The sequence below is a fragment of the Cyrtonyx montezumae genome, unplaced genomic scaffold (genome assembly GCF_038088225.1).
Source record: "Cyrtonyx montezumae isolate F1298 unplaced genomic scaffold, pur_monq_1.0 scaffold_25, whole genome shotgun sequence".
Classification (NCBI taxonomy): domain Eukaryota; kingdom Metazoa; phylum Chordata; class Aves; order Galliformes; family Odontophoridae; genus Cyrtonyx; species Cyrtonyx montezumae.
In genome coordinates this window covers 6,538,865-6,668,635 of record NW_027071992.1, presented here as the reverse complement: position 1 = coordinate 6,668,635, position 129,771 = coordinate 6,538,865, and the positions used below count along the sequence as shown (strand labels likewise).

Below are 129,771 nucleotides of genomic sequence, written 5' to 3'. Positions count from 1 at the left end.
CATATAAGTAGACTAAACTGAGTCTCTCCACTCTCACAAATGAGGAAAAACGTGGCAGAAAGAGTACCCATAATGCTGAAATAAAGGTATGCAAAGTAATGTTATGATGACAATATCACTCCAATGTTTCATGCATTAGCCTGTGCTTGTCCTTGCAGACAGATCTCACATGTGCAAGTAAAGGATACAGAAAGTCCTCTTATAAAAATGTCTGTCATAAAAGACTAAAGAATATGAAAAATTAGGGGGTGATGAAAAGCTTATCTGCAGCAGACCTAACAGAAGACAGAACTGTGGAAGACCTGCAGCGTGACCAACATTAAAGCTAGCAGGGAAAACAGACCCTGTAGGACAATTACATTCTCTATAAACAGCCACTGTTGTGCCCCGACCTCTGGGACCAAGAAGATATTCTTGTTTAAGGTCACAGAATAAACGGAATAAATGAACACAGTCTGGCAGATTCTGAGGAGAAATGCCTTAAATACATGGAGATAGACAGATTGTCTATCTGCCAGTGGAAAGCTAACTCTGCCAGCAAGGCTTGATGTAAAATGGTCAGCTTCTAAAGAGTTTTGCCATTTAGTGTTCAGGTACAAGACAGTTAACCAAACTGAAGTCACATGCATTTCATTAATAGAAGTTGTTACTAAAATGAAACTAATTTCCTGCATTCTTTTAAATAAAGCTTCCAAAAATAGTCTCAGACCACTGCTTGAAAAGTGAATGCAGTCCAAATTCCCATGGAAAGTATCAGTGTGTGGTATTTTCTTCAGCTGGTATATAATTAGTGCCCAAATGAAATGTCATGTGTCTCACCTGGAGTCCAGGAGCCACTGCCATGATCCATAAATAGAAGGCTGTATAGCATGCATCCCTTTGTCATATGGGCATTGAAAGGAAAATTCTTATAATTATGGGGCATTTGAGGCTTCATTATTCTAATAGGGTGATTATCAGATAGTAAATACACACTTGTAAAATATCTAGAAATGGCTCTACTTCAAAACTAGGAAGGGTAGCATGAGTATGTGTAGAAAGCTGATGTTTGAGGGCCAAGCCTTATGAAATACTGAGTGGTCTCACAATGGCTGGAAAACTAATCATTGTTTAGTCTCTACAATTTCCCCAGTGGAAAAAACACACATTACCAGATCAGAAAGACTAATATTGATTCTCCTTTGACCTTCATTAGGAAAAAGATATATAATCAAGTTTTTCACGTGTTTTTAATTGATCCAGGCCCTCACATTACAGTTATGTCATCCTAGTTTAATTCTGAAAATCCCTTTCCATTTTCAATGTATGTCATCCCAGGATGATTTGAATGAACCTTTGAGAGCTACTCCAAAAACTAGTGCTTTAGGTTAAGCTTGTACACTTGGAAATCTCTGGGAAGTGGAACGGAGTGTTGGGCAGTGCTGTTAGATTTTAATTTTAGTATCATTCATGAGCTTTTTGTGAGACTCTGCATTTTCTTTGAAAAAGGACAAGATCAATAGTGTTCTGATCATGATGTGATTCTCTTTTTGAGCAACTTCTATAAGAAGCTCTCATCCTTAAAACTATTTCACTTCAGTACAACATTGTTCATTGTGGCAGGAAGCAGGAAACACTATGGAAATTGAGGATGGTTAACGTCACAAGAATGTTAATTATGTAGTGGGAAATTAACTGGAGCAAATGCTTTTGAATTTCTTTCTGTTTGGAAACCCCTTAAAATCTGCTAGTGGTTGCAAACTGCACTTCAGAAAAATAAATAAATAAGTAAATAAATAAGTAAATAAATAAATAAGAAGTTTTCTTTTCCTGCTCTTTCCTGTACTTGTGTTTGGGTTGCTTTCTGTGAACCCTTCAGAGGAGTAACTGTTAAGCTAGGACATTGATATAAGGCTCCCTTACATAAGAAATGCCACAGGGTCTTCATGATGTGTTATCATGAGAACATCATTTACCAGGATATTAACCATTCAGAAATATTTCTTTCAGCAAGAACATGCTCAAGCATCATCATTGTTTGAGCTGTTACAAAGAAAATGAATATCTTCTAACTTTATTTGGATTTTTCTTGGTCAATTTTGTATAGCTTTAATAATACTTAATTTGATATTTCCTGTGATTATGGACAGAGAAGAAGTATTTCAGAAGGGTCTTTCTTAATTCTCTGTAACTTCTTACATTAGTTCTGATGCTTTATAATGTGATTTCTCGAACACTTTATTTCTTAGAGCATTTATTTGTTCTTTTTTTAAATTTAAGTAATAAATATTGTGAACTTTTGCCTCCCTTTATCTCCTCAAAATGTACCTGGTAAAGATCTTTTCTACATTTCATCCCTCTGAGTATCTGAAAGCAAAAGTGTAAGGACTCTCTGTGATAGGTGACAGATAACAATCAATGTATCACCTACCTGTATCACCTTTCATCCATAATCACAGGAAATCTGTCCCTAATCAAGAAATAATCTTAATCAGTCCATTTCTCTTCTCATTTGTTCTTAGAGGATTATCAATATGGGATCACTACCTCATGTTTTAGAGATTTTAGGCCTCAGTACTATTTCCTATATATAAATACAAGATACATCTGCACTGCAGGTGTTATTTATTCTGCAAATATTCAGCAAAGCCTCATTTCATACAGATGTTCTTTTTCTGAGATCTTTGAGAAATTGTAATTCCTTCCCAGGGTGAATCAAAGTAAGTTTCTTGCTAGACTGAATTTCCACAGAAGAGCCTCTGGCCTTCAGTATTAGTAATCAAGAGTGGTCACTGAAATGTTTGGTTATTTTTGGTTAATGAGAACTTCTGAAGTTACATGTGAAAGTAATTTTTTCCATCTCCCTGTATCTTGATGTTCTTCACATTTTGCATTAGTAATGCATCAACACTGCAGATAGAAACTGCAAGAAAAACTTGAAATGTTTTTAGCACGTAGCCATTTTATTGTATAAAATACTTCTATGTGTCATTGAGAAATTAAAACAAGTGGTGTGGATAAGTGATGTGTGATTTCTGATGGTCTGAAATCTGTATCCATTAAGCAGACTTTGGACTTTGGAAATACAATTCAGTTATTCACTCTTATTTCCAATTAAAAAAAAAAAAAAGCTGTAACAAATTGGCAATTTATATATTACACACACACACACACACATAAATTTATACATTTTACAACATATAAACACTTCAGTGCCTGCATGCACAATCCAGTTTCAGACCGGAATAAGTATGTCCCAGGATTTCTTCTTACTCTTTGAGCTCATCAAAGCTGCAGGAAAGGATCACCAAGCATTTTTTGTTTTGGTCATACACATAAGCTTGAATCTTGAAATGTTTCAATTTCTGTCAGAAAGAAATATACATTTTCACTTGTAATCACTGTGAAGTTTGGGTACCCAAAATGGTTTCTGTAGGATGAGAATGTGCAATACAGAGATCCAAGGTAAAAAGGCAATGGACTAGATTATTTATTGTAAAGTCAGGTCTACTCTTTCGAGCCCAGATTGTGAGATGATGGATTTTGTTCAGAAATAGCTAAAAGGCTTCTCTTGATTTATGATGTAGAAATGTCAGTGCTGTCATGTTAATGATCTAGGATATGAACTAAGTCGACACAAGGAGCTAGTTATGAGACTTTCCTTCATGAGGAAAAGGTGGTATCTTAAGAAATGGCTCCAGAAAAAAATAAAAAAAAGGCTGAATACGAACATGTCTGGAGAAATAACTAATCAACAATACTGCTGATAAAATTAATGAGTTATCTGAAGACTTGAGATAAGATAGGTAATTTCTTAGAGGAAGAAAGGATTAGAGATCACACATTTTAGCAGATAAATTGTGTTCAGAAAGTCAGAGAGAAAGAAATAACCAGTTGAGATCTTGATCACAGAGTGCTGAAACCAAATTTATAGAAAATATAAAAGTTGTTGTTTATGTAATCTTAAGCTTTTCAGCGTATAACGTTATGTGAGTTAGTTATCGTTTGTTTGAAGGGGTAAAGCAATGAAATGAAGCATTCATTCAATCAGATTCCTACAAAACCTGGACTGCAGAGATGAGACATCGTCCCTGAGTCATGGAGCACCCAGACCACAGAGCCGTGTTAACTAGCCAGACATTGAAGGATATCCAGGAAAATGCAGCTCAACAACCCTATGATGCAAGGAGCCAAGGATCTAGCAGGGGGAACATAGATTGTCACAACTCTTGAAGCCTTGACATTTGAGACTGTGGGTAAGCAAATGAATTGGGGCAGGTAGTGCCTCATTAGTTTTGGATAGCACTTCTCAGCTGGAGCCCTCAAGCACAACAAAAAAAGTAAATAATGACACACACTTCCTGTACAGTTGCAGAACCCCTGATTCTCTTTCATTAGTTCAGCTGGGTAACAAGTACAAACTTACATCATTTATTGCACTCTTTTTTTCTTTTTTTTTTTTTTTAACTTAAAGCTGGTCTGTTTTCAGTTAATTAAAATAAACTTCATTTTAATGGAGAACTTTTATGCAAGTACTGAGTGGAGCTTTTTTTAAAGAATGAATTAACTAAATCTATCTTTACCTCAGTTTTAAATGAATTTAGTCAAGGACAAGAACTCAAAACAATGAAACCTTGCATGGTTTCTCCCAAGGACAGAGAAATGCAAATGACAGTCTAGCTGTATATGCCCAAATGAGAACTAGAACTGAGCAATCTACTCTCTAAATTTTAAGATATTTGAATCAAAGTGATATTATAGGCTTAAATATAATCAAAAGGTTATCATGGATTCTGATGTTATGCATAATTCCTTTTAGTTCTTTAATAGTGAGCAAAACATTTGGAAGATAATCTGTAGAGATTTTTCTAACAGTTAATTTAAAAAGTAGTCTCTTCTAAAGATATACTATACTGTGAAGATAGGGGCTACTGGCTATGAGAACTATAAAAAGACCAAATGAACTAATTTCTGAAAAACACACAACTAATTTAATTGCTAAATATAGACTTTGTTGTATGAATGTAAACACACATTTCAAAATGCTAAGTCACATGGCCTTTTCAGATACAGATAAAAATGTGGTCATGTCACATGCTTCAATTAAATTCAGCACTATATTTGACGCTAAAAGGCTCAAATAGTCTAATGTGTTCATGGGGAGAGAGGAGATTACACAGGCCTTCGGACCTTGTTCTGTAATCTTGTTTCCTACATTGGACTGAGTTGTAAAATTGCCACTAATTCAGTGACTGGTCACCTTGGAGACCATCTGTAGCCCCACCAGTGTGACAGTAAAATGTCCCTGATAATAGAAGCATAGAATCATAGACCCATATAATTATTTGAGTTGGAAGGAATCTTTAAAGGTCATCTCACCCAATCCCTCTGCAAAGAACAAGGCAGCTACAGCTAGATCAGGCTTCTCAGAGCCCAGTTCAGCCTGACCTTGAGTGTCTCCAAGGACAGGACACTCACCATCTCTGTGGACAACCTTCTCCAGTGCTTTACCACATTCATTGTAAAAAACTTCTTGCTTATATACAGTCTAAATCTTTCCTCTTTTAGTTTGAAACCATTTATTCTTGTCCTATTACAACAGACCCTGCTAAAGAATCTGTCCCCTTCTTTCTTATAGTTTCCCTCTAGATACCAAAGGGCCACTCAGGTCACCTCAGTGCATTCTCCTGGCTGAACAGCCCCAGCTCTCCAAGCCTGTCCCTGTAGGGAGGTCTTCAATCACTTGGATTATTTTTGTGGCCCTCCTCTGGACATGCTCCAACAGGTCCATGTCTCTCCTGTAGTTAGGACTCCACATTTGAAAGCAGTACATCAGGTGAGGTCTCACCAGCACAGAACAGAGGGGCAGGATCACCTCCCTCACCCTGCTGGCCACACTTCTTTTGATGCAACCCAGGATACAGCTGGTTTTCTGGGCTGCAAGGGCATGTTACTGGCTCATGTTATCCACCATCACCCTTAAGCCATTTTTGGCTCTATTCTTTTCTCCCCAGCTTGTACTAATTGTGGGGATTGCCACAACTCATTACAAGACCTTGCATTTGGCTTTTATGAACCTCAGACAGTTCATTTGGATCAGCTGCCTGAGACTATTTCTCTCTATGTAGCATCCAGTTGTTTGCTTACATCGACTGCACCACATAGCTTGTTGCCATATGCAAACTTGCTGAGGGTACACTTGAGCTCACTGTCAATGTCACTGATGAAGATATTGGAGAGTATTGGTCCCGGTACTGATGGGACTACTCACCACTGGCCTCCATCTGGACACAGAGCCACAGACCACTACTCTCTGGGTAAAATCTTACATTCATTTCCTCCTCCACTGAATGGTCCACCATCAAATCCATGTCTTCCTTATTCAGAAAGAAGGATGTTATGGGGGACTGTGTCAAAAATCTAACGAAAGTCCAGAGAAGTCATATCAGTGGCTCTTCCCATGTACACTGATACAGGTTTGACAGGCAGGACTTGCCCTTGGTGAAATCATATTCATATGACTTGTCTCATATAATCTCCCTCTCTTCCAAGTGCCTTAGCATGGCTTCCAGAAGCCATGCATGATCTTCCTGGCACAGAGGTGAGACTGACAGATTGGTAGTTCCCTTTCCACTCTTAAATATGAGTGCCCTTTCCACTCTTCTTAAATATTAGTGTGACATCGCTGTTTTTCCAGTCATCAGGAACTTCACCAGACTGCCATGACTTTTCAAATTTCATTGGGGATGGCTTGGCAACTATGACAGCCAATTCCCTCAGGACTCTGGAATGCACCTCGTTGGGACCCATTGACTTAGGATGTCCAGGTTCCTCAGGTGATTGGTTGTAAACCTGGTCTTTTCTTGCAGTAGAAAAGACACGGCTGTCCAAGTCCCTGCCTTTTAACACATCCACTTGAGTAGTATGTGAAGAGCATTTGTCAGTAAGACCGAGCAAAAAGTTTTTTACAACTTTAGCCTTCTCTGTGTCTATTGTTACCAGCCTGCCTGTATTGCTCACTAGGGCACTAGATGTTCTTGGACTGTCCTTTCCTGGCTGACACACTTGTAGAAGGCTTTCTTGTTCTTCTTCGCATATCTTGCCAAGTCCCATTCCAGTTGGACCTTGGCCTTCCTGACCACATCCCTACACAACCTAGCAGCATCCTTACTATCCTTCCAGAGTACTTGTTCCTGCTTCCACTGCCTCTGTGTTTTCTTATTGCTCTCCAGTCCAACCAGCAGTTCCCAGTTCTGCATGTCTTCTTCTTGCCTTTCTTTCCTGACTTCCTGCACCTGGAAACAGAGAGCTTTTGTATCCTAAGGAAAACTTCCTTGAAGGTCTACCAGCTCTGCTCTGCTTCCTTGTCCTTGAGGTTGGTGTTGGTGAGCAACAGGTCCAGTATTTCATTCCCCCTGGTGGGGCTACTCACTGGCCCAAAAAGTTATCCTTAATGTATTTCATCTGCCTCTTGGATTGCCTACAGCTCACTGTGCTACTTTTCCAGCATATGTCAGGGTGGTTGAAGTTCCCTAGCAGGATGAGAGCCTGCAATTGTGACACCTCCTGTACCTGGAGGAAGAAGGCATCATTTACAGGCTCTGCTCAATCAGGCAGCCTGAGGTAGACACTAACCACAAGGCTTCCGTTGTTGCCTTTGTCTTTACACCTCACTTTCAGCTTGCCTGTGGCCATTCTTCAGGGACTGCTCTTCACACACTATTCCTTTCTTGATGTAGAGGGCAACACCTCCTCCCCTCCTTCCTCACCTGTCCCTTTCTGACCAACTTGTAGCCACTGATAGCTGCACTCCAGTTGTGGGAATCATCCCACCAGGTTTCAATGATGGCAACTACATAATTGTTTTCTAGTAAATGACTTCCAGTTCCTCCTGTTTGTTTCCAAAGCTGCATGTGTTGGTGTAGAAACACTTCAGCTGGGCAGCCAGCCTTATTGTCTTCTTGGAGGACAACTCCCTGATTCCTTTGAAATTATTCCCTTGAGTTTCCTTTTTCTTTGTCCTCTTGCTGCAGTGGTCCCCAGCTCACTGTTGTAAGAATTCAAATGTACTGCAATGTTCCAGCACATCCCTGAGTGGCAGGTTGAGAACCCCTGCTTCATCCCTTTTGTCATAAGGTCATGGGTGCGATTTTGGTGTGATTTATTCTCATGCCTTTCCTCATGCCTCAGGATGCATCAGGGAATGAGCACTTCAGCATTCAGTACTACTGAATTCAGAGAGTTCAGTTACAAAGACAGGTTTTTTTCAAATCATAAATCCAAGACATGTAAGTAGGTGTTTGCTGTTGGGTTCATCTCATTGACAGTTTCCAGTTTCGGTTTCTGTTGTCTGAAAAAGTGCTGTTAACTAGAAGTCAAATGATGTCTTTCCAAACTAATAAAATTTTTTCAATGTTTTTCTGTGGGTGGGGAATTTAAGATGACATTTTGAAAGCCAAAAAAATGTCTTTACTTTTCATCCTGTAAAAGCTGTGATGTTGCTTTTTGAAGTGTACAAAATAGTAACTCATGGTGACTTTTCAGCATTGTGTCATTTCTTTAACTGGTCAAACAACATTATTTTATCCTATTTGCTTTTCAAGTACTTGATTGAAGTACTGACAACCCAGGATGAGTATGAACCCTGTTTCATGTTTCATATCACACAAATACTCTTAAATAAGAGGAACACAAGGCTGTCTCCATTTTGTGGGGTAGGTTAGCTTAAGGACCTAAAAAAAAAGGTTTTTAAGTTATAATTTCTGTTATTATAGAATTATTACTGCCATTCTTATAGCATCTGTGGTTTCTGAATTAATGCAAAGATGCAGAACGACTGGCTTGAGGAAACCCAGATGTATACCTAAAATTTCCACTGCCAGTCACTGCAACAAGATACGATTCCCTTCTAAAATACTTAGACTGTAAAATTTCTTGCTGTAAGTAGATCATTCCTGCCCTGGACTTAAGTGAAAAGAAAAACATAAAAGTCTTTCACGTTCTGACATCCTTGGTAGATTATGTTGTTTTCTTATATAATAAAGCATTTATAATTAATCATAAGAATTGCTCATGGTATGTTTTGTAGCTCTTAAGGCTTTTACTGCAGGAGCTCTTATATGAAAAATTTCTGACAGCACTTACATTTTTAAAAAGGCCTTCTGTGAGTTCTGACCACAGTTTGAGATAAAGCTCAGAGCTCAAACTTGCTACTAAATTCAGAGAGAGAAAATGTTCAACAGTTTCAACTGATCAATCAAAAGATGTAAACCTTCAGTGGGTGTGAATAAAATACATTCTTATATCACCATCACTTTTCTATTATGTTAGTGCTCAAATTTGCTCTCAAAAATGGGCAAGAAGATCGTGAATTCTGTAAACTTGTGTTTGTGATCAGAGCAAACAGGTTCAACATATGCGGAAGTAATATGTGTACTCTTATGAAAGGTAAGAATCAGACCCTTCAATCTGACTGTCTTCTGTCTCCAACTGTCTATTTTCATTTAAAATCTTGGTATTTTGGTCATCTCAATGTCTGTGCTATTATGCTGCGTTCTCTCCTTTTCCTTCTCCCCTACGTTTTGATTTCACTGAATGGCTTAGGGCATTGAAGGCCTGGAGGTAACTTCTTGTCTAAAGGCAGCATAAGATGAATAGCAGAGCACAGCACAGTCACGCAATCCTGCAGCTCAGCATAAACCTCTGGTTTGGAGCTCTATCCTATTTTATCTGTGATTAGTGCACAACATCCTACCAACTGATCATGATGCTCTTGCTGCAGCCTTGCATCTACAGCAGCACTTTATAATTTTGCACATCTTGCATTAGATTTTCTTGTGTTCATGTTCGCAATTCCATAAGAATTTAATCTTACATGTAATTTTGTAGCAGTCCTAATCGAACATGCTTCTAGATCATTTTTCATTGCAGACAGATAGTATTTCAACATCCACGCAGATTGAGGTAGGTTGGAGACCCTGACAACAACTCTGCTCCTCTTGGCTTACAGCTGCTAAGAAGCCTGTTACACATGGGGACATATGAAGTCCCAAGCTATTTTCAGTGGAGCAGCTTCAATCTGATGGGAGTGATGAGTTTCCTGAAAGATAAAATAGCTTTGAAATTCCAGCTAATCAAAAAGCCTTTAAATCAAGTTACAGAAAACTAGATATAATGCTCTCCGTAACCCTTCAAGATATGAAGATCCAAGTCCTGTCACAGATAGCTAGAAAATTGTAAAGATTTTTCAGGGTAGAGTTAAACTCTGCATATACTAATGTGTTAATTACTTCCTGAGTAACTTTCCTGAGTGACAGGAACTTTCACAGGCAGACAAGTAATCCATCCAATGCTCCCCACACAACTGGATGGCATTCCAGTACAAATACCATGATCAGCACCAGCTGCTTTAGCTCTTCCGCACATAACAAGTCAGTAATCAAACATATTGTAAACTACCTTCAGTATTTTATAACATACATCTTGGTCATACGTCAGATTCTGAACTTCATGTTCTCTTTTTCAGTCAAGCAGGGTATGTTACACCTTGAAGAATCACAATACTATGAAAATAACTTCTATTTTGATTAAACACCTCTGCTTTCCCCTATGTCTATCCCCACAAAATTCTTTTATGTTTTTCAAGGAACATTACCCTCCCTCTCCCTTTAATATAAGTGCCATAAGAATAGTTTTCACACTTGTTCCAATGCATATTTTATTCCAAACTTTGTAATGAAGAATATTCCCTTACTGTACCCACATCCCAACAGTATCTGCTATACTGTGGAATAGTAGGGCTGAAGCCAATATAATCTAACAATAGTGTTCACACAAGGCACCCCATGCTGAGCAGCAGCAATACACTGTAAGAACAGTCTGATCTTATATAAATTGTGGATTCCTTTCCCAGAACATAATGCTTTTTTGTTCATTAAACTGTCACAAAAAGAAAGTGTTTTTGACTGTCATTCTGAGGAAAAAAAATGTCTTTCTTTGATTATTTTATTTTTCTAGATGTGAAGATAATCATTCCCACAGTTTTCTGTTGGGTTAATTATTACAATGGGAAACAAGTTGAGAAGAGACATGCATTAAGCCTGAACCATTCCCTGCTATGCCAGAAAGCCATACATGGTTCTGCAGAAAATAAGCCACTTAAATTAGGCTCCAAGTCTCTTTGTGATAAAGTCATTTCAGCCTTTAATAAAAGTGCTCTGTTGATATGACTGGAACAACTACAGCACTCAGTTATCTAAGTGGTACGTGGCAGATTAAATGACAGTAGTACCAGTTTGTGATGCTTTGTGATACCACCAGTGCTGCTGATGAAACCCTTTCCTGCCCAAACGTCCCATATAGAAAGAATATCTCTGCTCATGACCATTCCTTGGCTTCAGTCTGTCAGCTATGCAGCAGCAGAGATGTAGATACTTATCTGACAATAAATGGAAGACATTGGGCAGTTAGAAATCCCATAAATTATTTACTACCATAGTCTAATCACAGCTGAAGAAGACATTCTTCTTCTAATCTGATCTAGTTGCCTGCAAAAGGTTCAATACCTTTTACTTCATATTTTCGGAAACAATCAGTCATCACTGACTTTTCTCTAAAGGTTTATTTCATTGATCATCCGTCTATTAAGCTATACAAGAAGAACATCAATAGTAATTCAAATGAATCTACAGAGTGCTTTTAAATAATTTTCCCTGCTTTTCTTACAAGTGTTAGAAGGCACATCTCTTTAATAGTTTCTGACCACATCATAAAAATTTACAGAGTCTTGAGTGCTGAAAGTAAGTGAAATCAAAAGACAACTCACTTATTTGTGTCAATAAGCTTTCCTTCAGTTTTAGAGAAATATGATGCTACAGATATGTTTGGATCACAGGCACAGGTTTCCTGGAGAGATGGATGAGTCCCACTCCTGTCAGCACTCAAGATGCATTAATATGCTCAGCCTTATGTGGGCAGGCAGCTGGATTTGGTGATCTCTGAAGGTCCCTTGCAAATGAACTACTCTACTCTACTCTACTCTACTCTACTCTACTCTACTCTACTCTACTCTACTCTACTCTACTCTACTCTACTCTACTCTACTCTACTCTACCCTACTCTACTCTACTCTAAACTTTTTTCATTCTATTCCACTGAGCTTGCATACACAAAGGAAGTTTTCTTCACACATCACTTGCAAGATACCAGCTGTTCTAAGGAAATGTAATACATATATACACCGTGTCAGAACTTTAAATTCTAATCAAATCAGAAGTGGTTTTGATAGAACTGTTCTTATGTTACAAGTTCTCAAAATACATTAACGCATCATAACTGAAAGAATAATTGAACTCTGAATGTCTAGCTTGCATTTACAAAACACACACCTCTCAGTGCTAGGTATGTGCAGCAATGAATGTGCATGATCATGATCCACCTTCTCTGTCTTGCTCAGCTGCTAAGCCCCTGCCAAGTTTCTCTGCTAGCAGTTATACACAGTAAAAAGATTTGAAACCAGTATGTGGTTGGCAATAATCACAGAAATAAGTTAAAAGATCCCAGTGTGTTATTTATTTTTAAAGTGTCTGGGTGGTTTTCTTTCTCAAGTCAGTAGCACGAATCGCCCTTTTTTTGCTTTGGGCTGAGCTTTATCCAACTGCTGTTTCATAACTATAGTTTCACAACATGGAGGCAGCAGACAAAGTAGTCTGCCGTGGTGACAGCTGTTGCTATCAGTTTACATTTCCTTTTAAATATTGCTGGAAAATTAGGGTGGAGGGAGTTTGCTACAAAAAAAAAAGAGTTAGAGAGGAGGCTAACACTGTGATAATATTGCAAGAAATTGAGACAAGTCATGATGAATAAAACTTGATGGTGTTTTAAATGTCTCAACATTTTCTCAGCAAGTGCAGGAGATCACCTTGTGGGTGGCAGGTGGGACAGCTGTGGTGATAAGTGCAACCTTAGCTGATGGGACATATCATTAAGATGGCATTCTAAAGTAAGACATGTGCTGCTGGAAAACACATATCCTCTGTCTGCTTTATCTGCCCTGCAAGTAGCTACATTCGTTTCATGGCTCTCAGGAACAGAGGCCTGAATGGAGAGGTCACCTGTGATGTCTATAGGTACACTTATCAGTGTGCTATCAGTACATTAAGTGAAAGGACTTGTCCATTGTCCACCTGTGCCTTGCTGTGACCTAAGGAAGCACTTGTGGACTTGCTTCAAAGAGCAGATGATTCCCTGTCTCCCCAGAGCAAGCAGGTGTGTTGATTTGCCTACAGACATTAAGCTCGCTGTTATGCCACTATTTTTATTTACAGATAGCAGCATTTTAAGTCACAGATACTAACAAAGCTGTGGTGACAATCATCTGTATTACTTTCTTCAAGACTTTTTGATGTTTCAGTCTCAGATAAATTAGTTTCCTCCAAGCAACATCTTCACGTCAGTAAGACTTTGAACTATATTTAAATGCATGTAGTTGCAGCATTTATTTACGTGGTTCAGACGACAAGGAATAAGCAGCACTTCTGGTTTTATAAGTTCTGGCACTGTACCACTGAATCTCTGTATACACAGTGTGTACGTGACCGGTTCATAAAATGCAAGCAGATTCTGATTCTTGGTTTCTTAATCCTGTTTACTGGTTATTGTGGCTGGCAGAAGTAGGTTTAGAAGAGGCCTGGGGAGAAATGAGGTAATGCCTCAGTGTCCCACTGCTCTCTTGCAGGGTGAACTGGGCTGGGCCCAGAACTTCTTCCAGCCTGCGCTGGCCTATGTGTCTACAGAAGCAATAGACTTGGCTATTTAACATGCTCCATGCCCACCCAGATTTCCAGAGCTGGGAATCAACATTCAGGGATACGGTCTCCCCTGGGAGCATGAAGGCTCACCCTAATGATTTCCTACTGGTCTCCACCGTGGGCCCATCTGACTAAAGGTGACATTGTTAGGTTTAGGACAACAGGGCATATCTCCCTGTACGTAGCAATGATTGAGTATTAAGTGGACCAAATGCAGTTGTATTAGATTTGTGCTGTGGCTATAAATCAGGGCCTTGTCCAGAGAGAACGTGACCTTAGAGATTATCAGTCTATGTCCCCCTGTTGCTTCCTTCTGAGCTAGAATCTGCTATATCCTCTGTCATGCCAGTAGCTGGTGCTGCACTTGCTTTTTAAAATCAACATATTTATGATCTTACCCCAAAAATAGCAAACAAGTAAAAAGAATGACCTTTAGAAAAGGTTCTGATTCAGCAAGGGAAAAAGCATGCCTAAGTACAGCTGACAAGATGATTATTGACAATTTTATCTGTTCAATCCCCAGATGCAGGCATGGATGAGATGTACGAATGAGGTGCTAAACAAGCTCAGTTTATAGCAAAAATGCAAAGGTAAATGTCACAGTGAGATCTGGAGTTCAGCAATTGACCTGTGAGCAGCTCAGCTTCTGTGCATGGACAGCAGTGCTCTGAGTCACAAGCCTCCACAATGCCATGTCTACTTGGATGTTGGCATTTTGGCAGAAGCTGTATTATAAGCAGGTTATATTATATACTGCACAGCTTTGATTTAGACTAACCATAGAAGAGATGGAATACAAACAACTGTGGGGACATAAACTTATTGGATATTAAGACCAATAAACTCAGCTCAAAAGTTTGGTACTGTCACCTTGAATGGGGCTGCTCCCAACAGCATAGTCTCCTGTAATGTGAATCCAGTTTGGACACAGGGAGTACAAAATCCAAATGTGACACAGTTTGCAACTCAGAAAGATAAGAAAGGAAAATATATGTATTCTGCAGTGCCAGAGTTTGGATGTTTATTCTCTCCAAATGTTCAGCTGTGGGTTTTTTTGTTTGTTTGTTTTGTTTTGTTTTTTAATGTAATTAAAAAAAATCATTGCTCATAAAAAAGGAAAAAAAGGACAACATAAAAATGAGTAACAAGAAATCCCAGTTTGCTTAATCTAAAATGAAACAACAGAAGATCTTTGTTCATACATGAGCAATTAAGGAAATGCTAGATGTGAACAGTTATAAATCTCCAGCTTATTTCTGTACATATTCCTTTATGGTGTGTTCTTCTTAAGGTTTATTTTCATTTCTGTACTGCATTCTTCTTTAAATAGACACTGTCACATAACATGTACATCTTTATTCCTTCTGAAATTATTTTGAAGTGTCTTTCAGAATTTCTAACAAGAATAAGATTATTGAACTTGAAACAACACAATATCTTGTATATCAGTTTTCCTGGAAGCATCAAGCCCTGTCAGATGCAAGCACTAACAGTTTGCCAGCTGTTCTTTATTTGAGGGTACTTCCTGCAGTTACAAAAAACAGCAGGACCCTTAGGGAGTTACAGCTTTAAAAATGCCTAATATGTATCTGTTGCTAGATACATAATTTTACTTTTCAGCATAAAACTCACAGAATTCTGAATATGTTTTCTTGTTTGCATCTTGTTGCTTTTCTATATCTAAACTAGTAACTTCTAGAGCTGTAAAATAACCTCAATGACTCCATGCTTAAGAATAACAGCAAAGTAGGCAAGTTGAGGCTGTCTGCTTATGACTTTCTATTATGTATGCATATTTCTTCTAGTAAGATACTATTCTGTGAATGAGCTTATCAGGAGACACTGAATAAATACTACTGGCTTTCACTCTAAGCAAAATAACTTTGATAGCTTTGATAAATCCCTATCCTAATTTGGCTTTAATTTTGCTTCAGAAACTGTTCATCACGCTGAGTAACTGCTCTGGGAAAATTAAGCAACACACAAAAATTGTTTGCAGTTGTACAGCAACAGATAGAAATGTTTGAAACCCAGTGTATTTTGGGTATCTCCAAATAAGTATGTTATTTGCTTAAAAAATAATTTTGCCCAAATGTTACAGCTATGTTCAAAGTAATAAATCCCAATTACTTAAAGGGAACTGAAATTTCTCTTGTCTGTAGGCAATCTCCAGATGGTTGTTGATGTAACAGACCTGAACAAAGGAATTCTGTCAGTAGAAGGATTTATTACTTCACTTCAAAACCGGGCTCCCTTTTGACTTAGATTTGACTTAGATTTTTTTCCAAGTGAAAAATCTATGGAAAAATTCTGCTGAAGTCAACACAAGCATTTTGTTCAGATGAGATGTTTCATTTCAAGACTAATCGCCATGTGATCAATTTACATACTATATAATAACATAATTCAAAATGAACTGAGAAAAAATGAATCAGAAAACAGTAGAACATTTAGACATTTAGACCTTATCAGAACTCACGAAGGGCTGCTTTACACAAACAAAATTGAATCAAATATCTACATGCCAAACACTGTTGTGGATATGATTATACTTCTGGGTAGAAAATGGTTCCCTTATGTCTTTCTGCCTGGCCCTAATTAGCAGTAAAGCATGGTATATATGTAAAAATTTTAGCATCATATTAGCCATGCTCTACATAGTATGTAACATGGATGTTAGTACATTCTCTTGCTCTCGCTTTTCCCTGTGACAAAAGAAGTGTCTTCCCAGTTCAAATGAAGGTATCGATAAATGAGTAAGAGGTTTCTTTCTCATCTCAGGCTCCTTTTGTTAAGTTAGTACTCTTCAAATGTTTTGGACAAAAGATAAGATAAATAGTTACAGATCACAGTGCCTGTGCTGATCTGCAATTTCCCCACAGTTATTTTTTCTTTTCTTTCCTAAGGGAAAGAAGGATGCCAAAATCCAGAAAAGGACGAACTATCATTTGTAACAAGAACAGAAATTGTTCATCTGTAAAACTGGGTTAATGACTGTGACCTATTCATGAACTGCTTCGGCATCTCCTTCTACATAATATTGGAGTTAGCAAATACGAAAAACTGAACAATTCCTCTCCTAATATAACAAACAGCAAACTATAATAAATCAAGCATTTCTATTTTACCAAGATCAAAAATATACTGATTTGGCAATCACGGAGAAGATCATCCACTCTCAGTCTGTTTCAGACACCAGAAGCAAATCCAAATGTAACACTCATTGCGTACACACCAAATTTAACGATGTAGGACTCTAGGGCTGTTGTCTGGAAGGGCTCACTTGAGGTTTTCTCATCCGACCTCCTGCTCAGAGCAGGACACTTGCCAATGTTAAGCCAGATCAGATGTGGTGCTGTCTAGCTTATTGTCCTCAAGGATGGAAATTTCACTCAACCATGTTCTGTTCCAGTGACAGAAAAAGAAGGTTTAACAGGAAAAACAAAAAAAAAAAACAAAAAAAAACCAACCTGCTAGAAGCCCACCACCTGATTATTTGGAGTTAGGGCAGCCTGGCTGAAAATGCAAGCTAAAACTGTCTAGAAAGTAACATGATGTTACTATATAATCTTTAACAGTTCTTGTTAAATCTCATGAAATTTGTTGTATGCTCATTCTTTCGCTGGTTTATATTCTGTTAGAGTGCTGCATTTTAGCTGTTAGGTGGTTTGTTTATCATCTGAAAATATCTTCAGGGTGAATATTCTGTGGCCTGAACATGGTGTAGGTGGAGCAGCTCTAGACAGATGCATCCAATACACTGGCAAAAAGTGAGTTCTGAGAGATGGAGGCTTAATTAGGAGCCCTTGTATAAAATACTTAAAAGTCCACCAGATAAGACCTATTATTTTGTGTGTGGCTTTTTATTTTCCAAGTTGATTCTGACTAGTACAAAATTGCTGGTACATCATTACAAGGTTAGCAGAAATGTGATCCTCAAAGCACATCCACAGCAGGGAAGCTTGGAAACCCCACATGGCTTTGTGGCTGAAGCACTGAAGTGGGCAGACACAGGTCTTTTTTCCCAGCTTTTGCCCGCAGTAGGCAAACTATTTCATCTGTTCCTCATCTGCAAACCAGAGTAAATGACAGTGACCTACTTTATAAAGTGCTTTGAGATCCATTGATGAAAAAAATAAATAAATAAATAGAGTCTTTGCAAACGCTAAATAAAAGGGTTTATTTCTGGGAAATTCTTTCTGCTCTAAGTGTTCATACAAGAGATCACTCTGATTTAAATATGTCCCTTTAGAAACTGATTCGGTTAATAAGTCAGAGCAACTTTTGAGCACAGACAAGTCCAAAGAAAAAGCCTGAAGCAGTAAGTACAAGGGAAAGGGAATGTACTTGCAAGCAGGTCCTGCAAAACAGAGTAAAATCCTCTGAAGCAAGCATTTAGTTTGTGCTGGCTTTGACCTCCTCACAGTTTAGCATGGGATCATGCTATACAAATGCCTCCATCAGCAAATGAGGGTCAGTCTTTTTACGTGGAGCTCACCCAAATTATCTTGCGCTGTACTTGCTACTTTCTATTGACTGTGTGTCCATGGAGAACAAATAAGAAGAACTAAGGAACAACCTGTGCCAGACGTGGACTTCCTAACATATTTTAAAGTAGGGATGATTCATTTGGCAGCAACCCTGCAGGGAACTCGGCCTGAAGGATGGTGTTGTTGCTGTCATCCTTCCTCATAGTTCCGTCTGGAACAGCTTAAGTGCCTTTTCAGCAGAGCATGCTGAATCAACGCATTCTTGGCCAGTTCAGTTTGGTTTTTGCTGAGCCTAGTGCTAGCAGAGGAGGGTGTGACCACCGCAGCCTCTTTGTTTGGAGGGCTGTCTACCCCCTTTGTCGTGGTTTCTACCACCTGGATCCAGCAAAAAATTGAATTATATCTGTTGTCCAGTGTGAATTGTAGTGGAGTTGTAATTTCTGTGTGTGTTCTTGAAAGCTATGTGATTCATTATGACACGGTCACAGAAATCCTTCTGTAATCATGCTATCAAAAATTATTAGAGCTTAAAACAGGAAGTGAAGTAGAACACAATGGCCTACGTGAAATAATTCAGTCCTGGGCGATTTTCTATTAATTCTGGGGTAAAGTACACGTGTTTGCAGCAAAGAGAGTTGAGCATACTCTGCATTATATAAGTCCATAAAAATTTCAGATTTTCTCAGTGCTTGAATCCAAGAGAAAAAGTATTTAGCCAATCTATATTAATTGTAATCAATAGCATTTTGACTAAAAAGCACTGACTAAAACATTAGATCTCTCTCCACAAAACACTCATTGCTGAGGTAAAGCAGCAGCCCATGCCATTACATGGAAGCCCCATAGTTCATTTCTGTCTGCACAAGGGGATGTGCTTGTGTGATGACCAGGGCAGAAGGTCTTACACTATACCGAGCTTAGGCCAAGAGTTTTCTGTGTGATGGTAAGTTGTTTCATTTGGTTGAGACTTAGGAATCACAGTTGTCTATGTAAAGTCTGAATATTCAAAGAATAAGAGTGTCAAAGTGAGGACAACCTTAATGCTTTCCCTTAAAGTGAATAATTTGCTTCAGTAGGTCTTCACATCAGTATTAATATGTGGGCTGCTCTGAAAGTAATGTCTCCAATTTTTTTACGTTGGCCCACAGTGTCAAATGTGGATGTTGGTGATATGGCTGAACTGCCAATATTCCATTACATATTGTTGCCATGTGACAGATGGCAGCAGAGGGGCACTTTGACAGAATGGTATCTGATGTGGAAGTGTGTATGAAGCAAAGGTGCATCATGGAATTCCGGAAGAATAATACCTACTGACAACGATCAACGCTTGCTGAACATTAATGGAGTCCAAACAGTGGATGTGAGCACGGTGAGGTTCTGCGTGGTGCATTTCAGCAGTGGTTACAGTGACGTGAAAGACAAGCCACGTTCCAGACAGCCATGCAGATTTTTTGCAAGTGCAGCATGAAGGCTCATGTTCATCACTGGTGGAAATGCATAGCTAATAGTGGTGATTATGCTGAAAAACATTGTTTGGTAGCTGAGAATTGGCTCTATCAAACTGTGTTGTGCTCTTTGCATTTGTTGTAGTTTCCATGGAAGTAAGGCATTACATTCGGAGCAACCTAGATACAATATGCCACATGCTCTTTACTAGAAACATGGGATGAAACAGAATATTTTGAGTCATCCTGGCCTCATTAGGAAAAATAACTTCCATTTTTGAAGAGGCTTTTCTAAACTTCAACTAACCAAAGGGACGAGATCCAGAGCACTTAAATGTGGGGTCTGTGGAAGAGAGGACACTAGGCAGACGTTGATCTCAGTGGTTTCAGGAACTTCAGCAACAAAGAACATCATTCTTCCCCAGTCATCTGAACCACCAGCTTAGCTGATGGTCAAAAGCTTATAGGAGCGCTAAGGAGAAGTGGACAGACTTTCTCTTTTTGCAGTTTCAGAGCCTTGATCTGTCCTCCCCTAGATCAATGAAAGCCAAAATAAATTGTACAGCAAAATTAGGCTTACTACCAAAATTTTCATTCATGCTTTCCCATCTTCTGCAGCTAGACTAGAATGTGAGACATCAATGGAATTCAGACCTATGACCTTCTGAATATTCACAGTATAGCTGCTTTGAAAGCATCATACGCTTCAATCTCAGGACAGCTTTTGTTGTCTTTGGTGTGGTGCAATAACTAAAATAATGTGGTTGGAATGTCTTTCTATATACCAACACTGACCACAGACATTCTCACATCATTCTGTAGATTTGATAACAAATATACTTTTGGCTGTAGTTTTAATATAAAATAATTCAGTGGCTTGTAAAAGTAGTCTGATTCATACATAAATCTTTATTATCCCAAAAAGCAGCTACTTACCTCACACTTTATTAGGAGCCAGGGAAATACAAAGGCTTACTTTTCACAACTACAACTTCAGCTTTCATAACATCATCAGATGAAATTTAGCTTCTCTTCTTCCAGTACTTTAAAAAAAGAGGGAAGGAGGAAGAAGGTTGGAGTTGTTACATACCATTCTAATATGCCATCATTAGTAATAGTTTTAGGATGAAAAATAAGAATTAAAGACAACTTTAAGGTCAATAAATAAATAATACATACAGAGATAGTGCTCACATGAGTTAGAGAAATACACCTTTTATTTTAGTTGCTTTATACGCACTCATATTATAGGTTTAAAACACAGGATCTCTGTCTTCTGCAGGCACTTCCAATTGGTAACTCTTTTCCTCCTCAACTATTCTGAAGTGATACTTTTCTGCAGCTTTCTTCATACACTGAATAACTTAGGATGGAGAGAAGATCAGCTGTGATGTCCTTGGGAATATATATTATGCAAACCTGTAAAGCTCTGAAAGAGAAGCTGCACATGGACACATACAGTGTACTGCAGAAGCATGCATATGCCCATTGTGTTTGAGGCTAAAGATTTTCCTAACCATAGTTGAGGACTGAAAATCTCAGGAGGTTTTTGGAAATGGGGAGGAGAATTGAGACTCTACTTGTCAGGGAGCTAAGAGAAATGGCTGTTGATTAATGATGCAGTGAGTGGCAATCTATTAAAATCTAACTAGTATAATAAAAGACTAAAGGATTAAAGTGAATTATGAAGCTGTTTCAATATACAAAGATAAAAGCATCTTTTGTTAGAACACAGGGAGTTCAATGGCTGCCTGTAGCTTAACTGATCTGGAGAGCTGAGCTTTCCTGATACTGAAAATAAAATACTACTGCAATTATGGGTGAGTGCATTCACTGGACTAAAACCAAACATATCTGAGTTATCTGCAGTAAAAGGGTGAAGGAATATATACTGCTACAATTCATAGTAAATATAAGGAGTTAGTTATAATATACTAAGGAATTTGGGAATAAATCAGAAAGTCTTTGTTTTAGGAAGCTGAAAATAAGAGAAGATGATGCTGTCTTCTTTATGTAACTTCCTCACCTCATATTTTATTTTTACAACAGGTATTTTTCCATTTTTTAAATGCACATGGACATGATCCACAGGGTGTGAGAAGTTATTTGAAAAGGGCCTGTAGTGGTTCTCACTGTAGGCTAAAAGGTATGTTATTGTCATGAGAAGGATCATTTGTTTGGGTTAAAAAAAGTAATTTTAGAAATTAAAAGGCAGATAGTTAATGCAGCTTTATGATTAAGGTGTTAGAGACTACATCACAAAGTTAGTATCGCGAAATTGGTGTCAACATTTTTAAATGAAATCACCTCCAGATTTTATGCCTAGAGGATGAGAACTTTAAAGTAGCAGCTCAGCTGTGTTCATTTGCTAACAAAACCTGAGAAAGTAGTGACGTGTACTGTTGAAATGATCTGACTCACAGTACCAGTACCATGCATAATAAACTTGATTAGGGCACCATTCTTGAAAAGCTGTTACATATCTCACAGGAAGTGGTTTGTGTGCTCAATACATTCAATGGTAAATGGTTAGATATATTCCTGAGATTTGTAAGGTTTTATACAAAATTTGAAAAATTTTGGTTCAAATCACTAGGAATGAGGAAGAGAGGCAATAAGTAAAAGATGTATCCCACTGTGGCATGAGCTAAATTAATGCCCTCCCCCACATTCACACAAACAGCATCCATCAAGGCCATTCTCTGCTTTTTCAAGGCCTTTCACAGACAAAATATAGAGCAAGTGAAGACAGCTCAGTTTTATAGCCTGACAGTGTTCTTAGGTTTAATTAGCAGGATGAAATTAAATCAGCAAAATTAAAATGCAAAGTGTAAAATCACCTATCAGAAGAAGCTTATGTTATACAGATATTTATACAGACATACAAATATGTATATATACATATATTTACAATATGTATCTGCATTTCCCTTATATGCCAATTACCTTTGCAGATGACAAAGATGATCTACAGTTACAACATCTATTTTCTGTGATTTTAATATATATCAGGAGGAAGGTATGAATGTAGAAAGCAAAGTAGGTTTATTTACTGATGATTTATTGACAGGTGAAATTAATTAGTTCCTATAAACATTATAAAAAAAAAAAACAAAACAGAAATGATCTGAATGTAACAAAGGAAGCTATTGTATAGAACAGTAGGAGCCCAGTGAATGATAAATGAATTCTATCAACAGCAAAAAAAAATCAGAAAGTAGGTTTAAACTGTGGAATCATTGAATCATAAAATGGCTTATGTTGGAATACACAGTTTAGTTTTTGAAATATCTTTTTATCAATAAATCAGATCTCAATCTCAGGATGGGTAATTCATTTGGCCTGCAAAGATCATATATATTTTGGAGCTAGCTGCTCATTCAATAAAATGATAAGATATTCAGTTTTAATATCAATAAACAAATTTCTCAAAATTCTTCAGTGCATATTTCTTCCAGAAACCTCCTGGGAAATTTGTCATGACTTCTGGGCTGTTATGACATGCATGCACAGAAGAGGTAATCACCAAAGCAATACAGCATTTTGCCTTAGAACAGGCAAATGCCTACTACCCAAACCCAGATCATTTCTAGCTTTTGATGATGTTTAGTGTAGATAATAGCTTGGGACATGCAATAAAGTGGTGTTGGAAATTATTCTCACTGACCTGACACAAAAGCAAGAAGGTAGTCTTGAACTTACTATAATTGCTGGAGAGAACAACCTATTTGAGAGCTTACGACAAATATCAAGCTGCCTTTTCTAAAAAGGGGCAATAATAAAGATTTGGCTGCTCAGACATAAAAGATCCTGTAACTATTTTTAAGGTCTGTAGACTCCCTGACATCAGCAAAGCAAAAGGCTGTTTGATTTTGCCATAGTGCCAGAAAATGGACAGGCTTGGCAGGAAGGGATCACACGATGAACCAGGCACTAGTATCACTGCTGAGTTTTGTTATTCTCTCTGACAGCTTTGAGGGCCTTGGCAAAGCGTGCCTGCTGGATTTAAGAGGAACAGCACTGCCATCATGCTAGCTATCATGAATGAAAGCATACAGACAGTATTACTAGAGGGGCTGGGTGGAATGGACAGAAATAAATAGGAGGGAAATAATGTGTCAGGCAGAATGCCATTCCTTTACCTAGAAATGATTATTCCAGTTATGCCCTGGCTGTAGAGAAAGTAAGTAAGGTACTCTATGGAGGGTGTTCTTGCCAATTCCTTCCCTGTCTGAAGATTATTAAAGGAGGCAACTATCCAGACAGAAGGTAGCTGTCAAGCTGTGTCTCTCTAGTCTGCCCCTCTTCTACAGGATCCTGGTACAGCTTTTGTGGTATGTGCTGAATATATCCGTCACGATAGACAGTTGGTTTGCAGCCCACATTCTGTGACACACCAAGAAGATGCAGCCTAATTTCTGTTTTTGCTGCTGGTTGGATTTTCCTTGCTGTTATTATGTTACTGTCCTTTAGTAATTGGAGTTTATTGTTGGTGCTGTACAAATCATGCTGTTGGCAGAAGAAAGATGAAAGAGCATGGAGAGAGGAAGAATAACTGTGGGGTCCTTTTTGGTGGGAGTGAGGAAGTGGTCCTTCTTCCATCCTGACCTTTCACACTTCCATTCAGTAGGTGGCTACATTGTTCTTACATAAAAAAACAAGAGTGACGTTCTTGAATCTATTCCCTTATAATTTGGAAATCTATAGCTTCCAATAGAGAACAGCTTCTTTGGTTTATTAGCAGCTATGTTTATTCTCTGTGCCTTTGCATTATAGATTAGATCAAAAAGCAACCAGACTGGAAGAGATGTAACCACCAGTAGTAGCAGTAGGGTAAAGGAAAACTAAGCCATTGCCAATCTACTGAGTCTGAAATGGTACATTTGCCTTCCTCTAGAGAGGGAACTGATAGTGGTGTTTAGTAGAGATGCAAGCACTGATCAGGTTGAGAGCTATGTTGTCAATTAATTAGTAGAGAAGAATATAACAAAAGGAGTTGATGGCTGCAATAATTTTGGTAGCTCAACTCAAGTGATGTATGAGGTTTAATAGGTGTTGCCTATTTCATTGCTATACTTCCTTAGAGCAAGGAATCACCTGGAAATTCTATAATCTCAAATCCCTCAGCCTTTTGACAGGTAGATGAATGTTTCTGTTAGCCTGTTATCATTGAGGAAAAAAAATGGACACTAAAGGAGGATGATTTAAGGTCATAAAAATTCTCAGTAGCACAGCCAGGAAGAATATCCGAGTCAGATGTCAAATTGTTAATATTTCAAAAACCATCTGACATGACAAATGGAACTGACTTTGGTAGTTTATGCAAAAGGTACCAACTAGTGAAAAAAAAAAAGGCAACAGACAGACTACAGCTGCACAGAGACTGCAATCTAGTTTGCTGATTACTCCATTTCCAGTCTGCCTTTCATACTTAAATTGAACACTCCTTAAGAACAGTTCTACTTTTTTACTTAGGACTGCACAGTGCACCGACTAAAAAGTGCACTTGATCACGACTACAAAACACAGGAAGAAAATCAACAACTGTGATGAATATGACTAGATGCTACAGAGCAAAATGTCCTTATTAGTTCATCAAAAGAAACACAGAACCGTGAATACATACCTTGGCAGAAATGAGAGGCTGTATGTACAGCTGTTTTCTTATATAATGTGTCTGGCATCTAGGTCAAGATATAATCTTAAGTTTTGTGAATCCAAAGTACATTTTTAACAGGAGTTCAGTTGTGTGTGACACGAGAAATCTTTAAACACATTTTTGTACAGAAATCAGTGTGGAAATTAACAGGTAAACTATACAGAAAAGTAACAGTAAGGCTAGACATTCTCACTGTCCTAAATAAAGCTAGACTTGCTTGCAGCAGATTCTGTTTCTCCACAGCTTTCTCTCACTTGAAAAGTGATATAGCATCCTCATCTCCTGAATTGCTTCTAAAAAGCACACCTGTTACACTGTGAAGTAAAAGCTGAGCATCAGCAAGATGGCAGTGCATTTCTAAAGGCAAAAGAGATGCTAGCAGATTCTCAGCAGGTCCATGGAAACAATGGAAAAGACCTCAGGCTCTACATCCTCATTTAGTTGCTTGGCTTCTCCATTACACATAGCAGTAAACAGAGAATGATTGTAGCTTAGGAGCAGGTTTGCTTTCCCTTTCATGCAATTGGAGGAATGAATGGACGATCGAAGTAGGGATATGTTTTTCTAAACAGAAGAATAAGATGGGGAATCTGTATTATGTACACAGGTACTACAGCAGTTTTTGCGTGTTTAGACCAGAAGTTAAGGACTGCATTATCTCTCACATTTATTTTGTTTGTGGATGATGATGCCTACTTTATATATTCAGAGGTATGGCAGATTCCTATCTCTAGCATGTTGAAAATTGTTGGTTATTCATGATGCTGTTACAGGTTTTGTGCAACAAGGAAACTCCTTGGCTTGCAAAAACTTGGTGTGTTCTCAAACAGAACTTTCTTTGTGTACAACAGTTGATGTTCCAAATGTTGCATGATGCTAATTCAAGGCCAAAGGCTTCTGTTTCATAACAAACACTGAGTGCCGCTACTTAGAGCTGAGGGCAAACTGGCACACTGAAAACTGCTACAAGACTCATATTACCCTCCAGATCTGTATTTTGAACTGAAACACAGGAGCACAGCAGTTTGATAGACTGAGAAAGAATATGTGCAAGAGGTAACTCAACAGCTTTCTCAGTTCCTTACTAAGTTCTATGATTTTTACAGTCAGTCCAACTGGTGTTCATTAAATACATAGGGTATTTAGGAGCTGATCACAAGAAAACATGGACCTCTGAATATCCAAATAATGATTTCAAAATTTAAAGGCTTCTAAGAGGGCCCCTGCCATGCAGCATCTCTGTCTTGTGCACAAATGTGCACTCCATGTAGGCACACCATTATCTAGCACTCTGGAACAAGGCATGGCAGGTGACTTCACATTTACTTCCATGTTGCCCTGGTTAAGGCAGAATGGAGAGATGTCCATTTGCAACAGCTGGACAAATATCACTGGCAGTATTTCATTAATTGGGTTACAATTCTGTGATTCTGTGTCACTTAACCATAATAAGGGGATGAACCCCTATATGACAAAAAATGTACTGATGAATAAATAGTAAGACTTCCCTCTTAATCAAAAAGTAATTCAAAATCTTGCTGCTGCAAGCTTTCCTCAATGGCAAAGCAATGTCTGAAGATGGATAGTGACAGCACTTTCCCACTCACTGGTGGTTTCTGCTGTCCCTTATTTTGCCCTGTTTTTCTCAGCTGCTTTCCAGAAACTGTTTCACCTCAGTGCACATGCACATTCCTCAGTACCCCATGACCACTCTGACATTTTGCCTCAGGTTTCCTCCTCCTTTAAGCTGTGTCTTGGAGCTTTGGCACTCTGAGAGAACTGTCCCTTCAGATTCTATCAGACCAAAAGGATGTGCATTGCACTTTTACCTCCTAGATTTAGTTCTATCAGAGATTTGCTCTTTTTCTTAACTATGTCCCTCCTTAACCAAGTGATTGTTATTCAAGGCTGTTATCATTCTCCATGTGATGAATGTTTAGTAAATTTGTGAAGCTGTTTTGCTTTTTCCTTCTCAGAATACTTTAAAATCACAAGGTCTTTTCTGTCAATGTGATTTTATGGCATAAAGGAATACAGAGGTATAATAATACACTGTTCTTTCTTCTTCCAGTTGAAGAGTAGTGCACATGCAGGTTACAGTGCCAACAACTGGTAATAATTTGGGTTCATTTCAATAATCTGCTTCAGAATTTGCATGCTGCTAAATTCCTTCTGCTTCTGTAAAACAAATGGTCTTCTCTGTTCTCACTCACTGATGTCCTCAGTTTAATAACATGGCTTCATTTAGTAATCTTACAGAAAAGTCCCTTGTTTATTTATAGCTGAGATTTTAAATAAGAGTCAAATATTGTATCTATAAAATTCAGAATGATTTTCTCTTTACCAGTACAACCCTAAGTTGTACATTACAGAAGACACTTAGACGAACGTCCATCCTTTTAGGATGTACCCTGCTCCAAAGATGACAATGGGTGAAGCTGATTTTCTCACAGCATCCTTCACTGGAAAACTTTCACACAGACGGTGTGGCATCTTGATGGACCATCTAAGAGACTCACATAGTGTGATCTTGAGGCCATGATCATGTTGATACTATCCTGCAACTACATTAAACTGTTCCCAGGGGTTGTCCTTCTGCACGTTTAGGGGGAAATAATTTCCAATTTGTTCATCACGTCTTCCAGTGAGGTCTCACATAGGTCAACATACTTACAGCATACATGCTAAGGCAGAGCATGTTTCTGTTAGAGGATATTTCTCATCTTACTGGTATTTTAGTGCAAAGCAGCAATTCAAGGAAACTGACCGTACAAAATACCACTGTCAAGATTCTTAGTGTTACATTTAGGGGATGCACAGCAAATTCTGTGAAGCAAACGTAAGATCTTCAGCTATAGAAAACTGATTAAAAATTGGCCCAGTAGGCTCAGGAGAACCTCATGAGGCTCAACAAATCCAAGCACGAGGTCATGCACCTGAGTGGTGGCAACCCGCACTATCAACACAAGCTGGAGGATGTAAGGATAGAGCACAGTCCTGCTCAAAAGCACTTGGGGGTAGTTTGGGGTACCAATGGTTTGGAAGCTGGACATAAGCTGGGAACGTGCACTTGCAGCCCCAGGTGTATCCTGGCCTATAGCAAAAGCAGTGTTGCCAGCATGGTGAGGGAGGTGATCCTTCCCCTCTGCTCTGCACCAGGGAGACCGTGCATGAAGCAACATGTCCAGACGAGGAGTCCTCACTACAGGAGAGACATGGACCCATTGAATCACATCTAGAAGAGGGCCACAAAAATAATCCAAGGAGTGGAACACATCTCCTGCAACGACAGGCTGAGAGAGCTGTGGCTGTTCAGCCTGGAGAAAAGAACACTCTGTACAGACCTAGGAGTGGCTTTTCACTATCTAAAGGGAGGCTAAGAAAGAAGGGGACAGGGATTGCTGTAAATGTACAAGGGAAAACCATTTCAAATTAAAAGGAAGATTTATATTGGCTACAAGAAAGAAGTTCTTTATGATAAAAATGGTGAGGCACTGGAACAGGCTGCCCAGAGGTGATGAGCGTCCAGACCCTGGAGACGCACAAGGTCAGGTCAGGATGGATGGGGCACTGAGCAACCCGATGTAGCTGTAGGTGTCTCTGTTTACCGTACGGGAATTGAATTAGATGACTTTTAAAGGTCCCTTCCAACTCAAACCGTTTCTGTGATTCAAGGAGTTTCTATGATTCAAGTTCATTTTGGATACAACTTGCTGCATCCAAAATGACACCAAACCAAAACTAGCCAGGTATGCACGGTGACACTCAGGTTTCCTTTCCTCGTCTCAGATTATATCAGCACTCAGACAGGCAGACTTATTTAGTGACAGAAAACAGCAAGCTTCCGAGAGAGATGAACGCCATTCCGGTCCCGCAAAACTTTTAAGTCCCTTCTCCGCAGCTCCCAGGCTAGAAGAAAAACCGTCCAATGGTGGTGGAGAGGCATCCGAGAGCAGGCGGGATCTGCTTGGGCCTCCCTAGGCACGGCCATGTGATGCCTGCCGCCCGCCTGCCGCGTCCCACCCCTGGGAGCCGCGGCAGGAGGTGCGCGGGGCGGGCTGCGGCACGGCACATGGGCGTGCGGGCGAGCATACGGAGGCGGGCGCGCCGTGAGCCGCTCAGCAGCTGCGGACATGGAGTGGACGGCTGAGGCGGCGCTCGCCGCGTGAGGAAGCCCTCGGGACGCTAACATCCCGCTGCGAAGAACCGGCAGGTAAGCGGGGCGAGCGGGGGCAGCGGGCACCCACCGCGCGGCTGCAGATTTCCCCTCCCCGCCGCTTTCGGACAGCGGCGCGGCTTTGAGAGGCAGCCGCTCCTCCCGAGGCAGCTCGCAGGGCTCTCTCCCTCCTGAGGAGGGCCGCATGGGGGCGGGGACGCCCTCCCACCCTCGGCCCTCTGAAGCGCGGGCGGCTGCGCCCTGCCCTCGCCTCTGCCCGGCCCCGCCGGGCGGGAGCAGCACTCCAACGGCCGACACCTGCGCGGGGGCAGGCGGGCGGAGCGGGATGGCGCTGGTCCCCACCCCGCCGCACCTACGGGCGTTCGCCCCGCCCCGCTCCGCCCGCCCCGCCAATGGGCGCCCGCCGCCCTTCTCCCCCTCCCTACGCCATTTGCGCAGGGAGCGCCGTTTCCGCAGCGGGAGGGAGCGCCGGCTCCCTCCTCCTTCGCTCTCTTCCCTCCGCCCCCGCCCGATCCCCGGGAGCCCGATGTGACCCGCCAGAGAAAATGGCGGCGGCGGCGGGGAATCGCACCTCGTCGTCGGGATTATCCTCGGGCGGAGGCGCGGAAGGGGCCGCCGCCGCCGCCGCGTGCGGGAGCCCGAAAGGCGGCGCGGGCGAGGGGAGCGGCGCGGGGAGCGGCGGGCTGCTGCGGGAGGCGGGCGGAGGCCGGGAGCAGCGCTCCGACTGGCGGCGGAAGCAGCTGCGCAAAGTGCGGAGCGTGGAGCTGGACCGGCTGCCCGAGGCGCCCCTCTTCCTCGCAGCCGCCCCGGCGGCCGCCGCCTCCTCCTCGTCGTCCTCCTCCCCCTCGCCGGAGCCTCCCGAGGCTCTGCTGCTGCACTACCTGCCCGGGCCGCGCTCCGGCCCCGCCAGCCCCGCCGCCTCCCCCGGCCGCGGCGCCGAGTTACTGGAGCCGCCGGCGTGCAGCCCCGCCGCAGACCTCGCCGCGGAGAGGAGGATGGAGCCGTCCCCTGCCGCGAGGTGAGCGCGGCCCCGCGAGGCAGCTGTCAGCGTGGGGAGCTCCGCGGGGCTGGGAGCGGCTGGGCCGGGCGGCTGCAGGCTCCTTGGGCCGGGGCGGCCGAGCGTCCCTGTAGCAAACCGGCGCTGTCCCGGCTGCGCCCCGCGAAGTCCGTTCCGCTCTGCAGCGTCCACGGTACTGCAGAACGTATTTCTTCCGTTCTCAGTGAGAGGAGGGAACGGCTCCGGAGCGGAAATGTTCGCTGTCTTGTTTCGGAGAGAAATCTTAGAGTAGTTCTTTGGCGGTTACTGTAGGTAATACGTCTGAGTGCGATATTCAGCACGCTTGTGCTTGTAGCTTTGGCTTGCCGTCTCTGAGCGTGAATTGGTAAATGCAGAATGTTGAGGCGTTACGGCGCTGCTCGCGTGCGCGTTTCGCGGATTTGGGAGCAGTTTGAGTACCTCCGACTTGTGCTGGGGAGGCACACGGAGTGTTGTGGAGTGCGGGCAGGAGGGCACTGCAGTGCAGTGTCGGTGCGCAGCTGAGCTCCTGCGGGTGTCTGGTGAGGGCTGTGCAGAGAAGTGCATCTGCACTTTTCATTTAATGCTGCCTCACTGTTTATTTGGCTAACTGAGCCTCCTAGTAGATCTGTTCCCTGTTTAAGAGATGGCGTGTACTCTTTCTAGCTGTGCCCTGCACCGGTTAAACCTCACAGGTACTGTTCTAAACATTATCTTGGGAGTACTGTGCTGACGTTGCTTCTAAAGCAGTGTTCTGTTTGTGTGAATTGAGAAATCCTAATGGGTTTTGAGCTGTTTCTAAGACGGTACAGAAACACTTGGTGTGGTGTGGTCCCAGCAGATAAGAAATCCTCTGTAGTTACAGAAGGATTAACAGAAATCTGAAGTATTCAGGAAGGGAAAAAAATCATGTGAGTTGCAGATTCTCTCTTAGCATCATCTTCTCCTCTGTCAAACAGGAAAGTACAGTACACTATCTTTTAATACAACTGTAACTAGTTCTGTGAATTTCAGAGAAAATGAATCAGTAGTGTCAGAACAAGCTGGTGTCTCATTGGTAATGTTAAATTTGAGTTAGGGCTGGGTATCAGGCTCAGGAAGGTTGGTGTACTTCACATCAGTGCTGAAGCACTGTCTGTCCGTGCTGGTCTGTCTCACAGCAGCAGTGACAGAGCAGCTGTGGAATTTTTACTTTTACATGGACGGTATGGCTTACTTGTTAAGTACCTGCACTCCCAAGTTACTGATCTGAGTGTGGGTGTGAGCTAAACTCCTTCTCCCACAAATGCTTTCTCTCATATGACCATGAATGTTCACAAATAATGAAGAAAGTTAATGGCAACTGCTAGTCTCCTCACTGTATCACTGTGATAAACTCTAAGCAGCCTATCACGAGTACAGTTTAAATTATCTGTCAGCATTAATTGTTACTGTCCTTCAGAAGTACTGCAGTGTCTCTCAGCTGTTCTGCATGTCCTGTTACCAGCTAGCAGATATGGCCTAGCAGAGGAGTCGTTACCTAACATCAATAACTTAAAACATCTGTGCTCTCACTGTGATAACAACTTGCTCTAGCAGGAGGGAGTTCTTTGTATTTGATTAGCAGTGAGCATGTTAACGTCTTAAATTTTTAAGTCAGTGTGTGGAGTTCTTGCCCAAACGTTTATTGAGAGGCAAACTGAAGGACGTACTATTCAGAGGTTTTCTGTTCTGTTTTTAAACAAAGTAGTTAAGCTTTCCTGTGAGATCTGCTGCTCATTAAGTGATACTGTACTTGCTCCAAAGTCCCCCTGTCAGTCTCCTTGGTATTACAGTCTCTTTCTCAACAGACTTTCTATTTATGCTGGAAGACATGCACAAGCTTCAGAGTGAAGCTGAAAAGCGATTTTTTACTCTACTGTTAAGTCATAAATGTCATTATCACCCTTTTCATTTACTCTTTCAAGCATTCTACTTGTCACAGGAAAAGATAACATTTTTGCTAAAAGCTGTGACACTTTAAACTGTCTTTTTATAACACCGTAAGGGAGTTACTTTACTGGGAAATGCAGCTTTGGCATAAAACGCTTCAGACCTTTTATTCCTTCTCTGTACTGACAGTATATTGATTTGGCTTACATAAGATGACCATAGCAGTGAGGTCAGCAGTAGCTGTATTACTATTTCTTGCCATTCTAGCTATAACATCTGATTTGGGCAGAAATCCACAATGGTAATATCCAACTCTTTTTATCAACAAAGTCCTTTTAAAACACTGGAACAGTTTGAGTGATGTTTTTGTCTGAAATTGATGTGGATAACTTACTGCATTCCTGACCACAGAATTAGTTATAGTGCCATAACTGTATTTTTAAAGAAACAAGCAAGAAGTGCTCTGACTTGTCTCCTCTGTATACAATGATCATGCACTGTATGACTGGCATGAAAATTCAGCATTCCAACTTCAAATGTGTGTGCAAATACGGATGTGTCAGTTTAGCTGCAGGAAGACCAGTGAAGGTTATTTGTGCTGTATTTTCTGCAATTCCTCTTTGGTGCCTGCTAGAGACAGTAAAAACACACTACAGATACTGAGTTCTGACTACATACATTCATGTGGGCACAGGTTAAAGCTTGTTAGTTTGGAAGCTACTTGTAAATTATAGCACCTTTGGTGGCTTCTTTAGGGGTGCATGACTACATTAACAGCCTGGGTTTGGGCCATGGAGTGGGGAAGACAGTACAGTTACAACACAGACAAAATCTGACTTGTTATTTTTTTTCTTTCCTCTGAAATGACAACATTCTTGCTTTGTATTCTCAAAACGTACCTACAGTAAATAAGTGTGTGTGTGTTTTACTGCAGTTGGTAACTATCTGCTTAAGTAAGCCAGCATGTTCTCTGCTTACAATTTAAGCTGAATCACACAGTGGTAGGAATTTCACCTCCTCACTCTTCATCTCTGTACTTGAAAGTATTTCAGAAAGAGGGTCGCCCTTGCCCACATCTGATTTTTATCACTCCTAGTTATTGCAAGTGGTGGGGTTCTGCTTAAATGGCTTGATCTGCTATGGCAGTTTCTTTGTTCCTATGCAAAGTAAATAGATTGTAACTAACTAATCTGGAGCTTTCTGTCTGGTTGGATTTAGTGATGCTGGAGGTTCAGTCTTGGCTGTCACTGGGGGGGTCCAGATACTGTTACTGAGATAACAGTGTGTAGAGATGTGCCCCTCACCTGCAGTTTCAGTGTTTCAACTCCAAGATACTTCTGATGCTCCATTTCTTCTGCTGACGGAGATCTGAGTGTGCTGGAATATTTGTTTTGTTTGAGTTCAGAGTGAAGGCGGCAGTGCAGCTGTGCCGGAGCATATCCTGGAGCAAGCAGCGGAGGTGGAAGCGAGCAGCTGGAGTGGGGTGGTGCTAGGAAGGCTGCTGCTGGCTTTTGCTGGCTGCCAGTATCTATGAAATTTGGATCCAGTTGGTTTAACATAAAAATTACATGTTGCCTCGTAATCGCCCTTCAAATGAGCTTTCAGAGGTCATACTTAGCAGTGACGACAAGAGAACAGATCTGCTGTGAGCTCTGGAGTTCCTAATGCTAATATTGGTGTTCTTGGAGAGTTCTCTGTGAAAACCCAAGGGTCATCTTATTTTACTTTCTGTCGGCTCTGCTCTCACTTGAAACTTGAGTTACAGCTCATTTTTCTTCTTGAGGCATAGTGGTCAGAATCCCTTTAAGGAGGGCTTCGTTACTTGTCTCTAGGTGGCTAGGAAAAAGCTGTTAAATGGTACATTGTTTTCAGTTACTTCCATCTCTTTTTATCTTTAAGCTCAGCCTCTGGATGTTGCCTCAAATGTTTCCTTGTTCCTGACTGATCAGAACTTGAAAACCCTGCTCAGTGGTGAATATTCTTGTTGATTTTATTTCTCCCTGTAAGATGAGCTTGGGGTTCTGTGTAGCTTGGGGTATGTAGTTTATTTGTTTGGTTTTGGAAGATCAGTTTTGTTGAATCTTGGCTGAAAAGTGTCCTAAAACCAACCTTAGAGCTCTATTGCTTTGATGCTTGAGACTCATCTTGAAATTGGTACTTTTTACCTCTTGCCTGGGGTCTGAAAGAACTCTTGAATTGTTTTGATGGAAGCTATTACGACCATCATTCTTGCTTAATTTTGTTCAGAAACATTTTCTCATTTTTCAGTGCTGTTTAGCATCTAGTGGTGACTTCAAGCTGTTTGCAAAACAAATTTCTCTTCTTCTGTGAACATAGAATGTTGTTGAGTATTCCAATTTCTTTACTGTGAGATGGAGCAGGGATTCAAGTATTTACCACTATTTCATAGAATCTCAGCATGTCTTTTGTGAAGTGTAAACTACTTGTGTAATTTGTCGATATTTCTCGTCTGCCTTGTCCTGCTATTCTGGCTTGTAATGGAATGGGCATTATTATACCAGGGGACTTCTGTTCTTCCCTAGTATCTCACCCATGTTTTGTACAACTTTCTTTACTGATGTACTGCTGTTGATACCTGACCCACCTGCCTTGTAGCATATTGGGGTCACTGCAAAAGATGGGACTGCAGCACTGAAGAGGTGGATTGTCTCCTAGGCTGGACTGACATCAGACCAAATCTGATGTCTTGTTTTCTGACCTCTTTTTATCCTTTTTTGAACATCCTGTCATCTTCCTTTTGAGCAAACCAAACTGATCTTTTGCTCAGCTGTCAGCAGTGATGATCAGGTCCCTTTGTGAGCTGTTAGTTAAACCTCAAAGGAATTCAACTAATATTTCTCATTTTAACCACAAATATGCATTTCATCTCACTTGTCATTTCCATCAAATACACTCTTACACCCTGAGGACTTTTTTGAATATCCTATCTGACTGTCATGCATGTATCTGTAAAATTGTTCTTCTTGGATACTGAAAGGAATTGGTTTAACATTTGAAGTGCTGGAGGAAATAAAACAGTGAAAATGCCATTTTGACAAATGAATTTATTGGGTTTTAAAACAAATTATTAGTGTTATCTCCCATTCCTCTACCAAAAAGTACCTACAGGATTTTATTTTCAGAATTCTTTTAACAAGGAACTTCAAATGCTACTGAATAATACGGTCTCCACATTACCTCAGGTAACATTTTTTTCTCTGAATCTGAAGTGATACAAAATGCAAATATCTGAAGTGTGTGACGATTTGTGCTGTGACCTCCCATTTGCAGTTCATACGGAGTTTACTGACCTTGTCAATTTAATACACTGTAGCAGGCAAATGTTTGTTTGTTGCCATGGCCAAGACAATATTCTAACTGCTTTGAATCATGACAGTGTAATTTCTGTTCAATAAATGTGTACATGGAAAACTCATTTATAGTCAGGGACAGTTCTGTCAATGTATGACACTTTTCCTTTGTGATTTTTTTCCTCTTTTTAGACTGCTGAGTTGTAGGGTATGATGCTAATATTCCATTTTGTTTTTTTTTTTCTAGTTGCAAGTTTACTTTGCCACCAGATATATAATCAGAATTGTAAATGTTCTCATAAAATATATCTCAAATGTTTTTTTCATTAAAGTAAATATTGATGCAGATGCCTAGCCCATGGCTAAGGGCTTGTTTGCTTAATCTGTGAAAATATGACCGTTGTGATTAGTATGGGAATTCACTAAAATAGTGTTAATGTGTTCTTAATAGTTTGGAAACCGTCATATTAAGAATCTGCAGTGCTTGCTAATTCTGCTGGTTTGCTGATAGAAATAAAATGTGTGATGGTTCCTATGGTTGTGTGAGTTTTTTTCTGAGTAAGTTCAAGGATGAGAGGGCAATGCGAACAACTGGCTTTTATACAGAGGGGCTGGATGGAGCTTCTCTTATGCGTACTAATATTTATATTGGAGTTATAAGTTAATTTTAAAAAAATCTATATTGATAGTTATCTTGTAGTTCTGGAAAACAAGCCTTTCTATGCGGAGCAGACATTACTTTGTTGTGGTATATTTAGCTGTAAGCCCCATGCTCATTTGCTCACAGAACAGTTCAGTGTACGCTGTGCTTTGTGGGTAAACCAGCCTGTAGGTAGTGCAGGGCTTCCAACCGAAGTGTGGAAACACATCCTTCCATCCTGCAGAGCTGCCTGCCCTGCAGCTGTGCCTGCTGGAACATGCAGAACAAGCTTTCACCTCATCTTCAGGATCCCCCTTACCACTTCTCCCACTCCACATGGCCTTGTTCATGCCACCAGACCTCTTCCTAAAATTAAGTGGGGTCCCCTGTGATTCCCTGACAAGAACTCTTTCAGAGCTAGAGCTGTGTGTTTCCTGTCCCTCCCAGAGGCTCTTGGGAGGAAGAGCAAGGGTACGGTGGGAAGAAGTCTTGAAGCTGCACAGGTTGTTCTCTGTATTTGTTTTAAGTCAGTGTTACAGGAAGAGGGAGGGGAAGGGGCTCCCTTGCTGCCTTCTGTGTAAGAGCACAAAATGAGTCTCCTTAAGCCATACAGATCGATGGCAGAGAGCTGCAGATAATCTGCAAGGTTGTCATTTTAGGAATGTGTTGTGCCAAATTGATTCAGAAAAGATGAGATGACCAATGCTTTTCAGCTCTCACTGTGAAACTTGATATGCAGACTGACACTGGAACTGTCTTTTTTTGAGGAAAGCAGATATTCAATCCCCATCAGTGAACTGAGTAATAAAACATTTCAGATTAGACTATGCAGTCCCCCATCTGTGCAAAGTTGGAAAGTGCCTTCATGTAGGAATGTGTTAAGTATTGTCAACAGACATACACTGACATCCTCAGCTTGTTGAGGGATGAGAAATGTTAAGGACTGGCAAAGTGTTTAGTTCAGGTGACAAGGGAGATCCAGAATTGTTGCTGTCCCTGGTCATTTGGGTTCTGCCAGTGGTCAACATGCCTTTCCTTCTGTGAGGGAACAGCAGGTTAGATGGGAGAGGATCAGCAGGCATTAAGGAAGCTCTCCTCTTTGAACTCCGCTTGGAAATTCCATTATGTGGTTGCTGTTTCAGATGCCAGGGGACTTCTTGACTCCATTCAGAAGTGTTTTTGCTGAAGGGGTGATTATGTTTAAGTGACTGCTGACTGTTAAGGTTTGTTGACTGCAGTCCTAAACTATCCTTCAAATCGTGTTTCAATACCTCAGTGAGACAGACTTAACTGTCTGAAAGAAAAAAGAAAGCTGCAATGTTTGAAATGTCCGTGAGAAAGGTCTTGATGCTATCTCATTCAAGTACTTGCATTCTGTACTCTCGTATTGATGCTAGTAGTTTTCCCTGCCTATTGCTCTGTGTGTAATGCTGTGTTACAAAGAGCATCATGGACATCTAGGAAGACTAATGTTCCTCAGAAGGGCACTGTCTTTACCCAGATCTGTTGTATCTTCTCAAATTAAATGAAATGAAACTAATTTAATTGTTTGATATTCATCTTTGTAAACTCATTTGGAGTATAATTATGCTTGGCCTTGAAATTACCAGATATAATTGGTAATTTACATTGCAGAATTCTGAAATATAGATTAGCTGTTTAAGGTATGCCTGCATGCTGTAAGAAGAGCAGTACTGCTGTATATTCAGTCATGTCTTCTAAGCATGTGGTTAGTTCCTGCATGTTCAGGTACAGTGGTAAGCCATCTTGTCCCAGCAAATACGCTGAAGCATATGATTCCCCTTGGTACTTCAGCAGAAAATTAGTATGCTGTGCTGCTTGCTTGTTCTGACTTGTGTGTGTGTGGCAGCATTTTAGTTCTGCTACCAGTGAAGGTGCCTAGCGAAGCCAAGTGGAGAAAAACAATGGCTTTGGTATTTTGAAATGAGCTATGTATGAATTGCATTCATATATTTTAAAAATTACTGCAAATGGAATAGATATCCAGTGCCAAGGCAAGCCACTTGTAGACCCTGGGAATCAAGACTGCTGGGAAGAACACAGTCAGAGATTCTAGGCTTTTGGCTTTCTTTCAGCCCACAAAGTGGACTGCTGAGAGGCTAGAAAGGGTAACCAGCAGGAAATCTGCCAGCCTCTGCCATGTCAGCTAAGTTCCTATGGAACTTCATCAAATTGGGTATCTGACTTTTTTTATTACTTGATAAATATCTTTTTAAAATGGAAGTATTTCTTTCTAGGCTGCAACTTAGAAGTATTTCTACTGCTTTTAGCAGTACTCACAAATGTAGAAATACATTAAGAGCTAAATAACCATATGTGGCTGGGATCCAAAGGAAAACTCAGGTTTTATTCTTATGATTGACCCTCTAGTCAAATCCTTATGCAACCATGGTGCCTTAGAGGCCAAACTGTGATTCTTTATGAGCAAGTGTCCTCATCTTGTGCATCTGTCTGGTTTGTGGTACTGGTGCATTAGGCAGGGGTAAAGCAATCTTTGTCACAACAAATGTGATACTTCTTTAATCTGGGTTTCATTCAAAGTCTGAATTCCAAGTCAGAGAAAGCAGGACCCTGGTTATCACTGTGTCCACCTTGGTGTTGCATTTGACTCTTGCGGTGTTCTGAAAGAAACTTCTGTGCTTTCTCAGTGCCATCAAGCTACTGTCAACAGGGCTCTGCTAGCATGAAGCACATTGTGTTTGCAGTGAGCACAGTTCGTGTTGTAGCCCTCAGCTGCATAAAAGCTTTGTGTGGGGTTTATAAGATTTATCAGAAGTACCTTTTTAAGGCTTATCAGAGGTGATACCCCTTTGGTGCTTCAGGTGTCTTTCAGATGTTTCTTGGTGACTGCTGTCTGACTGCATATATGACTGGGGAGCTGGGAGGGATTTCAAAGGGTGCCTGAAATAAGAAAATCTGGGAGGAAAGCACCTATAGAGCTTGATGTAAGGAAGGAAGGATGTAAGATGCTAGTGCAGCATGTGTTATAAAAAGCAAACCCTCCTCATCTAGCAGGATCTCTGTAAATAACTGAGTATTTAAATTTGAGTGTATTTAGCGCTTTTAGATGGCTTCTGTCTAGATTGTGCTAGTAGTGTTTTGGTACATGCTGATTTGAGAACAATCTACACATTGACAGTTTCTGTCATGGTTAAAATCTGGATTCAAAAGATAAAACAGTTGTGAAAGTAAGAATGTGATTCTTGTTATTTATTTATTTTATTTGATATGCCTACAACTTCTTTAAATAATAGCAGCTATACTTTAGGAGTCATAGGATTTTTGAGAAAACATTGCTTGTTTTGGCTTATTGGGAAATTGTTCTATTCCTATTCATGAAAGACCACTGAACAAATTAATGTTTGTTTTTTACAAAATATATATTAAGTTTCTCTGATGTTAAAACTGAAATGTCTGCATGTCTCCTTGATTTGCACAACTGGTAAATGGGCTTGGAACAAAGCCAAAAATAGGTGGGGGCTCAATTTATGCAAGTGTTGCCTTTTCAGATCTGAGAAACCATCTAGGCAGGAGAGCTGAGCTTGTTTTACTAGTGGGACCAGCTGTGCTTTGTCTCCCCTCTGTGGGGAGAATATAGCTCATATTACAAGAGCTGGTACCTTCAGCAGGGCGTGCCTTTTTAATATCTTTTAAATCTTCGGGGGAGAAGATAACATTGTCTCTGGGTTTCAAACTTTTATATAGCCAGTGTGATGACAGATTTATGATTTTGTGGAGGCACAAAGCAGGTCTATGGATCTTGCCCTAAAGAAGTGCTTAAAACTAGTTTTTCTTGCTTGAAGCCTGAAGTATTTAGTGGGTAAGCAAAACTGCATTGCATTTCTCATTGCAGTTATGATTATTAGCGAATTTAGATGATTATTTTGTCATTGTCCAGGAACAGTTTGTCCAACTTTTTATTTCTTTACAGTTTTAGAAAATAGAACAAATATCCAAAACTTGTTCTTTCTTTCTTGTAAGCTCACGCTGGAGAGCCAACATCTCACTGTTGCTCCTGAAGGTCCACTGTCTGCTTTGTTGCATTTCTGAGCCTTATTGTGGTGAGGTTTGCATTTTGATACCTAAGAGGAAGTGGGAAATGATACAATCTAGGTCTAGCTCTGTTACTCCCTTTCCATGTTCAAATAAATGGCATGTTTTTATAACTGGGAGGGGAGAAAGCTGGCTCTTAAGAGGGAAGCGGCCAGTATAGCTAGTTCTTACCATGACAACTTTGGATAAGTATTTGTTGGGTTACTGTATGCTTCCTTGCAGTCACTAAAATAATCAGTAGTTAGATGATTTAAAATGCTTAACTCTTCTACTTTCAGAAGTTCTGAATGGACAGTCAGGGTATAAGTTTTGAGAACTGTGCATACATCATACAGCATCTTGCTTGTAATTTTTTGTAGATCAGTGGGTGGGTGGCTAATGCTTAACCCAGATAACGTAAGCAAGTAGATGGAAAGAGGGTGGTGACTGGTTATGGATGCCTCATCTCTGGAGGCACTCAAGACAATGCTGGATGTGGTTCTGGGCAGCCTGGTCTAGTGGTTCATGACCCTGCTCATGGCAGGAGAGTTGAAACTCGACGATCTTTGAGGTCCTTTTCAGCCCTGTGATTCTATGAAAGGCTCTCTTTCGAATGTGTTGGCCTGGTCAGTGATGCAGCTTGGGTCTTGTTAGAAATGCAACTTAAGCTGACAGTGCTATTGTTTTCCAGCATAATTATTTGACAGTACAACCTTCATTTTTCTTGTATAATCTGGACTGAAATCAGCCTCGATCTAATTCAGTTTCAAAGACTGTTTCTTCATTCTGATGTCTGATTAGGCTTGGGGCTCAGTCACCTTAGTCACAGATTCTGCATCCCATTGCCTGTAAGTTTAGTGTAGCAGTTAATCCAGTCAGTGACATCAGTCTTTAGCTTCAGTCAGGCCACTTCCAGTAACTAGTGTAAGATTAACCTGTCAAGGAAAAGTATTTCTGTAAACAATCCATTAGTGAGACACCAGAGCATTACTTTGCTTCATGCACAGACTGCCCCAACTTTGGTTCCAGTAGTATTTCCTGGAAATTAGCTTTTATTTCTGCTCTTATATATGTGATGTAGTTTCGTGGTGACTTGGAAAGCTCTTGTGCACCTGTTCAGAGAAATGAGCCTGCTGCTTTCTGTATTATTGTCCCACTTTTGAGAGGCTGCTGTTGGGATACAGATCCTCAAGATAAGAAGTAAAATGAATTTAAGCTGTTTTTAGTCATCAAAAGCAGCTGCTTTAGCTTTGGATGCTTTACTCAAACCTAATAAGGAACGTATTTGTGTATCAAAACAAATTTTTTTACACTTTTTTTGTACAGTTTTCTTATCTAAAGGTCTTTCAGAATAGTAAGCTTGAGTGATTTTAAAATCAGCATATTTCAAATGTGTTTCAGTGACAGTGAATATTTCCATGTTCTATTCGTGCACTGATTTAACAAAATTCCTTCCATAGTTGCTTAATACTAAAACAGCTTCCAAAGGTGTTGATTGTTCATATATCTTCTGTTCTTTTGAGGCAGAACTTATATTTTGTAGCAAAGTATAGAAAATGAGTAATGACTTTCTATTAAGAGCCTTAGACAAATGGTGGAGTAAATTTCTTGATATACCATGTTAACATGAGGTTTTTTTTAACTCAAAGGTTGAAAGTTCTTTCAGAAGAGTCATAATGCAGCAGGGTGGTCGCAAACAGGACTGTACAGTAGTACAGCTGCCAAGATCCCAGAGTGCTCCATGACGGCCTGTTTAATTTGTTGCTTCTTTATCCTTTCATGTGCTGAAGCATAGTGGAGTAGAAGCTGTCATAGTGGCACCTCTGGGAATTGCTTCAGGTTCAGCTGTTGGTATTAATTTCTTTCTTTCTCTCCCCCTGTAATCAGATAGTATGCATCATAACTATAATGGCAGAGAAGGAATATCTGCATAACATCCTGTAGGCTTTCATATTGTTTCAACAGGTATGGACTCTTCATGTTTAAAATTTTTGTTCTCTGTCCCCAAGTTAATATGTAATGTACCTGTGCCACAGGCAGTACTAAAAACCACTGGTGATCTCTCTCTGTTTGGAAAACTTGCCTCAAAGAGTGGTATTAATTACTAACAGACTGTTTGATTTCAGTGGACCCTGAAACAATATAGCATTAAAAAAAGAATTAAAATGTTATACTGCTCCACAACGTGCAATTTTGAAGTGAGAACAGCTGCAACAGTTTTTTCATCTTTGTTTTCTTTCAGTATGGTTGCATTGAGGTTAATTTAAGATTTTAGTTGATATTTATTAAGGAAATATGGTAGATAACTGCCTAAGTAGTTTTCTTCTGTGTTACTGAAATGTCTACGTGACACATATTAAAGAAACTTTCTGGCTAATTTTGTATCTTCTAATCTTTAGTCTACAACTGATTTTTACATGGGTTCTCAGATTGTCAAAGAGTGAGCAACATGCTATGTAGTGAGATACCAAGAAATGCTGATGAAACTTCTGGAGGAAAGCTTATAAGGCAAATCTGAAAACTTGATCTTTGTCACGGTGTTACCCGTGACAGTGACCCAAGGGAAACCGAGAAGGGAGAGAGGAGAGAAAAAGAAACGGCGTCAGTGGCCGCGCGGCCGCCCGAGCAGAGCCGCGCTCCGGGGGGAGGGGGGAAAACAGCGGGAAGAGATGGGTCTACAAAAACAACGGCACGATCTGAGAGGGAACGGTGACTTCACTAAATCTAATAAAATTGAACAATTGAGAGAGAGAGAAAATTTCCAAACCAAAAGCTGTGAGCTTACGTTAAGGAGGAAACTGCAGGGGAAACACACGTGCTGAACCTCCACGGCAGCCCAGAGCAACGCGCGCAGGCAGAGCGCCGCCTGCATCCGGTGCGGAGCTCCGCCCCTCTGCTGCTCCCACAGCATTAACTCCTTCACTGCTGCGTGATGCTCTGATGTGGAATACCGGCATCAAAACCACAAAATTCCACCCCTCATTCCATATCATCACATCATGCTTAACACACATCTATACATAACCAAAACAGTAATAACATAAGTTACATAGAAACATACATATACACATACATATACATGTAATTACAGACTGCATTCCCCCAGTATCAAATTCCCTTGTGGGACACACTGGACGTCCCCATTTTTATCCATTACCCACCAGGTGCACCCAGGTCCCTGCGCAAAAATGGTTCCACGGAGGGGTTTGCCCTTTCCAGAGGCTGGAAGGACCCACACCGCTTTTCCCAACATGCTCCTTACATGTACCACAGGGACCTTATCTCCCTCTATGGTCTGTAGGGAGCTGGACTGTGTAGGACCCTCTCGGTTGACTGATCCCCTAGTGTTGACCAACCAGGTGGCTTCTGCCAGATGCTTCTCCCAGTGCTTGAATGTCCCGCCACCCATTGGTCTCAACGTGGTTTTTAACAACCCGTTGTAGCGCTCGATCTTACCAGCAGCTGGTGCATGGTAGGGGATATGGTAGATCCATTCAATGCCGTGTTCTTTGGCCCAGATATCCACAAGAGAATTTTTGAAATGAGTCCCATTATCGGCCTTAATTCTCTCTGGAGTGCCATGTCGCCACAGGACTTGTTTCTCGAGCCCTAAGATGGTGTTTCGGGCGGTAGCATGGGGTACTGCATATGTCTCAAGCCACCCAGTGGTCGCCTCCACCATGGTGAGCACATAACGCTTACCATCGCGAGCAAGGTTCGTGGCAAGGTGATATAATCAACCTGCCACGCCTCCCCATATCTATACTTTTCCCATCGCCCTTCCTGCCAGAGGGGTTTCATCCTCTTGGCCTGTTTAATTATGGCACATGTGTCACAGTCATGGATAACCTGTGCAACGGCATCCATAGTTAAGTCCACCCCTCGGTCTCTAGCCCACTTATAGGTCGCATCCCTTCCTTGATGGCCTGAGGTCTCATGGGCCCACCGAGCTAAAAATAGCTCTCCTTTGTTCTGCCAGTCCAAGTCTATCTGAGACACCTCAATTTTGGCAGCTCGATCTACCTGATGGTTATTTCTCTGCTCTTCAGTAGCTCGATTCTTGGGCACATGAGCATCTACATGACGCACCTTTACACCCAACCTTTTTGTTTGGGCAGCAATGTCTTTCCACAGTTCAGCAGCCCAAATAGGTTTACCCTTCCGTTGCCAGTTGTCCTGTTCCCACTGCTGCAACCACCCCCATAAAGCATTTGCTACCATCCAAGAGTCAGTATAAAGATATAGCATGGGCCACCTCTCCCGTTCAGCCACATCTAAGGCCAGCTGGACAGCCTTTACCTCTGCAAATTGGCTTGACTCTCCTTCTCCTTCGGTGGCCTCTGCAACTCGTTGTGTGGGGCTCCACACAGCAGCCTTCCATCTGTGATGCTTCCCAACGATACGACACGATCCATCAGTGTAGAGGGCATACGTCTTTTCATTCTCTGGTTAGTTCGTTATATGGTGGGGCCTCTTTAGCACGTTGTATCTCCTCTGATGGGGATGTTCCAAATTTCTTGCCTTCAGGCCAGTCCATGATCACCTCCAGGATTCCTGGACGGTTGAGGTTCCCCATCCGAGCTCGTTGTGTAATCAGTGCAATCCACTTACTCCAGGTGGCATCGGTAGCATGATGGGTGGGGGGAACCTTTCCTTTGAACATCCAGTTCAGCACTGGCAGTTGAGGTGTCAGGAGGAGCTGTGTCTCAGTACCAATCACTTCAGAGGCAGCCCAAATCCCCCCGTATGCTGCCAAAATCTCCTTCTCAGTTGGAGTGTAGCACTCCTCTGAACCCCTGTACGCTCTGCTCCAAAATCCAAGGGGTTGGCCTCGGGTCTCCCCAGAGGCTCTTTGCCACAGACTCCAAGTGGGACCTTTCTCTCCAGCAGCAGTGTAGAGGATGTTTTTCACATCCTGTCCCAACCGTACTGGCCCCAGGGCCACAGCATGGGCTATCTCCTGCTTAATTTGCTCAAAGGCCTGCTGCTGTTCAGGACCCCATGCAAAATTATTCTTTTTTCGAGTCACTTGATAGAGGGGGCTTACTATGAGGCTGTAGTTTGGGATGTGCATCCTCCAAAAACCTACTACACCCAGAAAAGACTGTGTCTCTTTCTTGCTAGTGGGTGGTGACATACTGGTGATTTTGTCAATCACATCTCCTGGAATGTGACGACGTCCATCTTGCCATTTTACTCCCAGGAACTGAATTTCTTGGGCAGGTCCCTTCACTTTGTTCCGTTTAATAGCAAAACCAGCACCCAGAAGAATTTGGATTATTCGCTCTCCTTTTTTAAAAACTTCCTCTGCTGTATCACCCCACACAACAATGTCATCAATGTACTGGAGGTGCTCAGGTGCCCCACCCTGTTCCAGTGTGGTTTGAATCAACCCATGGCAGATGGTTGGGCTGTGTTTCCACCTCTGGGGCAAACGGTTCCAGGTGTACTGAACACCCCTCCAGGTGAAAGCAAACTGTGGTCTGCACTCTGTGGCCAAAGGAATAGAAAAGAATGCATTGGCAATGTCAATGGTGGCATACCACTTGGCTGCCTTTGACTCCAGTTCATATTGCAGCTCCAACATATCTGGCACAGCTGCACTCAGTGGGGGTGTGACTTCATTCAGGCCACGGTAATCTACCGTCAGCCTCCATTCTCCACTGGCTTTACGCACCGGCCATATGGGGCTGTTAAACGGTGAGTGAGTTTTGCTGATCACTCCCTGGCTCTCTAGCTGACGAATCAGGTTATGAATGGGGAGCAAGGAATCCCTGTTGGTGCGGTACTGCCGTCTGTGCACTGTTTTTGTAGCAATAGGTACCTGCTGCTCTTTCACTTTCAGTACCCCCACAACAGATGGATCTTCTGACAGGCCAGGTAAAATAGACAGCTGCTGAATGTTGTCTGCATCTACAGCAGCTATTCCAAAAGCCCATTGGTATCCCTTGGGATCCTTGAAATGTCCCCTCTGAGATAGTCAATACTGAGTATGCATGGAGCCCCCTGTCCACTATGGGATGCTTCTGCCAGGTTTTACTGGTGAGGCTTATTTCTGCCTCCAACACAGACAGTTCCTGAAAACCCCCATTCACTTCCAGAAATATGAATCAATTCTGTCCCTTTATAACTCGAGGGCATTAGAGTGTACTGTGCACCAGTGTCCACCAGTGCCTTATATCTTTGTGGCTCTAATGTGCTAGGCCATCTAATCCACACAGTCCAATACACCCTATTATCCCTTTCCCTCCCCTGGCTGAGGGCAGGGCCCCTCTATTGGTTACCTGCAGTGACGGGAGCAATTTCATTGGTGGCTGATCTCTGTTGTAGTTCTCTCACCCGTGCTCTGCAGTGCAGGAGTGGGTTTTTTATGCCACTTCCTCATGTCCTCTCCGTTTTCTCGTAAGAAGCTCCACATGGCCACACGTGACATGATGTTACTGCTGTCATTTGCTCGTGCGGAGAGACGGTTGCCTTTGGTGGCCAAGACTTCCATCAGTTTGATCAATTGCTTCATCAGATTCTTTGGGTCATGCTCGTCTTCATCAGGTGTTTCCAATACTGACACAGGTTCATCCCTATTCATCAGTAATGACAGTTTGTCCAGTATAGTTTTCTTTATCTCACCTACTTCTTCTGCTACTACAGCTGCAATGGAAGCACATGATGGTGGAAACTGTTGTTCAAAGTTTTGGAGTGTAATAGTCAATTCATAAACTGGGAGTCTTCTGTCTTGACCCTCGAATCTATGGAACATTGCTACCAGTGTACTTGCATACCTCTCTGATGCTGTTTTTGAGAGCTTACGATATACATCAGGTGTGCACCTTACTCTATCAGGATCACGGTCCTGGTGTGGATTGTTAGGGACGAAATTGGGATCATACAGCATCTCTACTACGGCTGTTTCTCTCAAAAATTGGATGCCTTTCTCCACGGTGTTCCACCTTTCCACCTTAGGCTCCAGATCATCTTTGTAAGGGTATCTATCCTTTACAGCCACTAGTACTCGTTCCCAGAGGGTAGCGACTCCATTCAGACATCTGCCAATTCCTCTGTCGATAGCTGGGTCTCGGGCAATGCTTGCCAGTTGGCGGGCTTCGCTGCCATCTAGGGACACACTGCTGGCACCGCTGTCCCAACACCGCAGCAACCAGGTGACAATAGATTCACCCGAGCGCCGTACAAACTCCTTTCTTGAACCTCGTATTTCAGTCATCTTTAGGGGCCGATGAGTAGTGGTAACAGTGACTCCATCATCATCGCTGTCTTCTCCATGTCTCACTTTTCTTAGTGGCCTTTCTAGGTGGTGGTGGTGGTGGTGGTGGTGCTGCTGCTGCTGCTGCTGCTGAGGAGGGCCCCTCGCCTGGATCTTCCTTTTCTTTCTCTGCTTCTTCTTTCCGTTCTAGGCGCGAGGACGGCCGTGTCCATTTCTGGCCTTCCACAGGGGCAACCGACACCGATGCCGGTGCTTCCTGTGATTGGTCAGGTTTAACTTCGAGGTTTTCATTTTTGCTTTGGACCTTGGTTTGGAAACCATTTCTCTCCAGAATATCAATTATAGCTCGATAAGCACAAGCCAGACCCCAAACAATACATTCCTTCTCAGATCGTCCTGAGTCCCATGACTCCTTACCTAAACACTCACTGAATTTCTCAGGATCCCACAGGTGCTCAAGATCAAAATTGCATAACACCGGGGGTCCCCACGCTTCTAATTTCTTTCCTAATTTTTTCCACCTTCCCTGCCATTCAACACTCTCTGGTTTTGAGGAAAGCTTCCTCCACATGATGTAAATTACTGTTGCCAAGAGTGCATTCAGAAAAACAGATAACACAGCTGCCACAACTGCCAGGCTGACATCCTGAATATAGGTAAAGACCTGAAAAGAGTAACTGGAAACCAATCCAAATGCTGCATAATCTGTCACGTTAGCCAGGGTGTTTAGGCAGGAGGTATGTAACCCCCTCAGCACACTAAAGTAGCTGTATGCATACATTACTCCAGTGCTGAACACGAGGAGCTTAAAAAGACGCCAGCATGCTATAAGGTACATGAAAAACCTTAGTTCACTTAGCACCAGATTTACAATGGAGTACAAGTACTGCACTGCCCGCATTCTCCACCAATAATTGTCACGGTGTTACCCGTGACAGTGACCCAAGGGAAACCGAGAAGGGAGAGAGGAGAGAAAAAGAAAAAAAAACGGCATCAGTGGCCGCGCAGCTGCCCAAGCAGAGCCGTGCTCCGGGGGGAGGGGGAAACAGCGGGAAGAGATGGGTCTACAAAAAACGGCACAATCTGAGAAGGAACGGTAACTTTACTAAATCTAATAAAATTGAACAATTGAGAGAGAAAATTTCCAAACCAAAAGCTGTGAGCTTATGTTAAGGAGGAAACTGCAGGGGAAGCACACGTGCTGAACCTCCACGGCAGCCCAGAGCAACGCGCCCAGACCGAGCGCCGCCTGCATCCGGTGCGGAGCTCCGCCCCTCTGCTGCTCCCACAGCGTTAACTCCTTCACTGCTGCGTGATGCTCTGATGTGGAATACCGGCATCAACACCACAAAACCACAACAATCTTTCCAAACAAGAGTGTGTATTCTTGAAGGTAACTAGCTCCTGTCTTCATTCCCATAAGTAAAAAAGCTTTGTCTGTTTGCCACTGGCCACTAGAACCTGGATGCTGACTTATAATTTCATAAGTTCATAAGTTCATAAGGTTGGAAAGGACCTATAAGATCATCTAGTCCAACCATCCTCCTATCACTATCCCTACCCAACTACTAAATCAAATCCCTTAGCACCTCATCTAAACTTAAAGGGAAAGTGATCTGAATCACAGAATTGTAGGGGTTGGAAGGGATCTCAAGAGATCATGGAGTCCAACCCCCTTGCTAAAGCAGGTATCCTGCGGTAAGATGCACAGGTTGGTGTCTTGACTGATCTTGAATATCTCCATAGAAAAATGTTGTGAAAGTAACTCTTTGTAGCAGAGATTTGTTGTCTTGGTAGTGGCGGAAGTAGATAGTATTTCTTAGTAAGAAATTATAAAAATGCTTTGCTTTCATATTATACCCTAATAAATATAACTGCTGTGAGTTAATGCTCCTTATTTAATTTCATATACAGGTGGATTTTTATTCACTGTGGTGTCATTTACTCAGTAGCTCAGCTTTTTGCAACTGTCATACTCACCCCCACACCAGCACTGTCATTTTAATAGATGAGTGTCATTCTGGAAGATGACAGTATACCTGAAGGATCATGCAAAATAAGTCACTCAATTTATGTTTACTTTAAATTTAGATGTATAGTTCTGTACTTCTGATAATTGAGCTATACATTTTTCTGGAGATGACTGCATTTTCCTGTTTTCTTTTTTGAGCACTGTTTAGATTTGCTTATGTGGAATGTGAAGGTTAGATTTCAGGTGCATCTCAATTCTTACAATTGATTACTTAAAATTGATAAAAATTTCAAAAGATTTTGATGCTGTTTAGCAGCAAATCTACTAAGACCATTTGTCAGCCAGTCAGTTGAAATGACACAGTATTCTGGATTTTTGTGCTCTCAATTCTAAAGAAATAAATGTGTTTGCCTTGTGAATTTGAAGTTGGAAGTGATTAGGAGCCTTCCAAGAATAATAACAGCATTCTGTTTGTCTCAAAATGCATAACTTTTGAGGTGCCTTCTACTCAATTTCTATATTTGAGAAGGGGCTAAGTAGCTTTTTGTTCACCAACTAGATTATTGTATTGAAGTTGTAACACAGCTTTGAACAGAAGTGAAAGATTCAGTCAGCATTAGTTTAATTTCTGTTAGATAGAGGAATTTCGGAAGGCAGACAAAGACATGCTTAGAAGCTCAGATTTACTAAGTGTACTAAGAGCTTTCATGGTAATTTGTTATTAAATGGAAACAGGAACTTGTTGGAGGAACATATGCACTAGCTTCAGGTAACCCTCATCAAACAGCAGTACAGAAAGTGAATTACTTCATGAATTTTAAGTTATGAAGCAGGTGAATAACTCTTTCAGCATGGTAACAAAGTGAAGTGTCGAAATGTACAAATTAACAGAGTTCTGTACTTCCTGTATGAGAAGGTGGTTTCACAGCCAGCCTCTAAATGTGTAGTATGTAGTTAATAGTTTGTTTCTGACAGCAGGATGTGGAGAGAGAAATCAAAAGGTCTTGGCTTTACTGAAACTCTGGAGCTAGTTCAGCATTGTCCTCTATGGTCTGTTCTCTTTTTGCCTTAATTGTAGGCATGCATTTCCAGTGTGTTCTATCCACTGTTCTTTGTTGCATGAAACAGTAGGGTAAAAGTTGAGGGAAGGTGTTTCTGTGATTAGGATCTGTATTAGATTTTCAGAGGATAGTGCTGTTTCAGCTTTTTTTTTTCTGTTTTATTTTAACTGAAATTACAGACCCTTGAGGAGTACATTTTTTAGTTAATTCTGTAGTTGTAAGACATATACTAATAAAATCTTGTTTTCTGAACAAAATAAAAAAAACTGAAAACTTCCTTCAACCCATCTATATAATTTTGCAATGTGAGATGAAAAAAAAAATATGTTCTTCCTTAATTATACTGATTTCTAGGCTTAGTAATTGTCATTTTTAATCCCTTATTCTTAAAAATGTTTGTGTCAACTACGGAGATATTGTAAAGTATCTGGTTTTATTTCTTTTTATGGGATGAGTTCTTAAATTTTAAAGTCAAAGAAATTGGGGAATTATAGTTTGCTTTCATTGCAGATGTAGAATTCTCAGCCTGCAGGTGGTTGCATGACTTTGGGTCAAGATACCATTTGCAATGTATTTCATATCTGAGTTAGAAAGGTGTCCTCGCTATACAAGCATGAAGACACACAGCGTTTGCCATTAAGTGAGAGATCTAAAGTCCGCTTTTAAAGAGTAAAGGTTAAAGAGAAAGATGGAAAAGAAAAACAGTTTTTAAATTTAGAACTGCTCAATAGATTTGGTGTAGTTTTAATCTTTGAAAAGTGTAATTGCAGTCAAAGGGGCTGGAGAGTAATGAGAGCAGATTTCTTGTTCCTGGACAGTGGCATAGTTGATATCTATCAAGAGAGCTTTGTGCTTATTTAAGTGAGGATGCCTGTTAAGCCTATGATACAGGTCTTCTTCACAAGTGAAATATGGCCATGTGGTTCAGCTCCAGGTCAGGAGAGTAAATAAAGTAAAAATGATGATGATATGGCATACTTGCCTGTGTCAGTAATTAACTTGACAAAAAATTGCTTCAGTGCTTCATTCTCCTACCTCAGCTTATTTCATTGCTTATTAATAAGCAAGGGGCTTACTATCAAGCTTAGCATCTCTATGGAGCCTAGTGACAATAACAAGATAACTTCAATAATTTGAAGACTATTTATTGTAACTTAATGATAGTTAGAAAGTTTGGGTGCACTTTCATGGAATAATGTGCATGGAAAGAATCTGTATAGGCTTTTGAAAAAAAATCAAATTGAGTGATCTTCTTTAATTTTCTCTGATGTTTTTCCATATTCAGTGTTAATTGTTTGTTTGCTTAGAAAACTGCTTAGTTGATTTGCAAGGCATACTAGGATAACTCTTTTGTTTTGATTACAAGTCCTATGTATGTTTTACATTAGAATTGCTTTTAATGAAGAAATCAGTTTATGAAGCACTGAAAGAAATGAAACCTAGATAATTAATTTATCATTTTGAACACAGTTTTTGTTTCTTTTGCTAAACTTCATGCAGTGTTTGTTTATGATAATATTAAATTTAAGTTGATGCTGTTATGTAGACGTGAATTCCTCTCTTTGCTTTTGGGGTCCTGGAATGAGGACAGGGAGCTGAGATTCAGTGTGGGTAGTTTATTCTGTGTGTGATATCCACTGAACCTGGAGGTGTGGTTAGATGGAGACCTGCTGCTCCTTGCACAGTAACTCTCACCTCTCATATTAGGTAATGTTTTCTTTTGCCACTTTCATCTAGATGCTTTAGACACTCGATTTCTTCTGTAAAGAGGATAATTTTGTAAGATAAATTTTTGCATTTTATGAACAGTGAAATGTCATCCCTCCTCTCCTGAGAACAAGATCTGAATTTCTTGTTCCTAAATGAACTACTAAAAAACCCTACAAACACTCTAAGTCTCATGAGATAAAATGCAGACAAGAAGTGCCTTGTACTTTAAGCTTTCTTCATGCAGCTGAATCTTTTAGTTCCTGTTGAGTTTGCCATGGAGTTGATGCAAGGAGACTGAAGGCCTACTGTAAAGATTGCTTCCCCATGAATGTATTCTGTGGTGTGAGAAAACAAAGTGCTGATCTCCATCTTAATATTTCCTGTTGTATTCTTAATAACTGCTGTTGTAGTAAACTGTTTATCCCTTAAGAGAGTCTTTAAGGAGAAGCTGGAGTTCAACAGATCATACCATATAGCAAAACCCAGTTCTATGCTGATTGTATGTATTAACTTTATTAAACTGGTTTGTACTTTGAGTCAGCTGTGTACTCTGCTGTTTATAACAATTATATAAAAGTCACGTAAATCTGTTTGTCGCACACATTTCCCTTTTTGTAATAGTTAAAACAAACAGCTGTATTTCTGCATTGTCCAAACCAACCCTTGGTTGTTTTGTTTAGTTTTCTGTTGTTTTTTGAATGTAAGAATCCATAGAAAGGGCACTAGAAATCTAGAAAGGCAGCAATTGAAAATAATGTCTGTTTCCCAGATTTCTGCCTCCCATGAGCTGAGATTTTGTGTTACACAGGAAGGAGAAGGATTTCTTCTTAGTCAGGAGAGTCTGAATACATGCAGCTGACTTCTACACAAAGAATTTTCATTTCCCAGTTCTGGAAGGAGAAGATTCCTTCTGAAGCCTTTATTAACTTCCACTGGTAAATTTGTTTTCATGCTTTCAGTATCTGAAATACAGCTTCCATAAGTGTATCAAAGCTTCTGCATTTGTCCTTTTAATATTTATGTCTCACAGAGAGAATTGATGTTCACCAAGAAAGATGCCTTTAATCTATAATGTTCAGGCCTTGGGAAGAGGCTGCTTTTTGTTATTTATTCTTTAAGGAATTTGGGTTACATTTTTGTTCATCTTTAATTCCGATGTAAGCTTTCTTTCATAGTTGTGGTGACATTTTCAGTGTGATAATGAAACAATATCAACATCCATGTACCATCCAGGTACATTAATCTATTCCCGTCAGCCTATTACAAGTTGAGAAAGTGACTTAATAGTTTAGATAGTTTTGCAAAGCAGGAAATTACAGAGCTCTTGTGCTTTGTCAGTAACTTCAATGCCTAGAGCAGGAAGAGCTGCTAAGATCCCTAAGAACACGTTCCAAGAGAAAAAACAGGATTTCTCATATTTTCAACACTTGTAAGGAAACTGGTTTAAGTGGCTTAAAAATGCAGAAAACTTATCAACTACTGTAAGCTACCAAAAATACACATCTTTTTATTAGCTCAGGAATGATAACTTTTCAGAAGCCGTGGAGCAATCAGACATTGTTTCTAAGACTGCGTTGCTATAGTGCGGTTATCGTAGAGTAAAATGTTCATGAACTGAAACTTGCTTTCCTTGCTCTGCTGTTTTGGGCTCTTTGTATTTGCTCCCCAGAAGGTAAGGTAAGTCATTCAGAATTCCTGACCGCCAATTTGGTATGTTGAGTGAAACATTCATTGAATTCAGAAAGCACTTCGGGGGATATATCAGATGTCCTAACCTTAAGTAGTATGTGTCTCTTCATCCACTGTTGCTTTACAGGGAACAAAGCTTCAAGGAAAACTAATGCATTCATTTGTATATATTGGTGGGAAATACTATATTTATTGTTTCTGTAGTATATTGGAGTTTGTAGTTTTCCATACTGAGTTAACTACATTGTGGGTTGTTGGGTTTTTTTGTTTGTTTTTTTTGTTGTTGTTTTGGAGTGGTTGTTGTTTTGTTTTTGTTGCAGTTTAAATGTATTTGTGCATAATAGCTTTTTTGGTATGCTTACATGAGCATTGCAAAAAGCAAAGCCTGTGCCTTGTGTTTTTCTCCCCAGAGCTATTTGAGAGCTCAAGATGTATGTGTCTGTGGGAATCCTTTAAGTTACTCCATCAGCATAGCTCTCATTTTCTGTTTTCTGTCTGTGGGATTTGTTCTCCAGCCTTCAGTTCTATGGAAAACCATTGCATAAAATGCACGGAATAAACTGCGTGCGTTTGTATCTAACATATCTTTATGCACTACAGTTAATCTTGACTAACATCAATCTTTGTTTTTTTTTCTGGTTTTATGGTATGCTAAGTAAACTTATATTTTTTTTTTCCCTGAGGTCAGCTTAATCTTTTTTAACATCTTGGGTAACTACATGTGACATGCTGTGGGTTTTTAGCATACAGCCTACATACAAACCAGGAGGTGAAAGTTTACAGCAGGTCAGATCTGCACTGAGTAAACCAGTGCAGTGGTATCCTCCTCTCATTCCTCCCTGGAGCCACCAATTGTTGGTAAAACAGAGGAAGAATTGGTGGGGAGGGTTGTTCCAGTTTTTTTTGTGATAGGAGCACACTGTGCACAGGTAGCTGCTCCTTGATGTAGGATACTGGTCTAGGGGAACTTTATTGGTTCTTATAGAATGATCTTAATAAAGGTGCTCTCATAGGAGGTCCTGTGAAGTCACAGACTGCAGCTGTAAGCCCTGTGAATGTGCAGTAGCTATAGTTGCATGCAAGTAGATTCCTATTTTGTCTTCAGATCATTGTCACACTTCCTTTCTGCCCTGAAAAGGAGTTCTTCCTGCTAAAAGCAGTGAGCAAAGGAAATACATATTTTTAGGAGTAACCTCTTGAATTGAAAAGTAAATAATAATAATAATAAATCATATTAACTGCTTTCAGAATGTTTTTCATGCTCTAAGGCCTCAATGTTTTTCTTGTAGTGTTGTCTTAGAGTACCCCTAACTTCCTGACTGTAGGTCCCAACTGTCTTGCACAGTTTAAAGTCAGGTTGAAAGCCCTGTTTTTGGGAGAGACTGTTATACCTGTTTCTACAGCTTCGTTATAGTAGTAAAACTTTCTACATCCTATGAAAAGAGCATTCTCCAATTTGCGAAGTTCATTTGCTGTGTTTGGGGCATGTTCTCTGTTAAAAAGTGTAAAACAGTATATAGATGCTATGTGAAAATGGAAGAGCAAGAGATTGTGTCTGAAGGAATGACTAAATCTTGTTTGATCAGTAGTAATGTTGTCTGTTTTCCTGGGAAATATTTACAGGACTGTGGTGTAAATTACCTGGGAGAGCAAATTGTATTCAGTGCTATCCATTTTTCCATTTTTCACTCCATATTCAGGCTTGACAGTTTTTAAAAGTTATATCCAGAGTGATGGAAAGGAATAGAAATGAGTAACTGAGGTAGGGAGAAGAAATGCTTAAACTGACATTGCTGTTGAGAAGATGGTGTACGGAGTGGTTTTAATGAGTTACCTACCCACGTTAGGTTAGCTTCTGACTCTTTCATCCTCTGTTTATTCTGAGCCTAAGTATTTAAATTCCCTGATACATTTCCCTGGTTGTTATCACTCTCATACTAATTCTGGTAGTTGATTTAAGTATTCTGGCAGATATTCAAGCTGCAGATTTCTAGCAGCAATGATCTTACTTGCATGTAATATTTTATAGACACTCCACTTTTTTATATATATATTAATACTCAGTGTTGTTTTCCATATTTAAAAGCATCTTAAGCACTTCAAAATTTAATAGATTATGGCCAACATTTAGGTCTGTAACCTAACTGAAAACCTGGAGTACCCATAGCAGTAACTTTTCTTTAGAGGATGTGGAATGGCAGATATGAGAGTGGTAAGAGATGAAATGTGGGTACCTTGGTTAAGATATTGAAGTGAGATGAGATAAAATCAAATCTGAGATGAAGCAGTGTGATGAAATTGATCTTGCTACTCGAGTCTGCCAATAACATTTCAATAGAAATGAGAATTTTCCAATCCAGATCAACTCATTGGCACATGCAGCCACTAAATACACGTTTTGTTTAAGCCAATTCAAATTAAAGGTCCTAGCTGACTGTTATTTTGTTCATCTGCTGAAGTATGGATAGACTTGTCAAATTTCCCTTTTGTTGTAACATCTGTTAGTTGGAATATTGCAAATTATGTCCGCTTTATTTTAGGGGAGATGGGGGAGTTAAAATTCAACATTTCTGTACAACTGTCCTTATGTTTTCTGATGAGCTGACTAAGGAAAGTGTTGGGTCTTGGATGAGGCTGTGATTGACAGATTTCTTAAAACATAAGTTATACAGAGATTCTTCTTAAACTGAACATTAATATTTTCTTTATAAATTGATTTTTATGAAGTCAAATTAAAAAATGTAGTCAGAAAGGTGGTTATCCTTGACTGATCTGTATAGAAAATAGTTTTCACTTGAAGCTTCACTTAGAAATCTACTTTCTTGTAGTAGTAAGCTGTCTGCCTACTGTGTATCACCCCTGACAGAGTGGAGCACTCCTCATCCCTCTGAATGCCTGCAGGATGCTGCCACAACAGTATTTTGTCGTTTCATTTAGCCATAGTGTTGGCTAATGTCTCTAAGAGGAGGTCATACAAAGGCTGCAGTGGTATTTCCCTCCAGTCCACATATGTGTGGCTGTAAGCAAGACCCAAATTTCTTATCTTTTGTCCTTCTATGAATTGGATTTGTAGTGTAGATTGTGAATTAACTGTATTCAAACTCCTTGAAATCCTGTGCAGTTGCCATGTTGTACTATTAAAGTTGAAACACTTCCTTTTACACAGGACTTCGGTGTAGCAGGCATTCTTCATTATACCGGCCTAAATGAAACATATATCATATGGAGACTGATAGTGTCTGCTTACTTGTTGTGTATAGCTTTAATTTGCCTTGTAAGCAGCTGCTCTAAAAATAAAAAGTAAAAAACAGTGCTTGTGAAACTGAAAGTCAAAGCTGATGCTTTATAAGGATAAAAGCATGCAGGGATAATTTGAATAAAATGTCTGTAATGCAGGATCCAAGTTTCTCTAAAGCAGTTTTAAATAAAATGCAAGAAGCTGTTTAATTCCACTGCTGATAGAATCACAGTCAATAGTTCCAACAGTCTAATTAATAAGAATAATCATTAGTAATGTCATTCACAAGTAAGAGGCTAACAAATGTACATATAATATCTGTAGTTTGGCTGTAAGTCTTTTCAAATGTTTCCATGAAGACAGTAATTGAGAAGGCTATTTTTTAAGGTGACATACTGAGATATGGAGAGAAATTATAGTAGAAATGAGGATATATTTCCAGCGGATGTATGCTGTTAACAGTGGACTTTTGTGCTAAGGACTTCAAATGTCAAATACAAATGAATAAAATGAACCACAGAAGCAAAACTCATGCTATTAGTCTACTAATCTGCTTACTGATGGAAGGTGCTTTTCCACTGATTGGGACAGTGGGAGCTATGTGTAAAAGCAGTTTAAAAATCTGAAAGCACGTTTGTGTGTTTATCTTTTCTTTGACACTGTGGACTCCACTAAATGCTGCTGTCACAGCTGAAGTAGTGTTTGAGAATCCTGTGTATTTTATAGCTACTTTTGATCCATACCTTATCATGGGTTGGCTGCATTGCCATTCTTAAAACCAAATTTTTCCATGACGATGTCACTGGTGTTAAATGATAATTGATAAGTAAGCAATAACATATTGGATATTAGCTTGAATGCTGACAGTTGATTTCTGACAAAGCTCAATATTTTTGCAATATGTTCTTTCTACATGGACATTTTTCTCAGTTCAGCATGAAGCCTCAATTATATATTCACAGAAGTGAAGTGTTGAACCACATACATAAAGCACAGGATGTAATAAATCCACTGGTTAGCTGACAATATTTCTGAATGAACAAAGAAAATAGATTTTTGAAAGATGTACTATAGGGATGTAAGTGGTGGTTTGAGAAACTCTGAATACAGAGATTTTATTTTACTGCTATATCGGAAGCTTGGATTTGCTCCTTTACGTTTCTGTGGGAGTATGACTGTGGACTCTAGTTTTTTTGTTTTTAATAATATTTGGATGTAGTTTCAGCTTTGTAAGACAACTTCCTTTTCTAAGATAGAATAATCATTTCTTTTGTTTAGTTGTGGGTTAGGATGAGCAAAAAAACTTCCCTATAAATCACTTCACTGCTGTAGATGAGTATTGGATCTGAGAGAACAACCTGAGTGCTGCAGTTGAAGTGTTGTTGAGATTTCTGTCAAAAAATATTACTTCCAATTGTATGACTTTTTCCCAGTTTTACAGTTTTCTGAACACTCTTTTATGGTCAGACAACCTGAGTTCTTTGTTTGCCTGCTTGTTTAAAATTAAAAATGTTTTTTAAAACTCTTTGTTTAGAATCAGTAAAAAGGTGACATTCGTAAATCTAGCTACTCTGCTTTTACTTACCAGTAATGTATCTGAAAGTGTGAGTTACTGCTGTAACTCATCAGTTCTGGAATACTTTCCTCCATTCCTATTCAAAGAGGTTTTTGGGTAGCTATAAGAAATTTTTTATGATTCTGCCAAACATATCTGCAGTGGGCACATTCTGAAGTTTATTACTTACTTTACAACAATATTATTTTCAATGTATTTTATCACCTTAAAATTCCAGATGAAATTAGATATGGATTTGATCCAATTTCCATGTAGCTATATATGCCAGAATATTTGGGTAATATAGTAGCTGGGAGGCAGCTTTTTGTTCCTCACTGTGGTTTATATTGTCACATTGGTCATGTATTTCTGTACTTCCTTAGATACAGAATTGTTTTCAGTGTTCATAATAGCATGGTGGCTTAATCAGAATGGTGACCCTTCACAAAATCTTATGAAATGAGCACTCTACCCAGTGTCAATTTCTTGTAGCTGGAGAGCTTGGAAATCCTGAGAAAGCTATTATTATTAATTGCTGTTAGTTTCAAAAGGAAAAGCGAGAAGTGAGAAGCAGCCTAAGTGTTTTCTGGTAGACTGTGACAGGCAGAACTGAAGACACTACTGCGCAGGTCAGAACTGTTATCAGACTTTTTGCAGCACATGTTGGCTTGCTTTTTCTGTTTCCCCCTCATGTATAACTGGTTCACAAAGCCTTTGGTATAGACAAACACAGAGTGTGGAGCCGGCATGAAGAACCATACCTTCACTGAGCAGGGGAGTCAGGAAACAAAGGGATGATGAGGCACTTGGTGGCCCACAAAACTTGCTGAATGTTGGCAGTTGTCCATTGGAAGTCGCTGTCTTAACCTAAATGTGAAGGTAATGAGGGCATTTTTACTTACACAAATCAGACTAATCTTCTTTCAAACAGAGGCATTACACATTTATGTCAGGTACTAATGTTTTGTCATAAATATAAACGTAGTAGGACCATGTTCATTTTGCTAGATAAAAAGAAATTGTGCTTGCTGCATTTACTAGTTGTTTCACAGATAGGGAAAAAAATAACAGCCAGCTGACGAAATACCTTTTACTTCTTCAGTCATCTTGGTTTCTCTCTGAATGTTTAATGCTGTTTCTAGTTACTGTTGCATAGTATGCCTTCAGGGAGTTAGACTGTTCTTCATACATTAGTGTGCTTTTTGTAAGTGGAATGTATATCTGGGCTCATACATCTTTCTAGATGTGTGTTACTTCTGTCTTTAATGTTGAAGTGGCTGTTACTTGTGAAACTTCTTCCCAGGTGCTCAACTTACAAGAAGATGTGTTTGGCATCCTGGAAGAGAATGGCTCTTCTGAAACTTGCATATGGGGCCTTTCTGATCTCTTATATGGATCATTGTGTCCCTCCTCAAGTTGCTGGAACAATTCTAAAATGATGTTTCTGTAGAAATATGCTTTCATGCAGCTTTATGAATGCTTTGGCGATTTTTGTCAATTTTCAAGCAAATACTGAAGATATCCCTTTCTGCAGACCCTTACAGAAGGGATGTGAACTCACTGAATTTTTTAGCTCTGATAGTGTGTTAGTTACTCTCAAGAATTATATTTCTAATGAAGTATGCATTCTGAAAGTTAAAAACTTAAGTACATTGCATTCCTGTGCCATTTTTAACAGCAAAGTTTCTAAATAAAAACCTCTGTCAGAACTGCACTGAGGATGATAAGAAAAACCAGTATGCCTTTGGTGAGGAGCAGGCCAAGTACTTGGCGTCCTATAGTTTGCTTCCTTGCTTTATTGTCATAGGTGTATTTGGTAATTGTTCTTTTCTCTATTTCTGTTGCTTGAGCTACCTTTCTGAGTACTCTCATCACCTGATAATATTTGTGTGCTTACTTTCTTCTTGTATTATGGATTTTAACAAAGCTGAGGAGTTACAGAGACCATAACCATTTTTAGCCATAAGCTTGCAGACGCTTTGAATGCCTTTTCCGGTCATTTTTTTGTCATGCTCACTTGCTGTTATCTTACAAAAATAAACATTTTTAATAGCAGCTGCCATTGTTAGAGTGGGTGTAGTTACTGTATGCTCGGCCTGTGTCTAGACTAATTGACAGACATGCCCAAATTGTCTCTCCCTGTTGAATAGCAAGGTAGTGTTCTTCTCATACAGCACACAGTATTTTGTAGAGCCTGCAAAAGCATTATACATGCCAGAGTTAGGAACTAAAGATCCTTGGTCTTTGTCTTCATGTCAAGAGCACATTTTACCTGTAACTTTCTGCTGATCAGAAATAAGCTGTCTGTGATGGATCTGGCATAAGGGTGTAAAGAGTTCTGTTTGCACAGATGTGGTGGTGTTTCTTCACTTAGCAGTTACTCGAAAGAAGGAGGAAGAGAATGTCGTACTTCACTTCTGTACCCCTGGAAAGTTTTTTATGCCAGAGTTAGAAATATGTAGAACTGTCTTGTCCGTTTTGGTTGTTGGAGCAAAGTTCAGTGTATGCACAAGTCTTTGCAGGACAAGGGCATTTGAATAGCCTCTGGTGGTGAGTGTCAGTAACACAGACATCTCTTGGCGAGTTTTAGGGCTTATTTAAAACAACTTATTACAGAATTCTTGTATAAATAGAAATCAACTCAGTGATAGTAATTCCAGTGTAACTCATGGGTTTTTTTTCTTCTCTTTTGATATTTCTTGTCCATAATCTAAACAAACTAGAGCATAAGCTTGAAAAAGGTTTAATATTGAGAAACAAAAGAAGATTAATGTTGTTTCACAGGCCAGGTATGTAAATAAGAAAACAAACTGGGATGATTGGCATAAATGAGCTTTTCTTTATCCCTTCTAAATAGTACTTTGGACCAACTAATAGAGAACTATTTGTTAGAATTGTCAAGAGCAAATACAAATACAAATTGCCTGAAACAAATACAGCTGTGGATAGAAACCTCATTTTTACTTTGGAATTGTGGAGTTAAAATTATTCTTCAGAAAAAAAAAAAAAAGTGAACTTGTTAAAGCTTTTTGAAATATATTGCCTCCTTCTGTAAGGCAAGGCTTGGGTTGTTAGGTTTTATAACTTAGCTTCAAATCATTTCAAGATCTGCTGTTTTTCTTTGATTCTCCATTTGCCTTGCTTACTATTCACAGCCTAACTAGTTATTAAGACTTAGAGGAATTAGGCTGCTATGTTTCTTTGCTAGAAATAACGTGTTTATAAGCTTTTTTTATTTGCTGTCTCACATGATCTATTTTTATGACCTTCTTTTGCTGAGAGAACTTTAGAATTCTCATTCTAGAAGCAATTTTGGGACAGCTGATACTATCTGATAACTCTGCAGTGCCAGAATGGTCTGAATTCTCTTTCCTGTTTATAACTCCTCCAGAGATGATTTAATAGGTTGTAGCTTTGGAAAAATATGTGTAGCTCAGTCTATCCAGGTTACTTGCATGTGTGCTTTATTTTGCCAAACCATTTGGAAATGGGAATGTATTATCTTCCTACCCCTATTAAGCTGATTTAAAGTATAAGTTCTCTTTAAAATGTCTGATTGTCTGTGGGGCTAAGGATGTCAAAATGTCCGAGAAATACTTTTATCTCCTTGTTGAATACGTGGGATAGTTGTCCAGTCCACAATAAGCAATTTCAGCTTAAAAGTAGGACCAGAGTAAGACAGAATGAAAGAATACATTAGTAAGACAGAATGAATATTCCCATGAACTTTGTATATGGACATATAATAGATGATCTGCATCAATGTCTGTTTTCAGTTTTACCATACCTTTTATGCCATCTTTTCTGCTAATGATTTCAGACTTCTCCATTGACAAGGACCACTCATTTTCTGACCTCAAATTTTCTAACTCTTGTCATTAAAAAAAAAAACACTTTTATTGATTGGAGTATGACTGACAAATTTGAAGGTGAAGTTCAGTTTAGCGTTTAAGAGATTAAATTGTAACATGGGTAAAGAATTTGACTGTTAAAAGTAAAGTTGAGTTAGGTGATGAGCAAATACTTGCTTGTCATGTTCAGCTAGAGAGAGGAGGGCTCTGGAGGACGTAGCAAGGGGAGAATCCCTTTCTGCTAGTCTATGCTTGCAATTGTATAACCATTTATAGAGATAAACCAGTTGCATAGCTGTCTGTCCATAAGCGTTCGTATTGTGATCTTTGTTCTCAATGATGCTTCTGCATTTTTTGAAGTAATGCCTGATAATTTCTTGTGCAGGACTCGCACATCTCTTCTGCTCCCCTGGAATGAACTGAATCCTTCTCTCTGAGTACCTGGAGTTTGTCATGTCATAATTATGACTAAATATATATTTTTAAGTAAAGAATTAAGCTGCACAATCTAGTGGCCTTGGGTCTTGATCAGTATAAAACAGTTGCGTGTTTCCCATGTGCACTGTAGAAATTGTGTTGAATAATGGAATAAGGTTTTTGTTTTTTGTTGTTTGATTTTTGTTGTTTGATTTTTGTTTTTTGGCAAACCTTAGGTGCAGCCTACCACTCAGTACATTCTTCTGGTAAACTTCAGAGTGCAATGTGTTGGTCAAATGAAGAAGAGAGTCTGTACTGTTCTCAAAGGAAGGTGATGAAGAGCTATTGGAGAGGCCAAGGCAGATAGGAAAAGGAAAAAAAAAATACTATTTGTTGTTTTCCCTTCTGTATTTGTCAGCTACACTAACAGAAGAATAGAAGTTAATTTCACACTTAGGTAACATTTGGCTGAAATCCTTGTAGCTATTCTCGGAAGCTGGATTCATTAGTATCTATTAAGTAATGTGTTTATTGGTGTCTTGTGGCAGTTATCATTCAGTGTCAGGTTGAAAAATTCCCTGTGAGTTTTTCAGCTTAATGCAATGTGTGATACTTTTATCTTTTCCTTTGTTAGTACTGTTCTTTGATAGAGATGCTGCACGACCATTTCTTGTCTTAAATATTTTACTTCAGCTGTGGTCATCCATCATTTGAGAGCTGTTATGCAAGTTACTTATTTCAGACAAATACTAATATATACATATTTATTCAGCAGCCTTTTATTTATTTGTTTGTTTGTTTGTTTGTTTGTTTGTTTTCCCTCCCTGCTGACAAGCTCTGGTGGATATAGCAGACTGATCTTCCCTTCCAGACCTCTTTCCTGTTTTACTACTGCTGATAAAAAATAAATAAATCTGAGCCAATGTGGTTATTGGATAAAATGGTTCCCCCAAACAAGATAGCAGAAAGCCAAGGCTATCAATTTCTAAGCATTGAGAAGCCTGGAAAGATAAGCTGGGGTGACAGTTCAGCTTATTTATTTATTTATTGTATTTTCAGATATACCCTTTGCAAGAAGAATACTTGCAAAGAGTTAGTGTTAAATTCGCTGATGTGTTCAGAAGTAAAACTTGTTTATTTCACAACAATTTTCTGAGTAACATGTATTGTATACGTTATGTTAAAATATTAAATCAGTGATCCATAGAGAACCAGTTGTTAGTAATTTAACTGTTCAGTTAGTGATTGCAAGGCTTCAAAATCAGGACAGCAGCAAAGGACAAAGTTTTGCCTCCTGTGCTGCACAAAGTGTTGCATTAATCTGCTTCCATACAGTGCATTAATCTCACTTTCAAGAAATGTCAGACTCCCTAGAGCAAGCAAAGATTTGCTTTTTGACCTGTTCCCTTGTATGTCATTGCTATTCAAATCAAGTAGTACCTGGCCATGGCTTACATTGTTACCTTGTCTTAAGAATACGTTTTTCTATGTGGAGATCAGGGTGCCTGTGACGTAAAGGGTCCTCTGAGCTGTATATACTGCACTTTTTTTTACCATTTGTAATTGGTGCTAACATGCATTGATTTGGGGACTGGCAGCCTGGTTAACTGTCAAGTGAGTGAACTTCAGCTGGACTGGGATAGGTGAAGTTTTGTTTCAGGTTATAGTTAGAAGAAAACCACAACAACGACAGCAAAACAACCCTGTAAGTTCAAGTCACGCAATGAGGATGTATGCAGGGGACTTCATGAAATAATAACTTTTTTTCCTGCGAATGAGGAGGTACAAAAATATAAGAATACTTAAACTATACTTTTAGCCAAGCTGGAGTTAAAATACAAATACTTTCTGGAGCACTTTGTAAACTGCCAAAAGATAATCTCAGTTTGCTAAGCAAAAGCTCTCAGACTCTGTTGGTCTTTCCCACCTGCATGGAAGAAAAGCACAAGAGGTCTTTGTGCAGGCAAGAGCAGATTGGTTTAACTGTCACATGAGAGGAAGATAGCTGCTTCTGCTTTTAGAGAACAAGTACAGATTGTGAGGCCTTCACTGTTGTGTTACATTGTTCATGAATTCAAGTCCAAGGGCCTCTAAAAGACTTTTTTTGTATCAGTTGGGAAGTTAATCGTGCTTATATAGACAAATGAAATACAGTGCCATTCTTTCACTGCTGCAGTTTTCTCTCTTGTATGCAGTGTATTCATGCAAGTGTAATGGTCCATGGCTAATACAAAAAACAGGCTATATGTTTTTCACTAACACCTATATTTGTGTGTGTATCGTGCATATATATGTGTATACACTTTTTTCAGCTTTGCTGTTTTATGCAGACAAGATTAGTTCTTTGACTTTTTTTTTTCTTTTTAACTGAAGATAAAAATGTGAAATCAGCCCTGTGTAAGACTAGACCACAGTTGTTTTTCCCCTGCTCTACACTTTTAGGCGCATTTGGTCTCTTCCTGCTGCTGTAATGTCTCTTCTGTTAATGAAAAATCACTTGTTCTTATGTCTTCTTGGAAACAATAGTGTAATTTCAGGGCAGAAACAAAAATAATTTGTATATCACTTGCTTTAGTTTTGAACAGAAGGCATACCACTTGTCTTGGGGATGAGGAATGGATTTTATGGTGGATTGTTTTCCTATTTATAAACACTTCTAAGTCTTTAATCATTAGACACAGTTCTGTGTCCAAAATCGATTATTAATGGTAGATTTAGATGTTGCTTGAAAGAAAATGTATTTTGTTTACAGTTTCCATATGCTTATTACATTTCAGCGCTGTACAGGAAGAGTTATTTCCTGCCTCAGAATACTTTGTTTCCTTTGTCTCTACAATAAGAGAAGAAAAAACAAGAGGGCTCTCTTTCTGACCAATGAAACGTTCTCATTATTCAAATAGCTGAACCTCATAATACACTGCTCATGAACGTAGACATTGTAATTTTAACATCTTTTTATTCCAGGGGATGTTGTAGAGAATGTGTAGTAGCTCACGTGTCATATAGTACATAAACGCAGTTTCAGCTGCACAGCTGATTGTTTTAGATGTTGAAGACTTCAGGTGTGAAGCAGCAGTAAATATGCAGCTGCTTTACACTGCAGCTGAATTATCTAGCATTATCTTCCTCTTTGTGACTTTGTTTTGAAAAAAAACTTCATTCTGAGAGTTGACTTAGTAAAGCTTGCATAAAGACAAGCTAACATCAAGAGGGTGGGTCTGGATCATGTGCTCCTGCTTAAGAATGTGGTTTTCTGGTAATTTAGCAGATAGCTCAACAGAATCAGGAAATCTTCTAGACTGCTCATATTTGTTTTTCAGTGGCCGAGATAATTTTTTTTGCTTCTTTGTTGTTGCCAGCAGTCACAAACAACTACATGGCTGTAGGTCAAAAAAGTACAATACAGATGAATTACACTTTCAATTTACAGATATGAACTTGCTGTGAATTTTGCTGTAATTACAGCTGACGGGCAGCACGTTTGAGTCATTAGTCACCGAAAGCAACTCTCAGCGGCAGCAGCCTTACTTTCATGACTCCTGTGCCTGACTTAAACATACTGTATGTATTAGTTCGCAAGCCCTCTTTATTTTGAGGAGGCGTTTATGTATGGGAAGAGGTATATAAATTGCATGCGTGAGCACCCAGTAAAGATGTAAGTTTGTAAACTTTCATTTATTTGTGTTTTATAAATGTTTTAAAAATAGAAGTGGAAAGTTTTGAATTGTCAGTGCAAGAACCATCATAACGCTTCTGAAACTTTTGCAGAATAATCTGATATATAGGGTAATTTTTGTACTGATTTAATGTTTATGAAGACCTCCATTTTTAGTGGGTGTCCTGTGTTACAAGCATGACACGCATTTTAAAGAAATGCTCCTCAGAGCTGCTGTTCAGCAAACTGAAGGACACCACATTAGTTGCAGCAGTTGTTAAAAGGGTTGCTACAGTGAGTTGGAAGTGATGTTTTAGTAGGCGTGTTGAAAGGAAACAGAATACGATAGCACGTTTAAGAATGCTATGGTATTATACCTTCAGTAAAAATAGCTGTATGACTATAATTTTTTCTTTGCTGTAGTCGTGACATGGAGAATAAAGAAACCCTCAGGGGGCTGCAGAAGATGGATGACCGCCCAGAAGAGCGCATGATCAGGGAGAAACTCAAGGCAACATGTATGCCAGCCTGGAAGCATGAATGGTTGGAAAGAAGGAGCAGGAGAGGCCCTGTGGTAAGTGACAATGAAGGAAGGGCATCATCTGTAACTATGACAAATGAAAGTTCCTTACATTTTTCTTTCAGAAACCTCTTAAGAGAATTGCATAAGAAATTGTAGTTCTTAATAGTGATCTTCCTGTTCATTTTTTTAGCTGTTTGACAGGAAGCTGTTTGACAGGAAGCTGTGGCTAACTTTCTGAAATGTACATGTTTGTTAAAGCCTGTTTAAAAAAAATAAAATAAAACCAACATATAGCTGTATGCTTCTGATTTTGTAGTATGAACTGTAGCAGTACTGCCCTCTAACGTCAGCAGCTGTTGTAGATTTTTCTCCTGATGTGAAAAAGCCAGTGCAGAACTGCACAATAGTGTTTGGCTCTCCATTCCTTTTTAAAGATTTAGCTACTTTGTATTTCTATAGCTTGAAAATAGTAAATTGAAATTTTCCAGATTTTGTATTGTATATCTTTGTTACATGAAAACAAAAATCGTCCTGCAGCTGTTCTAGAAATAACAAGAACAATCAAACCTGAGTAAGTCCTTTATGTAAGTTTCTACTCTGCTAGACTTTGTTTACCAGAGTGTCTGTATTATTGTGAGTATAACTTTTCATGTTAGTAGCTCATAAATAATTTTAGAGTAATAGAATCACAGATATCCTGATTTAGAAGGGACCCACAGGGATCATAGAGTCCAACACTTGACTCCTGACAGGACTACTCAAAAGCTGAAACCCACGTTTGAGGGCGCTGTCCAAACACTCCTTGAACTCCAGCACCTTGGGGCTGTGGGCAGCCTGTCTCAGGGCCTGACCACCTGCTGGTGCAGAACCTTTTCCAAATCCCACCCCAATCCTTCCCTGGCACAGCTCCGTGCTGTTCACTCAGGTCCTCTTTCACGTAATTTTTGAATTTAAGAGATTGAAGGAAGATGAAACCTCGTACTTATTAAACACAGTGGCAATTCTAAAACTAATGCTGGGTAACTAATAGTAATTAGTTGGATATTAGTATAGTTGCATTAATGTGACTCCTACTGTGACTTGATGGGAATGCTTAATTAAAGACCATCTTAGTCATTACACAAGTCTACTGTATTGGTAACTTTATGTAATAAGAGTATTAAAAATAATTAACTTACCAAAAAAAACCCCAATACTTCAAAACCTCTAATAGAAAATATGTTTTTAATTTGATTTTTTTCATTGCATCGTGGTCACTGTATTGTTTGAAATAAATTCCCTATTTAACCTGCTTCCTTTGAGGTTTCTGGTTTTTTAGTATAACTTTCTAGCTCTAGATTCTGTTACTACTGCTTTAATAATTAGTTTTTTTTGAAGTTGTTGTTGCTGTGGGTAATAGTTATTAGTCCATATGCCCATGAACTTTCCTTCTGAGCATCCAGGAAGGAAAAAGCATTATGGTAATGTATAGGAAAAAAGAAGTTTGCATTTTTAATACTTCTCTTCTGTGCTGTTTACTTTTATGATCCAACAGCAGTATACTTAGAAACTGCAACAACAAAGGTTTCTAAGTATATTTCTAATTTGCAAGTTATACACATTCCAAATGACAACATTTTAAAGTAAATTGGCAGTGCTCAGATCAGAGGTATAAATGTATAGCCTTTACTGTCCCAGGCAGCATGAGACCACAAACTAATTATAGTCTATAGCTAGAAAATAAGTTTTGATACATTTGTATTACTTTAATATAATTAAATAATTCTAACACGGTTTAATTCCTACAAGGTGGTGAAACCAATCCCTGTGAAGGGAGATGGATCTGAAATGAACAAGCTATCTCTAGAACCTCAATCTGAAGGACAAAGCACTGTTTCTTCACCTACGCAGAAAGGAAGGCGTAGTCCTTCTCCTAGCAGTTCTTCATCATCATCCTCTCGGACTGTTAAATCTGAATCACCAGGTGTTAGAAGAAAAAGGGTATCTCCAGTACCAGTAAGTTGCTAGCTGTGATGTAATGAGTGAATTGAGTATGTTCTGCAATCTTTTGCATAAAAAGAGGCAATTAGTACCTCATCTTCAATGATTAGGACAGCATGCTGATGTATGGGGTTATGACAGGGAATCACTTGTGAGAGGGATATGCAGAGCATTACATGTAGTGTTTCTTTTGTGTGTGAAGTTTTGTTCACTGGTCTTTGGTGTGTGTTCCTTCTTTTTAATTCTGTCATCATCTCAGGAATTTTTCTGTAGGAAATAAATAAGGAAGTACACATATACATGTTCTCTTAGCTTGATTTGAACTGGGAGGTGCCATGAGACACCTCATTTCCAGACACGAATGTTCCTTCGAGGGTAGAATTGTTGATTAGAGTAAGAATTCTGTAGAAAAGAGTTACCAGTATGCTACTTGTTTTAAACTGATGTTTAAATAGAAGTTGGGGCAGTTTTAGGTATGTTCATTCTTACAGAATAAAATCTGTACTGTTATGTTCAAGAAAATATGGAATTGAATGTTTTAAGAATTAAAACTCACTTTATTGGAGAAGCTTGAGAGTATAAAATTTTTAGGAGTAATATTTAACAGATATTGCTAGCGTGTTTGTCCACAGGCAAACTTCCTGTCTTGTGCAATTAGAGGAGGAATAATAGCTTCCGCTGTCCCATTGCTCTAAACAAAGTTTCTCAAATATCTAAAATGTGTACTGCTAAAGCCTAGAGATGAAGATCACAACCTTTCACATGAAAAAACTTGATGGCATTTTTTGCTTACATAATGGACATTAGGTCAATTATGCATTGTATTGCATATGCATCTGCATTGTAACATAATTCAAATTGGTTCTATATCAAAGTAGAACTTTATAAATTAGATAGAATCATGAAAGTGTTTCATAATGTTAGAAACATGAAGAATTTAAATGAAAATACTTCTAAGTAAAAAATTTTGACCATTGATTTTTGTTTTTCTTTATCAAAATTAATCTTTTGAGCCAATAGCTGCACTAATGGTGTAAAGGACAGGGAGCTCTATTCCTTTTCTTTGAAATTTCTTAGTCAACTCTTCATTGACTATTTGTTTTGTACACTGTAGTCATAGGATTTCATCATCTATTAAATATGTTAGCATTATAAACTTACCTAGTGATTTTTTGTATTGAGTCACAAACGTAAGATCTGGTTGAATTATACCTGCCAATTTAGTAGTAGTAAGGTAAGGCTGTCAGTGAAGACATATATGTTGAAGCATCTTAAGATTCCTGTTCTGACATAATGCCAGACAAAACTTATGTTATAAAATTTTAATTTTTCCTTCTAGTTCTGATTTTGAAGATTACTCTTTTAAATTCCTGTAGTCCAATCAGGTTATAGTTTCTCGAGTCTAGAGGGACTCCTCATTCTGAAGAAATAGCTAAACTTTCTATTGTCATGAATGTGATTACTTGTGTAGTTTCAGAGTGGACGAATAACACCACCTCGAAGAGCCCCATCTCCAGATGGCTTCTCTCCATACAGCCCTGAGGAAACAAATCGTCGTGTTAATAAAGTTATGCGAGCCAGGCTGTACCTGCTGCAGCAGATAGGACCCAACTCTTTCTTAATTGGAGGAGATAGCCCTGATAATAAATACAGAGTGTTTATTGGACCTCAGGTAAAGAACATCTTTGCTGTCTGTAGCTTTTACTAATTTATAGTTTTATTGGAAAATGGAAAACTCTACAAAAGCAAGATAGATTAGTCACCAATCCATGCTAATCATAAAATAATGTCTGAATGTTGTAATCTGTGCTTATATAGCATAGTGATCAGCTTTTGTTTTTGTCAGATCTGTGTCACGTTCTATTTTTGTTCCAGTCTCCTTAAGAATAGGACTAGTTAAAAAGTCTTCACTAATTTAAGAGTAAGAAATATATAGGGCCGGTGGCTTCTTAAATGTCGCATTCAGCATTTTTGGCTAAAATGTTGCCGCTTCCTTTTGAGGGAACAAGAAATTAAGAGCTTTTTAAAAGTCTTTTTAAAATTAAAAGTCAGTGAATTCTTAGCATGTGCTTTTGTTTGCAGACATGTAGCTGTGGCCGTGGAACGTTTTGTATTCATCTGCTCTTCGTTATGCTGCGAGTCTTCCAGCTTGAGCCCTCAGATCCAATGCTGTGGAGAAAGACACTGAAAAACTTTGAGGTAATGAATGTCATGAAGATCTAATGGCAGATCTAAAATATTGTTCCATGTAGAAGTCTAGGGCACTATCTTAAAAATAATGAAAACCATTCTAATCAACAGGACTGTGTTTTTAATTGTTCTTAATTTGGTCTTAAGTGTGGGTATTAAAAAGAACACCAAATAAAGGTGTCATTAAAAAGATAGATAACTGTAGTATGCTGAATTATTCAAATCTCAGATTTTTCTAGTCTTATATCTTTGATTAGTTGGGAGGTAAACAGAACAGGGATATTCGCGGATGTGTGTATCCTTAAAGATTTTGGTTACTTTTAATAAGTAAATGGCTTTTTGCTGTAAACAGGGTATCTTGTGAACTATATAATAATAAGGCATATTAACTTCCTGCTACTTCTGCTGTTAATGCATAATTATGAAAGCCAGTAGATCTTTTTTAGCTGTAATTAACCTTCCATAATGTTGCCTTTAAATACAAGCTATTCATAGCATAAATACGATTTGCTATCTTTTTCTGATGTTAGGTTGAGAGTTTGTTCCAGAAATATCACAGTAGGCGTAGCTCAAGGATCAAAGCTCCATCTCGTAACACCATCCAGAAGTTTGTCTCACGCATGTCAAATTCTCATACATTATCATCTAGTACTTCTACATCTAGTTCAGAAAACAGGTTAGTATTTATCTAAACAAAAGTTCTATTAAAAGTTTAATTCTGTAGTTCTTTTTCTAATTTTGGAGGTTTAGAATCACCTTCATTTTTTTTGTTGTTGTTCAGAGCTGCTTGCATTTCAGGCCATGTTAAATCCTTACATTTGTGAACTTAAGCATATATTAGTCATGGTGATACCAGATGGGAATATTTTCTTTATACCTTTCTGTTTGAAAGTTGTTGAGTTGAGAAAAGCTATTTTTTACTCTTTTTGTTTGGGAATCAAATTTTAGTGATGTGTTTATATGTGAGACTGTGTATATTCATACACTTTCATTTGTTCACATACAGCAGTTTGCAAATGTTGAAAAACGAAGAAATGTTTGCAAAAATGAATAAATCTTTTCCTAACAAATAGATACTACTTAGGACATATACTTGTGCATGAGAATACACTGAAAATTTTCTGGGTAAACACACTGTGTGCATGTAAACATACTAAAATATGTATGTAAACATATGCTTACAGATTTAAATAAATTTTGTTAAAACTCCTCAAGAAAAATGAATGATTAAATTATATTGAAGGGAGTTATTAAACTAGTATGATTTTTATATTTAATGCTATGTTAAAATGTCTATATTTCGGTTTTAAGTGATAGGGGTTTTTTTGTTCTTTTTTTCAGCCTATGCTATTAGGTTGGTCTTGCTTGTCCTTTTCTTGATTTTGCAGAAATCTTGTCTCTTAAACAAGTAATTCGTGATTAGAATTAGGGTCTGAGTGAACTGGATGTCCTCTAGAGGCGCCAAACTATAGATGTCAGTCAGAACAGAGGCTTTCTTATGTGTAAAGTGAAACCTAATATAAGGACTACATTGATATGTTAGTGATAGCACTTGTATGGTTAAATGAATAGATTCAGACAGGTTTATAATTCTGATGTATAGGCTGTGACATTAGCTTCCCAGTATCTGTTTTTCTAAATTGAGTCATTACAAATAAATATTGTAAACAAATCAATTAAATACAGAAAGTACTCTGGCACCATTTATCTTTTCAGTTCCTTTAATTCTGTACCTTTTCTGGCAAGATATATTACTTCTTTCATCAGGATGGCTTTATTGGATTGTGTACTTCACTAATTCTCATTATTGGCAAGATAAAACATCTTTCCAGATTTCATCTGATTATCAGTATAACTTATAGCCATCAGGTAGTTCCTAGCACTACTGGTGCAATGGGACAGTTGTCATTTTGTCTGAGTCTGTGCTATAGAAGTACTGCAGAACACTGAGCATCAGATTCATTCCAGTTCTAATGTTTGTTTTTTGTATGTTTTGCAGAAATCTCTGGTTACATTAGCTTAAAAGTGGGGATAGATAAAATGGAATTAACATGTGGATAGGAGATTTTTTTATTTTATTAATCTACATGAGATACGTTGCTATGTTGGTACTTATGCAAACAGACTACATCAGTTTCTGTCAGTGTCAGAAGACTCAAATGGCTTTATTGTCTTCTGCATATGTTCATCAAATAGTCTTTAGCCCAGTGCAGAAATCTGTAAATACAATCTTACAGCTCGGTCCTCTGAAAGGAGTTATGATGGGAGAAAAATGTACATAACTTTCAGAATCTAGAACTTTCTTAATTTTTCAAAACTGAATAATAATTGAAAAAGCAAAATTTATTTTTTTTAAAGAAGCCTTAGAAGACATAAAAATGTAAGTGCTAGACCTTTTTGTCTCTCAGTATGTGACCTAGTTTGAAAAGATGTCATACATTTTGTGACTTTTCAACTAACTGTTGTCTTTGCACATTCAAAAATCTTGTTGCTTACTGAGACAGAGGTTTAGAAAAATTGTTCCAAATAGCATCTATTCGTTTAGAAGTGACTTCAAATTAATATTTCTAACTGCTAAAACCTGTTCTGCATTCTGATATGCTATTTTAAAATCACAAATGTATTTTTTTAATAGTATGAAAGATGAAGAAGAGCAGATGTGCCCCATTTGTTTGTTAGGCATGCTGGATGAAGAGAGCCTGACTGTGTGTGAAGATGGCTGCAGGAACAAATTACACCACCACTGCATGTCAATATGTATGTTGTCATCTTTGTCTCACTAAATTCTGGTGACGCTAAATATGCAAAAATATACCATTCAGATACCACTGATAGGCATATTGTTGCCAGTTATTCATGAATCAAGCTTCTTAGAACCGTTTTTTTACCTGAATGAAAAGACTGTCCTAACAGAATAAGATTAGGAGCAGTGTTTTACTCCTCTGTGACTTGCCATTAGAATGCATGGAAGTTGTCCACTCTAACCTAGTTAGAGTACTTGTACTCTAATCTAATTAGGAGTACTTGTATGAGGTACATTAAATGAAGTTTATAGATAGTTTGCTTCAGCAAATAAAGTTCAGTCTCCTGTATTTTTGTACATAAAAATGATATTGCTTCTGTTAGAGGCATAAAAAGACACGTATTTCAGTATTAATGATAGTGCCAAAGAGAAGCATTTCTGTCTGCAGAAATGTTGAAATGCACATTTGTCAGAATTCTTCTTGTGGTTTAGTTTAGAAGTTTCAGTTAGGAACTGGAAATTTTTACAGTAAAACTTAGATATGATAATGCTGCCATGTGGTTCTGTATGCTGGAAACTGGAAGACATGTTATCCTGTTGCTTTTATCCAGGGGCAGAAGAATGCAGAAGAAACAGAGAGCCACTTATATGTCCTCTTTGTAGATCTAAATGGAGATCTCATGATTTCTACAGGTAGGCTGTCCAGTCTGTTTCTGGATCTCTAGATACATTCTTAAATGTGCTGAAGTATTTACCGTGGTCAGCATTTCATTTGTTAATCTTTGTTCTTTGCTGTTAATCTGTAGTCATGAATTGCCAAGCCCTGTGGATTCTTCTGTTCTACATGTGGTTCAACAACAAACTCAACAGCAATCTACAGTCGGATCACAGAGGAGAACCCAAGATAGCAATTTTAACCTTACTCATTATGGGGTCCAGCAGATTCCTTCTGCCTATAAAGATTTAGCTGAGCCGTGGATTCAGGTAATTTTACAATGAAAAAGAAGCTTCAAATGTAAAAACTGATTCTGAATCATTTTGCAAAATTTGCTCTTAGTGAATATTGTATTTGCACATCATAAATGCAGAATTACTTGCATTTTCTTCAGAAGAAGCTATGTTCATTGTGCACTTAATGGCCAGCAAAGAAGTATGCTTCCAAAACATTTATTCCTTCTACGTTATTCACTGGAGGGGCTTTCTTCTGAAAAAGCTTGGAATAAGAGGTATCATGTTTGGATTTGGAAGCAGCTGATCTTGAGTAGCCTGTGTAGGTATTTTATTAATTCTAGGTTAACCACCAAACTGGGCTATTTTGTGATTAAATTACTTGCCTGAATTAAAAAAAAAAAAAAAGACTGAAGAGGACTGATTGCCTGTATATCTTAAGCTTCTTGACGTAGTCTAGCGAAACATTATTTGACCACCCTTCTATCTTATAAAAATCATTGAAAAATTTGGGTTGAAAGGGACCTTAATGACCATGATATCATTCCAACACCCCTGCTGTGGACAGAGTTGCTCCCATCATATTGGGCTGCCTAAGGGCCCCTTCCAACCCAGCCTTTAATACCTTCAGGGATGGAGGCATCCACAGCTTATCTGGGCACTTTGTTCCAGTGCCTCACTAGCCTTTGTGAAGAATTTCTTTCTATATCTTTCTAAATTGACAACGGTTTACGGGCAGGTTCGGCCCAGTTCCGTGATGATTGGTGCGGGGGACCCACGGACCCACACCCCAGGAAAGGGGAAGGGGGAAAGGGAAAAGGGAAAAGGGAGACGGGCCTAGGAACAAAACAGCATCAACGATCTGAGGAGGAAAGCTAATTTACTAAATAAGATATCGGAAAGCAAAATATCACAATATAATACAATATAATTGGAATTAAAGCTAATAAATCAAATAAAATGAGCAAGAGAGAGTGTCTGATAAACTGAAGGCCTTACACTAACGCTGAAGGCAGACGGCAGCGAGCACCCACTGCTGAGTCCATCCCAAAGGAAAGAGAGTGTCCCGTGACCGCAGACAGTTTTTATCTTTCCATCTGAGCGTAAACACTTAAGAACGCAAAGCATCGCAAAGTCCTCTGGGTAATGCAGTCCTTCTTCTCTTCTGAGACAGGTATACCTGGAACTATCGATGATCCACGGAGCTGGAGCATTAACTCTTTAACTCTAAATGCACTACATGATGTTATGATGTGGAATACCAGTACCAAAAATCATAAAACCATGACAACTCTAAATTTACTTTTTCTTTTTTTGGTTAGTTATTACCCCTTGTCCTGTTCTTACACTTCCTGATAAAGACTCCTTCTGCCTCTTTCCTGTAGGCCACCCTTAGGTTACTGATCTCCCTGTAGTTTTCTCCAGGCTGAACAACCCCAGCTCTCTCAGCCTGCCTTCATGGAAGAGGTTCTCTAGCCCTTTGATCATCCTTCTGGCCCTCCTTGGACCCCTTCCAACAAGTCCATGTTCTTCATGTGCTGGGGATCCTGGAGTTGAATGTAGTATTCAGTGTGGAGTCTTGTGAGAGCAAAGTAAAGAGGGACAGTCACCTCCATCAACCTGCTGGTCATGATTCATTTGATACAGCCCAGGATATGTTTGGCTTTCTGGGCTATAAACCCAGACATTGCTGACACATGCTGAGTTTTTATCCACTGACACCCCCAAGTCCTCCTCAGGGCTTCTTTCTATTTGCTTGTTACCCAGCGTAGATTCATGTTTGTGATTGCCCTCATCTAGGTGCAGGATCTTGCACTTGCTGTTATTGAACTGCATGTTTGCAAACTGAGATATATCCATGATAGTATTGTGATGTATGTCTGTCTAATCTTGGCACAATCCTAGAGTATCCATAACAATACTAAAAATTATTCTCAATCTTGTCAGCTTTACAGTTAATTATTATTGGGGGGAAAAATGCTTAATTTGCATAAGAAAAACAGCTTTACCAGTATTTTTTTCTTTTTTTTTTTTTTTTTGTTTCAAACTTCATTTTGGGCCTCCTATTGAAGGTTCTTGTAACAGAATTCATATTCTTAATTTTGGCGTTATTGTGCAAGTGTCACATAAATACAGAGTTGGCACTTATTGTTACCTAATTTGGGTTGCAAGAGACAAATAGCCTAAATACTCTTTAGGCTGGAGTTGGATTCAACTGAGTAGGGAAAGAACTGCTGAAAAGAAGAACAGGGTTAATTCTTGCCTATATTTCTGCTGTATCTTTTGTCAAAAATAGCTGGACCCTGGTTTTCAGGTTTGTTTACATCACTGTGTACAACCAGACTGCATTACTGAGTAATTGAAGTAGACTGAATGGGTTCATAGGTTCATTAGGTTGGAAAGGACCTACAAGATCATCTAGTCCAACCATCCTCCTATCACTATCCCTACCCAACTACTAAATCAAATCCCTTAGCACCTCATCTAAACGCTTCTTGAACAGCGCTAGGGATGGTGCCTCAACCACCTCCCTAGGCAGGCCATTCCAGTGCCTGACCACTCTCTCAGAGAAAAAATGTTTCCTCAGGTCTAATCTAAATCTTCCCCGGTGCAACTTGTGGCCATTCCCTCTCGTCCTGTCATTATTTATCAGGGAGAAGAGGCCCACCCCCTCCTCACCACAACCCTCCTTCAGGAAGTGGTAGAGTGCAATAAGGTCTCCTCTGAGCCTCCTCTTCTCCAGACTAAACAATCCCAGCTCCCTCAGCCGCTCCTCATAAGACTTGTGCTCCAGACCCCTCACCAGTTTTGTTGCCCTTCTCTGAACACGCTCCAGGGCCTCAATGTCCTTCTTGTAGTGAGGGGCCCAAAACTGAACACAGTACTCGAGGTGCGGCCGTACCAGAGCTGAGTACAGGGGGATGATCACCTCCCTGCTCCTGCTTGCTACACTATTTCTAATACAGGCCAGGATGCCGTTGGCCTTCTTGGCCACCTGGGCACACTGCCGGCTCATGTTAAGCCGAGCATCAACCAGCACCCCCAGGTCCTTTTCCTCTCTACATTCTTTGAGCCATTCTGCCCCAAGCCTATAGCATTGCATGGGGTTATTATGGCCAAAGTGCAGGACCTGGCACTTGGCCTTATTGAACCTCATCCCATTGAGCTCAACCCAGCTATTCAGCCTATCCAGATCCCTCCGAAGGGCCTCCCAACTCTCTGCCCTCCTCCTCAGGCAGATTGACACATCCTCCCAACTTGGTGTCATCTGCAAACATACTGAGGGTACACTCAATCCCCTCATCTAGGTCATCAGTAAAGATATTAAACAAGATGGGCCCCAATACCTACCCTTGGGGGACACCACTCGTAACAGGACGCCAGCTGGACTTAACTCCATTAACCACTACCCTCTGGGCACGGCCCTCCAGCCAGTTCTCCACCCAGAGAAGAGTGAACCTGTCCACACCACGGGCTGCCAGTTTCCCCAGGAGAATACTGTGGGAGACCGTGTCGAAGGCCTTTCTGAAGTCCAGGTAGACTACATCAACAGCCTTTCCCTCATCTACCTGTCTGGTCACCCAGTCATAGAAGGAGATGAGGTTGGACAAGCACGACCTGCCCTTTGTGAACCCGTGCTGGCTGGGTCTGATCCCCTGGTTGCCATGCACGTGTCGTGTGATCTCCCTCAAGATCATCTGCTCCATAACTTTCCCTGATACCGAGGTAAGGCTGACAGGCCTGTAGTTCCCCGGGTCTTCCTTACGGCCTTTCTTGTAGATGGGAGTCACATCGGCAAGCCTCCAATCTTGTGGGACCTCTCCAGATAACCAGGAATTCTGATAGATGGCAGAAAGTGGCTTGGCAGTCATCTCTGCCAGCTCCCTCAGCACCCTTGGGTGGATCCCATCTGGTCCCATGGACTTGTGGCAGTTCAGAATGAAGCTAGCTGTACCGTCATCCACCCCCACTTGTTCTGGCAGAATTTTTGGAGAACTGAATACTTGTTATTTATGACAGTTAATTTATATCATAGATTTTTTTTAAGATGGTATGACCTCTGGCATATAACTTCTGGCTGACAGATGTCTTCAGGTGATTTTTCACCAGTTGTGATGTTATTTGACATGACTCATGTACGGTTACTTTCTATTTGGCAGGTATTTGGAATGGAGTTAGTTGGCTGCTTGTTTTCTCGAAACTGGAATATACGAGAGATGGCACTTAGACGTCTTTCCCATGATGTTAGTGGTGCTCTATTACTGGCTAATGGTGAAAGCACTGGAAATTCTGGAAATAGCAGTGGAAACAACACAAGTGCTGGAGCTCTGGGAATAGCAAGTGGTTCATCTCAGGCCAGCGTCTCAGGAGATGTTGTGGTGGAATCTTGCTGCAGTGTGCTATCCATGGTCTGTGCTGACCCTGTCTACAAAGTGTATGTTGCTGCTTTAGTAAGTAGTTGTTTACTCATTGTATTCTAGTTACTTCATTTTTGAAGGGATAGGAGAAGGAGATGTATGAAGTCAGCAATCCTAGTTTCTGTTAAGCATTACTAAAGAGTAATACTCACGTCTGTTAACTATCATCTGAAAGCAGAACAGATAGTCCTCAGCAAGAGTGAATTAGCATGTCTCCACTGGCCAAATACAGGGAAATGATTATTAGTAGCCATAATTTTATGACTGCGTCCTTTCCACTCAAAAAAATATATTACTGACTTCAACAGTGGATACCTATTTAGCTGTTGATCCTTATAACACTTCAATAATATTTTTAATGCAATTAATGTAAAATTATTCACATTAATTAAAAAATTTTATGGTTAATCTAATCTCACATTTACTGATTTTTCTCCTGTCTCATAGAAAACCTTAAGAGCCATGCTGGTCTATACTCCTTGTCATAGTTTGGCAGAAAGGACTAAACTACAGCGACTTCTGAAGCCAGTTGTAGAGACAATATTAGTTAAATGTGCAGATGCCAACAGGTATGGTGTCTCATTAACTTCAGATTTATTTTGGATTGTTACTGAAATGTCTTAAATCTTCATCTGTTGCCGTTCTGTGTGGGTGAAGTAAAATATGTGGATGTTTTGTTAGTTTAGTTGCTACAACCAACTTCAGTCTTGATGGATATAGGTTTTGAGCACATCTGATTATATTTGTCCAACATTTAGAGATCTTAAATGATGCTTTGTTTTCGTAAAAATTCCCCTAACATTAAGGAAGGTACATCGGGTGAAGTCCTGAACCAGGCTTTGTCTTCCTGTCTCGAACTACACTATCTGCTCTGCCAGACCATCCATTTTTTCAGCTGTAGATGAATTAGTTGGAGAACATAATCACCATGATCATTACATCTTTCGTATTAACTCATCATAAGCAGCATTTCTTCTAAAACCCACTAGAGATGGTCACTTTCCCCACCAGCATTCTAGTCTAGGAAGCAAACATGTAAAATGTAAGAAGATAAATTAAACTGTTCCATTTGTTGCTAGATTTCTGAATTTTGCCTGTGCTTACAACAGGGGAAGGTCCTAATGTGCAGCTGAGTGATTTCTTCTGTAAGAGATTATTGCCTAAAGTTTCTAAGAACTTGGGAAATGGGAATGTACTGAGAAACAGGAACGCTGCTTCCTGTTTGTTTTATTTACTTGTTAGTGATATATATGAAGTTTCTGGGAATGTTTCTGTAAAAATATCACAACTGTTGGTAGCTTACAGGCACCGAGTTATATGTAGGTCACTCCAAAACTAATGCCTCCTATTTATTTCCATGGAAACTACAACAGATACAAAGAGCATAATAGCACTATTTCACAGAGCAAATTCTTAGCAACAAAACACAATTTTTCAGTGTAGTTACTACCATAAACTGTGCATTTTTGCCAGTGATGAACAAATGCCTGCAGGGTCTCTTTGTAAAAATCTGCACCAGCAGAGGTGACCCACTGTTTCCACCACTGACACACACCACCCACCACCCCACTATGCTTTCATCCACTGATCTCCATCAACGTTCAGTAAACATCAGTGCATGTTAGTGTGTTGTTTTTTTCCGCGTGGAAGTATTCAGTGACACCTTTCCTTCATATGCATTTCCATGTCAGACACCATTTAGTCAGAGTGTCCCTCTGCTGCCATCTGTCACACAGCAACAAAATGTAACAGGATATTGGTGGGAAGGTTCAACCTCTACTGCCATACCACCTCTGACATAATGGGACAACATAATGAAATAGGAGGCATTACTTTTGGAACAGCCCTTGTACAAATGGATTGGAATAATGTGAAGTTGATATCATTAGCTGAGAATTTTATTTGGATTATTGAAATGTTAAAAAGTTTTTTCTTAAAACCATGAGCTAAAGGAGTTAATTCTGGTTTGAATTTCTTGTAGTCGAACAAGTCAACTTTCAGTCTCAACGCTATTGGAGATGTGTAAAGGCCAAGCTGGAGAGTTGGCAGTTGGGAGAGAGATACTTAAATCTGGTAACAGTAGTTCTTTATATATAAATGGATTATCATTACAAGCAAATACACTGATTCTTTTTAAATTAAGTACAGAATTTATCAAAAAACAGCATGGCAAATAGAGTAGTGTTGTTCTTCAGAGGTTGGGGTTATTTTGGGCACAGATATAATTACATGTAAAACTGTTCTGATTCTTATGGAATTTAAACTATATCTAATCCTTATATTTATCAACTTTTTTTTATAGGCTCCATTGGTATTGGTGGTGTTGATTATGTCTTAAATTGTATTCTTGCAACTGAAATTGAATCTAGCAACTGGCAAGCGCTACTGGGGAGACTTTGTCTTATAGACAGACTTCTGTTGGAATTTCCTGGTGAATTTTATCCTCACATCGTCTGTGGAGATGTTTTACAGGCTGATACCATAGTAGGCAGGTACTTGCTTACACTGTTTAATTAATACTCTCTGTAGCTGATTTTGTTGGTGGTGATCTCCTAAAGAAAAATTATGGGATGATCCTTTCCTGTAAATAAATACTTATGTGCAAAGTGCACCTACCTTAGAGTAACTTGTTGCCATTTTCAGTTTCTGACCTGTCAAACAATTCTGAAGCAGCAATGCAAGCAGTAAGTCTTTTTGCTACTGCAGAACTGACAGCTAAATGATCTTGAAATGGCTTTCTAAGCGCAGGCTAATCAGAGCATATCACTTCATAAAACATTTTTTTAATGTATTTGTTTTTAATTACAGGTATAAGAAACTTCTGTCCCTCTTAAATTTTGCCTTGCTGTCAATTGACAATTCCCACTCAATGGTTGGTAAACTATCACGGAGAGTATTTTTGAGTTCAGCAAGAATGGTGGCAAGAGTGCCTCATGTTTTTGTAAAGCTGTTAGAAATGTTGAGTGTAACAAGCTCAACTCATTACACAAGGATGCGGCGACGTCTGATGGCAATAGCAGATGAAATGGAAGTTGCAGAAGCCATCCAGCTAGGCATGGAAGAAATACAGTCTGGAGAGTGTCGACATGAAGACTTTCTGCAGCTACCTGTACCAGATAACTCTCCAGAAGCTACAGAAAATAACACTCCTAACAACACTGTCCAGCTATCAGGGAAAAGTGGGAAAAGTTTAAGTGACAAAAAACTGAGTGCCAGTCCAGAGGACATTTCTGAGACACTGGCTGGCCTTGCTGTGGGACTTCCTGTTTCATCAGTAACCACTGAGCAACCAAAGCCAGCTGTTCAAACAAAAGGAAAACCCTACAGTCAGTGTTTGAACTCTTCTCCCTCATCCAGTCATTCCCAGTCACTATTCCCGACACTTCTCTCTCCTTCAAACCCATCTGTACCAGCTGGCACTGTAACAGATGTCTCTAAACTCAGACCTCAGGGATTCATTCCCTGCAAAATCCCCTCACCTTCTCCTCAAACACAGCGGAAGCTTTCCCTCCAGTTTCAGAGAAGCTCTGAAAATAAAGAAACAGACAAGCTTTCTCCAGTTTTTACCCAAGCCAGGCCATTGCCATCTAGTCACATCCACAGGCCAAAGCCATCACGACCCACTCCAAACGACATGAGCAAGCAGGGAGAAACTTCAAAGAACAGTATGACACTTGACCTGAATGATGCTTCACAGTGTGATGGCAACAGTAGTGCAGTTATACCAAGTGAAGAGACGGTGTTCACGCCAGTAGATGAGAAATGTAGGTTGGATGTAAACACAGAGCTCAACTCCAGTATTGAAGACCTACTTGAGGCTTCCATGCCAGCAAGCGATGGCACAGTTACATTCAAGTCTGAAGTTGCAGTTCTTTCTCCTGAGAGGGCAGAAAATGATGATACTTACAAAGATGATGTAAATCATAACCAGAAATGCAAGGAAAAGATGGAAGCTGAAGAAGAGGAAGCTTTAGCTATTGCTATGGCAATGTCAGCATCTCAAGATGCCTTGCCAATAATTCCCCAACTGCAGGTTGAAAATGGTGAAGATATCATAATTATTCAGCAGGATGTAAGTATACACATGGGAATTCAGGATAAATTTATAAATTGAAGTTCTGTAATCTAAGATGTTTCTGGTGTGTTTTCAGAGTTGCATAAACACAGATTGACTCAGTGTCCTTTCTTAAAAGTTGAAATACAAACAGTCTGCGAGATGAGAGTGCCCCAGAGTCCATGGTTATTAACTAGTTTGGAGGAGGTATTTGGAAAGAAGATACATTCCTCTCTTTAAAGCAGTGAAGAAGAAACTGTGAAGTGAGGGAAGCAGAAAAAGGGTTTTTTTTGAATGAAGTTTTTAGGGATAAAACTGCACTTGGCTTTAGTGTTGATTTATTTTAAAAGTCATCACACAATACCAAATTAGCTTCTGAAAGAATAAGGCAGAGTAGGAAGAGATCTTCCTATCAGCACATCTTGAGAGGGAAGCCACAAAAAATCTGAAAAAAAGTTCATTGTTTGAATGTGTACAAAAGCACACAAAATAAGAATAGTGATGTTGTATGAAAACTCACAAAATGTTCAAGTAGATTGACTTGAGGGAGTGAGGTGCTGTGAGGCTACATGCCTAGGAAAGGCAGCAGAATTCGCAGTGTTGCTGGAATGAAAGAAGTAGTTATTTTTTGTGATTGCTTGCATGACATAACAGGTAAAGCAGGAGTAAATTAAGTGGGAAGTGTAATTTTGGTTCTGTTAGGTTTTTAGAGATGAGATAAGGAATAAAAAAGTCTTGGTCCTACTCATGTTTTTATATCTTGCCTTTCACTTCCAGTTAGTAATGCAGAAGAAGAGCTGTTTTAACATACAGTAAGGACGTATGGCTTGTGCAAGGACGTGTTCATCTAAAATATGCATAATATTGCAATATAAATAACTGTAAGAGAGAGGAGGGGCATATGAACTTGAGTTTTTAAATAGCCTTCAAAAACATAAACATTTTAGATGCATGCTGATAAACAAGTAAATGATTTAGATTTTAACTTGCAGACACCAGAAACCCTGCCTGGACATACCAAAGCAAAGCATCATTACAGAGAAGATGCAGAATGGCTTAAAGGTCAGCAAATTGGTCTTGGAGCATTCTCTTCCTGTTACCAAGCTCAAGATGTGGGAACGGGGACATTAATGGCTGTAAAACAGGTAAATATTTAACATTCTTGAATCTATTCTTCTTTGGTGTTTCTGTGGGATATTGATGTCTTTAAAAGCCTTCTCATAAACTGGTTCCTGTTTCTTTTGCTGTTACTTGTCACCTAACACATAATACAAACTCTGTGCATGGAATTAACATATTTTCAGTTTATTTTTTCCATTTTAAGCAATACTGTACTTTCTTATACACATCTTGAAATATATGTTTAATTGGTTGGGATTTTTTTTAATGTGGACCTTTTCATAGTTCTTCAAGTGCATTTCTTTTCTGTTTTTATCAAATTTGCAAATTGTGACAGAATTAGTAACAGAGCACAGATTGCTCAGGTCCACAGGGGTGGTAACTTATTGGCCTAGTTTAAATGGAGGAAAGCAAAGGGGTTCTGTTGGTGTTTTCCAGAAGATTGCTCTTCTCTGTGACTGTCTTGAATGGAAATTAAATACTCAGCTGAAGGGACTTGAGATTCTTTAAAAGAGCACTTCCAGTGTTTGGGAAGTGAACAGGGCTGGAAAGACATCCATCCTTATTGCTTTACCAGGGGGTAGGAGGAGGGGGCACAAATGCAGAACTGGCAATTACATAATTCCATAAAGTAAATTTTAATATTGTATTTCAAAACAGGTGACATACGTCAGGAACACATCATCTGAGCAAGAGGAGGTAGTGGAAGCACTGAGGGAGGAAATACGGATGATGAGTCATCTAAACCATCCGAATATTATTCGCATGTTGGGTGCTACCTGTGAGAAGAGCAACTATAACCTCTTTATTGAATGGATGGCAGGTAAAAAGCTTCATATGAAAAAAAATGAAAATATGTCTTAGCTTGGAACTTCATAGTTTTGTACTGCAAAATATTTCATGGATTGCATTAGTTTGCAGATTCATGTTTTCATTGCTTATTTCAAGATTTGTGCTGATGAAAAAGGGGAAGATTTCCTTAGAAAACAGCTGAAGTTGTCAAACAGTGTTCTTGCTGGGAATCTTTTTTTTTTTTTTTAATGGGGAATTTTCCATTACTAATTTGCAGAAGAGAGCCCTTAAGAGAAATGTTAATACATTTTCCTCAATTTCTTCATCTAAAGGAGGACTTAAACTTTGATAAACTAATACTTCAGCTTTCTGTTTTCAACTGTTGCAATTCTGTGTATTTCTTATTTTAAATGATTATTAAAAAATAACTTTGCCAGAAAGTTTGTAATACCTGTCACTTGGTTGTTTCCAAGATGTTTTCTTGAAAATTGTGTGAGGAAAATGCAAAGGCATTTGAGAACTTAGAGTAAATTCTAATATTATGTTGCAAGTAAGATGCTTCAGGAAAAAAAAACATTCAAATATGAAATCTGTTGAGTGGTAATTCAATAGCATCTTCTTCTCACTACTGCATATAGCAGGGAAGAACTTTTATATCCTTTTTTTGAGAAGGAGCTTTATTTTTTGAGTTTAATTGTATTGTTGCAGTCTAGTTATCAAGAATACATTTAATGTTTTATATATGCTTATTTCCCATCAAAGAAAGCATTGCACCTTAACTTACTTTCTTTGACATCAACTGCTTAGCAATACCAGAGTGCTGACAGGCAAAAGCCCAAGTATGTGTTATTTTCTGCACTGCTGGTTGTATTTTTTTTTCTGAAATAATATTACTTAGGTAATAAGTTGTCAGGAGCTGTCCTTACATCATTCAGCACCAAGTTATTTTACATTACTTCAAAGGGCACAGCAGAAAATCCAAGTCCTTGGGGATCTATATGCCAGTACTTGATACGTTAACATATTAGTACATATTGTTAAGAATAAAATTCTTTCCTTAGAAAGTATAAAAACTGCTATCATAATACTATGTACAGTTTCAGGCAGAAAGTAATAAAGTAGTGGAGTATGTTTCTTTTACTTAGAGAACTCCAGTTTTAGGAGGCAGTACTACATGATCCTGTCACAAAGTGTAAGTGTTGACGAATTTCATACTTGCCTTTTAGGGGGATCAGTTGCTCATTTGTTGAGTAAATACGGGGCCTTCAAAGAATCGGTTATTATTAATTACACAGAACAACTGTTACGTGGCCTTTCTTACCTCCATGAGAATCAGATAATTCATAGAGATGTCAAAGGTAAGAATTAATTAAAATGTCTTCCACAACACAGTATTTTGAAAACAGCATCCCTTTTGGCTTGAGACCTGTTGTTTCTCTTGGTTGCCATCTCAAGAGCCATAACTCTGTTGGGTTTGTGTGATCACACTTAAGAACCTTTACAGAAATTAGTCAGAACATTCATAGCATTCCTAGGGATACTGGCTACTTGTGCCAGTTATTCAGAAAAACTCAGTTTTCTGGATTTGTTCTAATAAAACATGAAGTTGCCATATAGCTCTAGAGTTCAGTTAGTTAAGTTAATGTAAATGTTTTCTGTGAATTGATAGTAAAGACTGTGAGTAAGCCATAAGAAGTCAGGTTTCAGTGTATAAAAACATTTTCGGTTTTCTTCCATCATCCTAATGGAACATAAACATAGTTGTGGTGCTGAGAACACAACTTGGACTTTACTGAGAAATCTCAGATCTATTAAAATTCTGCCTTTAGTGTTGCTATAGCTGTCAACAAGACAGGAGATAGTTCCAGAGAAGTAGCAATGAAACAACAGTAAACACACTTGCCTTTTAATATTCTTCCTTGAACTAGGAAAACTTTCATTTGCTATCTCGTTTTCTTTAAGACGTCCCCAATCTACCGAAGGATGAAATAAATTTAAATTTATCCAGATAGCTGCAGACAGTGAAAAAGTTTTTAAGTTGATATTTTCTGTCATTGCTTGAGCTTTAGATATTGTTCCTGAATTCTGTGCTTGCCCTACTTTGAAAGTTTTATTTCTTCTCTAAATCTCATATGGCCTCAAGCTGTGTTCAGTAGCATTTGGGCTTAACAAAGAAGTGACACTATTACACTTTCCCTTGACTGTGTAAGGGTTCCTTGGTTCTGAGGGTGGGGAACATTTATCTGTTCATAGTTTTGAAGCTGGAAAATTGTCTGTTCATTCTTTTGCCTCTTAATAGAAAGCCAACTAGCAGTGTTTCTATTATGCTGTTGACAGGTGCCAATTTGCTAATTGACAGCACAGGTCATAGATTAAGAATTGCTGATTTTGGAGCTGCAGCCAGGTTGGCATCTAAAGGAACTGGTGCTGGGGAGTTTCAGGGACAGTTGTTGGGAACTATTGCATTTATGGCTCCGGAGGTAAGAAATTAGTTTTGGAAACTACTCCAAAAGGTTGCTTGAACTCTGTTACCTAATTCATACAGCCAAGTAAAAGGAAATTGCTATAAATGTATTTATATATATATATAATATATATATATATTAATATATATTAAATATATTTGCTATAAATATATAGTTCTAAAGAGTAGGAATGATTTCAATGCAGCAATGGTGATTTCTTCTTCTTGTCAAAATTGTTATATGTGGTTTGTTGAAAGATAATTCACGTTTATTGTTAAGAAAGCCCAAATGACCATTTGGTCCAAAGACTGCAAGATTATTTGATTTGTCCTTCAGTCAGGCACTGTATTTTCTTTCTCTTTGCAGCTGTGTAAGTTTAATGGCATTCACTGATCACTCTTTTAAGATAAAATGCTAATCAGAGTGCACTTGATTGATTTTTATTTTTTCTTTAATAATTTTCTTAAAAGTCAGGAGACTTTGCAGTAGATGAACTGAGCTTTGATTTACCTGTCTGTTCAGGTTCTGAGAGGTCAGCAGTATGGTAGGAGCTGTGATGTGTGGAGTGTCGGCTGTGTTGTTATAGAAATGGCTTGTGCTAAACCTCCCTGGAATGCAGAGAAACACTCCAATCATCTTGCTCTGATCTTTAAGGTAAGGTTCTTTGTTGCTGCAGCAAACACTAAACAATTATCATATGCAGCAGTGTGAATTTTATGGAAGTAAAAGTAGTAGGACTTCTTGCAATGGCCCTTCTCTGTACTGGAGCTGTTAGTACAAAGGCAATACTAAACCATCATACTTAATCATTTTGACCAATGGCTTTTATTTCCAAACCACCTACCAATAATATGTAGAAAAAGCTTTATTCTAATACACCTAATTCACCAGGAAAAAATAAAGAAAATATTATGAATAATCAAATCTTCCTGGAGTCAAGGGTCTGAATTGTTTATGATCCCATAAAACATAGAAGCAAATTAAGTGTTTCTACTGAGGAATGTTTCTGTTTATATTCATATTTCATAGTGGAGTCACATACCTTAGTAAAAAATGTGATGTTCCCTGGATGGATTTCACTGAAAGTTACCCACTATTATGCCATTCTAGAAATGAATATTGTCCTTGCCTTTTCTAGCTCAACCATATTTCTTACTAAAAGCAACTAGACACATGCATCCATTTGTATATTATTCTTTAGTTAGAAGTCCAGTTGAACTAGAGGCATGAGTGAAGAAAATACTGCCACAGGTAAAAAAAAAAAAGCGATCAGCATCTTCACTGGAATGAGTAAAGAAAGTGCTTCCATAGTGCAGAAGTAGTACAATAGTATTCAAACTAAAGAGATGATCATCTTAATGAACTGATGTCTGTATGAATCTCACAGTGTCATTCAGGTGTTCTCAATCCTTTCTCAGACTGATCTAGAGAAGGTTAAAATCAGTATGATAGGGAGCAACTTGCTTCCACGTGAGAACGATTTTAACTGAGCAATATTACATAATACATTAAACTAGTTTTGTTCCCTTGCTTTGTCCTTACTGCATTTCTGGTACCACTATGAATGACAGTCTGTCTCCATGCTGGCTTCTTCTATGCCAGTTAACACCAGTGGCAAGGAGCACACTAAGGAATACCCACAGCTGTGGCCTGAGATCTATTTCTTATGTCCTGCCCAGCAATTGGTTGCTGCAGAATATTGCTGGAAGAATAAAAATGAGAGAAAAGTACAAGGAGAAAGGCAGAGTGTGACAAACGTGTTGTTGGAGAAAGAATCATAAAGGAGATCCATTTTATGTAGTGGGAGAAATCGATGTAATCCTATTAACTGCAGTGGGTACTGTGCTGAGTGGATAAAAGGTGACACAGTAACTTAGCAGCTAACATGATCAGCTTGTGATTTGAGGGGTGGAGGTGGGGCACTTAGGAGCCACTGACTTTTAAGGAAGTTTTCTCTCTGTTCAGATTGCAAGTGCAACTACTGCTCCATCAATCCCTTCTCATCTGTCTCCTGGTTTGAGGGATGTGACTCTTCGGTGTTTAGAACTTCAACCTCAGGACAGACCCCCGTCAAGGGAGCTGCTGAAACACCCTGTCTTCCGTACTACATGGTAGCTACTCATGTGTCAGGCTGGTACACTGAAGAAGATGCTACTGAACATAAAATAACTGTCCTGCAGTGCAGTTAAGTGCAGCAGCTTGTATTGTTCTGCTGGCCTTGATGACAGATACATCACGGACTTAAGGCCGGCAGGGGACCCTACATAAGTATGTGATTGACAAATGGAGATCTTTACCTAAGCTCAGTATGCAACATTTCACAACTTGTGCAGAGATTTGTAAACTGTGCCTTTTCAAACACGTGGCTCTGTGTCAACGCAAAAGCGTTTTTCTTTAAATCTGCATGGTTATTTAGCAACTAAGTGATTTTTATTTTGTTTGGAGCACTTTTTCAGCAATACTAGCAGCTGAGGGGCTCAGGATCTATTTTAATATAACAATCACTGTTCCATTTCACATCATGTAGATATAAGCAGAGGATTATGCAGTTAGGACGTTCTGTATCTGTCTCTTTGACTATACAAATCTCTGTGTAAAAAGAAAAAAAAATCCAAATGTTGATAGATACTTTAAAAAAGAACAAAAAGCCTTCCTTAAAGTAAGAGCAGGCAGTTGTGGTTCACTGTGCATTTACTGCTGGCTGTGTAATTTCTTTTGAAATGAAAGTTTTGTGTTTTCATTGTATTTTTAACTTTCAGGTAATGGGGATATTTTAAAATAGTCTTTAGAAAAAGATGCAAAACTGTCACAGAACATCTTGCTGACACAAGTTTTAAAGCCAGCGTTGCTGGAAATCTGAAAATGCCATCCTCGAGTCAGTGTTTAGGGCTCTGACAGTATAGCTTATTATAAAATAATAAAAGATTGTTCTGCGTGAAACAATGTAGATTCTGAATCATGTGAAAAGTTGTTGAGCCTTCTTTTCATGTGGCAAATGATGCAGAAGCTTCGTCAAAGGCGGCCTGGCTCCGTTTCCATTGAGGGCCATGGGAGATGATGTTCTGCACTTCAGTGGGAGCAGGCGCCGACTACGAGTAAATCTCACGCTTTCTGTAACAACATTGAGGTCACCTTCTTCAATGATAACGAGTTTTACCTGCTGTTTTCCTTCTGCCATACATCATCTATTTACTGTAGCTGTTAGTGATAATATTATTTGAAAATGTTGGAAAAAAATATTACCATAAGAAAGGTATTTATTTTAACAAGAAATGATCTTGGACTTGAAAAGCAAGATTAAATGAAATGTGAAGTAAAGCTTCACCTGTAGTGCAAAACTTGTGTTTTTAGCAGGTGTGTTTTTAAAACAGATTTTTAAAATTATTTTTAAGGCAGGTTTTTAGATTCTGATGCATGTAATTCTGAAGGAAAATGGCAGCTTTTCTTTTGCTTTTTATTATGATGGGGATCTTTTTAAATCAAATATTGATTGTGTTTAATCCTTTAAGAAATACTGTTTGTGTTTTAACTCTTCAGAAGCCAGTTAAGTTGTTGGACTGAAACAGAATTGGTTATTTTTCAAAGACTCAGGATAAACTAAATAAGCTATAGTACATTTAAAAATGTACAGTACAAATTGGAAATAAACACCTTAAAGAAAGTTTACAGGAATGATAGTGCTCATACTAAATAAAAAATATTAAAAAAAAAAAGCAGTGTCATTAGTTGTGAATGTGTTCCTTTTGGAAATTTTACATTCCTTTGTTTTGGAAGATTTGGCAGACTTTGAAGAGTTAAAAAGATAATACCGAAATGTGAAGTTTGGTAGCTCTAACTGTTTTGTACTTGACCTTTGTTGGTTTTTTTTTTTTTGACCACTTTAGAATTTCTCATTCTAATAAGATTGTTTCCAAGTCTTTCTTACGCGCAAGCTTTAAAGGATGCACTCTTGCCAATTCATGTACTGGAAGATCAGCTGTCAGATTAATACTGTTTCTGGCAGAGCTGTAAACTGTATAAACTGATGAACCTCAGCTAATCAGTATTACTTTGTAGATCACCATGCCTACCACATTTCAAACTCAAACTGCCTCTAGCTGTCCAAATGCGTTTTTGTTTGAGTTTGTTTGCGTTTCCCTCAGCTTGCTGGTAATTGTGGTGTTTTTAAGATGCAGATGTGATGTAATATTCTTATTTTCTTTGGATCAAAGCTGGACTGAAAATTGTATTGTGTAATTATTTTTTTTTGTGTTCTTAATGTTATTTGGTACTTAAGTTGTAAATAACGTCTACTGCTGTTTATTCCAGTTTCTACTACCTCAGGTGTCCTATAGAGTTTCTTCTACCAAAGTTCACTTTCACAATGAAATTATATTTGCTATGTGTCTGATTCCTAAGATTTCCAGGGCTTAAGGGCTAACTTCTATTAGCACCTTACTGTGCAAGCAAATTTTACAGAAATCTCTGGGTTAAGAAATTTGGCTTCATTGTATCCTTTGTTATTTTAAATATATCAAGATATTTTAATTAAAAGTTTTTACCCCATTGAACCAATTTTATATAGTATAATTTGTACCTATTTTGGTGTTCTTGTCTTTATAGTAAATAAAAGTTTTTGAACAAATTTTGGCTTTCGTGTACTGTGATTCAATAGCTGCTTTGAGTTTTCCGACGTGAATGAAGGCTGTGCCGGCGGCAGGACTGCAGAGCGCGCGGGGTAAAGCGAGGCGCGATTCACTCGCGTGGGCAGGTCCCGACGTGTGGGAAGTGTGAGCCCGGCAGGCTTTCCTCTCTCAGCTCTGCCCAACAGCGGCTCCTCGACAGCGTTTTCTGGTTGTACGGCCGTGCATCGGGGGAAAAGCAGCCCCGGTGCGGCGCAGCCCGGGCACGGGGAGCGGTGCCGAGCGAGAGAGCTGCGTGCCGTGCGAGGCAGCGAAGAACGGCGCGGCGCTCCCGCAGCGCGTTTACACCTTCCTCCCTCGGGGACGGATCCCACGCACGCTGTCACGCCCCGCCCGCGCTGCGGTGACCTTTGCCCATCGCACCGCCAATAGCAGCTCTGCATGCAAATCACTCCGCGCTGCACGGCGCTGATTGGCCCCGCCGCACGGGAGGGCGCCGCCGGAGGAGCGCTGCCGCGAGGGAGGCGGTGGCTGCCGGCATGGCCGTGTTGCGCGGCCTGCGGCGCCGCTGGGACGCGTATAAGTACCGCTTCGTGCCCTGGCTGGCCTTCAACGTCCGCCGCCAGCGCCGGTGAGGACGGCTGTGCCGACAGACGGTCCTGCGGCCGTGGGTTGCCTGTTCTGTATCTCGTTTAAGGAGACCGCAACCTCTTCAGAATTTCTCTTCCTTGCTTTCTTTACAGGACGCTTCGGTACGTTCCCGAAAGCTCCCTGGACAAAATCGTCTCCGACGGAGAAGTCTTTGAAACGCTGCTGAAAGTGTTCACGGCGCTGCTGGTAAACGACTTCAGCGGGCAGGGGCCCGGCGGGGCCCCGCTCCCGGACGCTCAGCGTCGCTCCTGGCGGCTGCGCGGCGCCGAGCTGCACCAGCAGGGGGCGCTCGTTGCTCGGGGCCGCCGCAGCCCGCGGGCGCTCAGCCCGGAGGAGGTGGTGCTCCGCACACTGGGCTTCTGCACCGCTCGGGACCGCAGTTCCCTGCGTTCTGCCGGGACCGGAGTGTTCGTGCGCAAAGGCTTCGTGCCGAGAGGGACGATCGTGTCCATGTATCCCGGTAATGAGGCTTGGTTGCTTCGGGTTGAGCTCGCGTGGTTCCCAGCCGTCTGATTGTTCAATTGTTCCATATATATACAGTATTTATATGTATGTATGTTATATATAAAGTTGTTCCATATTCTTTAAGCGCAGATGTGTGGGAACAACTTCAGGCAGGTGAACAGTATAGGTTAATTCTTTGGGGTTTCTGTCTTGTATCCGTGCCTGTAAAAATGGCTGTGGGGTATCCTCCCAGGTGAGCAGATTGAGTACATACTGGAGAATGAAACTGGAGCCCTCATTCGCTGGAAGTCTCTTCCATAAAGCATCGTTGCACATGTGCGCTTCTCCACTCCTGCTCATTTCTTGGAACTGTTTTTGCTTACATTTCTGAAATCAGTTTGTAATTCCATCACTGCCTACCTGTGCAACCTGGGCTAGGGAGCTGCTTCGGCAGGAGGTTGGACTCAATGATCTCCAGAGGTCCCTTCCAAGCCCTACAGTTCTGCTATCTTACTCTGAGGCAGATCACTTGGCCATGGTGTTCTATCTGCCACTCACATAGACACTGCACAGACCTCCTTCATGATTACCCCCCTTTGGGTTATCTCCTGCAATGTACATCGTTCTCATTGCAGAAATATGCAGCTAAAAGCTTGCAGTCTTTGAGTCCGTAGAGTCTCAGCTGGGAGAACTGATCTCAAACCCCTCATGGCCAACCCCTACAATTCTGTGATATCTCTTGAGTTTGTGTGTAGAAGGGTCTTGAAGACGAGTCCATTCTTATTTTCCTCTGAAATAGTCATATCTGTCTTGCAACAGGTACAGTGTACAGAAAGCACGAGCCCATCTTTTTCCAGTCGCTTGGCAATCCATTTATTTTTAGGTGCATAGATGGTATTCTTATTGATGGGAATGATAAAGGACTGTCAAGATCAGTGTACAGGTAAGCAATCAAATAGGGGAATGATATTCAAAGTGAAATTTTAAGAGGTAGTACAGATACTGCCCATTCTCTTGACGTACCCTAATTTGAGTTATATTTGAAATGTTATCCACTTCTGTGTACCTCTTAAAGCAAACAGCACAGGGGTAAGTGCTGCTGCTTGTGATGTTGTGTACTTGTGTCCCATCTGCAATGCCAGCAAGAAGCATTTTGATGAAAGTGCTGTTACAGAGTTGGTTCCTTATACAGAGAAGAGTTGATAGAAACAGAATGTAGCATATATTTTTTTTAATTCACTTTAATGTAATCTGCTTAGTGGATGGGGAAAGATAGCTTGCTTATGAACTTGGTAACAGCAAAAGGGTGAATCTGGCAGCTCCAAGTTTGGGCTGCAAATGGGCTGCAAGTGAGGGAGCTGTGGCCTTTAGAGTAAGCATGAAGAAGACTTAACTGGGTCACGCTAACTTAAATGCAACTTGCAGAATTCTCATGGAGCAGTTTCTGAGCTTAAATATGGCATGAAAATAAACTTGATCACAAGCAAAAAAGACCTAAAATAAGGGCTAAGGTGAGAACAGCTTTGAAAGCCAAGAAGAGATTTGTTGTTGATATTGCAATGAGCCTTCACATCTCTGGAGATCAGCGAGATGTACTGCTGCTCCTGTGGTTGTGAAGTTTGATGTAGCTTTCTGGAATTGTACATGGTGTTTTCACACTTGTTCTGCTAGCACCCGGGACACACTGCATGCTGGCAGGAGGTTTGAACGTACCTTCTTAAGGAATCTTCAAGGAGTTGATCTCCCCACTTGCCAGCCGCTGTTTCTAGAGTGTAAGCACACATCCTGTGGTAAGGAAGGAGAGCTGAAACATGTTAACCCTGTGAGTCCTTTCAGGTCCTGCAGCTGGAGGGATCAGCTTGGCCCCTTTCAGATGAGTGACGTGAGCTGGCTCACAGCTGCTCCACAAAACCCACTGGCAGTGGGACAGTATGTCAACAACTGCTCCTACGGTAAGGTACCAAAGGGGTTGGGTTTGCATCTAAGGGAGTAGATTAGTTTGCTGGTGGCACACAGGGTCAGATATTGATGGGTGATGGGGAGCAGAACTACTGCTTAAGATTAACAGTTGGGAGATTGTGTTGGAGGCCTTTTGTGAGGTCTAGGCATCAGAACCCTTCAAATATCCTGAGCTTTTCTTGCTGAGTCCCCTAGTGTCTCCAGGAGGATAAGCAGGATGAAAGGCATGAATCCCAAAATGCAAGTCAGGGAGACAGGGTGTCTGGCAAAAGAGTTTTGGATTGGGGCACTACAGAGAGTTACAGATTGAATTCCTCAGTATCGTTCCATCAGAGTTATTGAGAAAACCATGCATGAAGTGACATCTTTTGTCACTGTACAGTTTGGCCTAGAATAATTTAAGAAATAGATTAAGAACAGCTTAAGAAAGGAGCAGTATTACAGCAGTGGGACACGAAGAGAACAATTATATTGTGTATTGAGTGCTTTACCCCTCATATCTGTGCTGATAGTCATCCTGTTTAATGTATTGAGGATAAAATAACCTACAATTGCTGGTTGTGTACCTTTTGTGTAAATTCAAAACAGGACTCCAGATGGGTGTAGTAGCTCTGGTCAAGGGTGTGCTTTTCAGTCTTGGTGAAGTGTATGATATTTTGCAGTATTTATTGTTATTATAATTATTTTTACATGCCTCTTACACCTATCTGAGACTTACTGAGCAACACAGAATCATTTTTTTTTCTTTTTTTCTAGAAAAAGCAGCCAATGTATGTTATCAGGAGTTTGACGTGCCAAGGCATTTTCCTGTAGAACTAAGACAGTATCTTCCAAACGTCGTCTACAGCCACGAGATAGAGAGGTTAGCAGTGAGTCAAAGAGCTCATAGATCTGTGTGATACAAAGCGTACTGCGTGTCTGAAAAAGAAAAACGTGGTTGAAGGGAATATTGAGCAGTGTAGCTCTGACTGCATGGTTTTACAAGCAGCTGTCTTACACTCTGGTGGGATTCTCCTGAATCCCATTAAGCACTAGTTACATTTCATTACATTACAGTAATGAGGCTTTTCAGTATGTATTTCAAATTTAGTTAGTAACCTTGCAACCATCAAAGCTCTTCTGAGGCATTTGAGATGGGCTTCTCACTCCTCTGTTCTCCATGTGTCCTGCTTATGGAACATTTGAGGAATCTAAAAGCAGTTTGTACTGAGACAAATTAAATGTGGTGCAGCACAAAGGCACATCCCTTCTGGTTATACTGCACAATTAAGGGCTCCTTGTTACAAACTGAAATTCCACCTCTTTTAGAACTTAAAGTATTTTGAAAGCTTTGACAGGTTTTTGGTTGGAGATGTGAGGAAAAAGTGTCAATTAGATTAAGTATTTGTATGGAGCTGTGTGGAAGAGGGAGTCTTGTGCAGTGACATAGTCAAAAAATATCTTCCAGGCTGTGAAGAAGTGAGTCGTAATGTTGGTCCCGAATTCAAACACTAAAGAATTCTGATTTTTTGGTCCAGTTGATGCATGTGGGAACCACACAGTTCTCTTCGTCTGAAGGATGTGTAAGGACTTTAGAGGTCATTCAATCTTTTAATCTAAGTTCATACTCTGAAATTTGATTGTTGAGATTTATGGTGTGTATTGGAAAAATGGTTCTTCTGGTTGAATTTAGACTTCATTGTGGCAGGGTTAAATATGCAGCTGTAAACTGCAGAAAAATAAATAAATGCTAGTAAAAGAAGAGGTGAGATGAACTTTTAAGTACAACACCCAGGTTTTCTTAAAGTGTGAAAGCACAGCGAGGAAAACTAAGCTATGGGGCTGCTTTGGGACAGAGAATTTTGACGTCTTCCTTTGCATTTATCCAAGAAAATTTAATCTCATTAGTTTTTCCAGTGCCCAGCCACTAGGGAAGTGATCCCATCTTCTGTGGGATGTTCTGTTGATGTGGATAATTACAGTTCTAATGACACTGCTAATCCAATTTCTAAATTATCCTCCATTGTAAAAGAGTTCTTAGTATTTTATTATTTTTGTTGTTGGTTGATTTGTTTCAGAGTGGACTCACTAATTTTATTTTTAACAGTGGAGATTATTTTGGATGCTGCTGTTCTTTGCTTTCATGTTTGTCAGCATCATAAGAATGTACCCTCTTTCTTAGAACAGATTTTCCAGTTTTCGGACATAAGTCATTTACTTAATGGCTCTTGCAGGAAATTTCAGACAGATTACTAAAGTCCTTCTATAAGAAGACCACTTGGCAGCCACTGATTTCATCTTGGGGTTTATGGAAGATTCACACATTGCTGTACATGCCAGCAGGTTACTTGCTGTAGTTCAGAGCTGTCCTTCTGGGTTTTGTTTCAATGAGAGTGGGTTTAGCTAGCTGGCACATGTGAGTGGGCACGTCTAAAAGAGTGTTTTCTGCTCCATTAACTTGGCTGCATTATATGTTTTCCTCTGTCTTCATTAGTTCATTTCTTTTCTGAGTAATCATGTGAATGGAAATGCTATTTGCATACCCAGATTGGCTGCACTTTTTCTTGGCATTGATAATGGTTTTGATTCTGTTTGCCCATATTTCAGAATTGTTTTCACAACCTCCCTGTCATCTAATTGTGTATTTCCACATTCTGCTTTTCTTTTCAGCGACCTGAGGTGCATAGTGCTTGTAGCTCTCAGAGACATCAACCAAGGAGAAGAACTTTTTTCTAATTACTACACTATTGTCAACTGAATTAATAGATCTGGAACTGTCAATAAAATGCTGGTTGTGTACTTCAAGCTTCGTGAGCGTTTTTACATAATGAAGAGCTGTAGTTGTAACATTTAGAAAGCAAGCTGCAGGCCTGTGTTTCCCTGAGTTACTCCACACTGGGTGCAGCAGTGAAGGCTTTCAGCTTACTGCTATGTTTGTTGCTTTTCAACAGTAACTTCAGCATGTGAAAATGTTAAGTTAGTAGTATTTAATCTTGTAGTTTACATGGTTGTCTCTAACTGCACTGTGATTTCATGCAGGAGGCAGCTCCTTGCTTCTCTTCCATCTGCAGCAGGATGAGAGAAGGAATGGGTGAAAAAGGTAAAATTTGTGGGTTGAGATAAAGACCATATAATAAGACAGAAAAAGAATGGAAAACAATAACAGTAGAAAATAATATACAAAAGGAGTGATGCACAATCAGTTGCTCATCACCTGCTCACTAACACCCAGCCACTGGCCAGCAAGCAGCTGTGTCCCAGCCACAGCTTTATTGTTCAGTGTGACACTGTATGGCATTGGGTCAGTTTGGGTCAGCTGCATGGGTTCTGACTCTTCCCAGCTCCTTGCTGAGGCTGGTGAGTCCTTGGCTCTGTCTAAGCACCGCTTTGCAACAGCTGAAACATTGGTGTGTTATCGTCATCATGCCATCTACTGGGAAGAAGAATGACTACTGCATCCAAAACCAGGACGCTGTGGCTCAGTTTTTTTTCCATTCTGTTTCGCAGGCTTACAATTGACACCATTTCTGAAAAGTACTCTTATTGCAACTTATTGCAAATTGCTCCCCAAATAATCCTCAGAAGTTTCTTATTCTGGTTTCCATGTTGTTGATTCAACTCCCTTTGGTATATGCTTCCTTTCAGAAAGCATTTCAGTGCAGGCAGCTGCCCAAGCCTTTTATGAAGCCTTTCAGAACTGCTGATGTGTGGTTGTGCTGCCGTGAAGAGCTTCTTCCTTCAGCAGTGCCTGCTTTGAGATACAGTGGTGGCCCTTACTGTGACTTCTCAGTGCGGTTGCAGGTCGGAGCAGGTGGTGAGCTCCAGTGTGCAGCTCATTGCCCATTGTTCTGAAGACCCTTTCTCTGCTGAGTGGTGCCCATTCCCCATCTCAGTCTGGAAGGAGGGTGTGGGGCACCTCAGTCTGTAACAGAGGAGTTGTCAGGCTGCCTGCAGTGGTTATGTGCAGAGCACTGCAATGTACATACCAGAAGTGCAGTGCTCTTAGTGTTTCTCCAGGCTGGGATGCTGTCTCAGTCCACACCTGTTAAGAATTTAAAAATGATCTGAAGGTACGCTCCTATCTGATGACTGTGGAAATTACTTTTACTACTGTTTTTTATCTAGAATGCTTTCTTGTTAACTGGCAGCAGCAATCTATCTGTCTGCTGGTGGCTGTAGAATAGACTGGAATAGTTGAGTTGGAAGGGGCCCCTTCTGCCTATCTGGCTGTGCTGTGCACCCCAGGATGCAATTTGTCCCTTGGCTGCCAAGGCACACTGGTGGCTCATGCTGAGCTGCTGCCACCAGCAGCCCAGCTCCCTTCCTGCTGTGCTGCTCCCCAGCTCAGCTCCTATCTGTGCCTGCATCCAGCACTGCTCCGGCCCAGCACCAGCATTATCCAGGTGGCCACTCACCAGCCAATACACTATTATTACAGTGAGCTCCATCTCTCTCTTAAAATATGACTTTAATCTCATTGGAATTCCCAACAGGGTTTTCCCAGCAAGAGAAACTCGTCCGCTCTCAGCAGGGCCTTCTGAGGAAGGTGTGCTCTGACTTCTGACTTCTGAACTCCAGAGGTGAAGCTTCTAACAGCTGTAATGGTAACTCTCCCAAGAGCTTAAGTTGCTCCCTGTGTTCCCTGTTGATTTGGGATGGCAGAAAAGCGGAAGTGTTTGGAAAATCAGAGGAGATGAGCTGACAGACAAACCCAGCAGGAGAGCTGCAGGCACCCAGGAGGAAGGAAGAGCCCTACAGGAATAGAGGAGCGCAGCTGCCAAAGGTCAGAAACTCACCTCAAAGAGACAAACAGTTCTCAGCCCAGCTACTGCCCAGGCCTTGTACCGGGTCACATCCACCTCTGGCAGCCCCCACAACTGCCTTAGGCAGGTGGAGAGAGGCAGTTCAGGTACACACTGACAATGGAGGAACTGCTGACAAAAAAGGAAGAACGGAGAACAAGTTTGTAAGTGCTGAGAGTCATTATCTATCTCTTGCACTACTGAAGGGTATATGTGTGTGTATAATGATGTGTATGTTTATATTCACTTAAATTTACAAAATAAAAACGCCAGGGGTATGGGTTTGTGTACAAATAGTCACACAGCCAGCTGGGACTTGTACAGGGGCTGCAGGTTCCCCCTGCAAACAGGCAGCTCTCATGACATGCTTGGGAAAGGGCAGGGCTGTCAGTATGGTCAGTGCTGGCACACATCCATCCTTCCTCCCTTGCTCTGAAAGCCACCAGTCCTTCCTACTGCTGCTGGTCTGACCCTGTCATGAGCCATGACTTGCCTAACACAGTAACAAAATATAATAAAATAAAATTAAGAAAGAGGCTTTTCCCTTGTTTTGTTTTCTGCTATTGCAGTGAAACGATTCACAGAAGGCATGGGAGGAACCAACAAGCAGGCAGTTGTTTGGTAGCTGTGAACTGCAGTGTGACTCACTGGATCTTGCAAAGCCACGCTGCAAGATGCATTCATTTTCCATACACAGGAGACGCTGTACTTAGAGGTCCAGTTATGGGGAAGCTCTGCTTCTGTCTGCCTCATGCTGTGCCTTCCCTGTGCTGGTTCTGGGGCTCAGTTAATGACACTGACAAGTGTCACCGATTCAATCACCGCACCAGAAGGAGCTGGTTTTCTTCTGCAAGGTTCACAAACTGAATCAAATGTCCCCAAAGAGCAGCGGGTGCATGACAGAACTAAGGCAAAGGAGAGGGTGTGGGTCAGCAGCTGCTGCATGGGAGGAGAACCACACCGCAGGGCAGGAGCACGAGGCAGCAGGGAGGCACAGTGGTGCTGGGCAGGCCTGCCTCCTCCTGCACTGCTGCACCAAGGTTTGCAGCCACCTCTGCATCACTTCACAGAGGCAGAAGTTTACTAATAGTAAAAAGTAGCTCAGGAGAAACGAAGCGCAGCTCTTGAAATTACTTGACAAGTTACTTAGTTTGGTTAGATTTATAATCAGCTTGCACTCCTGGCAGGTATACTTTAAAAATCCTTTCTTTATCTGAAGCCTTGTTGCTCCAATGACTGCAGGAACAAGCACAGCGGGCCGAGGACGCCCCAGCACTAACTGCGGCGCTTGGTGGAACTGCAATTGCTCCAAAGTAACGCAGCGCTTGTCAGAGTTCGCGATCATTTTCTTGAGGTAGATGGGTAAAAAGCACTTCAGATAGTTGAACTTAAGCTTGTCGACCTAAGCAGAGTAGTGTTTTTCTTATCCATAGGTGTGATTGAGCCTGACGAGTGGATCTAAGTTGTGGATTCAAGGATTTGGGCAAGTTTTCTCATAGAGAGAATAGGAATGTATTCTGTACAGCTTGAATATGGGGTTCCATGCAGTTTGAATATGGGGTTCAGCTGCTGTGCTGTGTCCCTTGGAAGCTCTACTGAAGTCCCACCTAAGGTTTTGTTGTGCTTACGGCCTAAGGTCTGAGGGGAAATCACTGCTTATTACTTTACCTACAACTCTGCTTGTTATGTTTGTCACTCCTACTTCAGATACTCATAGTATCTGAGAACGTCTTCAGAGTTAGTGCTAAGCACAACTGAAAATGAAACAGCAAACACGGTGCAGATGCATGAAAAGCTTTACAAGTAAAGAAAGGTTTCCAGACATTTATTTCTGGAACTGTACACCAGGTATTAAAATACAACAAATACAAAATAATGCTCAAAAAAATCAGTGTTTATGTACAAATATTAAAACCAATGCAACAACAGCGACTTCCTCTTGAACATCTGACTGACACTATAGCATGTTCCGATTGTCACTAAGTTTATTGTTATGCACAGGATACTTACTTTGAGAATAACGGGGATCTCTGCTTTGTTAAGAGGACTATGACCATACTGTCTCTTACAACAGGTAGTATTTTCCTTTTTCTCAGTGAAAAACAGGAATGAACGACAAAAAATGGTAACCTGGCAACTATTTTATAAATTATATTGTATTTAGTTTCTTGATCTGCAGGCAGTGTGCTTGTAATGCTGGGCAAGCAGTGACCCGTTGGTCAGTTTATCCATTAGTTTACATTCAAAGTATTCACTAGAGACTTTGGTTAAATTACGCAGTATCGTTATGTTCTACTCAATCTGGATTTTTCATACATTTTTGACCCTCAGCTTTAGAAATTAAAACCAAAACGAGAACAATTGCACAACTCATTGAACTAATTGTACACAATTTAGTATTCTTCAAACAGTATTGTACATCCTTCAAGTAAATTCAGCAGTTTGACCATGGCAAGAGGAAAACTAAACATTTAAGAAGCTATGATGAGAAGATGATTCATGACTAACAAAAGTAAAGGTATTGCTATAATCACAGCACCAGTTACACTTCCAAATGAATCAGCTATCCTCGTCAGACTCCCTGTATGTAAAAAGGATACGTTTACCAACACTGCAATTGCCCAATATGAATTTTTGGTTTGTTTGTATGAAGAGAAAGTGTGGCAAAGGACCAAGAATTTATCACAGTTTGTTACAAGAATTGTGCACCGCCATAAAGAGACAAGGCAACGCAATTTTCTTCCCATGCTTGCAATTCAGTTATCTTTGTGCTGACTTTCAAAACACAATTCTTTTAATAAACAGTAACAAGTTCTCCATTTGAATGTTTAAACTGAGAGAAAAATAAGTAAGTCCAGCTTTTAAAAGAAAAATTCAATAAATAGCTATTTTACATGGATAAAGTCATAGTGGTACAAATTTATGAATGTCACATCAAGCATGCACAAAAATGTTCCTATACACAGAAGTAGTCAGAAAATATTGAAATAGATATCTAAAAAGATATGAATAATGTACATATTTACAACATCTTGCAAGTTATTGCCTCATTTTAACAAGGAATTAAAAGTAAACAATACCAGCTAGCTAACCAACAGGCTAAAAAAGATCAGCATTTAAAAACCTATCAGACTAGCTGGAATTCATTTTTCTCTCATATCATTTTCTGAATTTTGGTTAAAAGTCTTTATTTAAATAACTAAAGTGTCCATTCAACTTGCTGACAATCCAAACCTTAGACAAGTCTCTGTCTACATTAAGATCCCAGCAATGCATAGATAAACTGAATATATTACTGCATCAGCTAATGAGAATGGGCATGTTCATTTAAGTGCAACTGGTATAAGCATTCAGTCATCTCTCTATAATGATTTTATACACACCAGCCACTCACTGTAAACCCATACAAAAAACTTGAATGTATAACAACAAAGGATTATGGGCAGTATTTTACAAAATTACATAAAATGTGTTGATTCATCAACAGAACAAACAAGGTACAAAGTTCAGCACAAAACACAGCAACAAGAAGCTGACAACTTGGCTAAAAAATGTCAAGAGTACAACACAGGGCCAAGGCTACCTGTTATTTACTGTGTACTTACCAGAATTACATACTTCAGATGTGTAAGTTAAAAACTGATTACAAAATTATTCATACTTTTGTCCACTGTGCTAAACTAATTGGTTTTTAATATGGTAAATGTGCTATTGTGTAAACACTTCAAAGCAATCTTCATTACAATGCTGTAAAGAAAACTCCATACTCTGCATCCAAAACTCACCATGTCAATGCAGTTCACAGTATGTGTAATAAATACCGTCTTCCCTTTCAAATACTAAAGTCACTACTTTCTAGTTACTCAGCATGACCTTGAAGCAACTATTACAAATACCAACAAGGCAAACTTAACCACTTGAATAATGAAAACTAGTTAGTGGCAATTAAATCTGTAACATGAGGAAAAGTGGTCATCTCATTGAAATTATGTTCCGAGCTTCATTAAAAACTACATTTTTTATGCTACAAAGTATCTTACAAACCAATACTTGGTTTGGTTCAATTCCACTTCAAGAATTAGAGCAAGCTGTTGCAAGACCAACTTTCTGGATGACTGAATCACACTCTGTGATCAAAAACAAAGAAAATACTGAAGTAAAACAGTTGCTCTTATGTGAAACATTTTTCCCTCATCCTTTCCTATTTGACCAGAGTAAAAGTGCCTTTTTTCAGCCCATGACCTTGCCAAAACAATCCAATGCAATCCACACTAAAGAAAGGCTCTTAAATATATACTTCAAGGTTCTACTACTTTTACATAAACTAGACAGTCCCTCTAACACTTTGAACTGCAGTGCTCAAAATAATTTGTCTTCCAAAACATAGACTGTTCAGTGGTAAATCCTAAGCTGTGCAGACTGTAGTATTATGCAACATCAGCTGCCTTAGGAAAGTTAAATAATTACATTACTCTTCAAAGTTGTGGACAAAACCCACCAGAACACAACAGCCTAAAACACATTCTGTTTAAGCCAGTAAGCTGAAAGTACACAGACACTTCTGGCAGTATAATTACTTGTGTACGGTAGCCATGGCCTGTAATTTCACAACAGGATCCAAGTGTAGGTCTTCATACTCATGGTAAGTTCCTTGTGCTAGCTTCCACCAAGATGAACTTGCTGTTTTGTAAACTGAAGTGCTCTAGTTTAGAATCACGAGAGAAGGTTCCATTTAAAAAACAGGTTTTTTTTCCTTGTGTGTTTGTGCAGTTTAAATTAAAGAAGCCTATCCCTGCCTTTATAAGAAAAAAAAATGCTACATTGCACAGGGATCAGAATAGGTACCTGTAAACACTGTTATTCCACTGTATTTGTTACAGCAAAAGTAACTTAGGCTAAAAAGCCACTCCAATCAGTTCAGAACTTCTGTGCTGGTTTTCAATTGGTGGCCTCTGTCTACAGGCATTAAAAATAAAAAAATAAAAAAAAAAATGAAGCAGAGCTTAAAGCTGCACCACAGAGTTCTCTCAGTCCCAAACTCTGACAAACATCAAACAACATTTCCACATTTATGGACTGAAAAAAGAAATCACTCTTGATAAATCAAGATATAGTTCTATACATACAAAGACATCACTGATGTCATAAAAGTTCAAACTTCCAGTGAAAGACTAAGCAAACCTGATAGCTCCCATCAAGTTTACTACTACTGCATAATGCACCCACTGTTATTTTCCACAGTCATTCTGAATGAAGAGCAGTGTGCTGGTGAAGAGCGTGGGTGCTGATAAAACCGTTTGTCTCATTTGAAGATAGACTGCTGAAGTCAGCCACCGAAACAGCCATTTTGGCACTGGTGATATGATGCGTGTGGTTCTCAAAGTCCACACCGAGGTTATTTACAGAGACATCATTAATGAAAGACTCTTGGACACCAATTCCCATTTTCAATCTCTTCACAGGTCTTTCTGTCTCTTCGCTGCACATGTTCATTGGGTTTAGCTCTGAATGATAAAAGCCAGTCTCAAATAAATTAAAACAATCACTTTCACCATTGCTGGGCAAGTTAAGCAGTTCTTCCGTTCCAACAGGCACGTGATTAACCGGCGCTCGGGGTAAGCTGTCCAGAGAAGGAAAAGCATCGTCCAGGCAGTTCACATCTGAAGTGTGGCAGACTGTCGCTACGCTATTTGTCAATGCTGGACAAGAAATACGAAAGCAGTGTAAATGAAACAGTATTTTATGAAACTACAAGTTAGAAGATTGTCTGGGGGAGCCTCGATTTACCTGTCAGCTCATTGGCAGTGATGGAGTTCAGAATGCTTAGCTGTTGATCAGGAATGGTTTCTGTTCGACTATTAGATGTTAAGGCTGAGGAATGCACTGCTCCTCCAAGGGCTTCTGCTTCATCTACCAAACGATCCATGTAGTCCCTAGAACAATAACACATTCATAATGGGTTATTTAACATGAAGTCAAAAGCCTGGAGTGATGATGGATTTAATTTCAGTTACCGCAGCTACTGCGGCATCACACTGTAATGATGGGAGAGGAAAACAATTTCTGCATTTAAGGTTTGCAACAGCTAACGTATTCCAAGAACATTTTACTTACGTAACTCCTGGATGATGGTTATATCTCTTCTTCCCAAATCTTGTTTGCTGAGCAAAGTAATCATAACGTTCTGATTTTTTCCACATGTAATAGAAAGCCACGCACTCGGCAACAGTTCTGCTTCTTACCTGAAGGAAGCCAAGAAAAACTGACAGGATTAATGTACAGACATTTTGCCATTTCCCTAGTTCCCATATCCCCAAATACTGTTAACTTCACGCCTGGAACAAACCAATTAAGAGATCTTAAAGAGATCTGCAGTTTCAAATAACTCCTTAGCTGTTCTAACATATTACACTGTTGTGTGCTGGTTTTTTAATAGATTGAAACCATATTTAAATCTGAAGCATTTCAGTTTAGAACCTATATAACAATTTTTAAACTCTAAGACAGACTCTTAAGATGGAAAAAGCTCATCAGATCAATGATGTAAGAGAAGTGAAGGAGAGAAAAGACATTGGGTCTAATTCCTTTTAGGGAAGTCAGGAACTGATAAGGCTTTGACAACAGAAATGCACAACAGTAAATATTTAAACAGAAAAATAAAATTGTTGTCTTGTTGAGAAGGTATTAAGGACTCGTGAAACTCATTTTGATCTATGTTAACTGTTCATCTTATTCATAAAAATAGGCAAAGCCACGCGAAGTCGATTCTCAGAGAAACTGCTACTTCTACCCATAGTCTTATATAGAATCCTTGAATCATTTAGGCTGGAAATGACCTCTAACACCATCAAATCCAACTGTTAACCTAGCCCTACCAAGTCTACCACTAAACCATGTCTCTAAGCACCACATCTACATGTCTTTTAAATGCCTCCAGAAACGGTGAAAACTGCTTCCTCAGGCAGTCAGTTCTGATCCTTTATAACCTTGTCAGTGAATACATCTTCCCTAATATCCAACCTAAGCCTCCCTTGGTGCAACTTCAGATTACTTCCTCTTCTCCTCTCATTTGTTGTCTGGGAGAACAGACTGACCCTGACCTTATAACAACCCCCTTTGAAGTAGCTGTAGAGAGTGGTAAGATCTCTCCAGAACTTCTCCAGACTAAATGATCCCTGCTCCCTCAAGCACTCATCCTAAGACCACGTGCTCCAATGATACTTGGTGTAAAGCTAGCACAAAGAAGTCAAGCTGGTTCAAACATTCTGGCTCTTACTACACACTCCTGCATGATTGTTGCAGATGGTCAGCATCATATCATCTACCAATTCTTTCATTTAATTGTACACTAACCTTGTTTTTTTGGATGAGATGGAAGTCTTTACCATAAATCAGAAGTGCATGTTCAAAACTTCTGCATTCTTCCTCTGTCCATGCTGCCATCTCTTCTAGAGAATAACAAAAATAACATGAAAAATCTATTTGTTGCTCAAAAACCTTATAAGAGAGTAAAATAACTGTGTTGCTAATGCACAAATTCATAAATGCACTCTAGCACTACAGGTCAGTTATCTGCACTCTTTTATATATATATATATATATATATATATATATATATATATATACACACTGTACAGATATCCTCTCTGAAATCTAACATTTTTTTATAAAGACTCACAAAAGTTTGATTTCTAAAATTGTTCATCTTTGGTGGTAAAGGACATTAAAAAACTCTGATCTGTTATTTCTTAAGAAATTTGTCATAAGAAGAAAAGCCAAGACTTAAAAACATCACCAAGGTATCAGTGAGATTATTCTTCTTAAGTACTTCTTTTGCATAGGACACAAAGAGCAGTGATTGTTGGAAAAAAAGAGCAACAATCTGTTACAAAAACCTGCAGACTGTAAAACTAAATTTTAGTTTCAAAAGTAACAATTGTTAATTAACAAGTGTTAATATATGGCATGGTTCTCTAGAGCTTTTCCTAATATACAATCTAAGCAAGGTATTTGAAACTATTTGATTATGTCACTTTTGTCTCAAGTATTGTTACTTTCCTATCTTGATTATGGCTTTGGATCTAAATAAATAAAAGTATGAATAAAGGAGATATTTTCATAATCATAATTCAAAAATCTTCAGTTCAGCCATCATTTCAAGTCTCAATCAGGGAAAAAAAATCTCAACATCTCAAAACATTTATGGAAGAAAACACTGAAACAAACACCTTTCTGCTCCCAGATGAAGGTTGTAAGCATATAACAATGAGGTTGTTTTCTTTTTTTCTCACCCCATTAATTTTGCACTACTTTCTACAGAATTCTCAAGCTTCAAAGAGAAAAGAAGATCCCCAAGTAAAGTCTCACAGTTAAGAAAATATCTCAGGAGGTGCGGATTTTAACTCTCATTATGCCAACAGCAGTGAACTTCAGCAAGTAGCATAGACCACTACATAATGGTAACTCTAAAAGACAGCAACTGAGAGTGTTATCATGTTTTACTATTTTTAATGAGGATATTCTGTGTCCAAACTAATCTAGGTGGGGGTGAGGAATGAGTGTGAGCATTAGTCCTTACAGAACAGGGGTTCTGAGTCACAATGAGGTAGAGCTATTTTTCAGTCTCACGTTCTCATCTTGTACATGAGCTTACTGAAGCACTGCTCTGATATTCCTTATAGTTACATTCAGCTGCATCTTAAATACTTAAGATTTCACAGTATCTAACTTGTAGACACTCAAGTCCCCTCTACATTCAGTTCTGAGTAAGGAATATTTACTAGAATATCAACTTACAGTCCATTTCTGATCTATGTAACATGTATGTTATAAACTTAAGACCTTTATTTTCAAAAAACACACCCCGATTTTCTTACAAAGGAGCAAAAACGTTAAGTGCATGCAAGACAGAAGTTTGTTTTTTTAACTTAACTCAAACAAAGCTCTCCATATTCTACCAAAGATCTATAAAATCATATGGTGGAATCAATTCAGGGCTGTCACGGCACAATGTTGATGCAGTGAGAAAAACGGAATGTTTTCCTCCTAGCACAAATGACACTAGATCACTGTTGATCATGATCTCAAAAAGGTACTATGATGTGAGTGAGAACAGCCTCATGGGAGAAAAAAGGATGGGCAGGACGCTGTCATTAAGTCTGTACTATTCTTACAAAAGAAGCAGAAGAAAGAAGGAAATAAAAGGAGTAAAAGCTGATCTTGTAGACTTGCATAAAGTTGCAAACTTTTCTAGTAGAAATTTCCAGATGACCAGTCAGATTATACCTGCCTGTGCTAAATATATCACTGAAATAGAAACGATGGTCAATCTGTTTCTTACTCGGCCTTTTTCTACACCACTTTTAAAATTCTTTTTTTCAAATACACTTCTCTGAAAAATCAGGAACTATTTCTTACCCTGAGATGCCTTTCCATTTGAACAATATCTCTCAATTGCTTCTTTAACATTATGGCTGCTCTTGAGAAGTTCATACAGCGCCTACAAAATGAAAGAAGCCAAAGTTTGCAAACTTCAAATACAGATGCACAAAACTAGTTTTTCAGTGAGCACAAAAAGAGAACTTGTCCTTATAGATGATAAAAACATTAAAATAAAAGCCAAAACAGAAACCTTCCAAGAGTTGAAGCAAAACAGAATGTTAGAAGCAATTATTAGAAAATCTGAATTTGTCAAAAGCATGGCAATCAGAAACATCACTGCCAATGTAATTTGCATAATTAAGCATTTTTGAAATTTTTAAAATGACAAATAAGATCCTGATAAAATCTAACTAATATAAAACAAACAGAGAAACAAACCATCAACGAAACTGAACATTACTACCTTTGTAATACAAGCAGACAAGGAAAATGCATTAATTACAAAGCAATGTGTCACAAAAAGAACACAATACTAAACATACTTGTTCGTTGTCCCGTGTATGTAGTCCTTCAGGAATTCTGCCACTTAATTTTTCATTTCCTGTTCTTAAAGAGGTTTCAAAAAGGTATTCTTTAACTTTACTTTCTGAGATCACATCAGGTTTCCAAAGTAAATGGTCTTCATTTTCATACGCTGTCAAAATAGAAATCAATTAACACCAAGTACAACATTTTAAAGATGATAACATAAAAACCTATTCTGCAAAGACAGTGAATACAGAAATAATCAAATATCACATCACTTGTAAATTGCAGATTGCTTTTTGCCCACACGTCTCAGTGAGAGACAGACTCACAGAATGGTATGGTGAAGATATTCAGGTTCTGTGAAAACCAGATAGTGGATCAACCTCTTCAGTTCACAGAGGACTAGCTTATTGACTGATAGATCATCAACTCCAATTATGCAAGCATATACATCATCTTCATACAAATCAGCAAGCCTGCTCTGTTTTATTCAGCTGTGTAATGGACTCGCATGACAAGGTTTTAGAAGTGAGGAGCTACAGGGGTGGCCTCTATGAGCAGAGCCCTGCAGGTGCCCCATGGCAGATCAGAGCCAGCTCCAGCTGCTCCAAAGGGGACCCACCACTGGTCAGAGTCCTGACATGAATGATGTTGGGTATGCTCTGGGAGGGGCAGATTTAAGAAAGGGAAAACAATGTGCAGCACCTGAGAAAGAGAACAAACATGAGACAAACAGTCCCACAGACTACAAGATCAATGAAAGGAGGGAGAAGGGGTTGCTCCATGTGCAGAGCAGAAGCTCCTCTGCAGCCCATGGAGAGGCCCACGGTGGATCCTAAAAAGCTGCTGGATGGACCCCATATTGGAGGTATGGGCCAGTACTGGAGCAGTACTTGAAGAGCTGCAGACTGTGGGAAGACCAAGAGGGACCCCATGCAGGGCAGAGGGAGGCAGTGGCAGAGACAAAGTATTATATTCTAATCACAGCCCCATTATCCATCTCTTGTGCCAACTGCAGGCAGGAGACAGGACAGAGTGGATGTCAGGAAGGCATCTGCTTTTAGTTCTTGCTGTTCCAGGAATGCAAGGTAAAGAGGGACTAGAAAAGTGAGATAAAGAGGGACTAGAAAGCAAGATATATAAGGAGTTGTTGAGACAACTGGGGCTGTCTCACCTCGACAAAGTTGAAGGGAGATCTCACTTCCCTTCACGACTTCCTGAAAGAACAGTATAGTGAGGTAAGTCCTGGTCTCTTCTCAGGTTACAAGTGATAGGATGTGAAGAAATGGACTTGTGTTGCACTAGTGGAGGTTTAAACTGGATATTGGCAGAAGGATTTCTTCACAGAAAGACTGTTTACGCATTGCAACAGGCTGCCCAAGAAAGGGTGGAGCTACTATCCCTGGAGGCACTGGAGATCTGTGGATGTGGCACTTACAGACACTGTTTAGTGGGTCTATATAGTGATAGGCTGATGGTTAGATTTTATGATCTTAACAGAGTTTTCTAATCCAAATGATTCTATGACAACTGAGAGAGGTAATGGGCAAAACAGGGTCAGGATACTGTCCGAGAATGTAATGGTTGTGAAAAGTATTTATCGCATAAAGGTTCTGAAGATATCTGTTGTAATGCAGTAAAGAGGCAAGGGGTGATCGTACATATATTGCTCACCTTGCTGGTGTTGAGATGATATTATGTTGATTTTCTATGTGGGGAATTGTTTTTACTGGTGATGGTCAAGTCTGAGAAGATTATGATCAGCGTGCTAAAATATATTTTAATCATAGTTCTTAAACATGCTTTTCATAGAGATGAGAGGTGGAATGTACTGGAGCTATGTGGCAAGGTTTTGCAATCAGAGGGCTGGAAGGGTGCCCTCTGTGAGCAGGGCCTACAGCGGCCCCATGTCAGTTCAGAGCAAGCTCCAGCTGTGCCAGAAGGGATCCTCTGCTGTACAGAGCTGAGCCGTGAGTGACACAGAATATGCTCTGGGATAGCAGATTTAAGAAAGGGAAAAAAACTGTTGCACAACAGCAGCTAGTAGAGAGGACTGAGAAATGAAACAGTCCTGCTGTCCTCAAGGTCAGTGCAGGAGGTTCTCCAAACATGGAGCAGCAGCTCTTTACAGCCCAGGAGAGACTCATAGTACAGCAGGCTGTCCCCCTGCAAATTATGTATTTAACAGTAAAGGAGTGCATCATAATACTTTAATATTTTGAACGTTGTATGATAGGGGAAAAAAAGAAAAGAAGGAGGTAACAAACTGGTCATTTTCAACTAAAACTTGACAAAACTTTCAGCAGAATTTAGGTCTGAAGACTGCAATTTCTTCTTCTGATAACTACAACCAAATACTATAAACAACTTGTACATTGCATATTTTACAAGAAAACAAGATACAGAGTTCTCCTTCATAGTACATTTGAATCAGATATGCACTTCTTAAGTAGTGTACTTGACAGATAGTAGTTTAATGGCCATATAAAAGAGTTGGCCTGAAACTTTGCCAATCTGTGCACACATTTAAATTCTTGATTAAACTATAAATCTTCTACTCCAATCAACTGATGTGATTAACACTGCACTTAACTCTTCAAGCATTCTCTTAGCAATGCAAAATCAGAGTTATTCACACAAAAGCACAGTGGCTCTTACTACAGAATATGCGAAGAGGATTTTCAAACCTCTCATAAAGCTGCAGGAAACAATATAATGCAAAGGTGAGAAATAAAATTACCCCTGCTCAGAAACTGCTGTTATGGCATAAGCATACAAAAGCCTTTCAAAGAGGCATGTTAGAAGTGTAACATTCACAGAAGAACCAAACTGCTATTTATCAACTCTGCCAGCTGGGACTACAATGCAAAGATATAATCCCACTTATCGTAATATTACCACTTCTTCATGGAGTACAAATGAGGCTTTCACAGAGTGAATTTTACATAGAGGAGGATGAGTTTGCAATAACTGCCATATAATTCCAACACTCTAAAGCCTATTTATCACAGTACATGCAATGTTCCAGAGCACTTCCAGCCTATACAGACAGGTTCAACTCCTCAGAATGTTGCTGATGCTCAGATTCAACCACTTTTTTTTTTTAATTAGCCAAGGATAATCCAGCGGTTCCATGTCTAATATTCTCAACAGATATCCCTTGGGCTCTCTAATCTGAGAGGTACTTCATTGATGACCATGTACACAAGATTTGTACCAGTTCTCCCTAGCACCAGCTCATTCCAGGGAAAGATGTGAAATTAAGCCCCTTTCTGTCTTCCTCTGGTTATTCTCTGCTTCTTGGACAATAAAAAAATGAGATGTACAAATAGCAAAGGGACTACATATATATGTCTTGCCTTCATTCCTCTGTTTCATACAAGCGCTAAGCATCAGGACTGAGTCCTAAAATGCAGGAAATTGTCCTACATACCTAAGGCAACACAAGAGATGTTCACTTGCTACTGCTTCCAGCTCTATAGTAAATATTCTCCTCCTCTGTCACAAAGGATCATTCTTTCACAAGCACAGAAACAGTTCACTATGGTATAAAACTTTACATGCTTCATTAGAATAACAATTCCATGAAATCTTGGGAGCTTCAAAACAACTAACTGACAGAATACCGAAAACTTACAGAAAAAAAAAATAACCCTTTCATTTATCCACATATCTCCTAAACAGTTAATTTCAAAACTGTTCCATACACAAGTGAATTCCTTTCAATACCTTCTTTGTTTGTTTGTTTGTTTTTTAATTTCACAGTTGTATATGCTTTATTTTTCTAACAGGGAAGACTTTTAAACATACCAAATAAAACTCTTAGTTATTTTTTTCCTATTCTAGCACAACTGCAGTTTTTAACCTAAACTTACAGAAGAATAACATCATACTTGTTTAAAACATCACATCTCACAGATGATGAAATGCATCGCAACCTATGTCGTGTCCTCATTCTATAGCCCACATCATTTTGCTTGCCAAAAAAAAACAACACAAGAAAAACAACATTCAAAAGATCATAAATGTTAAGTTGCACACTCACGATTCAATTAGAACAATCTGAGAAAAGTATTTCATTCCTGACCTAGTGTTTGTTTCCTCCTCTGATTACTAGATACTTCAAAACAAACACCGTAATACACCTTCCTACATACTCCTGAGAAGTTTCCTCCTGGAGCTGTAAAATCACACATCTGCGAAATCATTATGTGGTTGCACGACTTCAGTTTTCCAGTATTCTTGAAGTCTGATTTTAACTAAGACATTAACTACACTCTAAATGTGAATTCAATTTCTTGACCAACTGCTGTACATAAGCATATGATAAAAACGTAACATAGTCAGAAAAACATACCTTTTTCATTATCACTGTGTCTGCCAAGGTATGGTGGAATTTCAGCCTGATACTGTGAACCAACCATTATTTCCTGAAGATGTAACAAAAGAAAAGGAGAAAAACATTAGCTTAACACTTTCCATATGGAAGCATAAAAAAAGTGCTGTTAACTTGGTATTCAGCAGACAATTCCAGAGTTAAGGTATTCCTTTAGACACGTACTGAAAATCTTCATGTATTTTTCTTAACAAGTAAGTTTTTATTATAACTTCTTGTTTGCTTGAAGAAATAGTTATTACCTTTCTCAAATCTTCAGATGAGTTACCATTGTCTGCTTCTACATCTTCACCATCTGATTCTTTATCTCCATCACAAGTGGTATTTGCTTCATACAGAAAAAAAAAAAAAAAAAAAGTTCTCTTTTAGCTAGGCAAGTCTTCATTACCTACCAAAGCCTATAATCAGAAGTTTTAATTGAACTGCAAATTCAAAATGTTCTTTTAAACAAAACAGTCACAACACATAGTGAAGACGGAGCAGCAATACACAAAACAGAATAAGCACAAAAACCCTGTCTCTTTGATTACTGTTTTCTACTTTTTTTTTCCCTTGGGAAGAACAGCAACAGAGCATTCTATGCAACTTAAATACAGTACTTGGATGAACAAATCATATTTTAGAATCTGGAAAAGAGCCTGGTACTGGGTTCTGAAGTAATTCTATGTTTATAGATATGTATTCCCTGGTAGAAACTGTTGTAAGACAAAAGCTACTTTTGTCTTCTCAAAGTGCAACATTCTGTAAAGCAGGGCTGTAATTCTAACTTCCTCATACATAACTAGAATCATCGATATCAGAGACTATATCTAACAATGTACATACTTAGGCTCTTCTGTGGTCATTATTACAATCACCAGTCTACCTCCTTTTGCTGTTAGAAATAGTGGACAAGAAGCTGCATGGATTTATAAAATAACAATATGCCTCTATAATCACAAGCAATTATCTTCTTTCATCTGATCAAAATGTAATAAAATAACCCATATTAAGTGTTAGAAATGCTTAATTAATTTTATCTTACTATCAGAGAAATGGACAGAGAACAGAAGAAAAGATGAAACTTTCTGTTGTACAGAATACTAGTATTTCCCATCCTGAATTAGTGGGCATTTGACTTTAAAATGTCCAGTAAAAAAATGATATAGAGAAAGAGTAACATCCTCTTATTGGTTGGTGAAAACAAAGATTTGTTTCTTAAACCTGAGCAAGATGAGGGGCTAATCATTATTCTCCACAAAGCTGCCACACGTCCAGTGTCGTATCCATTAACAGTTCACAAGTAATTTTACTGCCTACATTCAAGTGCCAGCAAATTTGGCTTTTGTTTAATTTTAAAGGAGTATTACAATTTTCAAGGTTTTAGTATGTCTCTTTCAACATGAGTACCTTAAACTACAGCATCAGCAACTCGTTAAGAACCACAACTGTTAAGTGACTGAGTGAGCATATCATCTTTATCATCCTTCTCTAGAAAGATGAATTCCCCCAAAAATAGCTTAAGACAGCTAAATTAAAATCATAATAAAGTTCTTCACATTACTCTATCTCTAGTACACCATCAAACAAAATGCAGTAAGCAGTGAGGAATACTTCAGCCACGCTGGATAACTCAATCACTGGTTCTCAATTTTTTTCCACCACTGCGTTATGCAATTTTGGTGGTCAATGGTTCAAAGCCCCCATCCCATATAAAACCACTTTCACTCACTCTACAAAGTCCTACAGAAATGTGCTGTTATGAGTGAAAGGAAATAATAACAAAGAAATCACAGCCTTACTCATATCCTCAGGCTGAATGGAAGACTCAGTTTAAAATCAGCAGCTAAATTTTAGTAGATAAAGGCTGACTTAAAAGAACTGGTAATACATTGAAGTTATTCATTAAAATAGTGAAAAATCACAGTGGTCTTCAACATCACGTTAGCAAGTAATCACAAAAAAGTGATGGTATTTTTAGATATTAGTTAGTCTTTTTTGCTCTGAGCAAAAAAAGAGCATCAAGTACAGTATCAAGTACAGATCTTTCAGGTAATCAGTAATAACAATCAGAGATAGTATTGATGTTCAACATCCTACAAATCACTGTTTTTCAACACCCAGTGAGGTCAATGATACTCTGCAATTTTTATACTTTGGAAGCTGCACGCAATGCCTGGACTTTTTTGAGTATTATCATAAAATTAGTTTTCCTACATCGCAACGGCCGAGGAAAGAAGTCTGTAGTCTCATGTGAAGTAACTGATGGTGTCAAGTCATCAGCAGAGGACTGCGTTTCTTCGTCATCACCAGACAAGAGGTCTTTAGCTATTTCTTCCTGTATCATTAAAATAAAAATAAAAACAATCTTAAAAAACCCTCAAAATGTGTATAGTAAGTATGTATTGTCTGATGAGTATCTAGATGTTCCTCCAAGTACTACCAATGGAAAACACCAAAACTCTCTCAGAACTTAAGAATTTTGACACTTCTTACATCACAATTAAACTTACAGAGGCTGTTACCTCCTGAACTCTGAAAAATTAAAATAGAGCTGACAGGTGCTTCTGCATGCTTTACAGAAAATAGACAATCTGTTATCTTCCCAAAAGACAACAAAAAATTGAAGCATCCATTGGTAGAAAAAGAGAAAAAGAAGAACAGAAAGGAAAAGCTCACTTTCTCCACTAGCAGAGATGTCTGAACTCCTCTGAATAGAAGTTAGGAAGAGAAACAACTGCATCTGACAACAAGTCGATTGCATTTCTGTAGCATCAACACAACTGCAAATCCTGAGAGAACCAAACGTGCAGAGACATCATTGTCCCCTACTTTCTGTGGAGATTACCACTACATGCTACTTAGAAGAAGTGAGTATACACACACACACACACATTCTACCTACAGATTTTATAATCCAAACTAATTGCAAATTATTACAAAACGTAAGATTAACATCTCAGAAATCAGCGTTAGTTATAAAGAGAATTTTCAAGTTTTTACATCAGCAATGGAAAACACAGTCATTGCAGATAAATACAATCTTTCTCTCCTCCCCATCAAAAAGTCTGTCCAAACGATACGCATCTGAAAGAGATATTCCAAAGCATCCAGAAGCATATTATCGAGTTAACCACATAAATTCTGATACATGATACATACGCTGGAATCCAGAATTACTATTTCTGCATGTGGCAAACGTTAAAATAAAATGTATGAGGTCTGCTCCAAAACTAATGCCTCCTATTTCATTATGCCGGCTCATGATGTCAGAGGTGGATTAGCAGCAATATGGCAGCAGAGGTCAAACCTTACCGCTTACATTTTGTTGCCATACAAAAGACAGCAGCAGAGGGGGGCAGCCTGCCAGAGCGGTATCTGACATGGAAGTGCATCTGAAGCAAAGGTGTGTCACTGAATTCCTCCATGCAGAAAAAATGGCACCCACTGACATTCATCAAGACTTGCCCAACATTTATGATGACCGCAGAGTGGATGTGAGCACTGCGGTGGGTGGTGTGTTTCAGCCGTGGTGGCAGCAGTGTGAAAAATAAGCTGTGTTCCAGATGGCTGTGCAGATTTTTATGTGTGGCATGCAGGAGCTTGTTTATCGCTGGAGAAAACGCACAGCTAAAGGTTGTGACTGTGTTGAAAAAGAATGCTTTGTAGCTGAGAATTTGCTCTATCACATAGTGTTATCATGCTCTTTGTATCTGTTCTCATTTCTATGGAAATAAACAGGAGGCATTACTTTCAGAGCAACTTACACCTCTTTGCATAAAAAATCCCACTTCTGTATTTCCCTACAAAACAACCCCTTCTCTTCCCCACAAAAAAATCCACACACAACCTTTAGATGTGTTTTAAAATAATAGTTAACTTATTTTTAATTCGAATACACTGCCTCTGAGGTTCCTATGCATTTCTAAGTGCAGTAAGTACAAAGAATCAGATTTTCAGTGTCTTCAAAAATTAGCGAATTGAGAATAATATAGTAATTATTAACTGTATATTGAAATTGACAAAGATACTTATTTCATAACATCAAGAAAGAATGAAATGTAATTGGAGGCCACCAGGACCTATACTGTAACACTGGGAAAGGTGGTTCTGACTTACTTTATCTAGAGTCATATCCGGAAGTTCATCCGCAAGTTCACTCGGAGAGCTATCCACACTGGAACCTGCCATAACTGGAATTGTAGGTTCATAGCCATAGAATGCCAGCAAATCTTCCAACGGCATGTTTCCTTCCTAATACAAGAGGATTTACAAACATTTCAACACGTTACCAAATACTTCTGAACAGTTCAGACCTGAAAGGAAAAGATGTATTTTGATAGAAAATATTTTAAACAAACCAAACAAATAGGCAAATAAAAGTTTTCCTGAAAGCAGGAAACTTGACTCAAGATTCAAAATAATTTCATGCACAGTACTGAAATAATTCATCACTGCCTCTCTCTTGGGACTTCACTATTTGCCATCAAGCCAATCCAGAAAATTGTTTACTAGATGAAAGTAAATAGTATCTGATTACTAAACACTCCTGACCTGATTCATACTGCACAGCAAGATTTACCCATGTTTCTTCAAGAAGATATGCTAGAAACATAACTCCTGTACAAGAGACAATTGCTGTAAAACTCGAACACTTCAGTACTACAAACTATTTACAGCTGCACACATGCACTCAAAAACCCACAAAACTAAACCAAAATAACTTCTTATTCTCCATTTCCATTCCCCATATAACATATTTTATAGTGACCGTTGCTGAGAAGGTAATTGGAGTAGTGCAGATAACAATTCAGAAGGTAAAAATAAAAGTCAAGAGAAAGACTGGATTTATATATTTTTTTCCCAACCTTTTTTAATCAAGTGATTTTACTACATATCAAGTGTGCATCCTAAAACAGTTTATAGAATAATGAACTGTAGAGAGCTGCCATATTCAAGCCACCAAAGAATTAGATATTCTGATATTCATATACCTTTAAAAGTTTTATTACCTTAAAAAAATTCTTGTTGAACTCATATACTGATTAAATTACTTGTTTTCTTTAGTCAGTTAAGGTTTTAGTCCTGCAAAGACTTTTCACAATGGATACACGTAAACACATGTCCAAGTCTTTCAGGATCCGGACCTAAAGTAATAAAGTGTTTAAGATGAGTGGTTCTTGATTCCTTTTCCTTCTATCATAGAAGCAATAAGATCATTTTGTGGAGTAACAACTCCAGTTTAACCATTAGACTTGGCAAGCTGCTTAGTTATCTTAATTGCAAGTTAATAATCAGTAAGAATATAATTGCAAAGGTAGCACAACAAAAACTGAGGAATATAAAGACTGTCCATATTTAGAAAAAAAAATGTGGGCTACAGAAATATAGCTTTGTATTTGAATCTAGAAAATACGCTATTTCAGAACTCTTTATCAAAATCTACAGTTGAATGATTTAAGTGGGTCACTGAACAGTAATGCAAGTAGCATCAGTTTGTGGGTGTTCAGCATTCAGGAGACATTTTAAATGGGTGATCCACTGATGTAGATGAACAAGAGGTGTAAAGAGGAAAAATACATAATTAAACAGCAGAAAATACAACAAGAAAAGCAAACGTACATGTTGGTCATTCTGTACGACCCCTAAATCCCAAACTGATGAACCTCAGATAGAAATATACATAGCAAGTGAACGCAATCAACCGTGCCTGAAAGATGAATGTTTTCCAGATTAAAAAAAAACCCACAGCACCTAACCAACAGAATGAAATAAAGCTAGCTGTCATTTATTACTTCTCAAAATGCATCCAACTTCTAAAATACAAGTAATACAAAGTGGTATTAAATAATATGACTCACCAGTTTCATTAATTTCCCTCAACAGTTTAAGCAATCTTAAATGAAAAAGAAGAACTTGAACTTAGCATAAAACCTTTGAAAAGCTCGTTCAGCCTTTTTATGAGGATATGCTGCTATATCCTATGATTTTCTTTTTTTCTTTAAACAAGCTGCAAATACATTACACAATACGAACTGAAGAACAGACTGATTGTTCTTTTCAGAGGAAAAAAAAGGCACAACACACACAGACATTTGAAAAAGTTACTCTTACCTTTTCTAAATCTTCTATTTCTGAACGAAAATTTTTACTTTCTTCCATCATTTCCTCCTCTTCAAGAGTTCGCTCATCATCATAATCATGTACCAGCATTTCAGCAGAAGGGTCAAAGTCATGATCTTCAGATGATAAAGAGCCAACTATCAAAGAAGTTTAATATGAGACACGTCATCTTCAACATACAAAGTTATATCACAGAAAATGCTAAGGTTGCATGAATTCTTTTACATGTAAGGTCAGAATTCTGAGTAGAGTAACTAGAGCAAACTCCCACCTGCCTTACAAAGTCAGCTGTTTTAGCTGGCATTCCCTCCTATTTACAATGAACCGGTACCATTTTCCCCCCATCAATATCCAAATACTGCAACAAAGTTTCAGAAAATATACAAGACTGTATAAAGCATCCTTGAAGATATCCTTTAAAGATTTCAGCCTCTGCAAGCATGTCAGTCATACATTACAAATTAGAGAGACTGATACGTAATCCCTCGTTCTGTTTATCATGATTTGTATGGTAACTAGCCTAGTTTTTCACAGGGAAAATAAAATTGTTAGAATATTGCTCTTTCACTTCTAGTTTCCTCCTCTATTTCTCATATAGTAGTGATCTGCTGCAATCTTTAGCTTATGAGCATTGGAAAAAAAATATTAAGAATTATTCCCACAGTAAAACTTTTTCAGTGTATCAAGAAAATATCTATGCATCTTCAGTCTTCTCATTCAAAAACCTGAAGCAGTATTTTTCAGTGCATCACTTCTAGCCTTCAAAGAGACACTTGAATACACTATCACTTCTGAGTCTTAAAGCATCTAATTAATTTTTTAGTAATTATGCTAAGCATATTCTTTACATGCAGTTAATTAATATAAACCCTGTCCATTTAGCCTGCTCAAGACAATACTGTGCAAGTTCATAATACCATGCCATAAGGAAACATTCAGGCCCCAGATGCTTTTCATTCACATGCAATTCGCATTATGGCCTTGTGGATCACTCAGCATAGCTGATAAGACTAATAAAATCACAATAAACACATTACATGTTGGATATTTCTCCTGTTGGCTCTTACATCCTAAACTTGCAGCTTTTCAAGAACTGACAGCTATCTTTACCTAGTATATAAATATATTTACCCTTGCACACATACTCATGATTGTTGTTTCTAATTGCTGTTCTAACTCATTTTAAGTTTGAATAACTGAGACGGAAGGTTGACACAGCTCTCAGACTTCAGATAAAAAAAACTTCCACTCAGCAGCTCTAACACTCAATAGCCAATTTAAAAACATACTCAAGTAACATGAAGTCATTAAATTAAGCTAGAGTAGTTAAACAGAAGAAAAAAGAACTAATGTGGAAAGCCGATAGATGGAAGCATATGTTCATTTGCGTAAAGTGTCCCAAAGAACCTAAATGGTGGTTCCAGCTTCAATAATTGTGTGTAATTATACTTTTAAACATTTTTTGATATTATGAAGACAAAAATTCACATAAACTCGCAGTTATCATCGAGACGCACTCGTTCTCTCTCAGACTCTCCTAACTGTGTAGCTTTCCAATGCTGACTGAAAAGTACATAAAACTTTGTTTTCATTTTGGGCCCCAAGCAGCCAATTACTAACTGCGACTGGAGTTAAGGGAAGAACTCCACAGCGCGCATCCCACTCCTTAAAACCAGGCAGGCGATTAGTTACGTGAACGTGAAGCGCTAGAAAGGCTACGAGGCAAGAGGGGATGGTTGCGGGAAGGAGCAGGAGGGCAGCGCGGCGTGCGGCGGCGGGCGGGGTGCCGGGCCGGGGCTGGCAAGGACGAACCTGGACTCGAACTCCCAAAGGAAGCCTGCGAGGAGAGCAGAGGGGTGAGCGGGTGCGAGTGGAGCCGCATCCCATACAGCAGCTCGAGTTCTCCATTCCACGCCCCACCACCGCTCCTCTCCGCCCCGAGCTCCCCTCCTCCTGCCGGTCTCCCCGCGCAGGCCGCCGGCCTCTGCCTCCCACCCGCCGGCCCCCGCATCCCACCACCCGCTGCCCTCCCTCCATCGCTCGCCCGCGCCCAATCTGCCGCTCGTCGTCCCTTCGCCCCCGAAGAGAGCCCCACAGCACCGCGCCCGGCTCGGCGCTCCCGCTGCCCGCGTCCCCAGCCCGGACGGGACATGACAGCGGCCGGCAGCGGGACCGGCCGCCGCCTCACCCCCGCTCGCAGCCCGGGGCTCGCTCCTCCTCCTCCCTCCCGCAGGGCATTTCTACACCACCCGCGCTGCGGCGGCGGCGGCGATGACCCGTCCCACGCCCCCCCCTCTCCCCGGGGCCGCACCGCGGCGGCCGCGCATCTCTCGGCGCCGGGCCCCGTCAGCCCTCCCGCGGGCTGCGAACCCGGCACGGCACGGCACGGCGCAGCACCGCCCGCCGCGCGGCCTACTCGCGCAGTCTCCCGATGCTCCGGCGCCAGCAGCCCCGAAGGCCGCCCCCAGCCCCGCTGGGTCCCCACCCCGCCGCCGGGCCGGCCCGGAGCCTCCTCACAGGGACGGCCGAGCGGGCGTGGGGGGCCAGACAGGCGTGGGGCTCCGCGGGGAGCCGGTCGAACCCCGCCGCCCCGGCCCCGCTTTCCCCGCTCACCTCCGCCATATTGGGACGATCGGGCTGAGCAACGGCGCTGCGCCGAGTGCCCGGATGGGGCCGCTAAGCCAATGGCGGCTGCCGAGCCCCAGCCGGAGCCGGCCGGAGGGAGCGGAGAGTCCGGCGGGACCGGGATGGGGCGGAGGAGGCGGTGCCGAGGCCGCAGCAGCCCCGGGACCCCACCTCCCGGCGGTGCAGCGGCACTCCCGCCCCGACCGCCGAGAGCGCTCCGCCCGCCGCGCCCCGGCCCTGCCCCGCCGGAAGGGGGCGCTGGGCGCCCGTCGCAGCCCGGGCCGGGAGAGGCACGGCTGCGCGGGGCTGCTGCCGCCAGTCTGCAGGCGGCCGCGGGGCTGGGGGGACCTCGGTGCCGGCCCGGCTTCTTTTCCCGTTCGGTACACGCCTGTGTTACCTGCAGCTGTGTCCGACTACGGCCCAACGGCGGACAATACTTGCATCTCCTGTTCAAACGGTCTGGAATTAGGAAGCAGGGTTTGGAAGCCTTTATGCCGTGCTCTCGTTGATTGCGTAGCTTGGCTTAAAAAGTGAGATTTACCATGCAGCGCGTTTTCCCTATTTAAAAGCGGATGCATTATATGTACACAAACAAATACCTACTCCATTCTCAGTGGTATATTTTGTCTTGGTACACAAGAAGTGGGAGTCTGACCATCCTCAGCTTTATTGTTGATCCCCAGCTGCAAAGACGAATTACACGTCTCTGCTATCGGCCTGCCACACTGATGCTGAACAGCGATCCCACCGTAGGGGTAGCATCCAGCAGCAGTCCCCGGCTGCAGGAGAGCTGCAGGTCTTGATCCTGTAAAAAAACAACATATATTCAACTCTTAGATAATAAGTGCTTTAGAGCTGTTTAATTCTCAGTGCCCAGATCATGTTTTGCCAGTTTCCCAATTATCATCTTCATCTCAAACTGAGTCCCATATTGGGAGCTGAAGAGGACTGTATAGTTTCACACTGATGAGCTGCTGAGCTCTACCGCACAGATCTCTTAGTGCCTCTCCTCAAAGGAACAGGAGAAAGAAGATGAAAAAACGGCTCAGTAGTTGAGATAAGGACACAGGGATCACTCACCAATTGCCATTACAGGCAGAACATACTTAGCACAGGGAGAGGAATATGCTCTATTGCTTATTACTGACAGAATAGAGCAATGAGAGCTGGGTTTCCAGACAGTGCAGAGATCCCAAACTTAGGTACATAAGCAGTGGAATTCTGTGTGCTTTTATTTATTCTGTTGGCATCTGTTGCTCCTAGAAATGTGTAAGTTAACTTGGGTCACACGCTACACTGCCAAGTCTGCTCCAATTCCATTGTATAACAATTCAGTTACCTCCAAAGTACAAAACAGCCCAAGGTGTAAGCACATCTGCTCTTGATGTACCAGTGGGTATGATGTTTGCCACATAAAAACTGCAACAGAAAGACATTCTCTTAGGAAATTGTCATGGTTTAGTGATTTTTTGTTATCAGTATTCCACATCATGACATCATATGGTGCAGTGAGAGTTAAAGAGTTAATGCTGCAGTTCTGTGGATCATCAATAGTTCTCGGTATACTTGTCTCAGAAGAGAAGAACTACATAGCCCAGAGGACTTTATGTTACTTCACGTTTTTCTGTTTTCCGTTCAGAGGGAAAGATAAAACTGTTGGCAAGTCACAATCTCCTTCTCTTTCCCTTTCTGATCATCCCAGCAGTGCGTGCTCCCTAGCCGTCTTGCCTTCAGCATTAGAATAAGACCTTTGGTTTTCAGACACTTACTCATTTTATTTGATTTATTAGCATCTGTTTCAATTATATTGTATTAGACTTGTGTTATTTTGCATTCCAATATCTTATTTAGTAAATTAGCTTTCCTCCTCAGATTGTTGCCTAACTAATTTGCTAAGAAGACACTGCTGCTTAATGTAGAAAACTATTTGTCATGGTTTTATGATTTTTTATATTGGTATTCCACATCATAACATCATTAAGAGTTAATGCGCACTAAGAATTAAAGAGTTAATGCTCTTAAGTGCATTAAGTGTTAAAGAGTTAATGCTCCAGCTCCACGGATCATTGATAGTTCTGGGTATACCTGTCTCAGAAGAGAAGGACTACATTCCCCAGAGGACTTTGCGATGCTTTGCATTTTTACATCTTCACGCTCAGAGGGAAAGATAAAAACTGTCTGTGGTCACAGGACACTCTCTTTCCTTTGGGATGGACTCAGCAGTGGGTGCTCACTGCCGTCCGCCTTCAGCGTTAGCGTAAGGCCTTCGGTTTATCGGACACTCTCTCTTGCTCATTTTATTTGATTTATTAGCTTCAATTCCAATTATATTGTATTATATTTTGTCATTTTGCTTTCCAATATCTTATTTAGTAAATTAGCTTTCCTCCTCAGATCATTGCCGCTGTTTTGTTTTTAGGCCCATTTCCCTTTTCCCTCTCCCTCTCCCCCTTTCCCTTTCCCAGGGCGTGGGTCCATGTGTCCCCCGCATCAATTGTCGCAGAACTGGGCTGAACCTGCCCGTAAACCATTGACAGTATTAAACATAATTTTATAAAGAGCTTGGTTTAATATTACCCAGTGCTTTTGAAACAGTAAAAGAGATGGATGTTTTCACTGAACAAAAAGAAAAAGTCACTGGTGAGGCTATTTTTGATTGCAAAATGAGTGAAAAAAAATTGAATGAAGACATTTAAAATCTCGATGCTTACTAGCATTTTTACCTTGCAATTAGTATAACAAAAGATGTCCTCTGGGTTCTTATACTGACTTTTTAAACATTTTGATTCTTCCAAGTGGAATCAGTCATTATCTTTATGAAGATAAAATTATAAATTAATTATTATAGTACAGATTTTTTACTTATGTATCATTCAAAATAAGTACCTCACTATTGCTTCAAAATATAAATTCAGTTATCTACAGCTTGTTGAAGTCTTTGCACTGACTGAATGCTGTTCCCACTGAAGTCAGTGGTAGCTTTTATATTAAAGCTTTTTCTTGAGAAAAGAACGAGTCAGCAGATTTTTGGACACTTCTAGCACTTGCTGGCTGTACCAAAGTACACCAGACACTGAGACGCTTAGAACACTTGAAAAATCGAACAATTGCAGCCTATGCTGTGATGCAAATAATAATGTTTATTTAATATATTTAAATCCCAATATCTTCTGTGTCTAAGCGGACTCACTGAAATCCTGAAACAATCAGAAAAGCTCTCTTACCTTCCTTTCCTTGAAGGAATGAGAGATATAAATAGATAAGCGCAAATTCTTTATAACAGAAGTTCATCCTGTTGCTGCAAACAATAATGACTGCATTGAATGTTACTGTGTAATTTTGTATAACACTTATGTTCTTTGATTTTGTTCCTTGAAATGTTTAACATTGTGAACATGCACCTAGAAGACATTGTGATCTTGGAAACGGAGACTGTTGACTGAACTGTGTTTATCGACAAATTCTTGCTGAGCTTTGAATCTGACTGTACTCCCCTGCTGAGAAAAATATTCACTGGGTTTTGCTATTGATATTAAGAAGACATTTTCTGTCAAGTTTTTAAATCTTGGGCTCACTGCATCTGAGACTTTCTGGATAAAATCTGTATTAGTAAAATTTTAAACCAGTTACATGCACGTTTTATTTTATCCTTCTGCCTAATTATTTGGTTGAGACTGTGAACTTGGCACACTGGGTTTTTAGGACCAAGTTAATCATTTTGTACAACTTGGAGTAACCATAAAATGTGTAATAGTAAATAACAAAATATATTTTCATGTTTTGATTTTAGTATTTGTCATATGAAGTTTTTGAATACAGTTGGGTATGTATCTTGTATTCTACTCTCAGAACAAACTAACGTCAAAGACATTTCAAGTGCCTGCCAACATACACTTGAAACTTTTTGTCTCATACTTCATGCCAGCAATAAAAATAATGAGCAAATGAGTTAGTTTTAAATTTATGACATTTGTTTTTCATATTAAAATGATCTCTAAGACCTCTACAGCTTTATTTAAGTATGAATGGCTGTTACTTGGTAGGAATTCAAAACTTTCTGTTTTCATTTCTGAGCATTTCTAGTAGATTTCTGATTCATTATGTTTACTGAACGCTTTTACACACTGATAAAGACAATACCTAACCATGGTGTTAACCTACACTTCCTATCTCTTCGCTTATCTCTGAGTATTTAATTTGATCTGCGCCAGTCTGAACCTTAAAATACATACAGTATAGAGAATATTAATTTTGAATGAAAATGTTAAACACATTTTTTCCCTCATCATATTACCTGAGGTACCTCACACATTCAAAACCAGCAATTCTTAGCTTTGTTCTTAAAACTCAGCCACTGTCTAAAGTCCACATTAGTTAAGTTACCCTTTGCTTGTATCAGGGTTTAGTTTTATAAACATGGGTAAGTATCTGTGTCAAAAATCTAGGCCTACTATTACAAGTTTGAGGTTAGGTATTAGGAGAAATTTCTTCTCAGAAAAACTAGCACAGGCTGCCCAAGGAGGTGGTGGAATCACTGTCCCTGGAGGTGTTCAAGAAACACATAGATGGGGCACTGAGGGACATGATCAGTAGGCATGGGTTGACAATTTAAACTGATGACCTTAGAGGTCTTTTCCAGTCTTAATTATTCTGTGATTCTATCCGTTTACTCAACAATAACAAAAAGTAAGTGTTCATATGGAGATACTCTCTTTTATTGTCTCCCCATCACTCTGTCCATTTACATCTAGGTCTCACACCAAGAATGGTTTCCACAACAGAAGTGTTCTGTTCAGCTTACCTAATTTCAAACGCTGTTTTCATTAAATTTAAATCACTTCAATGCTTTAACTTCTAATATGCCAGATATTCAATGTCTGTTGCTTGAGGTGAGATGTTTGTTAGCATGGTGCATTATGACTGTGTGCGGACAGCACCAGATTTACCTCCCACTGTGTCCACGTCTTTGCAGATTATCTGTTTTATCTTACTAAATTCAAATAACAATGAGCAATTTCAATTTTTATATCTCAACTAACCATGTAGGTATCGCAGTCAGAAAAGACAGTACTGTGATGATGGACCTGGAATACTGATTTATACTTTTACACGAAAATAAAACAGCAAAGTTGTATAATAAGCCAAACTATGAATTCCCTTTATTTGCATTATTTCATTTTACATGATGTGTTTTCTGTAAGTGATCATCAGTTTAGGCAGCGGCTTTTTAATATTTGTCATGGCCTGATACAGTATTTGAAATGCCAATTGGAAGCAGTGGGATGGAGTGGAGAGTTGTTGGCAAGAAAGGCAAACTAGAAGGTGCAGCCCATGCATTACGTACGAGAGTCTTCTGGTCAAGCTGGTTTCAGTGATCTGGAAAATGAAGTGGGTACTAGAGAGCCTCAAGCCTGCAATTCAGCGTCATCTGTCTGGTAAGGTCTGTAAAATGGATTTCTTCCTAAATCTGTGGTCTTTGTTATCACCCACTGTCACGGTGTTGTCCGTGACAGTGACCCAAGGGAAACCGAGAAGGAAGAGGGGAAAGGAAAAAAAAGAAACGGCGTCAGTGGCCGCGCGGCCGCCCGAGCAGAGCCGCGCTCCGGGAGGGGGAGGGGGAAACAGCGGGAAGAGATGGGTCTACAAGAAAACAACGGCACGATCTGAGAAGGAACGGTAACTTTACTAAATCTAATAAAATTGAACAATTGAGAGAGAGAGATAAAAATTTCCAACCCAAAAGCTGTGAGCTTACGCTAAGGAGGACCTGCAGGGGAACCACACGTGCTGAACCTCCACGGCAGCCCAGAGCAACGCGCCCAGACCGAGCGCCGCCTGCATCCGGTGCGGAGCTCCGCCCCTCTGCTGCTCCCACAGCGTTAACTCCTTCACTGTTTCGTGATGCTCTGATGTGGAATACCGGCATCAAAACCACAAAACCACAACACCCACTCCTGTATTATTTCTGTTCCTTAGCCCTCCCTTGGCCACGGTAATCAGAATAAAAGCATGTGCTATGTTCAAATTATCTTTGATTCTTTAAAGTACAAAACTATACTGGCCTGTAACTGTTCTGAGGCTATTAACCTCTTCTGTGCTACACATAATCCCAGATACAATTTGGCTTCAGAAGATTAAATAACATATTTTACTACAAAAATTGCTAAAAATATTGCTTGATAAATTTACCTA

At 39.7% G+C, this 129,771-nt stretch overlaps 3 protein-coding genes across 6 annotated transcripts; 2 read left to right on the top strand and 1 right to left on the bottom strand.

Moving 5' to 3' along the window:
• The first annotated feature begins 29,953 nt into the window (after positions 1–29,953).
• On the top strand, positions 29,954–91,803 carry MAP3K1 (mitogen-activated protein kinase kinase kinase 1). Its single transcript, XM_065739872.1, is given in 22 exon segments — positions 29,954–29,971; positions 29,974–30,054; positions 30,056–30,579; positions 67,282–67,432; positions 69,170–69,376; positions 70,833–71,033; positions 71,444–71,560; positions 72,082–72,227; positions 74,187–74,308; positions 74,906–74,987; positions 75,101–75,278; positions 79,403–79,693; positions 80,108–80,229; positions 81,642–81,733; positions 81,963–82,152; positions 82,469–83,732; positions 84,707–84,859; positions 85,494–85,656; positions 86,852–86,983; positions 87,963–88,105; positions 88,613–88,744; positions 90,056–91,803. Coding segments are annotated over 22 exon segments (4,659 nt in total). The 3' UTR covers positions 90,206–91,803.
• Positions 91,804–93,224: 1,421 nt separating this feature from the next.
• Positions 93,225–98,545, top strand: SETD9 (SET domain containing 9). Its single transcript, XM_065739881.1, has 6 exons — positions 93,225–93,343; positions 93,456–93,823; positions 94,627–94,750; positions 95,644–95,759; positions 96,523–96,628; positions 98,416–98,545. The coding sequence occupies exons 1-6, from the start codon at positions 93,252–93,254 to the stop codon at positions 98,501–98,503; spliced, it is 894 nt and encodes a 297-aa protein (XP_065595953.1). The 5' UTR covers positions 93,225–93,251; the 3' UTR covers positions 98,504–98,545.
• Positions 98,546–105,304: 6,759 nt separating this feature from the next.
• On the bottom strand, positions 105,305–123,740 carry MIER3 (MIER family member 3). Of its 4 annotated transcripts, none has more exons than XM_065739875.1 (13): positions 123,568–123,644; positions 122,767–122,791; positions 120,946–121,091; positions 118,951–119,085; positions 117,049–117,169; positions 115,095–115,180; positions 114,814–114,886; positions 110,471–110,622; positions 109,965–110,046; positions 107,901–107,995; positions 106,662–106,789; positions 106,335–106,480; positions 105,305–106,246 (listed from the first exon to the last, which is right to left on the bottom strand). In XM_065739875.1, exons 1-13 carry the CDS (start codon positions 123,574–123,576, stop codon positions 105,789–105,791), a joined length of 1,656 nt encoding a protein of 551 aa, XP_065595947.1. In that variant the 5' UTR covers positions 123,577–123,644; the 3' UTR covers positions 105,305–105,788. The 4 variants fall into 4 exon arrangements, with proteins under 4 accessions (XP_065595947.1, XP_065595948.1, XP_065595950.1 ...); XM_065739876.1 differs by having other exon boundaries at positions 107,901–107,992; XM_065739878.1 differs by lacking the exon at positions 122,767–122,791 and having other exon boundaries at positions 123,568–123,740.
• Positions 123,741–129,771: the final 6,031 nt, after the last annotated feature.

Coding starts and splice junctions, on each gene's coding strand:
- SETD9 (XM_065739881.1), top strand. CDS start 93,252: ATGGCCGTGTTGCGCGGCCTGCGGCGCCGCTGGGACGCGTATAAGTAC. Junction 93,824..94,626: donor GATCGTGTCCATGTATCCCG/GTAATGAGGCTT, acceptor GTCTTGCAACAG/GTACAGTGTACAGAAAGCAC. Junction 96,629..98,415: donor TACAGCCACGAGATAGAGAG/GTTAGCAGTGAG, acceptor TTTTCTTTTCAG/CGACCTGAGGTGCATAGTGC.
- MIER3 (XM_065739875.1), bottom strand. Junction 117,170..118,950: donor CGGATATGACTCTAGATAAA/GTAAGTCAGAAC, acceptor TTAATGATACAG/GAAGAAATAGCTAAAGACCT. Junction 107,996..109,964: donor AAATGGAAAGGCATCTCAGG/GTAAGAAATAGT, acceptor GTTATTCTCTAG/AAGAGATGGCAGCATGGACA.